The following is a 122,223-nucleotide window of genomic DNA, read 5'->3' as shown; positions in this document are numbered from 1 at the left end:
TATAACCTTAGTGTTCTCACAGATGAGCAAATGGATTTGGCTGCTCCAAGCGAGGCTTCCTTCATGGGCTTCCAGAGCAATCACTTGGGTCCCCACATGGCTTAAAAGTCTGCCGTTGCCATCTTGAAATTGTCAAATTTAGATCAAGGTTCTTGGGATTTTCGTTTTACACTGAGACTTGCAATGATGTGGTGGAGCCTGCTCATTTACAATCATTGTTGATTATGATTTTTTGATGAATATTGAAATCACCAATTTGTATCTCATCTTTGTCAATTCATTAACAAATATAGGCCTATGTTTTATGCAGTTGTCAACAGAAATACATAAGATCTTTTTCACTTATTATTTTGTACATGCACACTTGTCCATACCTTCACATGGTTTATATATCTTTTATTTTTAATATTGACATCATGTTCTAAAACATAAATACACTATGAGCTTCAAGCCAAACTCCAATGTCTGGGCATTTGGGTGGCTTCCAGCTTTTATAAATAGCATTTGTAACTAAGTACAAATTCTTTTCTTTTAAGTTTTTTCTTTTCCTTCTGAGTTTATTCTCAGAAGTGAAATTATCAGGCCAAGGGTTAGAAATAATTTTATAATGCTTAAATATTACTAGATTGTTCTCTTGAAAGACTGGATCGATTTATGGAGTACTCAACAATATGTGCATGTAGCTGGTTCTAAAGTAATGAAATAATCCTTTTACTAGCTTAATAGGTGCATAATGATTCTTAAAATTGAAAATAGCTTAAATGTTCAGCGGTAAGAAAACAAGGTTTTCAAAACATGATATAGCTTCAGTCTTTTTTATTTTTTTTATTTTAAATATTGACAGTAAAATCAGTTAAATACATTCACATCCCCAGGCCTGGTTCATGGCCGGTCCTCCTTTCTGACTTCAGCTAGATTGCTCTCTTCTACGGCCATAAGCATGGGACTTCCAATGAGTGGAAGCTCTGCACCCCATTTTTGTACTACAGAGGCAGACAAGACAAGGCGAAGTCCAGGCACCACATCCGTTCCTCTCTGTGACCCTGGCCTTTACCTGTGAGTGAGAGATGATACCAGCCAGGCTCACAGTGTGGAGAGGAAAGTATATTTGACTTTAGTTGCTGTCTGTTGTTGTAATGAAACAAAACTGACCAAAAGTAACTTGCGAAGGAAAGCATCTAAATGTTCTACACTTCTCAATCACAGTCCGTCGTTGAGGGAACCCAAGGTAGAAGCTCAAGGCTAGAACCTGGAGCTAGGAACTACAGCAGAGACCCTGAGGAATGCTGCTTATTGGCTTGCTCTCCTAGCTTGCTTAGCCTGCATCCTTGTACATCTGCCCAGCAGTAGTGTTGAACACAGTGGACGAGGCCCTCCCATAGCTACCATAAATAAGGAAAATTTTCCCACAGATATGCTCATAGGCCAATCTGATAGAGGCAACTCCTCAGCTGAGGTTCCTTCTTCAGGAGTGACTCTAATTTGTGTCAAATTGATGACAACTTAACAGCACAATAACATTGTATAGCAAGCATGCTCTCTGAAAGCCACCAGAGTGGTTGAATGGTTGGCTGGACAATCACAGTTCAACTTGAACTTGCCTAGTACAATCTCAACCTCCCTCACAGAGGAAGAAACAACTGTGACCCCAGTCTGTGAGCCTCCAAGAGGGAAGAGGCCACTCTCACCTCACTTAATTGTGCTATGTATTTATTCAGTTTATTCAGCAAAAAGTAGATAAAGTACAATATGTTGTGCACTCTTCCATATGTTTGGGAATTAACCGTTTAATCACCTAGTCATGTGGTATGCAATAACAGAGGTCTCTCTAACAGAGATAAGGAAATAGAGGTTGCAGAGGTTCTGTAGCTTGCTCACCCAGATGTCTAGATGGAACCAGGGTGCAAGGCTGTGTTCTCTAGATCACAGACTACACACAAGTTCTATATATTATACTATTTCAAGATGAGTAGAGGAAATCCAGAACCAAACAGACCCTGGATATTGCATACTCTAAACCCTTGTGTTGCTTTGTTTTTGAAATAGGGTTTCCCTGTGAATCTCTGGCTGTCCTAGAATTCATTCTGTAGACTAGGTTGGCCTTGAACTCACAGAGATCCACCTGCCTCCGCCTCCTGAGTGCTGGGATTCAAGGCGTGGACCATGACTCCCCAGCTAAACCCTTCATTTAGAGATAACTAAGGACTCAAAAGAGAAGCCATCCAAACCTAAAGTGTGCAGTGGTTGGGACAATTGAAACCCGGGCCTCTAACTCCTGATACAGCTCCATATCACATCTCACTATGACACCACCACAGCCTTTGGCTCTACGACTGGGCTAAGATATTTTTGTCGCAGTTTCTATGGGATGACCCTCAAGGCCCCCGTGCAAGTTCTGAGCAGTCTTTGTGCTGATGGAAAATCGGACTAGACAGGTCAGCAGTAGACAAACCAAGCTGAGACAAGTGCTTTCTGGAGAAACACCAAACCCATATTTTGCTCTGGCAATGGAGCAATTTTGTTTCAGGTTATTTCAGGAGTCAAGGGCTGGACAGGGAGAGAACTAAATCATATTTGTCTTAAAGAACCTAATGCAGAGCGACAGAAGAGAGTGGATTCTCCAAGACCCATTCCATTGAACAGGAAGGGCAGTTTCTACCAGATCAGTGCCAGACTGGGCCCTCCAATGCCCCTTCCCTCCAGTTCTACCCACCCCCTCAGTGCCAGCTTCCCCACAGCCAGCCCTTCCATCAGAAACCCACCCTACTCTTCGGGCAGCAGTATTGCCTCCTCCACCTCTGCTGCTGTGTGCCTTCTTTGAGTTCCTGTGGTTATAAATAAATGATGTCTAGATTGATTGGAGGATTGGCTTTCCCTCTAGCAACAACCCTGACCTCCCATTTCTGAAATCCTGCTGCCCACTAGCGCCACTCAAGTTTCTTTGGCACTGGGGCATTAGTGGAAGGAGTCCTCACCTGGGGATGCAAGATCACTAAGCCTGGAGTCAGGAAATGGGGTTTGAGTCTTGGTTTTGCTGCAGACTCTGCCTTCCTTGAGGCAGGCAGCCAATTCTCTTAAGCCTCAGTTTACTCCAGGAAAGGGGATGTGAGCTGTTGACCACTATTTTTTAGAGACTTTGTGAGAAGTAAATAAGAGGGTGTGAAAATACTATGAACTGTAGTGCCCAGTGCAGACCATAGAACTGTCCCTCATTGCGCATGGCCTGAGGAAAATTCTGGTGATTTCTCTGTCCTTTACTTTCCACTTCTACATTAGGGACACTTCCCCGCGCCACCTCTCCCCCCGTTCTTCTCCATTACCTCCTAAAGTTGTTCAGGTAGGGAGATAAGCATGGCATCTACATAAAGACAATGTTAAACAATATAATCTCTCTGTTGACAGAGGTCTCTGTTCCGCCCAGTCCCAAAGCAATTCAGCCCCAAAGAAACACACAGAGGTCTTTATTAATCATAAACTGATTGGTCTGGTATCTCAGGCTTTTCTTATTAACTAATTCTTACATCTTAAATTAGCCTATAATTCTTGTCTGTGTTAGCCACATGGATTGGTACCTTTTATCCGTAAAGTCTTCTCATCTTGTGTCCTCTGCTCCCCAGTGAGGACTGCAGATTGAGTCTTTCCTCTTCCCAGAATTCTCCTGTTCTCATCACCCTGCCTCTACTTCCTGCCTGGTTGTCCTGACTATATGTCTTGCCTGGCTACTGGCCAATCAGCATTTTATTAAAACAATACAATACAAGTGACAGGCTACAAGACCATTGTACCACAACACTCTCTCTAACATTATGTTTTTAAATGATGCATGTAGAGAAATTTATTATATAAAGAAAAAACTTAAGGGAGAGATGAAGGGGAAGACACAGTACTAGCAGCAGATGATTGACATGTTGGTGTTTTTCTTCACGAACTCTCCTTTCTTTCTACAATGACAATGTATCAATAATTAGCATAGTTAATTAGAAAATAAAATATTTTTATTAATGTTTTTTTTAAGTTGTTGAAAAAATCTTATTCTCAAGTTGTTTAGACAGGGACACACCATGACTGCAAAACCACCACTTTTGTAAAGACCGTTTGATGTATAAGGGGGTGTGTAGGGGTGACCATAGAAACAACCAGCCCAGGAACTACAGAGGCACCTCCTTGTGGCTCAATCAGAGAGGTACCTATTTGTGATATCACGTCAGGGCTAGTGGGGCTCAGAGACTCCTGCTCACCTACATTCCCCTCCAGGACCAATTTTCTAGACAAAAATTCTGAAATCAAAATAGGGAAAAAGACTTATCTGAGGTGCCAGCCATTTTAGTTCCTCTGACATAAGAGCCCTTCTGTGTCTTCTCTGGGATCTGGGATCTGTTTGACCCAATCACCACTACCCTATCCACCAACCACCACCCTCACCACCGACCACTATCCGCACCACCAACCACCACACTCACCACCAACCACCCGCACCACCAACCACCACCCTCACCACCGACCACTACACTTGCCACCAACCACTACCCTCACCACCAATGTTGATGCCTTTCTACTCGTTGACAAGAAGTCACCCAGATTCTCAGTTCTCCATTCAGCACATCCATGGAGAAATCAGACGCAGTTGATATAAGTGAATCTGCCATTCCTCTGTCCAGAAAATAAGGCCATTGTAGATTCAATGGCTGAGAGAAAAAAAAAACCCACAAAACTGGAGCTTAAGGAAATAGCTTCATCTCGCAAGAAGACTGAGCACAAGGGTCCTGTGCAAATTACACGTCTGTTACACCGCTACACTGTGGATGTGCTACAGGCTGATATCCGCAAAGCCTTTAGAACATGTATAATAGTCAAAGAACTATATCTTCATAGACAAACAATGCCTAAGAGGTACAAAGATATAATTAGCAGGAGATTAGAAGTCGCCAACAAACAAATCTTACTTTTCTAAGACATGCTTCTTGTGAAAAAAAAAATCAGTCCCCAAGGTATGACTGGACAGGGAAATGTGAAATGCCTACAAGTCTTAACATTATTTATTTCTGGATTTTTTTTAATTTATTATTTTAAATATATTGCAATTTTCAAAGAAATCTTAAAATAAAAATAAATAGTAAAGTAAAAGAATAAAATTGGCACGATTTTAAAAGTAAACATTGCTTTAACCTTTGGAATTATCTTTTGTAGGATTTGTCTTTGTCCATGTGCATCAACATGCTTCCCTAAGAAATTAAGAATCAGTTCATGCCATTCATCACTATTAATTACAGGTATGTCAAAAACTAAGAGTAAAAGACAACTCTAAAATATTACATTATGGGGTCAAAGAGCTGTCTCAACAGTTGGGAGTGCTTACACTAACTCAGCAGCTAGGAACTGCTTCAGAAAGCTTAAGCTTGGTTCCCAGCATCCAGGGCTGGCAGCTCACAGCCATCTCTAACTCCGGCTCTAGGGGATCCAGGGCTGGCAGCTCACAGCCATCTCTAACTCCAGCTCTAGGGGATCCAGCATCTTTCCTAGCATCCGCAGTCACCTTCACACGCATGGCACACACGGAGACATAGACATATAAATAAAAGCATTGAAATTACATTCAAACACAAGAGAAGGGCGGGAGAAATAACTCAGCTGATAAAATGCCACTCAGGATCTGAGTTCAGTCACACAAAACTCACAGAAAAAGCTGAGTGTGGTGGAGTATGCTTGTAATGCCTGTGTTGGGGAAGCAAAAACAAAGAGATACTTGAGGCCCATTGGCTCCCCAGCCTAGCCTATCAGTGAGTCCCAAGTCCTAACAATACAAAGTGTATGGCTCCTGAGCAATGACTGACATCTGCCCTCCACACATATATGCAAATACATATACACACACTTGAACACAAAGAAGAAAAGGAAGAAAGGAAAAAATGAAGGGAAGGAGGAAGGGAGGGAAGGAGAGAAGAGGGAAGGAAGGAAGCGAAGGAGGGAAGGAGGGAGGGAGGGAAGGAGGAAGGGAAGAAAGCAATAAAAAAAGAAAAAGAATGAAAAGGAAAGACACAAGAGAACCTTGTTTGCAATCTTGGGCCAGGAGGAAAATTTCCAAATGAAACATAGTACTCCAAGTCATAAAGGAAAAGTTGACAAACTGCAAGCAAAATTATTACAAATTCAAACTTCCCTACAATAAAATTAATTTAAATGAAAGGGCAAGAGAAAAGATTTGTAATGCATATACGAAACAAAAGGATTAATTGACATCCTTTAAGCAATAATTTCAAATTAATTATAAAAGACTAAATACCTAACAAACATAAAAACAAGTAGAATTATTTTTAAAACTCAATAAAAATGAAATTCAACTGACTGATGCAGCATTTTAAGACCCTCCACTTAATTTATAACAAAAATGATTAAAAATTATAATCCATTCATGATAAGAGAGACTACGGAGACATTCTTCTTCTAGTTACAAGCATGGAAAAGGTCTCCAAAAAATGTTTCATGGGAAAATCGTAGGATCCTGTTTATGCCTAGTGCTTCATACCTGCGTTTGTCTAAGGTCATACACATGTAAATGTGTGGGCAATATTCTCAGAGTACCTCTCCCACTGTTAACCGCTGGCCTTCCAGAAGGAAGAATAAAGAAAGTGACTTGGGGACCAAGGGAAACCCGCCATTTGCTTTACCTAAGGTGCGTGCTTCTTTAAATCTTTGTAAAGCTAGATTTCTGTTTTCTTATATTTTAGATAGCAACAAAGTAAAGCAAAGGAAAGATTTTGTGGCTGTGATTTTTTTTGTACCACACTGAAAGGAATTGTCTAGATTTTAAAAATAATTTGTTGAGATGAAAATTATTTAGAATTTTATGACAATTAGAATCATCAGAAGGCTTCACCTAAGGTGCATAGGCTGGTCCCAGCTTAGTCTGTCCTCAGAGTGTTCCCCCTGCTGGCAAAGCACAGCTTCAGATTCTGCAGGCTCCATACCTGTTTCCCCACCTCCACTTTTCCCTTCCCTTCGCGGCTCCCCTGCCACTCAAGTTAGAACCTTACTCTCTCCAGCCAGGCTTCCCTAGCTGTCGAAGTACTTCATCAGCATGCTTCCTGAACAAGTGAGGGACAGACACCGCTGATCATGATCTAACCCAGGTATATCAAATGGTTAAAGGTGAAAAACCAATCAATCACAAGCACTGCACAAAAACACACGACAGTGCTTTTAGCTTGGACCAGGAAAGGTCCCTGGAGCCCTTCCATGGGAGAGGCAGCTTCAAGTCCTGTGCAAGAAAGTTCAACTGATGGCGTTTCAAGAGAAGCTGTATGAAGACAACTGAGGCCACTTTCACGAGAGAGATGAAAATTTGTCCCCAACAGGATGTAAAAAGATGTCAGACTCGCTCTTAATAATTGGTAGACCCCCAAGATCTGCCCTGAGGGGGGCAGCGTGAACCTCTCCAAGCTTCCCCAACCCACTGAATAAAATGTTTTGACTCAAAAGAAAAAGAAAAAAAAAGATGTCAGACTCAAGACAACAGGCATTCACTAGAACATGTGACTATACAGGGTCTCCCACCAGGGATGTTCATGTCTCTCAAGCCACCCCCAGTCCCAAGGTGAACACCTTGAAGTTGTCTACATGTTACCAGTGAATTCCAGTCTCTTAAGGGTTCAGTGACCATACATCAGCTCAGTTTCACAAAGATAAGCCAAAGGGTTAAGGGTCCATAGGAAAAAGAAATGTGGTTCCCATCTTTAACATTTCCAATCACGAAGAAACTTGGGACTAAGAATACACAACTTAGAGACGCCAGTATCAGGTCAAGAGATTTCAGAATGAAATGTATGTAGACGGTGTACTCGGATATGAATTTCACCACACTGGACAGTGTGGAGTGCAGAGAGGGAGATCAGTAAGCAAGAATGTTACGGAGCCGTAGCACGGCAGGGTGCAGTCAGAGGCCCTGCACTGCAAACCTCATGGGTCCTTATGAGCTTGGACCACTGTGCTGTACTTACAAAACTTGTTTCTCCGTGGAGAGATCACAGGGTACAGATTATACTCAACAAGAGAGGCCAGCCAGGCCATCGGAGAGCAGGGAAAACTAGCCTGGCCCAGTTTAACTAAAAATTAGAGCCTACAATTTCCCATGTCCCTGAGAAAAATCTTTAAAGAGACCAACTGTCTTCTTCGCCCTTGACCTTAGGAAATACCATCCTTCCTCACTGTACCTTTACTGTATCTTTATGTTCTGGGGCCAACTCTGTTCTCTATGTGCCTCTAAGAACCCCAAGTTCCATGGTGTATTCCTCTTTTTCAGGCCCACTTACGGACATCTTCCTGCACGCCTCTATCTTTCAGCCTGCTACTTTTGAGTTGATCCTAATGGCCACTTCTTGCAACCTCAATCCGTTTATCAAGTAGTCTGATCTAATTTCTGCACTCTTCATCCCTGCCTCTGGGACCGCTCCCAGAATCCGCACGACCAGCAGCTCTCCCCACATCCTGGCTTCCCACTCTGGTATTGGCTGGGCCTGTCACATAATTCTCACTCTCACATTAGCCCAGGCCAGGGGCCTCAGCGGTGGCTATCCAGCTTCATCAGTGCATGGTATCAATGAATTAAAACATTGGTAAATGCCTTCACTACCCAACAAACTTCTGGTTTCCCCAGTTTTGGAGTAAGCTCACCTCTCTCCTACCATTTCAACCAAGGCCCCTCACTTCCCAGCAGTCTTTAGATCCTAGAGAAAGGGGAAGTCATTCTCCAATCACAGATGAACTCTGGAGTTCGGGGGTAGGGGGGAGGATCTAAACTACTCTGGAGACTTACAGCAGACAGTTAGCTCTCCCTTCTTCCTCTGCATATGCAAAACACAGACTTGTCACACAAACCTAGCCATTTAGACCAGGACATTGGGTCACAACCTAGCGAAAGCCAGAGCATCCCTGCCAGCCTTCCCTCCCGCAAATGTGGGTGCCACAGATGCCGTTTGGCTGCCTGCCCAGGAAGCTCCCCATCCTCTGCAATCCCCACTTACCACTTACCTGGAGCCTCCAGGAAGCAAGTACCCAACAAACTGACTGCAGCCACAGGCCACCCCACATCCCCCTCCCCAGCCCAGAAAATCCCATTCGAGGCAGACAGGGCTCCTTAACAAACAATTAGCTTGAATTTTTCATTAGCTGCTACTTCCTTTGCAGTTCCTGCCTCCAGCCTTTCATATCTCTAAGCTATGTATAGCTGGGGAGGCCCTGGTCGGTCATAGAGGAGAGCCCAGCGGATATGTGGGTTAAAGCATCCATGAACCCACCTCTGAATCAGACCTCTAATGAAGCCGAGTATAAATTAAACCCACTACTCTATACAGCCAACACGTGGCCTGCTTCAGACAGGCATTTCCGAGCACACTAGCGAAGTTTACCCTGTTGCAGGCAGCTTTGCTGTTGCCTACTAAGGATCACAGTGATGGTGAAGGCGGTAAACGTGTTGAAAACAGGACAGAGGTCTCGCGCTAGTGCATAGCATTGTTTGCGACGAACCTTCCTATGCAGACCTCATCCCGGCCTCCAAGCATCTGTGGTCATTATCATCCATGCCAGGATTATTAGAAGAGGATTGAGTTTCAGGGGTGGAATGACTTCGTCTAAGGGACACAAAACGAGTAACCGGCTAGGGTGGAACTGAAGATGTACTCCAGTCACATTTCCACGCTGAAATCTCAAAGTGGGGAAACGGATCATTTCCCTTTTCCTCCCTGAGCCCAGATCTAGGAAATACTGGATGAGTGGATGGGTGTGTTCAGGGCTGCTACTCCCAGCCGACTCCTTAGGGATGATTGAGAGGAGAGACAGAGACAGAGAGTCAGAGACAGAGGCAGAGAGAAAGAGACAGAGATAGTCAGAGACAGACAGAGACAATCAGAGACAGAGAGAGACAGAGACAGAGACAGAGAAAGACAGGGACAGTCAGAGACAGAGGCAGAGAGAGACAATCAGAAACAGAGAGACAAATACCTCTGTTCCCACATATATACAGACTGTGAAGGAGGATCCCCCACACATAATCTTACAAGGGTCCCCTACTGGCCTTTGGGGAGGAGGTTTCTAGGTCCTGGTGTTGCTTCCACAACCATGGCCGGAATACCACCTGAATTCAGGAAGACAGGCTTCTTCCAGACTGAATGTCTGTCCTTTGGGGGCCCAACAGAAAGGTAGCATCTGAAAGGAGGAGAACAAAAGGGCCCTGCTCTTTCTAGCCCTGTTCTCCACCTCTGAAGAGAGGACCTACAATCCACTCAGCCATCTGCCCAATGCCCTGAGTTCATTCCAAGTTACCCCTGGACCTCTGATAGAAGCAAAAAAAGCTCGTCATACTTAGGTTGCTCTGGTTGTTCATTGTCTCTTACTGTCTCCTCAATCAATGACTACTTGTAAATGAGTGAGTATCAAGTGAGTATCTTACCCCCCACTACAGCCCCCCTTCCTCCAAAAGGCCCAAACTTACCTCTTGGGAAACACCATACTCTCTTACTGTTCTCTCTTCTCTCCTTGTTTGAATTTGAGTCAAGTACCTGCTGAAGTCAATCTTGTCCTCTCTGCTCCTGGACTTTGAGGAATATATGAACAATGTGTGAGTTGGCTTGGGGCAGGTGATCAGAAAGCCAACACAATGGAGGTAACCCTCCACCAGTGTGATCTGAAGCAAACCATCTGTCACGCCCAGATCACGGAGTCCCACCAAAACCAACTGGAAGACTGAGTCCTGTATGTAAAAGCAAGTTACACAAGTTTACAAACTCAATCTCTCCATGTAGAGCCCTGAGCTCAGTTGGGGCTCGGTTTTTATAGTAGCAAAGGTAGGGGTGAGGGATTTCTAAGGTTTAGAACCCCTGACTGGCTGACATTTGTCTAGGGGTGTCCTGGTGAAAAGCAATGGGTGTGTTTTGGCAGGTGATCCTATGTACAATGGTTAGAATGTTGGGAATTTCCTCCCTGGTGAAAAGGGGATGGGTGTGTGATGCCCTAAGGGACATCTCTTCCTGGGTGGGGCATGGATGGTCTTGGTTTGTGGTATTTCGTAGAACCAGGTATTGCCTTACTGGTAAACTGAGACTCAGGCCTTCCTTCCTGTAGATCTATAGAACCTGTCTGGGCAGGTGTGTACCAAGCTACCCTGGGTCCTACACAAACAAAAGTTCCTCAGTGAGGGGCTAGAGAGACAGCTCAGTGGTTAAGAGCACTGTTGGTTCTTCCAAAGGACCTGGGTTCAATTCCCAGCATCCACGTGGCAGCTTACAACTGCCAGTTACTCTACCTCCAGGGGATCTGACAACCTCGCAAAATACCAATGCACATAAAATAAAAATAAATAAATCATTTTTTAAAAAAAGTTCCTCGGTGGGTGCTTGGGTGGCCCATTGTGACATAGCCTGGATTCTCCCAGGGAAGACTTACTAGAATCAGGCCTCAGTATCCTCCAGCAGGGTCTCCCATGTGCAGCCTCCTACTGAGTGTTCCTCCTTCCCTCCATCTTTCTGGATGCCCTCAGATACACCCCCTGCCCAGGATACTGAGTGATCCCACCCATCATTTTTATTTCCTACCCTGTATTCAGGATGGCATCTTTCTACCTACAAATGGAAATTCCACAGCCAGCAATCCATGACATCTTCATAAAGACAAAGGGTGGAGCACTCACCCTTCCAAAGACTGCACTGTGCACTCTCAGGTGCTATTTCCCGGCCTCTTGACTACCCTCTGAAGAGAGCAGTACCCTCTTACTTTCCAGAAGCACCCAGTTTGAGAAGAACAGGTCACCAGTCACTGTAACAGACAACCACTGGCCAAACTGGAAATCAGACCTCATTCTGCCCAGCATCTCACTTGATTCCATATAGGAGTGTACATCTGCCCCTAGGGTTGCAGAGTGATCACCAGAACATCTTGAAGCTGTACGCCATCCTGAAACGGGACCCCAGAATCCCATGCCAGAGCTGTAACTAGACCAAATCCTGGGTTGCGGGTACAGGAAAGGTGAGTAATGACAGCATGCACGGCGGGCCGAGAGGCTCAAAGGCTCAGGCGCCACATCGTGCAAGCTACATGTGTTGGCATGAGAAAAGCAGATGTTTTCCTAAGGTCTTCTGGAGGATGAAAGCTCAGAAGCAGGACAACTGGGTTCCCCTTTCAGCAAGGCCTCTCAGCTTCTCTGTAGTCACAGGACGACTTGACTAAGAATCCAGAAAGATGATAATGGCTGAGGGCTGAACGAGGGCCGGTGATACAGAATGCTGAAGATAGGGGTGCCTGAGAAGTCTGAGAGATGAGGGAAGAATAAAGTAGAGCACCTCCAGAGCTCCTCTGGAGCAGCTGCCACCCCACCTCCTCTCCCCAGTACCAGCTGCTCCAAGTAGCCAGCCTTACAGAGGGATATAGCCCTACACTGGTCTCTGGCAGAGAATAGAAATCTAGCCTGATCAAGCCACGGGTGGGGGAGGGGCTCACCTTACCAAAGTCTGGTCAGGAACTCTGGGAAAGAGGAGGCTACCTGTATTCCTGTCCTGAAGTCTCTGCTGGGCATCTCTGCACCACGGCAACCTGTGAAATATTTACAGTCAGTCAAGCAGGGGAAGCAAGGGGAGATGGGGCATGAATTATTGACAGCTTCACTCTCATCTTGGCCCAGGCTGCTTGGCCGAGCCGAGGCCCAGGGGAGACTAAAGGCAATCTATGGGCATTAAGCAGTGTTCTTGATGAAGCTGGAGGTAGAAGTTCCTGACTACAAGAGGGCCAGAGGTAACTTAAACCTTGTACCCCATGTCCCTTCGGGGTGCCTAGTATTTGTCAAGTGAAATGAGAATAATTATTAAGGAGCCTCGCTGCCCCAAACCCTCCTGGCCAAGCCCAACCAAGCTGCCCCTTCTTCTCTGGCTATCTCCCAGTGGCCCAAAGACTTGACAGCCAGAATGTCACTAAACTCCTGCAAGCTGCTCTGTGGCCTGTCATTACAGAAGCCAGCTGTCCTTACTGAGCTCATTCAAGACATCCAGTCTGGTCCTGAAGAGTACCAGAGCCAGTGACTGACCCCTGGACCAGCCCTGGAAGGTGGTTGGTCACACATTGTCCTTCCCAGGCCAAATGCAGAGGACTACAAAAGATGCTGAAGTTTCCCCAAAACCTCCACATCACCCTCCAGGGAAAGACCCTTGGGCAAGTGCCTCCTCCTGGGTTATCATCACTATTGTCTGCCAGGAAGAGAAGAGTTAGGGTTCACTGCAGACAAAAAAGGTTAGATAAGGAATCAAAGGACTCTAGTATTGTAGGAGAAAGGATCACTTGTTCCTCCCAGCTGCCCAGCTCGCTTAGACCCGAAATAATCACACAGTAACTATATTATTTAAATCACTGCTTGGCCCATTAGCTCTAGCTTCTTATTGGTTAACTCTTACATATTAATTTAACCCATCTCCATTAATCTGTGTATTACCCCATGACAGTAGCTTACCAGCCAAGTTTCAGCATGTCTGACTCTGGCCACGGCTCATGGCTTCTCCCTTGACTCCACCCTTCTTCCTCCCAGCATTCAGCCTAACTTTCCCTGCCTACCTAATATCTGCCTTGCTATAGGTCCAAAGCAGTTTTCTTTGTTCATTTATGGTAATCAAAGCACACAGAGGGGACTCCCACATCATAGTATGAGTTAGAGTACGACTGGCCAGTCATTGCCCTGAGCCTCATTTACCTCCTCTGGATCTGGAAGACATCTGCAGGAGAGTACAATAATGACCCAACTCAGAGCTATTGTCTTTATGAGCCAGCTTTCCCCTTCCCCCCCACTGAAGCTGTAACTTCAACCTCCCAGAAACTGACAACTCGACCGCCAAGGTGGCAGGCCACCCAGCCGTGTGACTTGGCCTCAAGACCAGAGGCTTTTTATATTTTCACATTTGTCCTTCCAGGACGTGTGGTGCTAGACTCCCCCTCTCTCCCTCCCTACCTCCCAAGCTACGCTGAACAGTCCCAGTTCTGAGTCAAGGGAAGGAACCAAGATGGGGAGGAAGACAAAGTAGTTCCTGACCCATCACTGGGTGGCAACAGTGCTGAAAGCCCCACCTAGCCCACACCCTCCCGAGATTCTGCCTTGAGGCAGGCACCAGGGGAGCCACAAAGAAAACTAATTCCCCCTGTGCACTTCCTGGAAGCCCACCTCCTCCAGCCCTGTGGTCAGACCTCCTGCTGAAGAAGGGAGCCAGACCCACAGGCAGATGGTCTAGCTATTTCTCACCTACTTTCTAGCTCTTGTCCCCAAGCTAAAGGCAAGTAACCCCAGATCTTCCAGAGGAAGTGAAAGGGGGCTGTGCTAGTAGGCTGTGTGTGAAGGGGAACAAGCTTGGGAACAAAACACCACAAGTAAGTAATATAAAACCATCCTCTTGAATAAACTCTATTTCTTAAAGAAGACACAACCTTCTTTTGGAGCCAGGAGAATTCCTGCTTATACAGAGCTGTCCTTCATTGCAGGACACCAGAATATGTCTCCTTCCTGGACCTGCATGCTCTAGAAAGTACTGTCCTTCCTATCTAGGTAGAATTACAGTCCTCAGATGTTTTGTGGTCTCCAGGGAAATAGTACTGCCCCTTGCAGAACCACCAGCAAGGGTTCTGTATGGCAAGGAGACAGTCGCTGTCTTGCCTCTTACTAATTCGCTCTTCTGTGGCTCTTGGTGCTAATTGCACTAAAGCATCCCTGTTGTGTTTCAATATGAATTGCGCTGCACTAGCTCAGGAGCTGAAAACACAGTAGATAACTTCAGGAGGGAGAGCTTCGCTGGAGGGAGGAGATCCGAGAGGCTGTGACTCTGAAGGTTATACCTCTCTCGGCTTCCTCCTTTGAGCCCTGGTTCCTGTCCACCAGAAACACAGACCCAAATGGCCCTGGACCAAACTCTCTGAAACCAAGAGCCAAAATAAAAATGGCCTCCTTTAAGCTGTTTATGTCAAGAATTTCATCACAGTAGCGAAGCAATTGACTAGTATGGCCACTTACCAATTCAACTGACAAACCCCAGCTATCTCATCCAAGGGTCTGTCAACAAAGTCTTTCTGCCACTGGTCAACCTGACCACCTGCCTGCTTATTACACCAGTGGACAAATGCAAGACCGCTCTGGAGCAGAAAACCCTTGAAACAGAGGCTAGACATGCACCCAACCATACTCTCTGAGAAGTAAGAGCCTCCATAGCTTCTTACAAAGGTGATTGTCCAGGGCCCTGATTCCTTCCTCGGGGAACTGTCTGTCAGTCCCCTTCATACACTGGCACCGTGGCTTCTGGTTCCCCGGCTCTAGGCTTTCTCCAGTAAAATCCATCCACCCGCTCTCCTTCTCTTCCTGATTCAGCACAGAGCATTTGTCACGACTTCGGGGATGTGTCAGCCGTGAGTAATGACCTGAGCACCCTCCCTGCAGACACACTCCCTGCAGGTGGGGACCTGCAGGGGCAGCACTTCTTTCTTCTCACCTAAGCAAGATCACAGGGACTGCAAGGGCTCTTCAGGGGTCCCCGCCCCAATTCATCCCTGATGAATTGGCTTGGAAGCTGTGAAATGTTATTGTCCTTTCCTTCCCACCCTCCATCCTTCCCGCCCTGCAAACCCTGGCCTCCTTCCACACAGCTTACTATCCATCTATTTGTCTTCGATCTATCCATCTGTCTGCCCAACCATCTACCTATATTAACTCACTGACTCAATATTCAGTAATTATTAAACAACAAGGTACCACAGTTGACCATTGTCAGTGAACCACCACTAAGTAGCCCTGATTAAATATGCTTTAAGGCGTCTTTTTTTTTTAATTCTACCACCAGAAGTACAATGCTTCCATTCATCCTGCATGCTGTTATTGATCACCCACTCTGTATCAGGCATGGTGCTAGAAGGTATGTGCTAGAAAGAACGGCTATCTGCTTACCAAGGGAAAGTAAGCAAGCTTCTAAAGTGTGGGGCTATTCAGGGATGGAGAAGGGCACAATGTGTCGAAGAAGGGAGTGGCAATAAGTAGGTCACTGAGGGTCTCAGCAAGTGTCTGGCACCGTTCTGAATACTGTTTATACATTAACTCATTTTCTTAGCCCAGCGGCACTTATTCCAGGGATGGGAGGACCAGGATAAACAAGGATAAGTCAGATAGAGAGATACAGTCCGGGTATAGGTTGCTGTGGTGGTTTGTATAAGAATGGCTCCGATGGGCTCATATGTTTGAAAGCTTTGTCACCAGGGAGTGGAATTCTTTGAAAGGGTTAGAAAGATTAAGAGGTGTGGCCTCATTGGTAGAAGTGTGAGTTTAAGGATGGCCTTTGAAGTTTCAAAAGCCCATGCCAGATCAAATCTATCGCTCTATCTGCCTGCTTATCTGTTTGTCTGTCTATTTATCTCCCTGCTGCCTACAAACCAGGATATAGAACTCTCAGCTACTTCTCCATCACCATGTCTGCCCGTGGGTCCCAATGTTCCCAGCTGTGATGAAAATGTAAGCAAATCCTCAATTAAATGCTTTAATTTTGAGTTAACTTGGTCATGGTATGTCTTCACAGCAATAGAACAGTGACTAAGAAAGTTGGTCACAGGGATCCACAAAGAAAACAAAGGTGAGAAACCTAAAGAGGAGGCCGAAGATAAGGGCAAAGGTACCTTCATCCTTTTCTCAAAGTTTAGCCACCACAATGCAAACAGGGCTTATTATTTGGTTTTCATTAGGTGGCAGAGGGTTGGCTCATCATCATCTACTGAGGATTTAACAAGAGCCTGTGCATGCGTCTAAAATGCACCTTTCACTAAGCTGAAAATTGTTGCACCAAACAGTCTTGAGATCCACTTCTTCCTGTAAGGTCCTAGAAACAGGAGAGAAAGGGGGACAAATGGTCCTGCCCTAAAAATTTCCAAGAGGTCAGCTTTAATCATAGAGCCTAATCAGAAGAGTTGAACATTACAAGAGCCCTTCCAAGTGGAACAGAGTGTGCATCATTCAGGCCAACTTGTAGGATGGACATCTCATACCCATAGCTTCTGGTAGCCTCTGACTGCTGACCACTCAGAGATGGTCCCCTCTACAAGAACTGCCTACCCCAACAGGTACAAGCATCTACTAAAGACAGTCCCACCCAGTGAATGACTGATGGACAGACATAACGTCCTAGCTTCCCAAGCTGAAGTAGGAACCTCTCAGAAGAGCCAACTTTCTCAGAACCCCCTATCAGGTCAGCTGGAACCCTAACTGTAGCACAGAATGACCTTCTGTCCTCTGTGCCTCACTATCATCCTGTCCAGTCAACATCCTGCATGACAGTCTTTGTTTCAGGAAATTAGCCTGTGGCAATGGACCACAGTAACCTAGGCCTTTTGAGGATGCTGCCTGAGCTAGTCTACCCAGGCAAACTCCTTCTCAACTAACTCTGGTCCTTATTTGACAGCACCGGTAAGGAGACCTGCTCACTGCTCCTTCCACACCATTTTTCCAGTGCCTCTGTTAACTCAGAAACCACAGTCCAGTGTCTCCGATCTGTGGCTGGCTGAAACTTTAACCTGGCCTCTGACTCCATCACTACCACCAGCACGGCCCTCGGCTCTTTCCTTGACTCATCTCTTTTAAGAACCTGTTTGTTTCCTTCTTCCAGAAGTCTTCCTAGGCTACTCTCTCCTAAACTTGAAGAATCCGGAGTCTGAGGCACTTGACCTCTCAGCTGTTGCTAGTTTGGAAATATTTGGTGCATTTGGAGGTGGCTATTTAGCCATGCTTGTGGGTTTCTTTGAAGTCTGTGTGCAGGAACGAGTGCTCTGCTTCTCCAACAAAATGAGTGAGAGTAGAGATCCTCCGAGGTCCAAGTCCTCCATCTGTCTCCTCCGTGCCCTCTCTTAGCAACCACTTGATTGCCTGCAGAAAGGACCAGCCAGGATCTGTGGCAGTTTAATAACTCAACAGGAACTCTAGCCACCTACTTCTGTCCTGTATTTCTGTCAAAGTCCTATAAGTACAATCCCTCCAGAATTTCTGGGGAGCACATAGGACAGCTACCATCATTTCTGTTTCAGGGCTGAGTTTTTTGGCTCAATGGCAGACACTTGTCTAGCACGCACAATGGTCTGGGTTCCATCCCAAGTACTAAAGTGTGTGTGTGTGTGTGTGTGTGTGTGTGTGTGTGTGTGTGTGTGTTTATCCATTATAATACTGTATAAATGAAGATCCTACTGTCAAAGAGGTTAAGAGCCGTGCCCAAGAACAACCTAGGCCTCCTTACTCCTAGTCCATAGCTCCTTCTGTCACACTTTGCAGAGAGGGGGCAGCCCTGCCACGTGTGATGCGTGGGAACCGAAGAATCTGGTCTGCAGTTGAGCATCATGCTCCTGGCAGGCTATATGGCCCTCACCCACCCAGGGGGCTGGATGATGCTGGCAGGCATTTGCGGGGGCATTCCAACTGCCATTCTTTTTCCAGATGGCCGTGTACAAAGAGCTCTTTCAATAGGCATGGGCACCAGGGAGGCCTAGGAAGCCACAGCCACAGGAAGGACCTGCAGAGTCCTCCAAAGACTAGACCCATCTGCTGGAAACAGGGATATAATCAAACACACAGGACTTCATAGCACTCAGCAAAGGTTCGGGTCCCTCCTGGCCTCTCACTTAGACCCTGGTGAGGGCACCAAGGACCCACAGACCCATGATCATCACTAAGGTCGGAGAGAATACCCTGAGGACCAATCTCTGGTAGCATGTGGATGTTTGCCTCTAGTTGGTGGAAGAGCCATGTGAGAGCCCATCCTTCCTGCTGCATGCTGTAAGGTGCACTGAAGGCTCCATGGCCAACTCTGTGCATGACTGAAGGAGCCTCTTTCCTCTGGCAGACTTTGGGACTGGCATTAATATCAATAGTAGATAACAGGAACAGCCCTGACCCTGTGCCATGCTACCCCCAAAGTTGCTATTCAGGGCCCCGTAGCACCTCCACGAGTCAGGTAAGTTCACTGCACCCTTTGCACAGCAAGCAGAGGCCAGGAGACAGGGATGAGAAGAACTTGTCAAGAAGCCCCCGGAAAAAGGAATGGTCCTGATTCAAATGCAGGCTGCCTTTGTGTTTAGTGTCCTTGCTGCAAGGCCGGCCACGAGCTTGGGGTATTCTTACTCTAAAATACAACTAGCCCACTTTCCTAGCCCTCTACATGCGGGTTTTGATAATGGCGTCAGGTGAGTTTCCGGCAGCAAAGGCTGTGGGTTTATGGCTCTGGTTCGAGCTAGTGTCCGCTGCCCGCGAGGTACAGATTGGAACGTGGAAATGACAGCAGGGCCCAGGCAGATCTCTGGTGATCACGCGCTGGAGGGGCGTGGTGGTCGAAGAGTGGAGTCAGGGCACACAGCCAGGAATACTGCACTCGGCACCAGCCGCCCACGGCCACCGGCCTCTCTCAACACGACAAAAACTGTAACACGCTCTGGGCGCCCAGCTCCGGACTGCAGGAGGCATCTGAGCGAAGATGTGGGGGCGACCACAGAGCAGCTTGCTCCGCAAGCCACATTTGTACCCACGCAGTGACCTCTGCTGGTCCTGCTGGCCCTGTGCATCTGGGAATGGCCTCTTGAGAGGCAATAGCCCCTGAAGAACGGACTCTTTTACCTCAGAGAGCTTGTGTTTGGGGGAATAGGAAGCCTTTAACTTTGTCCACAAGCCAGACCTGTTCTGTTACCTTCACAAAGTGGGGGGAAAGAAGAACCCCATAGGGCTGCTGAGATACACAAGCTGAGCTAAGAGACGAGGAATTCTGTCTGTCCGTATTGCTCAAGGTTCTGTGTGTACCCATTTGCTGTCTCTGCCACTGCAAAGATAATCCTCAGGCCAGCGTCATTTAAGACCTGAATGCAGAGAGGTGTCTTGTGATTCAGATAGAATGACTGGAATCATGATCCCTCCCCACCAGCACAAGCGAAGACCTCACGCATATGCCCTGAACTGCTCTCTACTGGCCCCACTGTTAAGTTTTGAATCCCTGGTTAAGAGAAATCCGCCACCGTGGATGTAAAAAAAAAAAAAAATCAATCAACCCGGATTATTAAATCCAGGTTTATTCTGAGCAAAGCACTCCAGGGTGACCCCCTCAGGATGGTAGGATAGGTATCACTTAAGTAGCCCATAGGTGTGGTAGCAGCCCCAAGAAGGGGTTGACTTTTGGCCGGCTTTCTCAGGGGCGGAGTATGAAGAGGGCAACTCCAGGAGAGGGACCCCACTTGGCACACTGAGAGTGGAGTTTGGAATGGAAGGAATGAGACCTGAGCGTGGAAGAGGGCCCCAAGCTGGTGATCCCAAACACTCCAACCTTTTTGGGTATATATGAATGGCAGTAGGCTTCCACCTGAACACCCACTGAGACTAACCGACCCTCTGTGGGAAGTAGAATAGGCTAAGTCTCCTCTCCAGGGGTGGCTCTCCTCCTAATGTAGATTCCCAAATACTAGACCACCTGAAATTCTACTGATCCCATCTATCAGGCAGAGTCCTGGCTTCCTCCCAGGATTCCTATTCAGATAGGCGGTGGGGAAACTAGAATGTGTATTTTTGACCCATACCCAAATTTAGCAAGGTTGAAGACTGCCTTTCCTTCTCCAAAGCCCGCTAACCTTAGGTCTGCCAAAGAAAAAGCCCGAGTTGACAGCTGAGCTGGGGTGGGTGGTCCAGCCTGGCACAGGCTGGCTCTCTAAGGACATCTCAGAGGTTTCTCTTGTCTCTAGATGGCAGACAACCTCAGTCACCTTTGAAAAACCCACTCCCCTGGTCATCTTTAGCAAGAGAACCTGTTTATGTAGAAATTATACCTTAATCAAAGAAACTGGTGTAATCCTGACTCACACAAGTTATTGACACAAGAATCATGCTGTGGACAGGTTTTGGACAAGGAACTCTGAAGAGAAGTCAGAGGGGAGATGACAAGGATTACTTTAACGGGTGCCCATAAACTCATGACTACATGCGATGTCCGGAACTTCAGCAGCTATCCCCTGCCTGTGGGAAGACAACTTGACAACAAAATCCCTGAGCGAAGAAGGAAGCAACGAAGAATCCTGCCCTTTTGTTGCATTGTGGGGCTGTCAAATTAGCCAACCTTAGTAATACTTTTCTTCCAGACGTTGGGTTTTGTGTTACGGTAGAAAATATCTTCAAGTATACTCAATCTCTCCAAAGACTTCGCACAGTGATCTGCCGGCATGTTTTGTGAAGTAGGAAGCAACCATTCTTCATTCTCATATCCCAAGGCCTGCCGACTTTGTCTTCTAAATATTTCTTACCTCCATTCGTCTTTCTACATCTTCACTGCCACCATGACACGGAAGACACCACATTTACCTCTCTCCTGGTCCCCGCTTGAGCTCTTCCCCTCTTCCCCACCATGGTCCAACCCAGAAGGTGTTATACCTCCTGCTTCAGACCTTTGAATGACTTCCTGTTTTTCTTAGGCAACACTGAATGTCTTCCCACCTTGTTCCTTTTCCCCACCCCTTCTGTTTCTTTGGCTCTACATCCTGCTTCCCCCTCAGCCTGCCCACCAGCTCCGCTGGCCTCCTTAGCACTTCCTGAACTCCACTGAGACACTCCTGACCACAAGGTCCCCTTTGCCTTTTCCAGCCCTGGCCCTTCATTGACCTGACCTCCCTTGTACCCTACCTCATCCCTCCCAAACACCATCAAAGGATCACTTACTCTGGACCAAAGCCTTGCATTCGCTGTGAATGTTTCTCTCATCCTACTGAGCTCTGCCTTTAAAACATCCATCGAAGTCTACAGTCACCATCTGTAAGAGCATTTGGTCATCTGGAAGAGTATTTGACTAGAAAATGAACTTCACAGGTCAAGGACTCTTTTACCTGCCTGCTGTTTAACCTCACATGTTAAAAACAAGGGGGGAGTGCATGGTCGATCCTTAATCCATCATTGTCAAGTAAATGAATAAACACACGCTCTCTTTTGGAAAGGGAGGAGGAAGGCATGTTCTGACCATTAGCCCAGGCTATCCTGGAATTGGAGCTGACTAGCCCAAGCTGGCCTACAGATCCTCCTACCTCAAGCTAAGTCTAGGCTTAACCGGTGTGTGACGCCATACCCATCCCGTTTAAAACTCCTCCTCGGAATTTTGGGCAAAAACTCTTGTTCAGATCAATGCTCTTCTGCACAGAGAATGATTGTGGCAGATAGGACTCAGGAAGTGTTCATACAGGTAGATGGAATTCCTATGAATGTTCCATGTGGATTCCAAGAACAGGCCCAGAGTTAACCAGAGCATGGATCATGGCCTCCCAGGGCTCCTGTCTGGTTAATTTGTGCAGTGTTTATGTCCCTCTCATCGTTCCTGACCCACTTTCTTATCTGTTCTTTGGGCACTAACAACAAGACAATAGTGACAACAGGGCGTCATGGGACTCCATCCCCTCTTGGAGGCCACCTGGGGCCTTCCTAAAGCTTCAGTCTTCCAAGACAGAGACCATCCAATCAGTTCTGGCCAGAGGCTGGAATGGGTAGCTCTGAATGGTCCGTCTCTCCTGTCAGTTAAAGCACGAAGGCCCCATGGAAAGTTTCAGTGTACAGTAGATGTCTCGCAATTGCCTCAGTTTCCCCCAGGACAATCTACATCCTCAGAAGCAGATACTTTCAGGAGGATAATTAGGGAGAAATTCAAGTTCCATCTCAACAAAATAAAAAATCCTCTGACTGGTCCTTAGCTCTCACCCTCAATACCTCCCGCCTCCTCTCTAAGGAGAACAAGTTCCAGGCCAGGGTAAAGAAGCTGAGTCCCTGCAGTGGAGCTCAGGGTTCACAGGAGTCTGGGGGGTGGCTCAACAACTGAAGATGGGTGCACAGACAGCCCTTACCCTTGCAGTGGAGCTCTGGATTCACAGGAGCTCAGGAGCGGCTCAACAACTGAAGATGGGTGCACAGACAGCCCTTCCCAGGGTCCAGGAAGGAGTTGAAGACAGAGCTGACTGGGATCTCTGGAACTCTTCCAATAGTGGAGCATGAGATTCCAGCTGGGCACAGGTTCCCTAGGCTGGCTGGACACTATCATCTGAGTTCCTGTGGCCACTGGTGCCCTTTTTGTCTTATTTCTTCACCTCAGATGCCCCAGGGTAAGAGTCTCATTAGAGTGCTTCCTACACACTGGCAAGTACAGTGACCTGGAAACACTGCACCTCTTCCTGAGCTCAGGTGACATCAGGTGGCTGATCTCAGTCAGGCAAGCTGCTGGAGAGAAGAATGCGCAAGACACTGCTCTCTAATCTCCCAAATGTGCTCTCCCAACCTCCTCTCCTTGCTACCTCCCTCTATTCCTTCTCTCTCTCTCTCTCTCTCTCTCTCTCTCTCTCCTTTCTTTACAGAATCATTCTACATTTAAAATAGGACAAGAGTGTTTTCCGAAGTTCTAAAATGTCCTTAAGGAAATTCATGTAGAAAAGAAACTCAGCCTAATTTAATGCAAAGCAGACAAGATGGATATTACCCCCGCCCCCACCCCCATCCCACCTCAGAGGAGAGCATGGCCCTGGCTCACATCAAGCAGCAGGGTCAGCATGGACTTGTTCAGACCCAAACTGTCAGTCTCCCATCTGGTTCCTGAGATGCATTCTGTGTCCTGCATTCTGCTTGGCAAGTGAGATTAGGGCACAGAAAGTGCCTTTGAAATTAAAATAACACTTTCTCCAACAGCCCCAGGGTGCTCCTTTTCCCTTCCTCCAGGCTGGACCTCCACTAATCTCTGCTAACTTGCACAGATCGCCCCCACAGCAGAGTTGTCACCTCGGGGGCTCCCATAGGCAGAGGCAACTTGAAGAGCATTGCACTTGAAGCACATGGGATCCTGTGTCCTTGTGAGCCCGAGAGCAGGGAATGACTCAGAAACGGTCAGTTCTGCCCAATGAGAGTAAACTGAGAGGCAAGAGTCATGGGAATTCATTTTCTGGATCATTTTCATAATCTGGTGAAAATGACAAAAATGTACATTCACAACAAAACCTCAAAACTCACACGCAAATTTAGTGCTAACCCATTGAACTCGGTTAGTAATCCTGTATCTTTGGTATCGATTTATACATCTTTGATCCTACATCATCCTCAGACTCATCCAAGCGAGACCATATCCTGAGTCTCGGGCCTGAGGGCTCTGCTCTGGTCCCCTCTCCCAGGTCCTCTGCTCACAACATTGCCATTCTACAGAGCCCTGGGACCCAATTCCATGGCCTACATGGGCTCCTTCACCTGACACATCCTCTGAAGGTTAGGTCTTACCATGTTGCTAATCACCAGTCTCATATGGCATCTGTTGACAGAAGATTTCAGTGTTCACACTGTGTACACGGACCCTGCAGGAGACAGAAAAATGCAAAGATGTCCCCATCCTAATCCCAGGAACCCATGAACACATTATTTTACACGGCAAAGGAGGTTTAGGAAACATGATTGCATTAACCATCACAAAATGGAGAGCTTATTCTGGATTATCCAATAGACACGGCATAATTATAGTAGTCTTCCTGGAGACCATTTCTAAAGAGGGGGAATGAGGGCTAGAGATTTGGAGATTCCCCATTATTGGGTCTGAAGGCAGAGGCTGAAAAAGGCAGCCTCTAGAAGATGTAAAGAGTAAGGCCATTGCCCTCGAGCCTCCAGAAGTAATGTTACCTACCAACCCTTGCCATCAGTCCAGTGAGATCCAGATTTCTGACCTACAGAACTATAAGAGAATGAACCTGGGGGGATGGGGAGATAGCTTAGTAGCCAAGAGCACTTGTTGCTCTTGCAGAGAACCAATTTTAATCCCCAGCACCCACATGGTGGCTCACAGTCATCAGTAGGCACAGCTCCAACAGATGTACATACATGCACGCAGGCAAAACACCCATACACATAAAAGTAAAATAAATAAATCTTTAAAATAATAAGAGAATAAAACTGCATTAAATTACCACGTTTGCTGTAACTTCCTCCATTGACTGTAGAAAATTCAGACACACCTTCAATGGGCAGGGAAGAAAGAGAGAAGACGAGCAGGTTGTAGACTTGGAGCAGGAGACTCAACAGTGCATGGTGACTTATAATAACACTACATTGGTTACTTCTGTTATTGCGACAAAATACCAAACGAAAGCAACTTAAATAAAAAATATTTATTTGGGATCACAATTTAAGAAGTATGTGTTGGCACTGTGAGACAGCTGTCCAAAGTCAGGAAACAGAGAGAAATGAATGCTGGTGAAGAGCTGATATTCTTCTATTGTTTGTTTCTTTTATTCAGACTGGGACTCCAGTCTAGGGGATAGCGCCACCCACATTCAGGATACGTCTTCTCTCCTCAGACATGCCCAGAAGTGTGATGTGGGACTCCCCTCTATATGCTGTGAATAGCATTGGTTAATAAAGAAACTGCTTTGAGTCCGTAGCAGAGCAGGGCAGAGCAGAGCTAGGTGGGGAAAATTAAACTGAATGCTGGGAGAAAGAAGGCAGAGGCAGGGAGAAGTCATGTAGCTCTGCCGGAGACAGATGCTGAACTTTACTTACCCAGTAAGCCACAGCCTCATGGCAATATACAGATTAATACATAGATTATGGAGATGGGTTAGTTTAAGATATGAGTCAGCCAGAAATATGCTTAAGCTATTGGCCAAACAGTATTGCAAATAATAAGGTTTCTGTGTGATTATTTTGGGGTTGAGCAATTGGAAACAAACAAGCAACCTCCTATAACAGAAGTGCATCTTCTAGGTAATTCTAATTCCTGTCAAGTTGACAGGGACTATTAGTCACTACAAGTCACTCCTTGTCAACTTGACATATAAACATCACCTTAAAACATAAAATATACTAATGATAGTGTTTGGGTTTGTGTGAATGTGTGTGTCTATTTTTCTATAGACAAGCTCCTTTTAATTTTCATCTCACTTTAGTATATCTCTTATGTTTTTATTTTTGCCTGGCATCAATGGAAATGGTATTTTCTTATGTGTATCATAATGCAGTCCTTGTTTTCTAGTGGTCTTCTTTTATGTTACAAGGAAGCCATCTTTCATCTTCATAGTGCTCATAATTGCCTTCATCCTTCATGATTTCTTCCTTCTGACTCCAGCATATAACACAGCCAGGTCCCAGTGTTCCTCGACTTCCTCCAGGTTCTCCAGTACCCCTATCTCTATGTCTCTATATCCACTGTCCTCCTAGTGGCCTGGATTCCAGACATTAGAAAGCAGGGAGAACATTCATAGGGACCTTAAGGATCACAGTGAGAGCAGTGATCCCAAGTTGATGCCTTATCCTTCCATCCTATCTTTCTTTAATGGCGTTTTCCATGCTCAGGACTTTCTAGGTGTCAGTGACAAGCCTTGATAAAAAAAAAAAATACCTCTTGCCAGGTTAGGGGCATGGGGATCAGAAAAATAGTAAAGAGTGCAAAGATGTGAGTAAAATAATAAAACAGAACACATAGGATAGTATTGGGAGAGTTCCAGTGAATACTGACTTCTCCAGCGTTTAATTTTCCGTGCACTTTTATACCCCAATACAAAAGGGGAAAGAAGGCAACAAAAGACTTCTTTCACATGATACAAAGGACAACTCAAACAGCTAATTGCTTCAACACTTTGAGACATCAAGTCATTAGTATTTTGTTGTTTAGGCAGTGAACCATACTAGACCAAGGATCCTGAAGACAGCCACTCCCTAGGTAACCTCTATTATAAAAGAAGGAGCAGAAGTATGCTTGCATACCTTGACCATCTGTCAGGGTGGAATGGATTTAGTTGTATGGACCATCTTAATGTCAAAAGAACCAAGTAACCACTTCCTGAATCAGAATGTGTAGCCCTGGTTGTTGTCAACAATTTTTAGCAACCTCCAAACTCTCTGACCAACAGACAAGGTGGAAATAGGCTCACATTTTTGGGCCTTCCCATCTAGGTTCCCTGGTGCTTTTTGTTTTTTGCCTGAAACATGTCAGTTAATACTTACCAACAACCACTTTGCATCTGCCAAGAGACTTTCTCGCATCTCCCCCTCTTCTGCAGCAATCTGCTTTCTGTTGCTGCAATAAAGCCATGTCAAAAATGCAACCTGGGGAGGAAAGGGTTCCTCTCATCTCACAGGACACAGTGCAGCACAGAGGGAAGTTAACACAGGAAGTCAAGGTAGAAATCTGGAGGCAAGAACTACAGCAGAAACCATGGAGGAACAATGCTTACTGCTTTGCCTTCTCTTGCTTACTCAGCTTGCCTTCTCATACAAGCCAGGCACACCTGCCAAAGGACAGCACTTCCCATAGTGCTCTGGGCCCTCCTGCATCAACAATCAACAAAATTCTTCACAGACATGCCCACAAGTCGAACTGATGGGGGCAACACTTCAATTGAGATTCCCTCTTTCCAGTCATGTCTAGGTTTATATCAAGTTGACAGAAACTAACTATGACACTGTTCTGCTGTGTTGACCTCATAGCCCAAAGACACAAGCCACTTTCTTCCCTCAGGCAGCCAATAAGCTGCCACCCAAGTTTGCCTTGCAGTCCAGTCAGTTCCATGGTCTTTTCGTCAAATGACCACATGCAGATAATGGAATATCAGGTCATACCAAATTAGATTCCAGGGCTCATAAAGGTCATGGAGTCCCACTGCAAAGGTAGTCACTGACCCAGCCCCATGATCCCTAGGCATGGCCAACACAAATTTGCACTACAACTGTCCAAGGCACTCTAGAACAAGCAGACCAGTGAATGAATGGCAAGGTCCATACAGGGTTACCAGATCTCATTAAAAAGATGTGTGTGGGGGAGGGCCTTGGACTTCCCACAGGGCAGGGCACCCTGACTTCTCTTTGGACTGGAGAGCAAGGGGGAGGGAGAGTGGGAGGAGAGGGAGGGAAATGGGAGGATGGGAGGCAGTGGAAATTTTTAATAGATAAATATTTTAAAAAGATTGTGTGTGTGTGTGTGTGTGTGTGTGTGTGAGCACATTCACATGCACACACATATCTAATGACATTCAGTTAAAGTTGAATTTTAGGTAAAGAACAAATATGATATAATTATGTACTGTATGAGGCATAGTTATCTTTTAAGAAAGTCATTCGTCGGGATTTCAGATGAAACCGCGTTCATCTACAACGTACTATTAGAAGCCCTAAGCCCCAGCACTCTGTGTGGCCTTAGCAGTGCTGGTGGTAGGGAGGTGAAATTCTCTCCATACACCACTGGGGATATAGTTGGCCTGGAAAGGCTGGGAGCCAAAGCCCTTTTGCTCAGAGCTGCCTTGTCTACCTTGAGGTTAGAGAACAACTTGCTGAAGTCCTTTCTCTCCTTTCACCCTTAGGTGGACTCACGCCACCAGGCTTGGTAGCAAGCACCTGTTACCTACTGAACCACCATGCCAGCTCTCCCCTAATAGTTTTTCATGCCCAAAGTCACTTTCCGACCCTTCTTTCTGCCCCCTTTTTCAGGTGCCAGTATCATTCTGCTGGCCACAAAGCAAGCCCAGTTCAGTAGGCTCTCTTCTGTTGACCCCAACACCTCTTAATTCATGGTCCAACCAAAACCCAACCCAGGTCTCCTTCTGTGTCCTCAGACGACATACTTAAGACAATAGTCAGATCTCCAGACCAGCACAGATGACTTGGATCCTATAGAATGCTCTATGGCACACCACAGAGCCTGCCCTGGTAGAGCAGAGAGCTGGCCTTATGGTAGAAAGACCTGGCTGTAACATGAGCGGGCCAGCTTGTTGGGGTTTCCATCCTCCAAGTACCCCAACAGCTGGCAAGCAACAAAGAAAATCACACACAAGACTCCATAAGGTTATAAACTGATTGGCCCATTAGGTCAGGCTACTTATTAGTTCTTATGACTTATCTTAACCCATTATTCTGATCTATGTTAGCCACACGGGCTCAGTACCTTTCTCAATGTGACAGCTTACATGTTGCCTCTTCGGTGGTCTGCGCAGGAGTGGCAGAGGGACCTTCCTCCTCCGTAGCCTTATTCTATTCTCATTGCCCCGCCTCTACTTCCTGTCTGGTTGACCCGCCTATACTTCCTGCCTGGCCAATCAGCGTTTTATTAAAATACATGATTGACAGAATATAGACAATTCTCCCCACACCACCTGGCCAGGATAGGGAGTCAGAAGGACTCTCTTCTGTCTCTATTCTGATCCCTGGGGAGCTGGAGGAACAATTCCAAGTTCTCAGAGGGAACCCTAAGCAAGTGTTTGTTATGCTTCTTGCTTAGATGAATGACTACAGCAGAGGAGGGCCCAGCTAAGAACCAACCAGCCTGAGGCCCCGAACGGAAGACAAGAAGTGATCACTGGAGTGATGGATACAGTAGTGATATTACAAAGGTAAGGGGGTATCCAGAACTACCAACCAGTCTGCTGGAGGAAGTAGTCCAAGGAGACAGTCACTGTGTGAGATGGTCTCGAGGCTTCCGAGGTACAAATCAAGCGGCATGTCACTTGCAAAGCTGAGGAAAGGGGCGTCTGGAATGCCTAGAGGACGGGTGGTGGGACACAGCTGACCCCAGTCTACCCATCTGAGGGCTACCTCTGTGAGGAAGTTCAGGGAAAGGTCGGGAGCAGGAGTCTACCTCCTCACACAGCAGCTGTGCCTCATTTCTTCCAAATCAGCAACTCTGGTTCTCTGGGCCCCAAGACATTCTTCTCACAAACTGGGTAAGAACAACCCTTGGGCATCCACTGTGGCTGCGGTTTGCAGTGACCAACCATACCAGGTCCCTGCAGCATGGCAGTCCCCGACAGAAAAGTCCACCGGTGAAGCACATGGGCTCAGGCTGTCTGGACACAGGCCCCAGCTGTGTCCCCGACACCTGTGTCATATGGGGCATCCTGAATCTCCCTGTGCCTCAGTTTCCTCACACACTAAACAAGGCTCATGAAGCATGGCGGGGATGGAATGACGAAATGGCAACCTCGGAGCAATTCAATCAACAAATGACTGTTCTGTGTCCTGATCTCACTAAGAAAACAACCTAAGATAATTGTGCAAATGGTAAGTACAAAGAAGGTAAAGAGAGAGAAGAGGGATGGGGGCCACATCTCTGAATGAGTAAACAGAGAAGGCTTGATGGAAGTGGCTGACAGGGCATCAGGCAGATCAAGTATTCCAAGCAAAGGGGCCGGCAAGTGCACAGGCCTTTGAAATATTTGGGGATCAGCAAGGAGACGAATGGGATCAGAATAAGCAAGAGGCATGAAACCGGAGAAGATGAGTAATGGAGTCTGGGAATATGGTGGCTAATCTTGGACATCTACTTGACATGCCTAGGAAGAGGGAACCTAACTTGAAGAATTGCCTCTAGGACTGGAGATGTGGCTCAGAGGTTAATAGCACTGGCTGTTCTTCCAGAGGTCCTGAGTTCAATTCCCAGCAACAACATGGTGTCTCACAGCCATCTGTAATGAGATCTGGTGCCCTCTTCTGGCCTGCAGGCATACATGGAGGTAGAATTTTGTATACATAAAAAATAAATAAATCTTAAAAAAAAAACAAAAAGAATTGCCTCTATCACTGACCTGTGGACGTGTCTGTGAAGCATTTTCCTCAATACTAATGCATCTGGGAGGCCCAGCCCACTGCGGACAGTACCATGCCCAGACAGGTGGGCCTGAACCACATAAGAGAAGCAACTGAGTGTGCGCCGAGGAGCAGCCAGAAAATAATCTTCCTCCATGGTTTCGGCTTCAAGCATCTGTCTTCAGCTCCTGCCTTGGTTTCCCTTAATGACAGACTGTAAAAGTAGCCTCTCCAGGCTATTTTTGGCCAGAAAGTTTTATGACTACAACAGAAAATCACAATAGGACAGGCAAACATAAAGTTTCATGGCTGTCGAAAGGACTTTGACTGGACACCAAGTGTCATGGGGGATATCGAAGGACTTGAAGGGGGAGGGGATGTGAGTGAGATTTTTTTTTCAGGCTCATTTTGGCTGCTGTCCAGTGAACAAACACAGGGAGATCCATCAGGAAGCTACTAGAACAGCTCAGTGTGGTGCAATGGTCCTAAGCGCAGCAGGAGAGTGCATGGGACACACTGAGCCATACGCTGGGCATGTGTTATAGGTAGAGCAACATTTCTGTAGGGCAGATGCGATGAGAGAGTGAGGGACTGAGCCCCGCCCCCCCCAGAGGTGTTAATCTAGACAACTTAAAAATGGCACTGTGACCGAGACTGGGAAGATGCCCAGGGAATTTGGTTCTATGGGAATGTCCAAAGATGGGTTTTAGACAAGCTGGGTTTAAAATGCCTGCTTGGCATCAGAGTAGAGACATGGCATGGGCAGATAAAAACATAAGCTCAGAGCTCAGGAGAGAACTCCAGGCTGGTAGAAGGTCTGCAGTGGCCAGGAGGCTATAGACAGTAGACACATCGGGACTGGGTGAAACACTCAAGGAGACCATATGGCTCACTATCACATGCAACTCTGAGAAGTAGAAACAACTAGAGAGGGAGGCTAAGCAGGAGTTTCCAGCACTGTAAACACAGCTACATCTGTAGCTCTGATTTGTTAAAGGTTCCAATCATTGTTACTGGCTGCATCCATGCAGCCTGGGTCTATAAGAGTGAAGGATGCTACAGAAGGTAGCTGGCTTTTGGGTCTGGAAATCTGATAGACATTCCCCCAGATTAATTCTGCTTCAAACCAGAAGAGAACAAATGAAGCCTATAACCCAGGTACATGCCTAGAAATAAAAGATTGGAGGGACGTGGGGAGAAGGACCTTGCCAGGGAAAGATAGACATTTCCTATGCATAAAGGACAAAGAGGAGGGGGAAGGGGGCAAGACACAGTGCTGCATCCAGCAGCCACCCTCTTCATCCAGCTGAATGACAGAACAACCAGAGACAATGAGGAGAGAGAAATGATTTTAACTGCTGTCTTGATTTTAAAAGATCAACTATAATCACATAATTAGGATGTCTTGTTTGATGGAAGGATGAAAAGCCGTATTTGATTAGGACAAAAAATAATTAAAGAGGTCACTTAAGAGCTATGTTTTATAACCAGCTGGCCCCTTTGTCTCTCATCCTGGGGCATGTAGACACAGTACCTGGCAAAGGTGTAAGGTGTTGTGTTTAGCTACACAGTGGCTGGAAGGCACCCTTGAGGACTGTAGTGAGGTGGGTTACACAGAGGCAACTCTCCAGGTACAGAGACAAAGACTCTTTCAGCACCAGTCAAACCTGATAATCAGATGGCAAGGTGACAAGATTTCTAATGTATCCTATGGAGATAAGAAACTGCCAAGACCAAGCTGAAGGACTTCATACTCCAAGGAGAGAAATGTGGATCTTAGAGTTGGTGGTCATTGTAGAGCAACCCACAAGGAAGGTGTAGAGATCATATGTCAATAGTAAAAAAGCCATTCACCTTTTAATGAGCACTCGCAAGTATCAATCAAACTCTTTGCATAAATTATCTTATTTAATCCCACCCACAACCTTGGGAAGTCAGAGTATTATTTCATATCTTTGTCCTAATGTGTTTAGACTAGCTAAGAGGTCATTCACATAACTCTTAAGATCTAAGATGAACCTTGAGCCTAGACTGGCTAGCTCTAGAGTCCCCAATCACAGTTCTATACCACCACCTCTCCTCCCAGAGTTTCCAAACTATTGTTCCTCCTATCCTTCTCCCACTATTTTCCTCCTGGAGCCTCTGGCTGGCTCCCAGCTAGTCTTCAAATCCACGGACGTCAAGCACAAACATAGTGGCAAGTACACGCTAGAGGCTCAGTGAACAGTTTTTGGATTGAATTCCCAGGATGAACCTTGACTTGATTAGGGGAGTGATGAAGCTCCATCCTGCAGGAAGGGAGAAGGCAGGGAATCAAAGACTTCAGTGAGTCTTAGATCAATGTGAGGGACATCCCAAGGTAGACTGTTCCCCATGACTCTGGGAACCTTGCAAACCCACCAGTGGGTGTCTCTTAGGCCACCACTGACCTCCTTTCATGTTCAGTATCAGCAGAGTGATTCATGTGACAATCCCCATTCTGCCACACTACTGTTTCAACACAGTGTCAAAGCAGCTAGTCCACTAAATAACTTAGGGTAGAGGACATTCTGTGTCACATTTTCCCCTTTGTAACTCTTGTCTGCTGATGGTTGGCAGGGCCCCCTGCTGAGTTGCTTTATCTTCAGTCAACTCGCCCTCAAAATATGAGCTCACAACATAGCCTAGGCATAGCCTCTAAGCGATCTTTTCTACTTAAAAAATCTGATAATTTCTCATTCATTGAGATTTACAATATCAACACAAGAAACATCAAACAGACTCTACCAACACCAGAGTTATATTTTCAAAGTCCTAAGTCTAAACCCAGAGGTGGGCATCAGACAAAGCACTGTCATAGCCAAACTATAGCCTGGGGTGTGTTATATACACATAACAAAATATTATGATTTCAGGAGCATTGCAATGACTTATGGAAGGCCTATGATACATGCTTAAATTTTGAGCAATATCCTAAACTCCTGGAATCTACTATCATGCCATCAAAATTTCAGAGTGGTCCTGGGAGGCACTGTGCCAAACAGTCCACAAACAGAGTTCAAATCAAATTCTTTAACACTAATAACTCTGTTAAAGACCTTCAAACCCAAAGCCTATGGCCTGCTAGTTAAAGCAAGATTTTAAGAAATAACTCTAAGAATTGCTAAAATTTTCAATGGCACCCCATTGTGTGTGTGTGTGTGTGTGTGTGTGTGTGTGTGTGTGTGTGTGTGTGCCAATGATGCAATACCCACAATCTCAGCACCAAGGACAGAGCCCCCACATGATCCGGGTGAGATGTCCAGTTTCTTGGCTTTTATGCCCAAGACAGTTTTGATGAGTTCGAAAATGAAACCACAGAATTTTAGTGCTAGAGGCCATTAAGAATCTCAACATTTCTGTTTTATAGATGAAGGTCTAGGGCCTAAAAAGAAAAGAAAATGTCCTGCTAAGCACCCTAGAGCCAGGGCCCTCTAACTCCCAGTTCCTTACTGGCTGCCAGCACGGCACTGAGCCCAGAGTCCCACAAATGTCCTTTCCCTGTCTTACTGCCTCAAGTGTTCCCTCAGCTTTCAGGGCTCGTCCAGCATCAGTGCCACAGTTGAACATATCAGGAGGAAGGGAAAAGTAGGAAGTAGAAAGGAAAGCTATTCCCATGGTTCCCCAATCAAGAGAGCTTCTCTTATTGCCTTTCCGGGAGTGGGACCAGTTGGCAAGTGGGGCAGGTAATGAAGCAAAAGTAAATGGGTGGCTCTTGCCAAGAGCTCAGTGTGGGAGAGTGGATGGCAGAAGGGAAGCCCCAAACAGCCAAACCCAGGTCAGAGAAACTGTAGGGACCATCCCCCAACCCCAAACTTCAACTAGTCCACAGCACTTACTGACACCCTGGACAGATTCGTGCACAGCAGGTTCTTGGTGTTAAGCCTAGGCATGGCTCCTGCCCTCAGAGGGGCATGTGGCCAGCATGCCTGAGTCATCAGCCCCACCATGGTGCGAACAAATCGGTGGCTCATCCGTAAGGGAATCTCCTATGTAGAAGGTTCAGGAACTATTTGGATTTAGACAACTTATATTAACTCTCTAGGCCCCAGTACTAGCTGTAAAGCAAAAAGAAAAAATAGGAGAGGTGGATGAAGTAGAAAAAATATGCCAGGGCTGACAAACTGACTTACAGGGGCTGGAGAAGCTGCTGTAGGTAGCAAGTCACAGAAGCTGAAAGTCAAGTTCAGAGTCTTTGTGCGCAACCAAGAACACACACCCTTTAGTCTCACTTGAGGTGTGTGTATATTTGAGTAACACGAGGAGCCATAAGAATACAAAGAATGCTGGTATTCACCCAGAGGCTATACAATGCCACCTGGCGGAACATCCAAAGGATCTTTTATTTTGACGAGATGGCCATAAGCCAGATAAATTCTGTTGGTACCCTCAATCGCATTTGGTCATTGTGTGCGTGTGAATGTACACCAACCTTGCATGAACAACAATGAGTGAAATCAGAATGTCAGTTAACTCACAAGAACTGGGACTGTCCAGTGGTTCACAAGTTCATTCAACCTGAACACAGTACCTTCATCTATATGATAGAAACATTGAGAACTCACTCAAGGTATGGAAATTAAAGTATTTCATATTGTTACTGGGTTCGAATGGCCACGTGCATTATTAAGACTTACCCATTGCTGGATCAGCTCCTCTCAAGCTCCTTAGCTCTCTCCGGGGGATCTTAGGTGACCTCAGACACTTTGCCCTGATTCTCCTCCTCTCCACCACTGGTGATCACTAATTTGTCTTCCTTTTATATATATTTTTATTCAATCTTGGAAAATGTTGTACATGTATGAAATGTGCTTTGACTAAACCCACCCCTAGTGCTTCTCTTCAAACTCCTCCAAGACCTCATCATCCCATCTCCCTCCCAATTTCACATACTCCCTTTTTAAACCACTGAGCCTGGTTGGTGTTGCCAGCATATGTGTAGGTCTTGGACAATCCTCTGGAACATGGGCAGTCTACCCCTAGAAGCATCCCTGGGGAAAGCTGACCCTCCTTCAGCCATCAGCTGCCAATACTTGCTCTGCTAAGAGAGGGACTTTGTGAACCTCTCTCCCATCTGTGCTTCAGTTTTGATTCCCTTGAGCAGGAACAGTCAGATCTTCCATAGGGTATTCTTCTCTGGGAGTTTATGTGTGCATAGGGCCTGTCATGTCCAAACAACACAGCTGTGCAACCATCCTCTGCAGCCTCTGGTTTCTATAATCTTTCCTGATAACCATGTATCTTTGGTAGAAGGATGGGTGTGTGTGTATGTGTGTGTGTGTGTGTGTGTGTGTGTGTTACCTTGTGCTCTTCCTTCATTTGTTCATTGACACTGAGTCTTTCTAGTCTTGTTGGTTTTCCCTTTCTCTTAGTCAAGTATCTTGACTATTACTTTCTTACTCTGTCAAGTATGTATTGTAAGATCACAGAACACTTGATCAGTTCACTCAGCGGGCTTTGAGTCAGTCATTTATAATTGCTTGTGCACCTATGGGTCAGTTAGTGTTAGCCAGGCCTGCTCCTGTCACTAAGGGTCCGCTGGCAGTTAGCTGACCAAAACTCTAAGGGAGGTCAAGGAATGTGGGCTTAGTTCTTGCAGTGTCATGTCTAGCTAAGAACTGTGAGACTAAAAAAGTGAGAGCCAAGATTCGGGAGCAACAATTTTGCCCTATAACAGATGACTGTCATTGAAGAATTTTGAGAAGGAGAGTGACAGATCAGATTTGCATACTGCAGCAGCCACTCTGGATGGTGTGTGTATGAAGACTGAGTGATAAATCTGTGGCCTCAAAAAGACTGTGAGTTAGTAATCTTTCCTATCAAGGAGAGTAATGTAGCTAACTGTCCTCTCCCCAAGCCCTGCCCACATACCCTCCAATTTGCTAAGAAATAGGCTGGCGTCCCCACCCTGATAAAGCACTAGACCACTAAGAGGAAGGAAGGAAAATGATCCAAATGCATCTGGGTCCTTCAGACTGTTCACAAAGGCCTAACAGAGTTGTCTCAGAACAGGCAAACCTTAAGCCTGTGTTCACTAAGAGCCACCTGCTCCATGGGAAATACCAGATCAAGGGGTAGGCTTGGGTGGGACAAAGCTGACATCCTTTGCTCACAGGATAGAGAGGCAGACCCCTCTCACCGCAACCCAGCCCAGGCAGCTGTAAGAATGTTCAAGTGTGTCTCAACTCACTCCAAACATCACAGCTGTTTTCTTTGTTTTTTCCTGTTTGTTGCCATGTTTTTAATGTGCCTCTCTTTTCAGAAAGGAGAATAATAAAAAAAAAGCAAAACACCCAAATGATTTGTGTGTTATAGCTCCATTGGCAAGGTGAGGCTCCTAGACAGATAGAAAACCAACTAATTCTTGCTAAGCCCCAAGGAGGATGCTTTTAGAGTCAGAGGAGACCCCTTTCCCACTGAACCTCTGCAACAGGAGTTACTAGTGTTTGCTATCTGCCTTAGGTGTTCCCTTTATCCTGCTGGTCAGTCCTAGGCTCCCTGCCACCCCCTTCTTTTAGGCAACCTTTTCAGGTGCCTCCCTTGTGCCAGGACTGAGGAAGCAAGGATGACTAAGTCTTGGCTGGAGGCCTGGAGCTGTTCATACTGCGAGACCTATTAGGACCAGCCTGCTCTGGCAGTAGGAATCTGGCCAGTGTTGAATGTTCACGCACTTTTGGCAGATGGAGATGGAGGGGTCTGGACCAGAAAGGATGCCTGCAGGGTCAGAGCTGAGAAGAGAGTTCAGGTTGTATATTGCAACCCCTCCTGAGGAAAGCCAGAGGGGGGAAAAAGTATCCTGGCCTTGCCTGAGGAGAGAGACCCACTATTTTCCGGTGTCTAAAGTACTTCTCCTTGCCCACTTGGGCTCCAGAGATCTGGCTTCCAACCTCACTCACCACTTGGAAAAAAATCTGTGAATGAGGGGAGGCAGAAGCCACCCAAAAAGAATTCGGGGCTAAATGGATATTTTCCACGAGTAAGCCCTCTCCAGCATTCTAGTGACAGTGCACACCCATGGCCATACCTTCCCCATGCTAGATCTCTGCCAGAGCTGGGTCCCCAGCCCCCTAGCCTGCTATTCTCCCAAGGTTGTCATTTAGGCAAGGAGCTTCTTATGAGGGTCAGAGAGGCCCCTAAGCTGGACCTGCTAAGAGACACAGCCCCCATCTGCAACCATCAGACTAGATTCTAGTGGTTCTCAATCTTCCTAATGCTGCAACTCTTACTTAATACAGCTCCTCATGTTGTGGCGGCCCCTAATCATAAAAATTGCTTCAATGCGTCTTCAAAACTGTAATTTTGCTGCTGTTATGAATTGTAATACAATTACCATGATATCCAGGAACCACTGGACTAGAAACGGAGCTATCCAAACCTGATCCGTGATGGGTTATTTTTTCCAATGCAGTTTGATTAAAGTCAGTATTACCTGAAACTCAAAACTAATGTTTGTCTATTAAGACTCCCAGATGGCCCTCTCCACCATACCAGCTCTCTCTCCCTGCAGCCCATTGGAACCAACCTAAAGAGGCAGGAGGTGCCATTATCCTGCAGGTCAGGAGCCGGGCCTTCGCAGTGAGTCTAAGACACCACTCTGCACAGTCTCAGGGCATCAATATTTCATGTCACCAGAGCTGTCTTTGTTTTTATGCAGATTGCTCGGGCTGCCAGATGGGCAAAAGCTGGCAGCGTCATCCATCACCAGGCTGTTCCCTCCTCGGCAACCTTGCTGACTGCCAGAGCCCCACAGGCTGGCCTCAGCTGTGGCCCGTCCTCTCTCTGGGTCTGCACAGTGGGACACAGCCCTTTCCTAAACACTGTAGAGGACACAAATGCAGGCAGAGGTCAGCCTCTTGCTGTGGGGGACGTGCAGATGATGGATCTCATGACAAGATGAGAGACATTCGGTCACTTTGGTACTGTATCTCATAGGTTTCCTTATAAGCCAAAAAAAAAAAAAATACCCAATCAAATGAACAAAAAAATGTAGGAAAAGCTGAACAGGGGAATTATCCACAGTGTGCAGGTGGAAAACTGAGACACACGAAGACTAACAGGATTTCTGGAGGCCACACTTCATGTTAGATAGTAAAACTGACCCAAAATAGCCTCCAATATTCCAAGGTCTCACCTCTAAGACAATACCACTGAGTCTCCAGCCGGTAGAGCCTGGCTGGACAAGGTGGAGATAGGCAGGCTGCCACCATCTGCATGGTCCCTAGGGTCTGGAGACATTTCTCCACAGAGCTGGGCCACCTTACACAGCCAACAGCCTCTTCCAGGCCGTACTAGCCTTTCTCTGTCCCTAGGGCTTAAGCCTACATCTGGGGACCTTGAAGTGAACAGGTCCTCCAGCACAAGGCTTTATCTTATTCTCTCCTTAGATGGAATAGGAGTGATATCCCAGTGCTGATACCAGAGATATTCCCAAGTGGCCATCCTGTACTGACGTATACACACTAGCATCTTTGGGGACCTGGATGGTGAAGAGCTTATGCCCAGCGTCCCCCAATACTAAATTCTTAGATAAAGGAAAAACTTTAAGGTTCCTCAACATAATCTCCTTTCTAACATTTCTGCCAGCTACTCCTACAATTTGTCCCACCAACCCACTCTACTCTGCCCCTCTCACCCAGGCTCCTTGACAATGCAGGGACCACATCCCAGTCACAACACTCTGCATTGCCTGACCCAGTCCACACTGCCTGGTTGTATGGCAGTGTTAGTGATAAGAGGGGCATGCAGGGTAGCCAGGGATGCAGCTTCCACATCCTGAGGTAGAGCTTGCAAAGACTGGTCAGTTGCCCTGGAGATGGTCACTAGACTGGAGGCAGCTAAGCCAACGTCTTCTGGGAAATAGAAATGAAGAGAACTGCCTGAAACTCACTGTGTGAGTTTGGGCGAGTCACAGCCCCATGTCTGTACAAATTAGGAATTGTATCAATGATTCATAAGGCCCTTCCTACCCTGTATCGATAGCCAGTGGCCACCATTTTCAACTCTTTGCCTTCCCATTCTCTCTTTAGCATAGGGTGAATGTAGTGATGGCTGTCATAGAGGTTAAGGTGGGTTACTGCCCTTGGCCCAGGCTGCTGTGTTACACAGAGGACAGCATCCAGCCATGAGATTGCAGAGGAGCTTCCACACGGAGAAAGGTCTGAAGCGGACCGTCCCGAATTCCTAGTCTCAGATTCTGTGATTCACAGCAGAAGCAGAGCTCATGGGTAACTACCTGTGACCTCATTACTTTTTTCAGCCTCAAGTCATAAAAAAACACCCAGCAAGAGAGCAAACTCCCTTCAGCATTGGAGGCTTGAGACTCAGAACAGCTAAGATAAGCACCAAGACCTCACCATTAGAATTCTAATTGGGGCCTTTGTGTCCAGGGCTCTCAAGTCTGTGATACTGAATTACATAGGCAGGCTGGGCATTCCCAAGCTTGGATCTCTTCAGAGAAGCCAGGCTCAAGTGCATCCTTCCTCCCTCCACACATGCCCAGAACACCCTTCTCAGTCTGCCTTCTTCTGCTCTGCACACAAGCTCCTTCTCCGCTCTGAGAGATCCCATCTATCCCTGGGCTCAACATCAGCTGCTCCTGGAAAATGAATTCTTCCCACCCTTCCTGTGTTTAGCCTTCTCCTCTGTGACTCAGTGGCAATTGTTCATATTATTTCCGCATTTTTATCATCATGGTTCTGTCTAGTGCAAGCCTCCCAGGCACGGACCTAAGTCTTTTTGCTTTTTGCTTCCCTCTGTTCCCTCCATGCCAGCCAACACTGAGCACGGTGCCAGGACATACAGTAGGGGCTTAGCACACATCTACTTGGTGCACAAATGCCTTCAGACGCAGAGAGATTGACGCCTGTCTATACTGGTCCTGAACAGTAGAAATGGAAACGTGACCCTGACATTCAGATCTGGTAGTTTTTCCCTGACCTTGCAGAAAACAATTTCCTGTTGGCTTCCACCTTTGGACTCACTCTCCCCTCCCCTCAGGTCTCTCAATAGTTGGGGTAATGGGGGCTTCTCAAGGGCTCTGCTCTGCCTTTTACCCCAGAAACTGGAGAACGGGACTTTGGATCAGAAGGTCAAGCCTAGATGGAAGCCCGAGAGGTCTCGGGATCTGATAGGGGAGTTCATTTTTCAATGGCTCAGTGTCCAATTGGTCAGACAGAGGCACTGGGCCTCTGGCCCTGCTCCAGAGCTGGGGATGGTAAAAGATTCAGAGGTCAGTGTGGCGAGCAAGGAGATCAGGTTCTCAGGAAAGCACAAAATGGGACCATGTCACTTGTCTGCTTGCTGCAGAAAAGACAACAGAAGATATGTCCAGATGGGGAACCAATGTGATCAAGGAGGTCAGACCTCTCACCCAGGCAACACTGGAAACAGCCATGACGTTGTCACTGGAAAGACTGTGCTCTGAGAAGCTGGCCAAACACCAAGGAATGGGGAGCCAGGAGGCCAAGCAGGCAGGACTCAGGATTCTATCCTTCATTCGCCTATTATAAATACCGGACTTTGCAAAAAGTTTCCTCTGAATGACATGATACTGAGGATGGCAATGACTCTGACAAGGACACACCCTTCCCTCTTGGATCTCAACTCCTTCCTCCCTGGTCTTCCAGTCTCAGGTTCAGTCAAGTTATGTAGATGCCAGCAGGCATTCTAGTTGGTAGAAAGCCCAAGCTATCAGTCTTGAGTACATGGTAGCCTGTGTAGATGCCACCCACCCATCTTAGTTTTCTGTGGCAAAACAGCATGACCAAGGCAACTTACAAAAGAAAGCATTTAATTAGGCTTACAGTTTTACAGTGTTGAAGTCCATGATGGCAGAGCATAGGCATAACTGCAGGAACAGTTGAGAGCCTACACCTCAATCCGCAAGAAAGAGGCAGAGAGGCAAGGGGGTAGAGAAAAATACTGGGGATGGTGGGAGTCTTAAAATCTCAAATCCCACCCACTGTAACACACCTCCTCCAACAAAGCCATGCCTCCTAAACCTTCCTAAACAGTTACACCAACTGAGGGCCACGTATTCAAACAGATGAGCCCGTGGGGGTCATTCTCATTCACACCAGCACTCCAGAATACACACCCTCCTTCCTCTGCTCCACACTTGGGTCACAAGAGTATTCTCTTCTGGGCTTCAACTGCATCACCCTCAAACCCTCTGCTCTCTGTGCAACACCTTCCTTCCTGCACCCTTTCCTCCATCTGGATCACTTTTACTTCAGCTCAAAGGCACACTTGCAAAGGATCTCTCACCGCCTCCCTCAGGAAATTAGTTCCCATCTCTGCCCCATAACCATCTCCTGCCCTTGCTGCAGTTCACCATTTCAGACCACGATAGCAGAGCCGGTGTCCTCAAACCTGGATCCCCACTGCAGCTCTGCCATCTCCAAACCTTGAGCAACTGAACTTCTCTGGTGACTCAGTTTCCCCATGTGTAAAACTGGAATAATACTCGAAAGCACTCTTCTTACTGTGGGACTGAATGAGCTAACACAGGCAGAGAATTAGACTCTATCTACCGATTATAAGTGCTTGAAATATTAAATGCTGGGGATCGTGTTCAATGAGGGTTGTGATCAGCCCCAGGCTGGTCCCTGCGAACTTTCCCTGGGAATGTGTTTGCACATGCAATTCAAATATATTCATGTTTTTTTTCAATTGATTCTTTTAACAAGATAAAAAAAATAGAGAGTAGAGAAGACATAAGAAATGAGAAAGGTGGGGTTTTCTCCCCCCCATAGAAAGTCTGCTCCTCATGGGGTCTCTATCCTCTCCTTTTATTCAGCTGTTATTCCAATGGGTCTTGGCCAGGGTGAGAAGGTTCCTTTGAGATCATTGGTGACATGGTGCCTATCTCTTCAGTAGAAAACTGGCATTTCTGTTGGAATGCCCTCTGGACCGTAAGCACCTTGAAAGAACGTCACGTTTCTGCTGCTTGTCACTCAAACAATTAGCCCAGTATCTGTGTCCGGTAATTAATGTGATAGTTTATCTTAGTTATCACCTGGCCTGGACTGAAAGATGCCGAAGAAAACCAGAGAAGCACACTTCCGGGTACGTCTGTGAGGACACTTCCAAAAACAGTGGGCATGCGAGTCCATGAACCCAGACGCAAAGCCCTACTCCAAAAGCGGGTGGCCCTGTCTAGTAGACTGGAGGCAGAAAGGGGAGCTCACTCGCACACGCCCACCTGACCCTTCCTGAGTGGATGTGTCATTTGCTGACGTCACCTGTGATCATCAAGCTCCGCATTCTTCAGCTTTTGAAGAGAGGTAGCCCCGGTGATGCTCTGGGAGGTTTCTAAGCCCTCAGTCTGGGGTTGGGGCTGCGTCATTGGTCTCTCCTGCCCTGAGGCGTCAAGATTCTAGGAGCAGCTGCTGCTCTCCCCAGATCTCCAGTCTGTAGTCAGCCATGGTGGGACCATTCTACCTCTGATTTGTGCAAGCCAATCTAACAAAGTCCCTCTTGAAGTTAATAAGGCCCCTCCTCTTAGAGCTACAGTTACATTCAGTTTGTTCTCTTCCTCTGGAGAACTTTAGTCAACACGGCCAGTTTGCATAAATGAAAATGTAGCCAATTAATTAGCTGCCACAGTCTCCAGCCCTTCACCATCCCTGGTAGACTAAAATCCGGGTGAGTTTTCCAGATAAGAGCAGATGAATCCCATCTCCCACAGAAAAAGGCAATCCCAGTATCGCCGGTGAGCCATGCCATGACCTGACTAGGACCGAGACGAGGAGGGACACTTGACACCAAATTACATTGCATGCAAAGCATGGCGGGAGGCCTGGGTCAGAGGCAGGAGGGGAGTGTGCAGACTGTGTTCTCAACTTGGTGATGACCCTAAGTGCCACCAACAGCAATTGATCTGTCTGTTTCTGAGACCCGGTGTTCACATCTCTCTCAGGCCCTTGGTGTCCAGCAAGCTAGACAAGGTCTTTTCTCTGTCACCATCTGGGCATGGATGCCATTCCGGAGATCAAAGTCAAAAACCGACAGCTGAGCCTTGCTGATAGTAGGTTTTAGCCTACTGACTGAAGAAAGATGATTTTTACGTGTGCTCATTTCAAAGCACCCCCACAACTGGCTTGCCTCATGTAAGCCTTGAGCTCAATCAAAGGAGCCCACAGCAGAAGGACAGAACCAACTTCTGACTCACAAACACACATTCACACATCATACAAACACACATAATGACAGCAACAATCACAATTTAGGTTTTAACTTCTCGTGGCAAGGCCTTCTGGCAGCTAACATTCACATAGAGAGACCCAGTACCACTGCCCAACTCCACCACCTGCTTGTTATCACTGGCTTTAGGAAATATCCCCAAATTAGTGACTAACTCAGCTTCGGGGTAAATAAGTGATGTGTGCGCCTTCTGTGAGGAAGCTGCTGGTTGCCCTTACCCCAGTTCACCCTGTGCCCTGTCCCCTGCAGTCTGCACACTGCCCGCCCAGCAGAGCTGGGTATTCTCTCTTGATCTTCTTCCACACAGAGAGAGGGCCAGAGAGATCCTGTTTCACCCAAGAGATAGAATTTCTGGATCCCAGGCGTCTGCTGATCAGTATCCTTCCTGCCAGTCCTCCTGTGGACTCTGGGACCAGCACATCCCTCCCGCTATGGACAGCTGACCCCACCGAAGCTGCAGAGGCTCACACAGACCGAGATACACCTTCCCCTCCTTCACTCCTCTGGTAAGTGCTGCCCCATGCTCTTTTCCCTTGGCCCACTCTTCAGTCTCTTCAGTTGAATCTTGACTCCCATATCGGGCTCCAAGTGGCATTCTCCTACAGGTCTTGAGGCATTCTGGGAAAATTCAATTGCATGCATGGCAACAAGTGTCAGCCAGCCAAGCTGGCTCACTTCCCAGCATGCTCTTAGGAAGCTGCGTTCTTCTGGTCCGCTTTTCCCAGCTGTTTAGCTCGAAGCATTCCAAGAACACTAGCTTCAGCCTGGGCTCTGGCTTTCTGTGAGAAGAAAGCATAGGCTGTTCACCACATCCTCACCCACTGTGCAATTTTGCTTGCACAAATTCAGAAATTCCTGAGTCCTATTATGGCTTAAGGAACTCCCCCAGAAAATCCTACATAAGCCCCCTATTCGGTGCTTCACATGCAAGCCAACAGAAGAGCAGGCCTAAAAGCTAGAGACAGAACTTTATCCAGAAAGACACTAACTACAGTGTGTTCGGACAGACACATGCTGACAACTCCCTCCGCCCACTCCACTGCCATAGGCCGAGGTCCTACAATTCTACTATAGATGCTTTGTTCCCTAAATGGTGGTTTTGTGTCCCAAGCGATGAATTGTTCAACAAATATTTTCTTTCAGTGTGTCTTCTGTGTTTGAGATGACACACTGTTCTAGGGGCTGGGGTGATATAAGGATATGAATCCATCTCCCAAATCTCTCTGCAAACATTGTTACTGTGCCTGCTTTACTGATTAGGAGATTTAAAAGAAAAGAGAGGGAGGAACCATCCCAAGGTCACACCGCTTAAGAAATCTTGAGAACAGGCAGTTATGGTAGCGTACACCTGTAATTCCAGCACAAGAGAGTTGAGGCAAGGGCACCGTGAGTTCCAGGCCAGACTAGGCTGTTTAGAGAAAGCCTGTCTGAAAAGGAGGAGGAGGAGGAGGAGGAGGAGGAGGAGGGTGGGGGGAGGAAGAAGGAAGAAGGAAGAGAAATCGTTTTGAAGCACAGCTGTAGAGAAGTTTGAAAGTTCTTACGAAAAAGAGATGGCAGCATTTGTCATGTTGCATCCAGTGTCAACATGAGGACACAGGTCTTGCTGGCCTGGCCCTGCATCACCTATGCAGGGAAAGGGAAACAAAGGATCATGTGAGAAGACTGGGCTGTTGCCCAGGGGAGCAAGAGCCAAGCTCATTCTCCCCTCCGCCCCTTGACAGATGTCACATGTGTCCACACAGCTAGGACTGACTCCAGGTCCCCCCACAGCACGGGAAACAGAGGCACATGAAAATGGAGTCCCCTGCAGAGCTCTACCTGGGATGCCAGGATCCATGCCAGCTGTGAGGAGGAGTGCCCTGTTAGTTGCGTAGGAGGGACAGAAAGGCTTGAGAAGTCCACAGCAGACCTTGAGACGAAAAGTAATGTCTGAACAGGTCATGGTAAGAGAGGGAGCATGGAGGATCAGATAGGAGGCATCATGAAGGCAGGTATAAAAGACTTTGAAAATGGTGGAGTGAGATGGTAGGCGAGAAGAAGCCTGTACTGGAGTAGAGGACTAGGGAATACCTTAGGAGAAGGGAAAGGCAGAGTGAGTTCAGGCCATCACAGGAGCAAGGGACAGCCCTAGGAGTGCTCTCAAAACCAAGTCAACAACTGGGAAATGGGAGCACACTTGTGACCTCATAACTCTGGAAGCTGAGGTAGGAGGATTTCAAGTTTAAGTTCAACCTAGGCTACATGGCCAGACCCTGTATCAAATGATGATGATGGTGATGATGATGATGATGATGATGATGATAACAATGATAACAAGGATTCTATAAATAAGCAGGCCAAAGCAGCAAGGCCCTGTCTCCAATGAATACCAAAGCCAACTTTTACATAATACCTGTCATGTGTCCAGAGTTGTGTACATGACTGTGGCTTACCGGTAAGATTCTAACCAGTGTCCATCTCAGGCAGGAGATCCATGGTGTCTCCCTCTCTGCCCTTCTTCCCAGCATTCAGTTCTGTCTTCTCCATGCCTATCTAAGCTCTGCCCTATCAAAAGGCCAAGGCAGTTTCTTTACTCAACCAATGAATGCAACACATAAACAGAAGGACCTTCTACACCAGAGTTGTTCTAAGAATTCACATTAGTAGGCTCCCCATCACAGAGAGGAAGAAGTACAGAGATGAAGCAGCCTGTGCAAGGTCACAGGACCCGCTGTTCACAGAACTAGAGCTGCTGGCTGACTTCAGCATCCATGCGTGTGACCACAATGCTAAGCAAACTGCCTCATAGGATGATAAAGGAAGGAAGGGGTAGAAGGTGGTGCTAGGTTAATTTACTCATGATGAATTGCAACATGCTGCCAGATCTGTGAAGATGAAAGGACCCAACCTAGCCCTTGGTGTAGGCTGCCTAGCAGCATTGGCAAGTGCTAGACTCAGAAGCAAACACAGGACAGTATGGTCCCTGTTACACCCCTTATTACCATAGCCGCTCTAGATGGGTAGTAAGTATATTAGAGACGAGCATCCTCATCTATAAATGAAGACAATAATAGCAGTCTTCCCACCTCAGGTCTGCCTGTTGAGTAGTTCAAAATGAAAACAAGAATATTTGTGAATTTGTACAAAGCTGCATGGGACGCCAGAGCTGAAGGGTGGAAAAGCAACTGGCTTCTTGCACCTTAAATTTGCCCTTCATACCTGGACAAATCTGGCCGAGACGTCAAGTCTACTTTGTTTGTCATCTCACGTGTACTTGGGTCAACACAGATCAAGGGGTCTCAAGTGGGCAGGAAGGTGTTTATTAACAGCAAAGAAAGTATACAGGGAGTTAAGATAACTTCCCTGGCATTGCACAGCTAGCAAGAGGCAGGGACCACACCCAGGTGCTCATTCCTGGAGTCCATGGACATGTTCCCTTTCTTTCTTTCTTTTTTTTTTTTTTTTGTAAAGCTTATTATTTCTTTTTAAGATTTATTTATTTATTTTTATTATGCACACAACATTCTGCCTGCATATATGCCCATGCGCCAGAAGAGGGCGCCAGATCTCATTTCAGATGGTTGTGAGCCACCATGTGGTTGTTGGGAATTGAACTCAGGACCTCTGGAAGAGCAGCCTGTGCTCTTAACCACTGGGCCATCTCTCTTGCCCCGACATGCTCTCTTTCCAACTGACAAAAATGGCTTTGTGAAATCACCGGCTCATGGCAAAGGAGGCAGAAGTAGAGAGTTGAATAGACATATCCCCAATGTTATAATTTCTCCTAGAAATATTCTTCCTTGCATTCTTTGGGACTATCTAGAAACAGCTTCACATTTTGTGGGGGGGGGGGGTAGGCAGGAGAAATTTTACAGGAACATCACCCCTACCTCACTTACCTGTCCTGTCCTACCTGAGGCAGCTAAGTAGGGGTGAGCAGCAGGAAGGTTTATTGCAGCTTATCTAAAACCCTGAGAGGACAAACAACAGGAGATAGAGTCTGAGTGGGGACCTGTTTGAAGTCAAGATGTGTTAGTGTGTAGACAGTGCTGGGCTCTGCCTCACTTCTCTGCAGGGTCCCTTCTGGCTCCACCCCTTCCCATGTGCTTGTTGGTGTATAGCTGACACCAGAGCTCTGCAGACAGACATCCCACAGTTATTTTGGTCACTGAGTTAAACAGAAACTGCCTCAGTAAAGATGCAGACTCTAATGAGCCAGCCCCCCAGCTTCTAGCATCAGCAAAGCTGCAAGAAGTCCTGCAGTATCCCAAGCCCAAGGCCTACCCATGTTTACCCTGGCATCTTGTAACTGCACCTGTCACCCTAGAGGTAGATGCACCCTTCTCTCCCAAGCAAACAGGGAGACAATATGTCTCCTAATACACAAACCCAGGAGTCCAGAGAAAATGGTCCAGGAGACCTCCCCCACCACCAGCTGACTCTCGGACCAAAGTTATCTTTCCCAAGACTAGGAGATTCCTGTCCCCACAGTTACCAGTACTAAACTGTAAGGCTCGCATTGCTGCTGGAATGATTATCCTGGGCTCATTCTTTTCAGCATTGCTGCTGCTGCACGGGGTTTAAATGAAAGAGCTCTTGCCTGCCTCTTCCCATCCCTTTAGGAAGATAGCTTTGTCCTTGAGCAGTCCTCACAGGGAAAGAGACACGCTGCCCACGCTGTGCCCATCGCCGCTCTCACAAGGCAGAGAGCCATGTGACCAGCCATCTGAGCCCCCTCCGATCCTCCTTGTCTTTTTCAATTGCTCCAAGCAACAGAACATGCTCCTCTTCCAAGAGGCAAAAAGACTAGATTGGAGGAAGGGGTCAGGCACCCCTGGAATAGAAACATCTGTGCAGTGTGGGTGGTGTTGCAAGAGTCTGCCCATGTGCATCTGCAGATTTTTTTCAGTCTTGGTAATTACGTATGTAGTGTATTTGTGTCTATGAGTACGTGCACAAGAAAGCATATGTGTGCCTGTGTGTGGCATATGTAGTTCTATGCATACACATGTGTATGTGTTCTCTCTCTCTCTCTCTCTCTCTCTCTCTCTCTCTCTGTGTGTGTGTGTGTGTGTGTGTGTGTGTGTGTGTGTGTGTGAGAGAGAGAGAGAGAGAGAGAGAGAGAGAGAGAGAGAGAGAGAGAGTTCCCAGGCAGAGTGAATGAACCCACATGAGCATCACCCATGCCAGTGGGTCTGCTATTATGGAATTAGAGAATCATAGGAAGAGTGTTGAGTTTGGAACTAAAACACCCAGGTGTGAGTCACAGCTTCCTAGCATGGACTAGTCACACACTGTACCTCAGTGTCTCCCTGTGCTAAATGAAGACTAGGATCCCTGCCTATGACAGTAGCCACAGACGGTTCCAACCATGTATGGATTTGATGTGATTTGTCAGTCTGAGTGCAGGCACCTAGAGCAATTGCCTCATCCATTGTGGCAGGACAGGAGAAGACAGTCTCATCATCGCACAGGGGAATAGAGATCGGATCACAGGAGTCTGCCTCTGTGGCCTCTTCCTCCCTGATCGTCACATTTATCACAGGCAGCCTCTGGGAGGGCTCTGCTACTGCACCAGTAAGTATAGAACACGGTGCCAAGAGAGGGAAAGGAGAAAGGCTCAATCTCACCCTGACCCCGACCGCTGACCAGCTGACACGTCAGCATGCACAGGTGCTCTGTGATTTGTGCCCCCATAACACACGGGAGGGGCTCCTGTGTAACACAACTGCCTCTCCACCAACTCATGAGGCGGAGAGCAAGAAAGTCGCCTTAGGTCAGCAGAACCTAAGTCAACAGGCAGCAAAAGGACAATGCAGGAGCAAGAGTCACACTGCCACTTGAGCCTGAGCTCACAGTCACCCAGTATGATAGTGTTTGGCTGGAGAAAAGAAAGGGATACGCTGCAGAACCAGCCTGGAGAGGACCACCAACACCTGCATTGAGCTGGCCGCACAAGGTGAAAGAAGCCAAGATGAAGAGCAGAGGGCAGGAATTGCTTCCAGCAAGACAACAGCGCCCTCTCCTGTCCAGTCGAAGCAGCACCTCAGTCGGTCTTCTACCTCCACTTTGGCAATCCTCCACTCAAAACTCCCCAAGATAATGAAAACCCACTCCAAGATAGTCCTGCCTGGGTACTCCCTGGTTCCCTCCACCGACATCCAGGAAACATCTGACCTTGCCAGTGACAGACATCTGTGTGCTGCCTCTCTCTGGGACCTGGGGTCCTGAGGCACAGTACACGCAGCTGTCTTTGCGGATGACTTCTTGCAGGCATTGTCAGCCTCCCTGACAGCTGCTGTCTTACCTGACTGTGGAGGAGGCATTGCGTTGCTAGGCAACCAAAGACAACCCGTGTGGAAAGGCCAAGGAATGGGCTCCAGACCCCATCTGTTTAATACAGCTCAGTGACCTTGCCAAGTTGGACCTGCAGCCCCAGCACCAGCCACAGACATCTGCAGGACTGTTCTAGAAGCCTGTGGTGGTGCATGCAGGAAGTTCCAGGTTTGGTCATGAGAGAGACCATCACACCACAAAGACTCGCCATCATCTATGAGTGGACCACAAGTCCAGAAGTGTTATAGAATACAGGGGAAGCTGGGAACACTACGGTCTGTGCAAAAGCAGTGGAAATAGCTCAGACAGACTTTTCAGGAGCTAGAGGATGTGCCTCGGGCCATACAGCAAATCTGTCTGACTCAGGGAAGGAGCAATAAGATGTGGCATCGAGTTGCCCTAGGACAGTGAGTGGGCTAGACTGAGTGCTACAAGCTGTGGGATACAAACAAGACCACCCTCTGGAAAGAAAACATGAAGCCATAGTACTGTGCCCTGAAAAGTAGAGCCAAACTTCTCGAGAGTGCTCATGAAGACAGAAGTGTCTCCACCTGTCCCCTTCAGGAAAACTTTCCCTTCAGGCAAGGTTAGAAGAGCGGCCGGCACACATGGTGGCCCAGAAGGAGGAAGCACAGGAAACGTGCCGTGCCATGCCGCCGTGGGGAAGGAGATCCATCTGCACACAGAACCCGGTCAGCACTGTTCCACGCAAGCACACAGACTGAGAGGAGTCAGACATTACAATCCCTTCAGCCAGAAGGAAAAGCTCTGGTTGGAGTCAGAGCAGATCTACCGAGGCCTTGGAGGGCCCAGAGAATAGGAGCCAAGAGTAGGGTTTGTTAGACATTATGGGGAATCTCGCACCAACAAGCATAACGATGAAAACTGCTCCAAATATCCTCAGCTCTGTCCTCCCTGGTAACCCTTTCCCCACCCAGAGAACGATCCCCTCAGGCTGTGAATCCAGAGAAAGAACCAAAACCAACCTCAGGTCCTATGAAGGACCATTGAAATAAAGCGAATTATCTCCAGAGGAATGGATTTTCCCACACCACGAGGCAGAGGAGGCCCAGCCTGCTGTGACCAGAGGCTGCCTTAACATTTCAGACATTCCCAAGCCAGGGTGACATCCCTACTGCTCACTCCTCAGAGGAGGAATCCTCCTCCAGTCAGCCCCGGGTCCCAGTATCCCCTTTTGTATTAAGTATTTGCTGATCCAAGCCAACTATCGAGACAGTGTCTCCTAGACCCAACAAAGTTTATAGCATTCCAATAATATGACGGCCTAAAAAAGATCTGCATGCAGACCACACGGGTCGACATGCCATCGTGGGTGGGGAAATTTTCACAAGGCCCCACCCCTTGATAAAGAGCAATAGGCAGGAAAGCACCAACTTCTGGGAGAGGGAGAATCAGTTTTCTCCAGGGATAAGCTCCTTCACAGAATATTCAGTATCAAGTGAACAGCCCTAAGCACATGTGCCTTAAACACTAAATAGACTCTGTAGACTATCTATTATATAGATTATATCTATATAATAACAATTATAGAAGAGATAATGAACTTGAGAGAGAGTGGGAACATGGGAGGAGGAGGAATAAAAGTAATGTAAGGATCGTGCTCATATGTGAACTTCTCAAAATAAAAAAATATAAGAAGTCTCTGCTGTCACAGTCCCTTACACTGTGAGCTGCTTTGGAGCTGGGCACCGTGAGTTTTGTGCAAGAGCACACGTGCAGCTCCTGCAGCCTGCAAAGCACCTCATTTCATTTCCTTCGGTCCTTACCCAGGTCTTGACGACCAGCAGCTAAACATGCACATGTTCGCTTGCTTTCCTTTTACCCTTAATGATTCAGCGATGTAACAGGATGCAATCCAGATTTAAAGCCTGCATCCTGGCGCTTTCTGGCGTGTGTCTACATCTGTGAGGCCATCGCTACACTGGGGACAAGAGTCGCCCTCCCTCTGAGAGGTCAGTGGAGCCCACTTTGGGACTCCTCCCTTCCTTCCCTCCCTCACCCCCAGGCCACTGCTGACACGCTTTCTGCTGCTGTAGACTGGCATTTTTGAGGTTTGGTCTTCATGCAGTTATTCCTATATGTTCCTATCTGGCTCCCTTGACTCAGCCTATTTCCTTACCATAGATGACAACACAGAGGCTTGATGAGATACAGCAAGCAGTTAATGATCCCAAAGCAGTCTAGACAATCCAGGTGTCCTGGCTCAGAGCCCAGCATGCCGCCTGCCACTCATACGCTCCCCTCGAACGTTCCATCACTAAACACTCACTGGGCTCTTAGGTAGGCTGACTCCTGTGAAATCAGACGTGGCCCCTGCCCTCGGGAATTTGCAATGACACTTTCCTGTATCTGTTCACCCACTTAATGGAGAACACTCACCAAATAATCACTCAGTGAGGCTGCATTGTTGGAAGTGATGCTGTCCGTCCTGGTCTGCTGCAGGTGGCCTTCCAAGGTAAATTCTGGCATTCAAGAACATGGAAAGAACAGGAGAAACGCCCTGTGAGACAAGGCTTAAACCTTGGGCACTCGTAAGAGAGTTGAGATGCTAAGGTTGAGCCTGTGGGTATTGTCATTCCACATGGAGAGCCCAAGAATACTCCATGCAGCAGGCAGAGCACAGGGAGGCAGCTGAAGCTGGGCCGGCCAGTGTAGGCTCTGTGGCTAAGGCGGGTTCTAGACTGTCTCCACACGAGCAGGGAAGGTAACAAAGGAGGGGAAAGTGAACAGTGTAGAGACGGTGAGGCTCCTTTTGCATTTCCTCACGTAAGCCGTGTTTCTTCCCAGGAGTTTGCTGTATTGGCGAGGAAGGGAGGAAGAAAGGGAGGAGGGTAGTTACCTACATTTAAAGATAACCTACAACTTACAAAGTGATTTCGCTGCCACACCCTATGCAATTTGGCAATATAATCTTTTTTGGTTTTACCTTTTTTTTTTTAGGGTGGGAGTTCGCACCTGTAAATTCAAGTGCACAGGCCCCATGCCAGAGGGCAGAGGGGACTCCTTGGGTCCTGCTTTACCTGTCTCTGCCCTATTCCCTTGAGACAGGATCACCACTGAACATAGAGATCACTTCAGTCAGGCTGGTTGGTCAGCAAGACCCAGAAAGCAGAAAGTACTCTCCCTCTCTTCTCTCTCTCTCTCTCTCTCTCTCTCTCTCTCTCTCTCTCTCTCACACACACACACACACACACACACACACACACACACTCACATACACAAACACCCACACACACACAGAACCAAGATTAGATAAGGGTATGACCACACCAGTTTATACAAGGGTCTAACTAGAGGTCTACTTTATGTGGTGTGGGAAAATCCATTCTGGAGATAATTTACTTTATTTCAATGCTCATTCATAGGAACATCTGCACACTGAACGTAGTCAGCACTGTCCCATGCAAGCACACAGATTGAGAGGGGTCAGACATTACAATCCCTTCAGCCAGAAGGAAAAGCTCTGCTTGGAGTCAGAACAGTTCTACTAAGGCCTTGGAGGGCCCAGGTAATAGGAGCCAAGACTACTGTTTGTTAGACATCATGGGGAATCTCACACCAACAAGCATAACAGTAAAAACAGCTCCAAATATCCTCAGCTCTGCCCTCCCTGGGGACCCTTTCCCCACCCAGAAAACGATCCCCCTCGGGCTGTGAATGCAGAGAAAGAACCAAAATCAATCTCAAAAGCTATACTGAGGGAAAAGGGAGACAGCTCATAGGAGAGCTTGTTGTGCACACATGAGTTGGAATTATTGCTCTTCTCACCCATTTCATAGATCAGAAAACTAAGTCCTAAAAGTCAGTAGCTTATTTTAAAAATATACAACCCCTAAGTAGTGGAACAAAGCTCCAAGCCAAGTCCCTTTCACCCACACAGCTAACACGTTAGGGTCGCACGTAGAGGCCCAGGGTTTAAGGAGCCCGTCAATTGACTCTGTTCTCAGAAGTCTTACACCCACTTCCATCCTGTCTTCCAGCTATCCTGCCCTCACTGTGCTTTATGCAGGGTGCCTGCATGGTTATAACTTCTGCAGTCTATATACAAGTGGTAGCTCATTGACATGAGCAAGCCAGCAAAGGCCACACATGTGTAAGAGGCAGAACAAGTACTCGGCATCCTGGACATTCACGGACACGAACTGCAAAGGGGGAGGGCACCAAAGGGCACTAATATCCCGGAATTCCATAAGCCTAGCTCCCCACACTCCAGCCCCCCGTGGGGTAGTGGAGATAACTCTGGGCCAAGAGACCACAGAGCTCACAGGACTCGGCATCACTAGCTACAGGGCTGTAGGAAGTTACTTGCCCCTGGGAGACAATGGAGCTGTCTTCTAACCTTCTCACTGTTGCCATCCAGTGGGACAAGGGAATTTAAAATCACTTTGAAGAAACCATAGCACTGTACACAGCAGGGACTCCCTGTCCCCTGTAATGTAACTACTCCAAGACCATGGTCACAACAGATGCCACTTCAGGCTGGGTCACTTGCCTCTCCCTCCACACTCACTTTAGCCTGACTGGCTATAATGCTCTTCGATAAAAACCAAAGCTATAAGGAACCTGAAGAATGTTCATCTATGTTCATGCATATCCAAGCCTTGCACATTTGTCCTACCCCAACCCCAAATGTCCCTTACACACAGGGGGTGAGAAAGGGAGAAAGAAAGAGAGATGATTATTTATTTGCTTTCCTTTAAAAATTATTCACCTTAGACTAAAGCCAAAAACACTTCCACTGGCTAGTGATTTCTAAATTTCCTGCAATGTGGAAAAGTTGACAAACGCAGCAATAGCGAAAATATAATCATCCTGCTGCCAAGCATGTCACGTACCTTCACATTAGCTATACCCCCTACTCCCTCCTTCCAGCCGAGGGGCTCAAGGACACGGTGGATTGGCCACCCTTCCTCCATCATCTAAATCTTCCTAATGGAATCCCAGACCTCACCGCTTGGTCCAAGAGGCAGTGATGGAGTTGACAGAAAAGAGCAGAGCTCTGGCTATGTTGAGAAGATGTAAACAAAAGGATTTATAAAGGACTGACTGTTGGATGCGTAAGAGAAGAGTTAAGAATGGCAATGGGTAAGTGCAAGGTAGAATGATGGACTTCACATAAATACAAAATTACACTTTTTATTATCAGGAATGGGTAGCCTTCCCTTTATGCTAACCTCCTTTGTGCTACCATGTTCGAGGACCCTACTGTTCTGGAAACACTTTGCTCTTCATAATTTTTATTAGTAGTTTGTACATACAAAAGTAATATGATGAAGTGAATGTTGTTGAAAACCCACAGCGTTCCTTCTCAAGCCAAGGATAAATCATTGTTTAATGCACTGGTATATCTTGCTTCAGTAGTCAAGAACCAGCTGTATCCTTCTCCGACTCCCACATAATAAACCTCTCCTTCCCCACAGGTTCCAGCAGGCAGCAAAGACTGGGGGCCTCCATGCTGCTTTCCTGACTCCCTAGAATGGATGTGTGTGGTTGGAAAGAAATGGAGGTTGCTCTGGTCAATTTTGATAACGCAGATGAAATCCATGAAGAGCCAGGCTATGCCACAGACTTTGACCCAAAAGGCCGACCTAGTAGCAGTCCCTTTCCCAGCTGGAGAGTCCTCATCAGTGACGGCACCAACCTTGAAACTGCCTTCTCCAAGGTTCCAGGAGAGTTCGTGGATCCCCCAGGGCCTGAGCCAGTGGTCTTGAATGAAGGAAACCAAAGGGTGATCATTAATATTGCTGGGCTGAGGTTTGAGACTCAGCTCAGAACTCTCAATCAATTCCCAGAGACACTCCTGGGAGACCGGGAGAAAAGGATGCAATTTTTTGACTCCATGAGAAACGAATACTTCTTTGATAGAAACCGACCTAGTTTTGATGGAATCTTATACTATTACCAGTCTGGTGGGAAAATACGGCGGCCAGCCAATGTGCCCATCGATGTTTTCGCCGATGAGATCTCCTTTTACGAATTGGGGAGCGAGGCCATGGACCAGTTCCGGGAGGATGAAGGCTTCATCAAGGACCCTGAAACGCTGCTACCGACCAATGATTTCCACCGGCAGTTCTGGCTTCTCTTCGAGTACCCCGAGAGCTCTAGTGCCGCGCGAGGCGTGGCTGTGGTCTCGGTGTTGGTCGTCGTCATCTCTATCACCATCTTCTGCCTGGAAACACTCCCAGAGTTCCGAGAGGACAGGGAGCTGAAGGTAGTCAGGGACCCCAGTATCAACACGAACAAAACGGGCCTCTCCCAGACCATGTTCACCGACCCTTTCTTCATGATAGAGTCCACCTGCATCGTGTGGTTCACCTTCGAGCTGGTGCTCCGGTTTGTGGTCTGCCCCAGCAAGACAGACTTCTTCAAGAATATCATGAACATCATCGACATCATCTCCATCATCCCCTACTTCGCAACCCTCATCACAGAGCTGGTCCAGGAGACAGAGCCGAGTGCCCAACAGAACATGTCCCTGGCCATCCTGAGGATCATCCGCCTAGTAAGGGTCTTCCGCATCTTCAAGCTCTCCCGCCACTCTAAGGGGCTGCAGATCCTGGGGCAGACGCTGAAGGCTTCCATGCGGGAGCTGGGGCTGCTCATCTTCTTCCTCTTTATAGGGGTCATCCTCTTCTCCAGTGCCATCTACTTTGCTGAAGTGGATGAACCGGAATCCCATTTCTCTAGCATTCCTGATGGCTTCTGGTGGGCTGTGGTCACCATGACAACTGTAGGTTATGGTGACATGTGCCCAATCACCCCAGGAGGGAAGATTGTGGGTACTCTGTGTGCCATTGCCGGCGTCCTCACCATTGCCCTCCCTGTACCCGTCATTGTCTCCAATTTCAACTACTTCTATCACCGCGAGACCGAGAATGAGGAGAAGCAAAACATCCCAGGAGAAATTGACAGAATCCTAAACAATGTGGGCTCCCCAATGGGGAGTACCGACTCTCTTAACAAGACCAATGGCAGCTGTTCCACAGAGAAGTCCAGGAAGTGACCGACCCGGGAGTCTCTGAATCTCTGTCTCTCTGTCTCTCTCCCTCCTCTCTGTTTTCCCAAAGATGAAAATTATGCTTTGTGGCCAACAGGCCATCTCTGACTGTGTGAGCTGCTTTAATAAATCCATATTTCTGTTCTACTTCCAGGGCTGCTGCTTCTCAACCCATTACAAGATTTCTCCTCCTTTCCTGTGGAAGTTGTAGTTCAGTTCCTGCACTAGAACTATGGATATTACCTATTAGTATGGAAGTGTAGAAGCCAAGCCTGTCCAGTCCTAGCAAATCAGAATCTACTTTTTAACATAATGATTAAAAAGTATGGAGTTGTTCAGTCTTCCTTAGAATGATGCATATCAAAATATCAGAACTGGACAGAGAAGGTAAGTAAAATGCTTGCCGCATGCAGAGGAGGTGAATTTGAATCCTCAGCATGTACATAAAGGCTAGGCAGATGTGGCCTAGCGATACCATCACTAAGGAGACAGAGACAGGAAATCCCAGGCACAAACTGGCTAGCTAGACTGGCCTACTTGGCAAGTTTCAGTTTTAATGGGAGACCTTGCCTCAAAACATAGGAAGAAGGGTGTTGAAGAAGACACCTGACGTCAAGCTTTCGCATGTACCTGCACATAAATGGCTAGCCACATATATATATATGAACTTGCATGCACATATATACATAGACCACATATACCAATAAGAGAATAAATAGAAATCTGAATAAGTAAAGTGAAAGGCCAGAGTTGTAGCAATGAATTGTTTAGGAGCAATGCCTGCTTAGCATAACCAAGTCTATCCACTGGCATCAGGTCAACCTGTAGAGCATGTTTGAAGATTGCCCCTGCTGCCAGCCTGTCTGGCAGGAATGAGTATATTCTGAACAGGCAGTTGTGCCCCTCCTTTGGCTAGCAGACTCTTCAGAGTACTTCAGGGAACTGGACTCTCACCCCAGGAGTCTCATGTCAGGGAAAGGAAAATGCTGAACCAATCAGAGGGAGAATTGGTCCCCAGAAAGAGATTTACAACTTGCCAAACTATCTTGTAGGAGAGACTGGAGCAGAGACAGTGATAGGTCAATGACCATCAGGACTGCACCTTAGCTGAGATTGTTTAGCCATACGAACTGCTGGCCCTCTACTTAAGTCTAAACCCCATGCCGGGACCCCAAAGACTGGCTCGGATAGTCACTGTATGTCTTTCTTCACCTTCCCAATGTAGCCACGTTATAGAAATCTTTTTCTGCAAAACCACAATTCTTACCTCAAAGGGGATAAGAATTTGTTCCAGAGCCAAACATGAGTGACCATGGTTTGAAAGCACAGATTCGGGTTATCCCAAATTTCATATTCCAACATGACAGCAGTTTCATGAAGCTGTATCACAGTAGAACATAGAAAATCACAAATCAAGACATTTCCGAACATGTTGGTGGACATATCATGTAGGGCGTTCCAACAAAGATAGGACATGTCTGCCACAGGCCTTAGACTTATTTGAGGATACTCTTAGACTTTGACTACAGAAACCAGTAGTCCATAAAATCATGACCTGAATGTCATCTCTGGAACCTAGAAGGCAGGCAGAGAGAACCACCCATGATGTTATCCTTTGACCTCCATGTGAGCACCATGGCCTGTACACCCACACATACCCACACACACCCATACAAATGTACACACACACCCATAACCCAATAAATATATTAGTTACTTTTCTATGGCTATAATAAAACACCATGACCAAAGCAACTTATAGAGGATGCGTGTGGCTGGGTTTACAGTTCCAGAAGATGACAGTCTGGTGGCAGAGTTAAAGCATGGCAGTCGGTGGGCGGAGCAGCAGCTGAGAGCTCACATCTGGATCCACAAGCAGGAGGTAGAGCGTTAACTCAAAAGAGTCTTCTGAAAAACTTCAAATTGCTTCCTCCAGTAAAGTCACACCTCCTAATCCTTCCCAAACAACCACCAACTGGGGATCAAATATTCGAGACTTATGGGGTACATTACATCTGAACCACCATAATAAATAAATGTTAAAAGAAAAAAAAGTTTTCCCTTGATAATCACAAGCATGTGAGGTCAGACCCAGGAGTAAGCAAGGAATGGTTATTGAGGGTGCTAAAGACAAATTGTGATCCGGCTGTGGGCCTGCAACACTACAGCCTTACACAACCCCTGGAGTATCAATCTGCTCATTGGCTTTGCAGGAGGTTCAGTGAAAGGCTTGGTTTCTCCTGGGAACTTTCGTTCACACTCCATTAACTTGGCTTTTTAAATTGGCTTATTAAGGATGGAGGGTGGAACCCAGCTGTTGGGGTGGCCAAAACACAGGCTGATTCTGGGGTGTAACTCCCATGTTACAGATGAGCAAACCAACGTAGTCTAAGGAGACACAGGAACAAGGGCAGTTCATTTCCTACCCTGAGTCTCGAGTTCTTTCCCTCAGTGGAGAGGGTTTGGGCAGGTTGGGCGAAGCATGAAAGGAGTTTGAAATTGATTTTCAACCCTCTGTCCAGGGACACTTGTCCCTAAACTCCTCCCAACCTATGAGGGTGTTACATGCCCTGCCCTCTTGGTTCTCAACACTTTCCTTGGACAGTGGACAGGTGGTGTGGTTTCGTGTGTGTCTGTGTGTGTGCACGCACGTGTGCAGAGAACAGCTCCAGGAACATAGACAGGTCTGCCGCCTCAGGGTTCATCCCCCTTAGGATGGCTAGGAATTAGCCAGCAGCCTATGAAGCAGCTTGGAGAGAAAAAAACAGGAGTGTGTCCAGAGGCCAGCCTGATCAAAGGATGACCGTTGGGTCAGTCTGGCCTGAATTAAAACACGGCCTTCCTGAAAGAGAAGATCGATCAGCCCACCAAGCTCCCAGGACAAGAGAAACAAAACCCTAAAAGACAGGGAAGGAAGCCTGTACTCTGTCCCTCTCAACTGTCCCAGTACCCACACTCTAACCATCTAATAAACGTAAACCAGTGCCAGTGCTATACCCCTGGGCCCTCGATGACCACACAGTTCCCCCGGATATGGCAGATTCTTCAGAAAACAGAACCAAAGGCGGGCAGGTAGGTGGCTATGAAGATCTGCACATAAATATTTGCATATGGAAGCTCACACACACCTGCAACGTTCTATATGCAGTAATCCCTCTGTGCATGACAGACACCTTTCAAGACTTCTAGGAAGGCTGGTAGCCTTCAGGATGAGCGGGCAAGCTGGGAACGCAAGAGAACTGGCTGCACAGTTCCGGTTTGGAGGCTGGCAGGTTCAAAACCCAAACAGAGCCCTCAGAAGCTTCTTTGTGCACTGGATTACAGTTAACACAGGAACTCACAAGTGGACGAAATGCAAGAAAGAAGCATCTGTGGAGTACTTAGGCGTCTGTATCTCCCGCCTGTCCCACAAGGCTCAAGGAGCATCTCCAAAGATGGGGATAGTTCTAAGAGTCAAATAGGACGAAGGTGAAGCAGTGTCTCCTGGGCATGTCAGGATGGCTGTACAACTGAACTCACAGTGGCTGACTGTCCAAGATCTCACCAATCGACATCCCAAGGTCGAGTGGGGAGACCCTCTTGAGCCCCCACTCTAGCTGAAACACTACTGGTGGCTGCTAGAGATTGGGGTCCACTTACTTTGGGGGTGTGGCCACTAATAAGTTGACTGTGCTCCAGTGGATGTCTCCACACCCATTCATATATGAGCAGCCCAATTTTGACTCAGTGGGGGATATTCATAGATGATAGGTAGCTAGACAGACAGATAATAACTAGATAGATGATAGATGGATAGATAGACTGACAGATAGACAAAAAAGAAGGATCTGGAAAGATGACTCAATGTTTAAGAGAGCTTACTGCTCTGGCAGAGGACCAGAATTCAGTTCCCGGTTCCCAGGTCTGGAGTTCACAATCCCCTGCAACTCCAATCCTAGAGATCCACTGTCCTCTTCTGGCCTCTGTGGGTACTGCATACATATGCACAGGCACACACACTACACATACACACACACACATACACACACACACACACACGTGTAATTTTAAACATTTTGAACATCTAAAGGGTTCTGAGTAGAAAATCCTCTAGACTAGAAATCAAAGACCTGTCTGGATTCTTATTAATTAGGTAATTTTGTCCTCAATGGACTAGTTTCTTTTAATGGAAAATAGGAATCTAAATTTAATGAGGGAGTGCTCAAGAGATGGCTTAGCAGTTAAGAGCATTTCATTGATTGCTCTATCAGAGACTCTAAGTTTGAGTCCCAGCACCTACTGGGGGGCTCACAACCCCCCTGAAACTCTAGTTTCAGGGGCTCTGGCTCTCTTCTTGTCTCTGCAGGCACGAAGTATGTGTGTGGTACACAGACACACATTCAGGCACATACCCATACACATAAATAAAATAAAATAAAATAAAATAAAGAATGATTTTTTAAAAAAGAAACTGTCTCACGGTGAAGGTTTCTCCTCACTCTAGCCCCACCCTCCCCGGGGAGCAGGACAGGAAGTCCTCCTTATCCTCCCTCACTCAGTGGCCAGGAGTGTTCCACGAGGTCTTCCACAGGCAAAGAACTTGTTCTTTCTTTTATCTTGCTTTTCCTTTCTCCCCACCCCAAGCCCCAGCACCTCTGAGTACAAGAGCTTGGGATCTCATACATGGTAGGCAAATGTTTTTATCACTGAGTTACAGCCCAGCCCTCCTTTCCCTTTGTATCTTGAGACAAGGCCTAATTAAATTGTCCAGACTGGTTTTGCACTAACTTTTGTTGCCTGCGTAGGTCTTGAATCTACTATCATCTTAGCCCAGCCTCCCGGGAACACTGGTCTGTGCCACTAGGCCCATGTGTGAGCTCCTGACTCTGATCCATACACTCTATGTCTACAAACTTGCTTCTAAATATAAAAAGTGGCTTGAATTACACTTGTCTCACCAATCTATAGGGAGGGCTCAACATAGTGAGTTGTTACTCTAGAAATGTTTTCCTTTGGAACTGATTAACAGTTACCAAATGAACTTGATTTGTAATCCTAGTCAGATCCAGACCTCAGCAGGAGGAAACTGAGTCTAAGGACAAAATAAAATTGCTTCATGGACTTGGGAGATGTGTAAGGCAACAAAGTGTCTTGTAAGCACAAAGATGCGAGTTCAATACCCAGAATCCATGTTTTGTTTTGCTTTTTTAAGTCTAGTGTAGTATAATGCATTGCTAATACCAGTGCTGAGGAGGCAGAGGCAGCAGATTCCTGGGACTTCCCTGTGTTGATATTTTATTTGTACTCTAACAAAGAAAGCTTGTCTGAAAATCAGAGGGTGGAGTTAGCCACTACTTAACCATAGAAGTCTGGAGGTCTGTAAAGACAGACAGGATGTGATATACCTAGGTGGAGAGAGGAATATAAGGCAGAATGAGACAGGCGCTCAGCCCTTTTTCAGCTGAGGAATTAGCAAGTAAGAGCTGTCTGTGGCTTGCTCCTTTCTCCGATCTTTCAGCATTTGCCCCTTTATGATTGAGACTGATTAGAACTCAGGCAACTCTCTCCGTCAGCCAGCCTGTCATTGGCAGGTTCCAGGACAATGAGAGGCCCTATCTCAAAAAAGAAAAAGAAATAGACTATATATGAGGAGTGACATCAGAAGTTATCCAAAACGCACACACATACATGTAAAATAATCAAATTACCCACTGTAGGATGTAGTCTGTAGTCAGGGTTGGTTAACATCGCAAATAGTAAGCAACTACCCTGCTTTAGCTGCTTTACACGGGTGGTTCTTATTTCATCTTAACTGCTACACAGTAGACATTATTTCCACTTAACTCATGGGAAACCAAGTCTTCAAGAAACTAAGTAATATTTTTTTTCCTATGGCACAAATCAGCAGATGTGGGCAGTAGCCAAATTATCCTCTCCCACACCTTGGTCAGAAACCTAACACCTACCTGTGTTTTACAAACCAAAGGTATTATGGCATAGTCCCGCATAGCTCACTCCCCGGGGTCCTGGGGCACTGGACAGGCTAGTTGGAGTCACTGGTTGGAGGCAGCCTCTCTGGGACACACTGGCATTTGCTGGTCTGAGAAGGGCATTTTACAAGACTGAATCACCATCGCCTGGGCACAGACCCAGTGCGGCCTGGCACCTTGGCCTCAAGCTAAGACAGTTGCTCACACAGCCAGCTGCCCTGAGCTTCTCACAGGCCTGTCCCCGATGGCCTACTCTGCCTTAACTCAAGTTCTCAATGGGAGTCCGCAAGCTGGGGCAGGAGGATATTAGGCAAGTGACAGAAACTCAGCCCAAACTAAACCAATTTTATTCCCATTGTGATGTGGAAGTCCCCTCTGTGTGCTGTGATTACTGTTAATGAATAAATAAACTGCTTTGGACCTATAGCAGGGCAGAACTTAGGCAGGAAAAGCAGGACTGAATGCTACGAGAAAGAAGGGCAGAGTCAGGGAGCCGCAATGGAGCCGCCACGGAGCCGCCACTCGAAATAGACATGCTGAAACTTTGCAGGTAGGCCACGACCTCATGGTGATACACAGATTAATAGAAATGAATTAAATTAATATATAAGAGTTAGCCAATAAGAAGCTAGAGCTAATGGGTCAAGCAGTGATTTAATTAATATAGTTTCTGTGTGATTATTTCGGGTCTGAGCTGGCCAGGCAGCCAGGAAAAACAAGTGCCCCCTCCATGCAACACAATTGTGTGATTCCCATGACTGAGCCTCAGTTCTCAGTCCTGGGAACTTTAAGATGAAGGCCAAGAGCAGGGTGGAGACTCAGAGCTCTCGTTTCCTCCTCCCATCCATGCTCTGCTAGGCAGCCTCCATACACCCTGAAAAAGTACATTCTCCATGGAGCAGGGAGACTAGCAGCCCTCAGTTCACAGCTGTATCCCACTGAGCCAAAACAGAGACTACATATGTATATACGTAAATATTTTTGTGTATATATATTATTTATTATCTATTATACACAATATAGATTATATTTTATATAAATATATATTTCCCTTTGTCAGTTGACTCCCCATTTAAAATGTTAACATTAAAAGTTGGGATTTTTGTTTTAATCTAGTTATATTCAAAGTGCCTGTTTTTAGCATACAGTAGGTATTTAATATCTATTGAATTAATTGCCCCCCTTAATCTCTCCTTCCCAGTTGCCTGAAAGAGACCAAACTTAGCTGTGATATGGTAGATCCCAAGAACTTTCTGGCCAGACGGCCTAGCCAAAAGAAGAAGAGTCTCCTTCAGTGAGTGACCCAGGCTCAAGACAGCACGGTGGAGCGCAATAGAAGACACAGTGTCGTGCTCTGGCCTCTGCATGCATGTGGGTGCAAGCACCTGCATGCTCACATGCATGTACCACACACACACACACACACACACACACACACACACACACACACCTGCAAACACATAAAGCAGGGGCACCGAAATCTTAGTAATTATTGAATGCACATGGTATATCTATGCAGCACATTTTTACCATTTTTATGTATGCCTGACACATATGTAATAGGGAATGTCTAAATCTCTAGCTTCCACTGGAAAGTTAGTAGAGCATCACATCATGAGCTGGCTGGGTTTTGTCAACTTGACACAGCTTTGATGTATCTGGGAAGAGGGAATCTTAATTGGGAAAATGCCTCCATCAGATTGGTCTGCAGGCAAGCCTGTAGGTGTAGGCCCATATTTCTATATGGTGTGGCAGCCAGGCTCTGAAGCCATGGGTTCCACCTGAGGTGGTCACATAGACCTGCAGACAGCCTGTCACTGCCCTCAACAATAGCCAGGATGGCTATTCTCCTTTCTCTTTTGTTAAAAATGTAGATCGCCTGGGGAGAGGTGGTTGCTGAAGCTGATGACTTAGTTGCAGGTGTTCTCCTGAGCCTGATGTCCCCCAGAAAAAGAATATTAATGAGGTATCCACATCGACTGGGGGGGGGGGGAGTGGAGGGGGATATTAAGAGATGTTGGATACAATAAACGCGGGTAGATCTTAAGGATGGAGAGAAGCCTGAGATGCCCTTTCGTGATAATGGTGTAAGCTGTGTCTGGTTATTTCTTGCGCCTCTGCACAGGTCCAGTTAGGGAAAATAGTTTTCTATGTTGGGACCCACGGGCCCTGACGTGTAGGGCACTTTCTTGATTAAAGATTAATGTGGGAGGACCCAAACTACTGGGCGCGATGCCACTCTGGTCCCATATGCCACAAGGAAGCAGGCTGAGTAAGCTACAGAGGGCAGGTCAAGAAGCTGCGTTCCTCCAGGGCTGCTGCCCCAGTTCCTCCCTCCAGGTTCCTGTCATGAGCTCCTGCCTTGGTTTCCCCTTATGATGGACCGTAACCTGTAATAAGCCAAATTGTTCCCCAAGTTGTTTTTTGGCCATGGTGGTTATTACAGCAATGGAATCCTAAGACACGCCACCCAGGTAAGTACAAACAGTGGGTGCTGCCCTCCTAGACACACCTCTCCCGGCTTCCTCTGGGGTTCCTGACCTCACTGCAGGGAGTTGGTACCTAGGTTGGAAACACTACCACAGAAGGTACGTAAAACTGCATTGTTGATTGCCTGCCGAAGTAGTTATGCCAGACTGGGGCAGGAAATGCATCTCCCGAGACGCTCTTGTTGTGTTCTGCGCCCTGGTGTAGCAGATGATTTACTGCCATGGAGTCTGTGGCTCTCTCTAAGTGATGGGGAGTCCTTCGCTGGCTTAGAGAACAGCTTCCTGCCCCGCCCCAGCCCAGCCAGTCCCCAGGATGCGTTGACAGACAGGCAGAACTCAGGAGGGCAAGAAGGAGGAAATCCAAACCACGGTGAAGGCCTCTATGGGGGCCCTGCCGAGTCCTTCCAGGGCTTTGCTTCAAGAGGGTGTGGACCAGCCCCCTGGCCTCCCTCTCCCTCAGCCCTGGCAGCACTACCCAGCAGCTGGAGCAGCCTCTGCCCATCTCAGCGGGCTCAAAAGAGCAGAGCAGCTCTCTCTCAGAAACAGGGAGCACAACGGCCTCAGAAACCAAGGACCCACCTTTTCCCTCCCTGTGGGATCCAGGGCGTGGGGACGGGAAGGAAACTCACAAGGTGCCCTTCCCTGCTCAGCGGTTGATTGGAGCCCACTGAAAGATGAAACATACCCCATCCTCCCGGCGGAGTGGAGTGCTCAAAGGCCCTTTGAAGGGAAAAGAAGAAAGACAGCCCGATCTCCCCCGGGACTGCTGTCAGGGGAACGTTTGCCCTCAAACAGAGAGATGAAAAGGAGCCGGGGATGGCAAAGAGCACGGCGATGGGGAGAAGCAGATCAGACAAACTTTTGTTATGGAATCTCAGGGGAAGCGGAGGTAAAGGCTTCCTTCGAAATGTCACGAGATAATGAATGCTATTTTACTCCCATGGCCGAAGTGTCAGTCAGTGGCTTGGGGAGAGAAGGCGTGATTCTCACTAGGAATTCTAGATGATCTTGTACTCCTCGGAACCAGAGAAGTGAGGGCTGAGCCCTCCTCTCCAGCCTCCATTGCTCCCCGCGTGCACCCAATATAAATATATAGAAAAAATTGGAACACCACACTTGTAAGATTATCATGAGATATAAACGGGGTGCTCTGTGAGACTCTTAGCAAGGTGCAAAGCGTGCCATGCAAAAGTCAAATTAGCAAACCGTGACTTTACCCTTAAATGACTGATAAAGATTCTGTGAGTGGTGGGTAGAGCTTAGGATAAAAACCCACCTGTAACTTGTGAACCTTCCAGAGATGACAGCTGCATCTCCAAGCGGTTTAACCCCAGCACAGTGTTGGGTACATGATAGGTAGTAAAGAAATAAGACATGGAAGGACCAAATCAGAGCCCCCCCCCTCAGCCACCCCAAGCACCCCCATGCCTCCCAAACTGACATTAATTATGACCTACCTACTTGGAAAAATGTTTATTTGCGTTTTGGTGGTGGTGGTGGTGCATATGTGTGCGTGTGTGTGTCCTTGCACATATATGTGCAAGTGATGTGTACACGAATATGCATTGTATACACTGCGTGTGTGTAGGTCAGAAGTCAACCTCGAATGTCATTCCTCAGGTGCTGATTTTTTCACACAGCCTCTCAGTGACCCGAAACTCTTTGCCAAGTAGGCTGAACGGGCCAGTCAATGAGCCCCAGGGACGTGTCTGTTTCTCCCTGTCTAGCCCTGGGACCACCGGTCTGAGCTAGCGTGCCTTTTTGTTTTGTTTTGTTGTTGTTTTGTTTAGCTTTGTTTTTTTTTTCACTGTGGGTTCTGGGGATCAAACTTCATGTTTATGGGAGCACTTTACTAATGAAGATAACTTCAGAACCATCTTGTTTGTTTGTTTTCTTGAGACTGGGTCTCTGGGTCTCATATAGCACAAGCTACATAGCCAAAGATGACCTTGAACTTCTGATCTCCCTGCCTGCTCCTCCACGGCGCTGATTATAGGCAAGCACCACTACCGTCAGTGGTAAGCAGTACTGGAGATTAAACCCAGGACCTTCTACATTCTGGGCAAGCATTCTATACACTAAACTACAACCCCAGGCCTACCCATAAAATTTGATTTTAAGTAACTTATTGGCATTGAATTTAGTTTGCAGGCCCCAAATTCTCTATTTTTTTTTCCCCTCAAAGTCCAAGCAGAACATAATTGGCTCCCTACAGTGTGCCAAGGACTAACTTTGTTAGAGTAGAGACAGGAATCTATCGACTGGTTTCCTCAAACATCCTCCAGGTTCCTGCTATGGCCAGATGCTCAAGCCGTTTCCAGGGTTACCGAGGCAGTCAAGGAGAGGCTTCCCTGCCCTTGAAAAAGCAGATATGAGTTACAGAAGATCCTGGAACTCCCACCCTCCCTGTGAGTAAGAGGCCTCTCCCTGCAAGTGTACCCTTCTAAGTCCTGATCTCTCCCTGTGAGTTCATAGGAAGCCCAGTCATGCCTGCCCTTCCCGTACCCCCACCTCTCAAGCAGCAACACTGGCCTTTTGTAAGTCGTCCCTAGACATGAGGGAGTGGAAATGAAGGCGTTCATTTTCTGCCCATCGAATAGCACATGACTACGCCCAACTGGAAGAGACTCTGAAGCCTGCGGGCGGGGCTGGTTCAATGTTGAACATGAATGCAAGTCACAGAAGTTCTGGATGAAGCAAGAAAGGCAAAAGATGGTCTTTGATGTCCAGAGAACAGAAAACAGGAGGCTTAACTTTACATTGTGGCAATGGAGAGAGAGAGAGAGAGAGAGAGAGAGAGAGAGAGAGAGAGAGAGAGAGAGAGAAACCTGAGACAGTGAGACAGCAGGGAGGCAGGCAAGGAAGGGAAGCTTTCTTGCTAGAATGCCGGAAATCGCAGGTGAAGAAAGTAGAGGATCCTTTTGTCCGTGTAAATAAATAGAAAGAGCAAAGTGTGCCGCCATCTCCTTGGAGTTGGACAGAGACGTGGAGGAAAAGAAGGAGAAAAGGAAAGGAAAATGTTTTCTTGGAGAAGAACACAGAATGCAGGTCTAATCCCTGCTGCAGGTCTCTGAAAGGGAGCTCTTCAGGCTGAACCATTTTAATGGTGGGGTTTGTTTTGCTTTGCTTTGCTTTGCTTTGCTTTAATAAAAACTTGAACACTGTGTTTGCTAGAGAAACCCAAGCAGGAAGTGCCCTGTTTGTTCTCCCAACACACTGTGTGAATGTGTACGTTAGATGCTTTGTATAATAGATCTAAATTCAAAATTTCAACTCTGGTGAACGGCTATGGCCAAGGCACTCCAACTCTTAGTGACTTAACCCTGCTAACTGTGCTGTGATTCATTACAGGAAAATTAAATAAGATGTTGCTAAGTTTGCATCAGGCCTGTCCTTCAAGGGTCAACGTGTCATAGGCTTGGTCCCCAGCCTGGAGCTCTGGAAGATGGTTGGAACTTCAGAAGGTGGGAGATTTGGGGTCAATTTAAGCCACTAGGAAATGTGCCCTCAAAAGAGATTATGGGATGCCAGTCTCTTCCTTCCTTTGTACCCACACCTGACCCTGAAGTGATGGGGCTTTCTCTGTCACAGTTCCATTCATCAAGTACAACAACAGAGCCAAATGGTAATGGACAGAAAATTCCAGAACTCTGAGACCAAGTAAGTATTTTTACTTATATTAAGATTAGATATTCTATTATGATAATAGAGACTGATGAAAAATAAATCAAACATAAAGGTCCTTTCACAGTACAGTCAGTAAGTAAATGGTCCTTTGGGATTTTTTTTCCTTTCATACGAGCTCTCGGGAAATGGTTAAAAACATAAGCATGCTCCCTCCTGTCACTTGGTAACCATGAACCTGAACTCAGAGCAGGACACTCCCAGGTTGTCGACAGGTTGGAGCATGGCCATCGGCCTCCCATCTTTGAGCCCCTTAAGACAGTTCCAGATTTTCCCTGAAGGAGTGCCTACCTCCCACTCCCCTGTGACACCCAGTGTCATCCTCAGATAGCGTCCTAGCACAGGCATAGCCGTAGCAGTCCTCCGTGCTGTGGATCTGTGGTATCCATCACACAGACGTTGTTATCCATGGAGCCCTCACAACATCCCTGCTGCTCAGAGAGCTGGAGGATGTGCCCTGCTTTCCTGTTGATGGAGCAGACTCTAAAGAGCTCAGAGAATCGCCCATGTCTCCTGGCAGCCTTCTCTGACGTCATTGCAGTCCATCGCTGAGAGGGTCCTGCCGAGAGCACTTTAGCAGAAGCCAGCATTTGCTCAAAGAGGAAATGAAAGAGAACAGAGAAAGAGCCTCTCCGCTATCCTAAAGGACGTGTGCTTTTCTGGGACTTAGATGTGCGGTCTGCATCTTCTGGGAAGTGTCAATATCAGTGTGCTAAGGCTATTTTGGCAAGGCCACAGTTTAGGGGCTTAATAACTAACAGTCCTGAGGCACCAAGACCAAGGTTGAAGTACCAACAGAGTTGGTTCCTGGGCCTGTAGACAGCTGTCTTCTCCCTCTGTGTCTTCACATTGCCTTCCCTCTCTCTGTCTCTCTTTCTTCAAATCTTCCCCTTTGCAGAAGATCATCAGGCATATTGAAACAGGCCCCACCCTGCTAACCTCAAAAAAGGTCACCCATTGAGGTACTGAGGATAAGGATGCCTGGTGCCTCTCAGGCTTTGGGAGGGAGCGCAGAAGAGACAGATGAGGGGCTGGGAGGAAGGAAAGGGAGAGCAACGCCTGAGTGATGCTGGGAATGTCTGCCAGAGGGAGGGGCGTCTGTCCTCTGCTCTCCTCCAGGAGACTGGATGGTTTCTAAAAACAGCTCCCACCAGTGATCTGTGAAGACAAAACTGCTTTCATTCGACTGTTTGAGTCCATCTTAGTTCCTCAATGTCCTGGTTCCTCTCTCACCCTCTCAGAAAGGGACCCCTGGTGCCAGGTGTGGCGGCGCAGGCCTGTAATCCCAGCACACACAAAAAGGCTGAAGGGTCTCAGGCTGGGATATGCAGATGTGGCCAGAGACCAGGCTCGGAACCGCAGCAACAAAACTAACAAGTGAGAGGCTGGGGGAATGACCCAGCAGTTGTGAGCACAGTTCCATCTCACAAATACTACCCACGTGCCCGGGGAAGTTGTCCTGTGCCGCTGTTACGGCGAGGCTTGCCTGGCTTGGAGGACTTCCAGGTTCACAGACTGAAGGGGCAAATTCCTTAGCTGTGGCCTGGAGGACAGTCTCAGAGCTTTGCCACAACGGCCCTGCCACATGGTAGCCCACAACACTCTTCTTGCCTCCTAGGCAAGAAAGAACGGAAGTAAGAGCCCCCCCCCACAGTCTTCACAACCCAACTTCAAAAGTAATGACCTGTTGAGCTGCCTTTCCTATTGGTTACCAGCTTGTTGCTGAAGCCAGCCCACACTAAGCCAGAGATTATGGAGGGTTTGCCAGAGGCCATTCAGGAAGTCTGGAGTTGTGCCTTTGTGCCCTACTCACTGGGTAAAGTGTCCTACGGGCTGCTCTCATTTGCCTACGTAGTGCTGGGTCTTCCAAGAGAAGACTAAAACAGAAGGAGCTGGGCATCCCACTGTGTGAAAATACTGCCTACCACACTGTAGTGACCGCTGGGTGCCCCACCCAAGTTTCTACCACCAAGGTGCAGGCCGTCCTGGTAGCCAACTTCCCAAGAATTGAGAGCTTCTGGCCTGTTTGTGTTCCTTCACAGATAGCTACTCTCCTCCAAGGTTGGCCCTCCTGTACACAACACTTCCACATCCACTACCTCGTTGTCACTTTAGGGCTACCACTGTCACAATTCTTGTGGATTCAATTTTATTGGCATGGCAATGGAGGCCCAGAAAGGACAAGGTCACATAGCCCAGTGAGTTGAACCCATTCTAACATACTCAGATTTATCTGACCTTTAAAGGTTATTTCTACAGCTAAACAATGCCACCTGTAACCGAAAGAAATCCCACAAGATACCTATCTACACTGAGCCCAGAATATTTGTGTGTGTGTGTGTGTGTGTGTGTGTGTGTGTGTGTGTAAAGCTAGTGTCAGGCAGTACCCCCATCTGTAATTTCTGGCTTTGGTGATCAGTTCCCTGCCCACATGGAAACCAGCCTCACACTGCACCCAGGTGACAATCCTAGAACATGAAGGGAACTCGTTAGTTTCCAGGGCTTTAAAGCAGTTCCTGCCTTCCCCTGCCTGTTTATGATGGAGTCTGGTCCATGTCTTTCACTCTATAAGTCAAGTTTTCCCCTTCTCTTTATAGCAGTAGCTCTTCCTGAGAATGGAGAAATAAGGTGGTCGAGGTGGGAATTACCAGAAGGAGAGTCTGGTGGCGTTGGTTTAGCTTCAGGCCGGGCACTCCAGACTTGCATGAGCAGCCCTCCCTGTATACTTTGGGACAGATTAATGCTGGAGACAGGAGTAGAATTCTAATGAATTTTCCTGCGGTGGCCAAAGAGAAGGGTCCTGCCCAGAGATGGCTCTGTAAGAAGTCTCTGTCATCCCACCCAAGGAGGAGATCACAGGCAGGTGGATGGGGAACCTCTATCTCCACATAAACTTTTCCCTAGGACCGCTTGGATCTCAAGAAGGGACCCTAGACATGAACTTCACAACAAAGGGCTTCCAGACTGAGTAAGCTCCCCCAAAGACACTCACATTCAAATCCCTCAGAGCACAACATATATGATCTTACATAGCCAAAGGCACACTGCAGATGTGACTATGCTGAGAATCTGGAGATGGGGAGGTGGGCCTGGAGCGTCTCGGTGGCTTCCATGTGATCACAGTGGTGCTTGACAAGAGGCAGGAGGTCAAAGCCAGGAGATGTGACGACAAAGGCCTGTGTCCTGGTGAAGAAGTGTGAGTCCGTGCATTTATGATGAAGCAAGAATGCTCCAGGGACCATGCATGGTGGCAGCAGTCACTAGACAAGTCTTCCCACGATAAGCTGACCTTCCTGTGGGCCCAGTCTCTGATGTCCAAGAGGTGAATTCCAGAATGTTTTCTACCTGGAAGGTCAGGTCTTCTTTCATCCAGAAAAGCAGTCATGGCATGTCTACACACACACATACACACACACACACACACACACACACACACACCCCTACCTGCCATTCTGCATTGTGGCCTAGAGGACTGGAAAGAGAGCCCTCTGCTCCACACTATAGCTGCCTATCAGACAGCCAATGGACAGAGCTGCTGAAACCTTCAAAAATATGTCCTAGGGGGCAACCCCTCACGTTGCCCTCCAGGCAGGGTTGAGCATTTGCTAGCCTCCTGGATAGAGTCACCTGCAGCATCCAGGACTGGGGCTGCTCAGGCCACCATAACAGAATACCATGGAATGGGAGGCTCAGACACCAAATCTGGGGCCTAGAAATCCAGGAGCAAAGTATTGACAAGGTTGGTTTCTGAGGAGCCTCCTCTTTCTGACTTTCAGCTGTGACCGCCCTTCTCTATGCACACATATGTCTAACGTCTCTCCCTCCTTCTCTCAGATAAAGAAGGTCCATCGTCATGACCCCATTTAACCTTCAAGGCCTCATCTCCAAACCCAGTTACACTGGGAGCTAGAGCATAGCATATGAATTCAAGGGCTAGAAGTCAGCCCATAGCCTCCCCCTTTCCCATCTGTCCCCATCCTGTCCCAGCTCTCAGCCCCTCCAGCTATCCATGGTGAGATGACAAAGGCCACATCATATCACCCGGGGACCTTTGCAGCCTACATAGAGGCTAGAGAAGTCCAGGTGTTCCTCTGGAACAGCAGACAGGGAAGCCAGACAGGCCCCCCTCTAACCACGGGGTGAACCGAGTTTCTGGAGAAGAGAGCGCACGCGTCTGGAGTCCTCAGAGCCCAGACCATTCACACCCCCCTCTCCCCCCCCCCCCCGTCACACAGCCAGGCTCTGAAGCCGACACTGGGTGGAAACCACAGCGTCTGGGGCAGCAACTAGGACACAGAACGGGCTGGAGATGTCTGCGCTGCTCGTTGGCATAAATAACCGTCTGGCAGATGGAATCTGATTTCAGAATTACCAGCTTTTCTAGGACACCGCAACCAACTGGGAGGACAATGGGATGGAATATTAAAGATGTAAACCCAAAATGTGGTCCTCCCCATAAACCTCACCAGGAGAGAACTTCCCATAGCTCTCCCTACCTGCACCTGCTGAAGCTGAGATTTGGAGTGCTCCCCCACCCCAAGGACCTGTGATTAAGGCTCCTCTGTCTGTGGCGCTAATGGGAGCTGGTGGGACCTTTAGAAGGTACCTAGTGAGAGGGAGCCATGTCATGGGGTGTGTCCATGAAGGGGGTGTTGGGGCCCTAACTCTTCAATGTCACTTTGTCTTTGTTTCCTTGTTTCTATGACATAAACAGAGCTTTGTTCTAGTACGAACTCCCTACCATGAAAAGCTGTCTCTCTGCGGAACACCACAATTCACCAACCAGAGACAGAAGCCCATGACACCCCAAATAATCCCTTCCTCCTTGTAAGTCAGTTTTCTAGGGTGGTTTATCCTTATGACCGAAAGCTGGCTTACACACTCCGTATTGCTGTGTGGATGAAGAATGATGTTCTATTCACCATTGTGGCTTTAGCACCTGGTGCTACGCACACCCAGGAGGGATCAGATGAGGCAGAAAGGTACTTCAAGAAAGCCCAGGATATACAACCCCCATACTTCAGGCCAAGTCAGCTATGTCTTTTCACCTTCCTTGTACAGGGACCTCTGGCTGCCAAATGTCCTACCTAGGGACCTCTCTGTCCCTGAGTGCAGGCAGGCTAGGATTCCATCCATAAAGTGATAACCTCTTGTACAGGCTGACAAGCATGAAAAGGAGGTTGGACATCTCTTGTAAGGATGCCTCTCCAGGCAAGCACCTCTTCTAGGAGGCAGGAGTTGGCAGAAATAGGTCCAGGAGACATATGTGCAGACACCCACTGGACTTTGCAGAGATTGCCTTGCAGGCTGACAAAGCTCTTCTTGTCCCTCTTAGATCCAAATAAATCCTCAAAGGCTGGTCCAGATCACAGCCAGGCTGGTCCAGGGATGGGCATGTCCATGTGGAGTCTTAGGGCCAGTTCCTCTGATTCTTCAGCTAAAGACCATCTCTGAACAGTTCAGATTTCTAATCCATCCTCTCTCTGTTGGCTGTGCCTGGGACTTCCAGGAGTCCTGCAGGCTTAGAAAAGCACTTGGGGCTTCTCTATTCTTTGTTTATTGTCCTCATGCATAGGGAACATGCATCCAGACTTGGGCTCCAGGGAGTTAGTATGGAGACTGTGACTGGGGTTAGAGCTGCAAAGAAGACCTGATTTTCAGGTCTTCCCAAGCACCAGTTCAAAGCTGCTGCCAGGGGTATGGCTGGCCCAGGACACTGCCAGACACATACAGGCTTATCTGCAGAGGCTCCTAGTCCCCTCTCATGGGCCTTAAGAATAAAGCTCCAAGAGCACAGGTATTCTAGTCTCGATGTTAAATAGAGCCCTGGGAAAGAAGGAGGTTCTCAACTGTCAGGGCCTGAACTTGGAGACCAGCAATGAAATGTCAAGCTTGGCTATGGGATACAACCATAGCCAGAGGAGACACACCAGACAGCCACACCAGAGGAGAGAGCCAAGGCCACAATAATCCTCAAACGAAAACTGCAACTCTACTGACAAGAAGAGAGAAACAGTTCTGCCCAACTCATTAAGGCCCAGCCCTAGCTCCTGGCCCAAATCTGCATATGGTTCCATGGGTGGGATGCTAGGCTGTAACTACTGTGGAGGGGTAGGGCAGGCTCCCCTGCTAACCTGGAAGTGCTGCACCTGAATCCCTTAAGACACACACAGTAACACAGTCGCACCTGGATAGCTCAGCTTATCGCTCAGTCAATATTACAGCAATCCAGAAAGATCAGAAAGGGAGGACTCCATAGAACAAAAACAGAAAGAAAGGTTAACAGCTGGACAGGGACCTTCTTTCCTGTGGTAGCTCTGAAGAAACTGCCACTGTGTGAGGTAAGCAGTCAAATCTGTTGTCTGCTTGACCAATGCTCCCAAAGTCTTCTGAGGTGGGCAAGAATGCCCCAGGTATAAACAAGATGCTCTAGGCTGGCATTTGAGATCTGGTCACTAGAGGGCGCTCCAGGACTAGCGCTGACTCCTGGGCCGGAGCGTGGAGGGCTGGGTTTATTTATTCCCTCAACATTCATCTACAGAACCTCTATGCCAATACTAAATGCTATAAAAAGTTAGAAATGACTCATATTTCATTAGAAAGCCAAGCAAGATAAGCAAAAAATAGCGCATTCTTGTTTACCCATCGATAACTTCTCTCTCCCGTTAGTGCATTGCTAACCTTCTTTCGTATCTTTGTCTAACTGTTGCCTCCTCATTGAGCCTACCCTTCTGGCCACACCTTAAAGCTCAATATTCTTAATCTTGTTCAAAGTCTCCACCCAACCCCGTGGCACTGAGACCCACACGCACTTTCCATTTGCTTGTTTCGCGGTGTTTGCTTTGTCTAGTTTGCAGTGCTAGGAATTGAACCCAGGACCTTGTGCATTCCAGGCAAACGCTAGACCGGGCTTTGCTCCTAGGCCTTCATGGATTCATCTGTTATCTCCACGGTTTGCGTTTCTGCAGAACACAAGCTTTGTAACGTGGGAGGGTCTTTCTGTGTGCTCACCAACAAACACAGCCCCTAGAGCAGGGTGTCACATCCTAAAATGGTTCAATTTGGGGTTAGGACTCAGCCATCATCATTCTTGTGGTTTGGGGAAAAAGGGCTTAGATGTAATAGGCACCTTCTCAGAGGAGGTGACATTTAAGCTGGCATGAAGGATGAGCAGCATCCGGTGACAGACAGAGAAGGCGAGAAACACAGAATGCCTAGTGGACAGCAGAGAAGACAGAGGCCAGCTGTGTGATGCTGGGTGTGACCCAGGCAGATGGGCAGCCCAGACGCCCCTCTTGGCGTCGGTACTGCCTCCTCCCCACAGCTGCTGCAAGCTGTGTCCCCCAGGGATGACCAGAGCACCTGACAGGAGCCAGGCTCTGTCTCTCGGCCGCCCTCACCTTTCCCTACTTCCTGCTTTCGGTATGGGTGCCACCGCAGGACACTATTCTGAACCCCGCCATGGGGCAGCCACTGCTATTCCTGTCTGTTCTGTTCTCCCTTCTGCCACTAGGAAGAAACAAACCACACAGCTCCAGGAAAACAATCCATCATTTTGTCATAACATTTCCATTTCAAAGACTTCCTTTCCAAGCAGCTCCGCAGGCTAATGCTTCCTCTTATTAGCAAGAGAACTGGCAAGGAGGTGAGTGCTGGGGAGGAAGGGGGGCTGGAAATGGACAGGAGGCCTGAGAGTTTTGCCTGTCAACTCTGAGCAGTGCATGTGCAAACATGTGTCTGTGCATGAGCGTGTGTGTGTGTCTATGTCTGTGTGTGTCTCTGTGTCTGTGTCTGTGTGTGGACCTGTGTGTGTCTGTGTCTGTGTGTGTCTGTGTGTGTGTGTCTGTATGTGTGCCTCTGTATGTGTATGTGTATGTGTCTATGTCTGTGTGTGTGTCTCTGTGTCTGTGTGTGTCCCTGTGTGTGTGTGTCCCTCTGTGTGTGTGTGTGTGTATGTCTGTATGTGTGTCTCTGTGTGTGTCCCTGTGTGTCTGTGTTTGTGTCCTTTCTCTCATGTTTCTCCCACTCACTATTCACGGCATTCTGTCAGAGGTATATAAACCACCAAGGCACAGATGCCTGCAGGCACAGGCTGAGCCTCTGTGTTGTGCTGGGAACTCAGCCTCACCATACAGCTGAGGATTCAGAGGACAGACAGACGCCCCACCGTCCTGAAGCATCCCCGTCAGAGACATATGTATAACTGTGACTCAGAAATGCTGCTTTAAATGGCACTTCTGAGTGACAGCCCAGGAAGCAAAGGGGTGGGGTACCATTCTAGAGCAGATGATATTTAAGTTGGTCTGAGTGTGAAGAGAACTGAAGGTGCGAGAAGAGAAGGGCAGAGCAGACAAGAGGAGCAGAAGGTGACTCAAAGCCCCGCTCCTGGGTGCTGGGTGAGGATATACACAACAGCCACCCAGGGGCCCCCGCTGTTCTCTCTGCAGACTGGTCCGCCACCAGACATAGGCAGTGGGAAGTGTTTGTGTGCCAGCCCAGTCCTGAAGAGCATCCCTCACCCTTGCCAACCACACAGATGTGCTGGTGGTCCCTTCATTCATCCCTGGCAAAGCCCAGCACACAGAGGACCCCGTTGTATATAGCAATTCTCTAAAGGCAGTTAGCCCACCCTTCCCCCACTGTCCTTGCAGTGCTATCAAGACTAAACACCAGCCCGTTCAGGGACATTCTGAAGACAGGCTGTGGATGCGAGACCTGGTAGATGACAGAAATGCGCCCGGAAGGCGGCTAGTGTGGAGAGCATCACAGGCAGAACACTGGCCTGGGTTAACAGCAGGACCAAGGCCACAGATCACCGTGCAGGCCACACCCAGAGGACCCCAGGATGGGGATGCTATGCCAGGCTTACTGTGTCCTCACCAGCTTCTGACATGGAGCACCACCAGGGCCAGGTGAGCATTATGAAGCGAGTGTGTTGGATTCAAGCCTTGAGTTTATGACCGTCACCTCATTTAGACTTTCTCCACGGTCTCCAAATGAGGTTTGAGTATTTAAAACACAATTGTTAAATGTAAACCTCTGAAACACATAACAGGATTTTTGTAAGCTAAACCAATAACTCTTTTACTTCTTTTTTTTAAAAAAAAAAAATCTATACAAAGACTGGAAATAATGAACTGACCCAATTCTGTCTCACTCTTCACAGACAGACTGCATTGGTCCTGTGTATGAAAAGTGAGGCTTGGCAAAGCCAGTTCTCACTCCTTCCCAGCAATGGCCTTCCTTTCCGGCCCCTGAGGCTCGGAGACCAGGGCCTAACCACTGAGGGTACCACTCCTGTCCTGAGATGCTTTATAGTTTCTCATGCCTCTGCCTCAAGTCATCCCAGACTCTCAGCTCCCCAGAGAGCCATTCCTCCAACTCTTCATCCCCATAGCCAAGGTCTGCTCCTTCCCTGTTAGAGGCCAGGCCTGCCCCTCAGACCCTCCCAGGTACCACGGGAGGGTGGGTGGTGTCTCCACTGCCCTCGTCCCTCATCTCTATGTGTTTGGTTACTTCTGAGAAAGACCCCAGGTCAGTAATATAATTCCACCATCACCCCCACTGGGACAGTCAAGAACATTCCCACCCTCTCTCACGTCTCCTCTGAAGTATCACTACCAAGTCTGGAGCTTCCAGCCCCAGACTCTGCCTATCTTACCCATCCTCCATTTGCCCGTTGTCCAAAGTGGAATGGAAACAGGAAGCAAGGGGCCTGCCCCATTTCAAGGCCTTCCAAGAGAGGGGGGTTGGCTCCACCAGTGAAAACAGGTCTAGTCCTTCACTACCACTGTGCGACGTAACTATAAACGCAAAAGGCTGACTCTTGTTGACATGACAGACGCCTGAATTCTTACATTTTCCTAGGGAAAAGCCAGTCAAGAGGAGGCAGTACCAGCCCTGAGGAGATGACTCAGTCAATAAGGTACTTGTTTCATGAGCATGAACAGCTGAGCTTGGGCCCAGAAGCCATGGAAAGATGCTGGGCATAATGGTACACAGTTGTACCCCCAGCACTGGAGACAAAGCCGGGAGAATGCCTGAGGCTCCTGCCTAATCAGTGAGCCAGCTCCAGGCCAATGAGAAATCCTGTCTCAAAAGAAGTGGACAGTGTTCCTGAGGATGATGCTCAAGGCTGTCCTTTGACTTCCACGTGCTCTCCTGCACAGAGAGGGGTGGGGGTAGGAGGAAGGGGAGGAAGAGGGAGTGGGAGGGAGGGAGGGAGGGAGGGAGAGAGAGAGAGAGAGAGAGAGAGAGAGAGAGAGAGAGTGTGTGTTCTCACCCTGTTATGGCTCTTTCATGACTGTGCCTGGCTGAGGGTGAGGGCCTTCCATTGACACCACAGTCCTCCCTGGGAACTCGACAGCTGGCCCCTGACCTCAACTGCCAGCCTCACAGCACACCAGCACGAAGATGCCCTGGGCACTGACGGTCAGTGTGTGCCCTAAGAAAGAACTGGACACTGCCCGGGGTTCCAGTCACCACAGATCAGCAGCAGCGTTGGACCCTGGACCCTTCGGGGAGCTCCTGCATTTCCCATCCTTGTCTGCAACAGCAGTGAAGCCCTACTCGTTGTTAACCTGGAGGCATCCTCTCCACGGCCTGAGTTTCCTTGGCAGCCCCAACACCACACCCTTGCCTCTAATCCTCAGATGGCCTCCTCTAGAAAGCTCTAGAGTGGGAAGACAGGTGGACAACACATGCCTAGTCTCCTTCACCTCAGCTTGAAATAGCCCTTCCCTTGGTGAAAGTTCCTACCAGGCAACCATAACCCTATCCCTCCCCGGCTCATTTGATCACAGCTCTGCCCACACAGTACATGGCAGACAAAGCCCAACCCCATATTAGTGCGGAGCTTCAGTACCATTAAAAACAAGAGAAAACAGTCTTTGAAGAAATGCAGTGTTTATTAGGAGCTTTCCACTTGATGTGTGTGTGTGTGTGTGTGTGTGTGTGTGTGTGTGTGTGTGTGTGTGTGTGTGTGTGTGTGTAAAACACGATCTGGTGTAGTTGTACAATCAGATAGCCTTGGCCAGCCCAACACGATTGTTGGCCCTGTCGAAAACACTGTAGAACTCCCGGATGAAGACATCCCCCAGGATCCACATCTGGGAACCAAACTTGAAGCCACTGGAGCAGGAGCCCAGTTCCTGGAAAAGGCAACACTGAGATGAAGCTGGACTCAAAGACAAGAGGTCTTCTACCCCATCGCTCAGTTCCTCTCGGTTGTCCCATTTCATTCTCGAAATCACCTTCCCGGGTAAGCAAGGAGAATGGGATTCATCATGCTCAATGGATGAAGGAAGTAGGGGTTGAAGAGATGGCTCAGCAATTAGCAGCACCTGCTTCTTGCAGAGGACCAGAGTTCCCAGCATCTACACTGGGTGGCTCAAAACTGTATAAGTCCAGCTCCAGGGGATCGTATGCCCTCTTCTGGCCTCTACAGGCAACTGCATTCACAAGCACATCCCCACCCCACCTCTCCACTCACACACCACACATTAAAAATAACTAAAAATAGAAATAATGGACTGGAGAGAGGGCTCAGGAGTTAAAAAAAGAAGAAGAAAACACTTGTGCTTTTCCAGAGGACCAAGCTTCAGTTTCCAGCACCCACATGGTGGCTCATTACCATCAGTAACTCCAGTTCCAAGGGATCTGATATCCTATCCTGATCCCCATGGACACTAGCTTCTCACATACTGCACATACAAACATGCAGGCAAAATACTCCGACACATAAAAGAAAAGTAAAACATAAATTTTTGTTTTATTTTTTGAGGCAGGGTTTCTTTATGTAGTTCTGACTGTCCTGGAGCTGGCCTCAAACTCACAGAGATCCTCTTGCCTCTGCCTCCCAAGTGCTGGGATTAAAAGCAAAAAAAAAAAAATCTTAAAAAAATTAAATGTACTTTGTCTGAGGTTATTCGGTGAGGACCTATGGCTCTGAGTCCTGACCCCACATCTAACCCCTTACCTTCACACTGAACATCCATTGCCCTTAATCATCATTAGTTTAGGGTACTCAGGACCAGGCCATGTTGAGGCCAGCAGTGCCCATGGCAGCCAAAATGAGCTATGGAAACCCTGGATAGAATTCTGTGCTGCCAGGGCTTGGAAGTTTGAACAGTGGATGGGGGTCTCTGTGCTTGGTTTGGGTCCAATCTCTATCCCTCCTCCAAGCCCTTGGTGTCCTTTCTGTTTCCCGTTTCTTTCAGCAAGAAGCTATAGAGGCCACACAAATAGGCTCAAGGATGAATATTATGGCCCTTGCATGCTTTGTCTGGTCCGTGTCACTTGTCCTCGCCAACTCCATGGACTTGCTAAAGTCCCAAGGAAAGGGATACTAGGTGGACCCAGAGCATCGCTGTCCTGAAGCTCATACCTGGTTGATATAGGCTGAGGGTGGTAGCGGAAACCTCCTGCCATGGATCTCAAAGACAATTGTGGGCATCATCCCCAAACTCCAGCAGTTGACTTTAAACTGAGAGAAGGGCGAGAGGCGGCATTTATCCAAAGAGGCACTGATGGCACAGAGCTTCTTCCTCCACACCGTGGGGCTCTCCTCAGAGAAAAGCAGGGACACCCTCCAGATGAATCTGGGTCTCAAAACATGGTCCCACAGGAGGGATCGGCTTTCGGCAACACAGGGACAGAGCCCAGCATGGGACAAAAAGAGGCTTGCCTCCATATCTTCCTTCCAGGTCTAGCCAGAGTGCACAAGGGCCTCAGGGAAAAGGGGAGGGGCTGACTGCTGGCAGGGGTGAGGAGACTGGAACAAGAGAGAAGCACAGAGATCACAAAGGCATAGCCTCTCTGCGGACCAACAACTGGCTCTCCCATAGCAAGCACAGACCAAAGTTGGAAGGGACGGTTGTCCACTTTGGAAAACTGGGCTCAACCAACAATCCTCTTCATTTCTTGGGCAGAAAGGGGCTCTTGATTCGCGTGGGCAGGAGGGGGGTTCTCTAGAGGTAAGGAGAGGGCCTGATCTTACCAAGCCATACTGGCCCTGCACAGCCCCAATGACCTGCTGGATATTGAGGATGTCTCCACCAGGGCCTGCAAGCAGGGCAGTGCCTGTGTCCAGAATGGCAGGGCAGCCACCTTGACAAGCCACCACTTCATCATTGATGGTGATCCTGGAAGATTAAGCATAGCGGCTACACAGTACCAACCTGTATCCTGCCCTCTCCCCCTGGGTCCTTCCCACTCCCGCCAGGATCCTCGGGGAAGGAAGGAGGTCCAGGCCCCCTTTTTTGCCTCTTCTTGGAACGCCCAAAACTTTCCAAATTCAGAGAAAATTCCCCTCAATTGGTGGCTAAATTGAAAACAGTTGCAAGGGTCCAAATCACAACAAAACAATCCATTTGCCTGCCCCTCCCTGAGTGGAATAAGGATTAACTAGTTGCCTGAGGATCTGGTTTCAAGTTTTCTCTGCCATTTACTTGATATATGTCTCAGATGAGTCTCCCCAACATTTGTATATTGGGCTCCTCATGAACCAAATGGGTACATGAGCAATCCCTTAAGCAACTTAAGGATGGCCAGAGGCTCAGACCAAAGGTCTGTAACCTACACTCTGAGGACAATACTGGCACCCACCTCCTACAGACTTAGTGGGAAGCAATGAGACAGCCATTGTAGACCTACAGGCTCAACACGGTGCCTCCCAGGCAGTAGGCAGTCAGTGTGGCCAGTGCAGGGTAGGATGCGTAACACAACTACTTGCAAAGGATGCTGGCCTCGCAGCTGGCTGTCAGAACCAATCAATAATCTCAGAGCTGCTGGGTGCACGTCTTCTCAGCCCTGTGCTCTTACTCCTGAGCCCCCGTATCCACACATCAAGAGTCAGCCTCCTGCAGGGGCCCAAGCACCATTCTGCTCACCCACCTGTCCACTGTGAACTGCCAATATCCCTGCACGGTCACAGGCACCCAGTGCAGCGGGCCTACGAAGTAGGACTGATCGATGGCCCCCAGCGTGAGCATGCTCCCCTGGTCATTCCTGGAACCAAGAAAGGCCTCTCTGTGGCAACAGACACCCCATGGATGAGGAGTGCCCAGTCCCACCCCGAGGCAGATGGATGGAAACCCAATCCCTCCCTTCCACCCACCCCAACAGCTGCAGTTCCATGCTCCTGTGATCCATAGCCCTGATTCATCATTGCCACGGGACAGGACCAACAGGTTCTGACCTGCATCCCTGGTCTTCCTAGCACCCCCATGAGCCTCCATCCAAGACATCCAGAAAAGGAATCTTCAACAAGGCCCTAGACTTTGGACTAAAACCATCTCCTGAGTCAGATCCCTTCTGTCCCCTCTGGGGTACTATTGCTTGCTCAGTGGGGCAAACTCACAAACTCTCTCATCTACCCACCCCGCTCCACCTCCTACAACTCGAGCCCTTCCTACCTCTAGAACATAGTACCTGCTGCCTAAAACCTGCTGGCTTTCTAGCCCTCACCTGGGTAACTCCCACTCAAGTTTGGTGAAGCCTGCCTGCCTTGTCCTGTGTGCATGTTCACACACATACACGCAGGCATACGAACCCATGTCAGAATGGACATACGTATTTTAAGGTACCCATAAACCCCTATTCGCAATTTCTTGATTATAACGTGAATTACTGTGTACAGACTAGTCCCCTTGCTAAAATCTATCTTCCAGCTTGCCTTGTTTGCTGATGTGTATGTGTATGTCCCTGACCTGACCTCTGCAAACAGAAGGCCTAGCAAAAATGCATGGAGTTGATGAATAAATGAATGGATGGATGAATGAATGAATGAATGAATGAATATCTAAATGCATGCATGAATGAAAGGTACCACCTTATTTTTTGCCTAGGGTCCCCTCTCCTCAGCTGTCAACTCTTCTCCTAGGGGTGGTCTCTTTCTCTTTGTACAGTAACCTATCCCAGTGAGCTGAGCTAGGTCATCATAAGAGCAGGAAGGTAAAGTAGGAAGCCCTGTATCAGGCGCCCTGGGCTCCAGGTCTGGCTTGGACACTAGCTCCTGAATAAGTGTCCTTCTTTCTCTCTCCCTGGTGGAAGGAGAAGCTAAGACTCTATAGGATCTCAAAGACGATGTCAAACGATCGCCGAGATCCTGTGTTTTTGGAAGAACGTGATAAAAGCCCTCATCTAGAGATGTGACTAGGCTTTGCTTTCGTTGCTTTTGTTTGCAGGACTGGCGATTGAACCTGGGCCCAGCACACAAAAGTCATCTTTCTCCCAGTATATAAACAACTTCAGTGAGGGCTTTGGACAGTAGTAGAGGTGCCTAGAAACCAGAATGGAGATCGTTTGGATGCTGGTGGCTACCTTGACAGGTATGCCTCCGAGGGGCAGACATTCGTCTCAAATATATTTATCTCTCTCTCTCTCTCTCTCTCTCTCTCTCTCTCTCTCTCTCTCTCTCTCTCTGTGTGTGTGTGTGTGTGTGTGTGTGTGTGTGTGTGTGTGTGTGTGTGTGTATCCAGTCCTTACCAGGTAGAAAGTTAGACCCTTGCTAAGCACAGCTCCTACCTGTTCATGTAGACAGAGAACAGGTCTTCGGCGACCAGGTGCCTATTCATCATGTTGTCAAATATGGGGACTGAATACTTGGAGGCGAGAGAAGGGTAGGACAGCCCCAGGATGCCATCGAATGGAGAGAAGACGAAGATGTCACCCGGCTCCTGGGTACTCAGGCCCACAGTCTGGTGTGTAATTGTAATATCAGAGACCTGCGAAGAAGAAGAAAAAAAACATAACACGATGATTTTCATGGGGAGCTTCTGCAGCCACAGACAGGAAAGTTCAGGGATGGAGCAGCCAGCCTGGGACCACGGGTCAGGGTCAGCATCCAGCCCTCTCTGGCCTTTCTTCCCTTTTATGGATAATCTGGGGTTATTTTCAATGTAAGAGGTTGCGGTGGGCTGGGCCCTCTACACTTTCTGCATCGTTTTGAATGACTGGTCTGAGGAGGAGAGAAAGGGGAAGAGGAGACAGTGTTTAGTGCAGGCACGGGTTTCACGTTGGGGATAATCCCAAAGGAAGTGGGGCTGTGATTGTCTCAACGCTGCCTGCAGAAGCAGTTGCGCCTGCGCCTTCGTGGCCCGCTCAGACACTACCTGCGGAGGCATCGGCACTCACAAAGCAGGCGCTGTGTGGGTCCCCGTTCTGTCACCTGCTGACTGAGCTTGAACAACTTCCTCTCCAGGCCTCAGTCCCTTGTCTAATAAATGGAATAATAGTGCCTGAATCTCACGTCGGTGCCAAAGCTAAATAACTGAACACCCACTGAGCAGTCCCTGAGTGTCTGTGCACAGAACAGTTATTGGTACCATGATAAAGAAGGTGGAACTTGGGCTGGAGAGATGGCTCAGCGGTTAAGAGCATTGCCTGCTCTTCCAAAGGTCCTGAGTTCAATTCCCAGCAACCACATGGTGGCTTACAACCATCTGTAATAGGATCTGGTGCCCTCTTCTGGCCTGCAGGCATACACACAGACAGAATATTGTATACATAATAAGTAAAATAAATATTTTTCTTTTAAAAAAAAAAGAAGGTGGGTCTTGATTTGCCCATTTCCCCAGAGGGTATAAGTGTCCACCAGTCTGCTCTGGGCCACACGAAGGGCTGAAGCAGATCTCCTGCCTCTGCTCTGTCCCATAAAATTAATTGACTTCCACGTTGTGCAGTCAGTTTGGCTTTTAAAATCTGAATCGAGCCGGTATACCACACAGACTACAACTGCCTCACGCTTCTCAGTAAAGGCCAAATGGAGTCCTCCCTCCGGCCCCAGCTCTCATAACTTATCTTGTGCCCCTTAGCTCACTTTGCCCCCCCCCACCGCCATGTTGGTCTCTTGTCCCCTTCCTCAGCTGCCCCAGCTCCTCCCCATCCCAGGATCCTTGCACTCCCTCTTCTGCAGTGCTGACCGCAGGTCACCTCAGGCCTGGCTTCTGGAAGGATACCACTTGGGTTCCAGCCTGCAACAGGCCACCATATCCACCAAAGCTCTGCCCTCTGGGTCCCAAGCCCTCTCTTCCACAAGCTCCAGTTTTGTTTCCGTCTTGCCCCTACTCAGCAGTGTTCAGAGCCATCTGCCTTGCCTTTTGTGTGCAGGCCACGCTCTCACAAGGCCACCTGAGTGCCTTTTGCTAGAAACCACGAGGCAAGCAAGTCCATTCTCCTCTTGCCCACCACTGTCTTCCCTAGAGTAAGCATTCATGGTGTGGATAAATGAACGGTGGCTAGGTACTAAAGAATAGCTCAGTTCTCTTTTCTTCAGCCAACAAACTACGATTGAGGGTCTCTGATGGGCCAGGTGTAAGGCTTTGAGGAAGCAGCAATGGACAAAAAAAAAAATGTCCCTGCCCGGGGGGACATTTTATCCATCAGAAGAGACCAACAGTGAATAGCACAGGTGACAATGAGATCTCAGAAGGAAAACAAATCATGGTGAGGTCATAGGCGGTGTGTGACTTTATAGGATGGTGAGAGATCTTGTTGAGAGAGTGACATTCGAACACGAAGCAAAGGATGGGGATTGAACAGGCCACAGGAAAGGGAGCTAGAGGAGGCATGACCATAGACAGAGTATTCATGGAGTAAACTGAGTGAACCAGGCCAAATCTGGCCAGGATGGGGAAATGAACACCAGGAACTGGGGGAGGCACTCGAGTGGAGCTCTGAGAACAGAAACAATAAGCAATGGAGGAAGGAAGGGAACATTACACAATGGCTATCGGTGGGAGCTCCACACCCATTGAGCCATCCAGCAGACAGGACCCAAGGGATCCTCAGTTCCACCAAATGCACAACCCACTGGAACCAGGGTGTCTCGGGGGAGAGATAGCTGCAGGGAAAGGTGGGGCGAGTCCAGGCCACTGCCACCTCACTTACTGTGACGGTGTCGTAGCCCAGGAAACCCTGCACTCTGCCGGTGCCGTACTGGACAAACAGGGGCTTGCTCAGGTTCTGGAAGGTGAAGGACTTGGACGGGTCAAAGCGGTGATGTTTTTCTGCAACAAAGACCCAGATTAGTGGATCCATGGTGTCAGCTTGCCCTCAACATTCCCAAGCAGGGTGGAAACCCTCACCAGACCTCGTAAGAACAGAGCTATGGATCAGCCATTCTCTCTGTGGAAACCAAGCAGTCTGGTCTCTCTGCAGCATGGTCCCATAGTTTAGTCAGGAAAGCCCAGCCCACCTGCCCCCCCCCCAACCTGTGCAATTTCAAGCATAAAAGAGAAGAAAACTAGGTGTGTGGTTCCTATGCGCATTTTCTCTGTTATCTGAGTAACTTTAGCCAAGGTCTTCTCTAGACCTCTATTTCCTCATCTGGGAGGCCAGAAAAGAAGAGACAGGGTTGGTAGGTCACTCACGGCAGACTCTGCTGTTACAGTAGACAGAAGGCACCCAGAGCTCCGAGGAACCTGTGTCAAACACCACCGTGAACTCCTGGGGTGGTGTCCCGATGTAGATCGTTCCGAAGTACTCACTCTAAGGACAGACAGCTCTCGGTCAGAGGTGTAGTCAGGGGCTGGGGACTCTAGGGAGGAGTTGATGCCAGACACAGATTCTCGTGGGTCCTGTGTTTTCTACTCAGAGACCTGGGAAGGGGGTCATCAAGTGGGAGAAGAGAAAAGGCTGTGCCCGCTCCACAGAGAGGGTTCTTCTTCAGTCCCTCTGCGGTCCCAACCCAAGCCCGACAGCAGTGCTGGCATCAGCTCAGAAGCGCAACACAGACCGGCGGTAAAGTCCTGCCTGGGAAAGAGAGCAAATCATCCTGCCAAGGCAGGAAGAAGCCAGCCCAGAGGTGGGCATCTGCTGAGGGCAGAGTCCCAGGAACCCAGCCAAGCTCCTGCCCCATCTGCCTCCTTCCAGCACCATGGAGGCTGGGGAAGTACTGTGACCTAGATATAGAAATGAAAGCACAGGCATAAAAGCACCGGTTGGTTGCTGTCAAAAGTGACAGGGGAGGGGACTCCAGAAAGGGACAGTGCTCGACGGTCTTCTCCCCTGGGTGAGAAGAGGAGAAAAAGCAATCCATGCCTCAGCAGCTGTGGTGACATCTTGCCCGGCTGTCACCAGATCTGACGACCACATGCTAGAATATGGTTCCCCCTGGTCCAAGGAAGCAGTTCATTGGAACTTAGACCCATCCCGGCAAGGCTTCTGATGAACAGAAGAGCTGACTTTGTTGGATCTGCTGGCCCATGGTGGAGCTACTGATGGCAGGCAGGGAGGTGGCCTCCACGACCCACAGGCTCCATGATTCCTGACAGAGGGGATGCTCTGGCAAGGCAGGAACCTAGGAACATGAGAATCCATCCCTGGGAAGGCCTGCAGAAACACTCACATCCAGGTAGTTGGTCAGAGGCTCACTGGCCACGATGCCGGTGCCGAAGCCCTTCTCAGTGAACTCAGACTGGTGCGTCCGCAGGAAGTCCTCCAGCAGCCCACGCTCCTTCAGGGTGTTCCTCAGAGACTTCCCTTTGTGCAGTGGGATCCTGAGGAGGTGGGGTGAGGTAAGGGAGACTGGGCTGCACAGACCATCCCCACACTGTTGTTCCCAGTCCAGCCCCTGGCCAACGTTCCACAGGCAAGGCCAAGGATATTTCCAATTTTAAAAATCATGACTCAGAGTAAAATGATAGATTCTGTGTTGATTTAGAGGTCACTGCCTAGCTTCATTAAACACACTGCCCTGGCCCCTCTCCCTCTCCTTTTCTTCTCCAGTGTGGTAGAGACTCGCTGTATTTGATGAATGACACATTAAGTCGCAAGTATTGTTATTGATGGTTTGAAAGACACGGGGTATGCCATCACTTACTCGGTCACCAGATGCTCTCTGTCACCTTACTGTGCCAAAGCACAGAGGACACATAGTGGGAAGGACACAGAAGGAGCTCTCTATGTCTCCTACACAGTGGCACCTGTGTGGCATTGATGCCACCCTTTGCCAACCCCTTTTCTTTTCTCTCTGATAGTGTTTTCCCTAAAGTGACTGGAAACCCTTTAGCAAGAGCAGGACCTCAAACGGGACCACTTCGCCCAATTAAGGTTTGGGGTCATGGAGGCAAGTCAACTGGAAAAGGGGCCGGGGAGAAGAAAAGAAGAAGAGAGAAAACTGCAGAATAAACCATTCTGGACCCGGTTCTGCCATATTCCTTGGCAACCTGAAAGCTGCCAAGTCCCTGAGCTTCCACCAGGAGACTCCCCAAGTCCTCTGTAATTCACTGCAGGGGGGGGGGGCTGTCAAAGCTCTCTGATCTTCACAATGGAGGGTCCAAGTGCTTTTATCCCCAGTTTCTTCTTATACAATCGGGGTAATTCTGCCTTTTCAACACTTTTTTATTCTGTATTTGACCATATGACTGTTTTTCTCCCCTGTAGATTGAAGTAGAACTGTGTGCATCCCACAGTCTTTAACTTGTAACGACCTTGTCGTCCTCCTAGAGCTGGCTGAGAAGACAACTTGAGATTTCCGAAGTATAAGTGCCACGTAGTGGCTTCAGGACCCTCTTCTTCCAGAGAGAAGCCAGTTACAAAGAGAACGCAGCCTCTAGCTCATGCAGAGCCAGGAGGCCAGCCCTGCCTGGGGTCCTCAGCTCCAGCTCTGTCTCTTATATAGCAGCCAGCAACATCAGCCAGCAAACCTTGGACCTGGGAAAACTTCATCATCGGTACACGCCCCCTCTCAGAGAGCCCTTACTGAACAAAGACACTCAACCTCTTCTCAGGGATCCAATCCATCTTCTGTGAGATTAGGCCTTGACAGAACACGCATAAGCACCTGGGTTGGGGTGGGGGCAGCAAGGGTACAAGCCCAGCCAGGCTAGTCGTATGGTGTCAGGCAGCTCAGGGTCTTTCCCTGAACAGTGGTCTCATCTATAAAATGCAAGTCACCCAGTCTATGGCAGTATAGGTGATGTCCTAGTTCCTTTTGGAGAAGAACCTACAGACCTCTCTAGAGGAGCACATACACCAAGAAATCTATTTTAATGAATGCATATATAGCTCCTACCATATGTCTAGTACTATTTGAAGCATTTTTACAAATATTAACTCATGCAGTCTCATAACAGTCCTAAAAGATGGACATTACGATGACCCTAATGTCATGGCAGCTGAAGAAGCTAAGGCACAGACTGTCCAGTGGGTGAGAGGACTGAGGGCCAAGTGCCAGGTAGTTTGGGTCTAGAAACCCTGCCTTCCTAACCCCAGGCTTTCTGTCCTCAGAACCACATGCAACGTGCAGAGCCAGAAGGGACAGCAGGCCCTGTAGAATCTCCCCAAGGGAACCAAGGGATGCAAGAGCAGCCATCCACCTGCCCATGGAGGATCCATGAGATGCCCTCTCCTGCCCCCCAGCATCCAACATTCACCTGGTGAGCGCATGGCTCTGAGAGATGGCCAGGACAGCCAGGAGCAGCACAGAGCACCTCATTCTGGATAGCAGGCCACCGCCGACCTAGCCAGTGCCCATCCTTGCAGTCTTTATAGAACGGGGCTCCTTCTGGCTGGATGCCCAGATTTCAGAGGCACCCCCATCTTCAGGCTACTCCACAAACATGGTGAGATAGCACCCAGACTACCCAAGACCCACATTGATAAGAGCTACAAACTCTACCACTCTAAAGATTTCAAAGTTGAAGGGTACACAGGCCTCAAGCTGGGAAAAGTCAACACAGGCCCCTCTACACCAAATTCCCCTCCAGACAGGATTTCTGAGCTAACACAGGTGGGGCTGCTACCAGGAACCTGTTTCATGTTCCGCCTTCTGCTCTGTGAGCAGCCAAGCCATACACCTACCCTCCTTCGCCCCATCCCTAGACAGACTTCACTGGATGTCTGAGATGCTCCCGATGTCCGTCTTGCCCGGACCAGTTCTCCAGAAGGGGTTTGGTCTAGTCTCAAGGTGACATCTGAGACCAAGAATGCTTGTATAATCTGCCACCTCCGTGGATGAAGCTCAATGTTAGAGTCCAGAACAACCATACTCCAAGTTCCCGCAGAGAACAATGTCTAAGAGAGAAGGCTTGTTCCTCCCTGGAGACACAGTGTTCAAGTGAAAGGGATGCTGAGAAGGCAAGTGATAAATGTCTGGTCACTGGAACAGTTGGGATAACTGGGGAGCGCAGATGGGAAGGCAGATGCAGGCCCCACATGAAGAGACAGGGGGAATAAGGCAACGGCAGTTTAAGGGGCACAGTATGATGAGACCGCATGTAGGAGGCCCACGCAGGGGTGAGTGGAGATGCACACGGGTAGGTATGTTGAGTGTCCTATTGGAGTCCAGGCCACGGAAGCCAGGTAGACATGTCTTCTGACACAAGAGAGATTTAAGACAGGAAGGAAGCTAAAGTCTATCCACATAATATTGGTGAGAAAACTATGCCCCAGGCCTATGAACTGGGTAACCGTGATGAAGCCAGGATAAGGCAGGCAAATTGGAAGGCAAGGGGTTCAGAGCAATGATGTACAAGAGACCAAGAGCTGCCTGCTATGAACAGGACAAACATCTTCATGGAAAGGAAGGCTGGCAAGGGTGGAAAGTGGGGAGAGGGCAGGCTGCAAGAACTGAATGACCAAGGTACTGGGTCTGGACCCACCAGCTCTTCTGGAAGAGGTGCCATCTGAAACGTCACACATTTGGCTTGTGGGGAACCCAAGAGGCCAGGCAAAGGAGACCCGAGTATTTGAACAGAAGTAAGGACAGAAGTCAGGTCTGATCCCTACTATGGCAAGGGCCTCCTCCGTGCATATCCCCTTCACAAAGCCACTGGATGTGTCCCCAGAAGACTAGGACATTGCTGCTTCTCATGCTCCTGGGAGGTGGTCGTGGGCACATGCAGCTGCCATCCACCACCTTTCACCTCAAAGCCAGAGAAGAAAGGGGCAAAATCAGTTCTAAATGGTGAAGCCTGTTTCTTGTTTCCTTCCCTCGGGCCTGCCTCTGGGCTGTATCTCCTCTATCCTCCATCACTGAGCAGCGTAAGAGAGGTGCTAAGGGAATGTCTGAGTAAGCAGGGGAGTGTTAATAGGCCTTGCCACTGCCCTGACAAGCAGCAGAAAGTAGCTGGGGATGTCTGCGTGGCACACTGCGGATGAGAAGACAGAAACTCAGAGAGGCCTGTATTAAGAGCTTGTCTGAAGTGTCCTGAACACTCCCTTGCAAAACCAACACTGCTTCTAGGTCTTTCTTCTCAACCTCCAGGCACCCCTTGAGACAGCCACAGTATGTGCAGTGGGCCCAACCTGCGATATTCGGCACTAAGACCCTCTGAGGGAGCGCCTTGAGAAAAGGGGCGGGGCTGACTGTGGCTCCTGGTTGCCAATGGCCCAGCCTGACCCGGTACAACCTCTCAAGGACAGCGTTAGGCGCAACCACCTCTCCCACTGGAAGGCGACCACAAAACCAAGAATCAAAGATCCCTTCATGCTATTTGCCTTTTATTTGTTCGGGCAGTTGGCAGCCCTCTGAGAGCATTCCAATGCGCGCTGGAACTCTGCCCCGCCGAACACGGCGCTGCTGTGAGAGGCTATCTGCAGGTGCAAGCCACAATCGAGAAAAAGCTTTTAAGACAGACCATGATAAGAGGCGAGCGCTCTCGACCTGGCACGGCACAAAGGCCTATCACCTCGGTCCAGACGGCTCGCTCGCGTCTGGGGACTCACGAAAGCAGCTGAAACAACTCGGGACCCGAGGACACCCCTTCTTCAGGATAAGGCTTTGTTCTCCACTCAGATTCCCGCACGGACAAAGCCAGCTGAGGTCAGTTTCTTAAACATCTTCTGTGAGTCTTCACCAGACACAAGCAGACAGAGCAGCTGCTGTCTCAGCCCCAGGGAGTCCACAGCCAGGTGAGCCCAAGTGGGTCTAATAGAAAAAATTCAAAGGAATACTCCCCCGTCCCTACACACATGCACACACACACACACACGTGCACGCACACTGAAAGGTGGCAGGGAAAGTGTAGCTTCTAGAATAATCATGTGTGGCCATTGTGGCGTTGAATCCAGGGTCAGCTACCTGGGGCTATGACTATGGGCAAATTTCCTTACCCCTCCATGCTTCAGTCTCTTCTTCTAAAGGTAGAGACAATGATATCGATGTGATCGTGTGGTATCAAGCGCTAACATCCCTTATATCATAGTTGAGAAAAAATTCTCAACAAACACTTGCAATCTGAATTAAGAACACAGAGAAGATCATACACCATGATCAAGCTGGTTTCATTCCAGGAATGCAAGGTGGGTTCAACATATGTAATGAATATAGCACAGCACATGAATAGGCTTAAGGATAGAAATCACACAGTCATCTCAACAGATACAGGAAAGGGCTTGGACAAAGACCAACATCGCTTCGTGATGAAAGTGCTGAAGAGACTCAGACTATTAGGACACACCACAACATAAAAGGCTACTGTGACCAACTTAGCCAGTCCCGTCAAATGCAGAGAACCGAGAGCACCTGCTCTAAAGATCACCAGAGAAAAAGTGTGCTGTGGTGGCTTCAATGAGAATACCTGCCACAGGTTTGTAGTCAGGGAGAGGCACTATTCAAAATGGATTAAAGGGATTAAAGGGGTGGCCCTGTAGGAGGAAGTGCATCACTGGAGGCGGGCTTTGGGATTTTCGAAAGCCCACAGCAGGTCCAGTTTCCCTCTCCTTTCTCTCTGCCTGCCAATCAGGATACAGGAGACAGATCTCAGCTACGTCCACGCCATCCCTGCCATGCCACGCTCCCTGCCGTGAGAACGGACTTCACCTCTGAAACTGTAGGCCCCCAGTTAAGTGCTTTCTCTTGTAAGAACTGCCTTGGCTATGGTGTCTCTTCACAGCCATGGAGCACTGACAAGATGGGAGCACTGAGTGGGGAGCACTCTTGGGTAACAGAGTACTCCAAGTCTCAGAGCAGCAACACAAGAGAAAGAAGGAAACGGGATCAAACAGGAAAAGAAGCTAAAGGTTTCATATTTAGATGACACAGTCCCTACTTAAGGACTGTGGCGACCCCACCACAGTCTTAGACCTGACAAACACTGCCAGCAAAGTATCAGGACATGAAGTCAACCTACAAAAGTCAGGGGACCAGGGAAAAGCTCAGTCAATAAAGTGTTTGGTGCAAGTATGACGGACTTGAGTTCCACCCCCAGCACTCACATAAAAAGCTGGGCATGGAGGCACAGTGGTTTGTGCTTGTTGTCACTGGGAAAATGGAGAACGGCAGATCTCTGGAGCTCCTTTGCCAGGCAGCCATGCCCACTTATTGAGTTTCAGGCCAATGAGAGATCCCGTCTCAGAAAACAAGGTGGAGTCCTGAGGAGTAAGACCCAAGGTGGACCTCAGGTCTCCCCACATTCATGTCCATACATGTCCATACATGTGCATTCACATCCAAACATATGTATGCACCTACACTCATATGAACACAGGTACACCTGCACATACACACACAAGAATGCAGTAACTTTTCTCTATACCAACAGTGAACCTACCCAGAAAGAAATCAAGAAAAAAAGATCCCTTTCACAATAGCTTTTTTAAAAAAAAAGAAAGAAAGAAAGAAAGAAAGGGGAAAAAACCTATGAATAAATTTAACCAAGGAGGCAAAGGATCTTCCTAATGACAGCTTCAAGATATTGGAGGAAAAAATGTGAGAAAATCCTAGAAGAGGTAAGACCCCTCCCCCTCACGCTCATGGGTTGGCAGAATTTATGTTGTGAACTTGACTGAGGGAGTACACCACAAGGGGCAGGCATTAGGGGTTCATAGCGTAGCCCACGCCAGCTCACCTTCTCTGATTTTGCATGGGGATGGAAATGTGATCAGCCCGTTTTCGACCCCTGCTCCCTGGCATTACTAACTCTAACCTTCTGCAACCTTAAACCAAAATTAAATCCTCCTCCAGTTTCTCTTGGTCATGGTGTTTTATCACGCCAGATGAAGAGTAAACAACACAGCCCTACTCGGCAAAGGAAGTGAACCAGCAGAGTGAAGAGACAGCCAACTGTACATCCGATAAGAAATTAATGTCTTCTGTCTATAAATGGAACTCTAAAAGTTAAATTATATATAAAAAATCGTCCAATAAATAGGCTAACAAATTAGTTCTCAAAGGAAGAAATACAAATGGCCAGCACAAATGGTTCAGCATCCTTAGCATCAGGGAAATGCAAACTAATATTGTTCTAGGATCTTATCTCACCCCGTCAGAACTATCACCAAATAAACAAAAAAATAAACAAACAAGGGGGCTGGAGACTGGCTCAGGACTTAAGAGGACAGTTTGCTCTTGCACAGGGCCCAAGTTTGACTCCCAAAACCAACACCTGTGGCCTCCATAGACACTGGTACTCAGGTTCACACACACACACACACACACACACACACAATTAAACATAAATATAAATCTTAGGGAAGAATAACAAAAAGCAAATAAATGACAACAAGAGCTGGAGAGTAGGCAGGGAAAGAGGAACCCTATTCAGTGCTCGTGAAAATATAAACAGTGCAACCGTGGCGGAACGCAGTGTGGAGCCTCCTCAGAAAACTGCGGATAGAATTACCTGTGGTCCAGCTATAGCGCTCCATACTCAGAGGATCCCAAGTCAGCACTCACGGAGAAACCTGCACGTCCACGTTTAGGGCCGCGCTATTCAAAACAGCCAACGTATGGGCGCAGCCTCGATGGCCATCCACAAGAATGGATAAAGAAAATGTGGTATAACTACGAAGTGGAATTTTATTCGGCTGTATAGAAGAATAAAACTGTGAAATTTGTAGGAAAATAGATAAAACTAGAAACCGGATGATAAGTGGTATAAGCCAGGCCAAAGGGACTGTGGGAAAGGACAAAGTCTAAAGGGACAGGGAGGGAAATATGAGGGGTAATGGGTTACAGGTGTCAGGACAACATGAGGGGTACGGTTTGGGATGGAAGAGGATGAACTAGAGGTAGAGGGAGCAAGGAGAGGAGAAGGCAGACAAAGAAACAACATTTCTTTGATTTGCTAATCAAAACGCTTTGTTTTGTTTTTTAAATGCAAAAGATATCTAGAGAGGGTTGGAGGACCGACCATCTGTACCTCCTAGGGTTTTCTCATAGTCAGTGAGGCCCTTCAGAGGTTCCTGGAAGTGTTCTGAACGTGCAAGCTCTTATACTTATACTCCTCTTCTTCTTCTTTTTGCTTGCTTTTGCTTTCAAAACCAGGACATTTATTTTATGACTGATTGAAATTCTTGAGATGAACCAGACGCTGCCCTCTTGGGTTTGGGTGTTGCCCCTTCACGGAATCTTTGTCTGAATCTGCGATAGACAATTTTTAGGTGCCTAGTTCGCCCCGTCCAGGTAGTGTTTCGTCTCTTAGCCTTGGCACTCCACTTGCACTTTCTCTTGCGCTTGGCAGAGTAGCCTCATTTGCTGCAGGTCGATTTCTGAAGGTGGTAGGCCTTGGAGTCACAGAGGCGGCGGCACAACGTGTGTGTCTTATTGAGACGCCGAAGCCAAAGAGACAGGAAGAGCCTCTTCTTTATAAAACTTTGTTTCATTTGTTGCTGCTTGGTTTTGTTTTTATTTTTTTCAAGACAGTTTCGGATAGCCCAGGCTGTCCACGAGCACACCACATGGCTGACAATGGCCTTTCACTCCCAAGCGCCGGGATTGCTCGCGTGAGCCACCTTGCGAGCTACCGCGCCCGGCTTTGACTGCTCGCTCTTCGCTCTTCGCCAAGACCGAAAGCGAGCAGCACCGGTCTGTTGTGTGTCATCTACAACTGAGAAAAGTGAAGCTCAAAAGAGTTAAATTGCTTCCCCAGCTCCTAAATCAGAGGCGGGGGGGGGGGGGGGGGCGCAACAGGACCCATTAGATCACTGCAGCCTAGCTCAGCAAGCGAGAGTCTGGCCTGGCGACTTGGCATGAGGAGGTAGCCGAGGAGCTCACTGGGACTAGGTGGGTGAGGTGAAAGAATACAGGGACTGATCTGTGGGGATCTGCCAGAATTCTTCCCTCCATTTTTACTACAATAATACTGAGTGTGTAGACCAAGTTTAAAAATCTAGTGGATTCAATTTCCCTTTTTTTTTTTAGTTAGATTAATTTTTAAATTGCTTTGCAAGTAAGTATCATGCAGATCAAAAAATCTTCAGATCAGACTCTAGCATCTACTCAGCCATTGTATGGTAGACACCCAGACAACAGTGGATTTGGGTACATGGAGACAGAGAGACGGGTCACCAGTTAGCTTCATGAAGACAGCCCAAAACAGAGATTCCAGGATTTACCACTTTCCAAGAAACATCAGAGATGTGGATTTGGGGGCAAGCATGCACCTTTGAAACAAGAATAAGCATTAACTTTTCTATTACACGGACAAAATAAGATAGGTAGGGCAAAACCCTACCCCGACAACCCAGCAACAGGCCCTCAACAAAATCTAGACTAAAGAAATGCCTTTGGGTCCCCAGGACGTGATGAAATCAACTAGGGGGCTGGCTCTCCAAGAGAGGAAGGGATGGGGGAGGGGGAGGCTGTGGAGGACAGGCCCAGCCACAAGTGCTTACAGCTCGGCAGATATGGCTGGGCCATCACACACCAGAGACTCTGACATTAGACAGTACCTATTGAGTTCTGGAGATCCTTGCCTAAGAGGCTCAGGAAGTCCACACCAGGGAACACACTGCTCACTCTCAGCTATGCTAACTAAGGAGGGCTTTTTCCTGAGATGAATATGTGTTAGAAGTATCAAATATTAATCACCAGCAACATTAATTTATAACAACGCTTGTTTCTCTCTCAACTTCCTAGCTGGCATCCGGCGTAAGTGCTTTGAACCGAAGGCTTGTTGCACTGTGGGAATTAGACACAGCCTCTCTCACAGTCTTCACCAGAACTGAATTAATTGCCTCCAAGGGGCAGTTCACAGATTGGAGGGGGCTGCCACGAGAAATAAAATACTGGATGGGTCTATTTGTGGAAAAGTCTAAAACATTAAAGGAAAGAAGAAATCCAGATTGCTATCACACACCTGTAATCCCAGTACTTGGGAGGTAGAGACAAAAGGATTAGAAGTTCAAGCTCATCCTTGGCCATAAAGTGAATTTAAGGACAACCTGGGGTACATGGCAAGCTTGAGGCCATCCTGGCTACATGAGCTCAAACACCAAGGAGGAGGAAGGCTCATGCCACGTTCTTTCTTTACTATCCTGGTACTTCTTAGTGTGTGTATGCATGTGTGTGCACTCATATGGACTTCACATGTGGGTATGTGTGTAGGGACCAATGTCAAATTTGGGATATCTGTTATGGTTTAAGTAAAATGCTGCAGATCCCCAAGTGGATGCAGAGGGTAGTGGGCCATAAGACCATGCCGCAGGTCCCCAAAGTGGCACAGGCAGCAGGTCCTGAGAGCAGGCAAGGATGGCACAGTTCCCCAAGTGGCTGCAGTGGGCCACCAGGGGAAGTGAGTCCCAGGCAGGGAGCTGCATGGTAGGTGAGAGACCTCCATGGGGCAGCCGGTACCACAAGGAGAGACAGACAGATGTGCACACCACGAGACCATGCTGCAGGTCTCCAAAGGTGGCTGGTCCTGGGCAGGGAGCCACGCAGTGAGTGAAAGACAGAGACATGAATAGGCAAACTATGCAGAGTGAGGTTGGATATTTATTTAGTGGGTTATGAAGGGGAAAGGGGGAAGGGAAGAGAGAGAAGCAGAGGGGAAGAAGGGAGTGAGACAGAGAGAGAAACAGAGGAAGAGAAGGGAATGAGACAGAAGCTGCCTCTGAGAGAGAGAGAGAGAGAGAGAGAGAGAGAGAGAGAGAGAGAGAGAGAAGGGACTCAGACTGGAAGTTGAAGATCAGCTTGTCTTGGCTGGCTGACAGGGGAGGGAGTAGGGACGGCTTGTGTCTTAAAGGGACAGAGCAGACCATTGCAGTATCTTTCTCAGTTGCTTTCTGTCTTGTTTATTTTTATTTTTTTTTCTTTCTTTATTTGTGTGTGTGCGCACACGTGTGCATGTACACTATTGTGCTCATGGAAGCTCAAGGACAACTCTCAAAAGTTGGTTGTCTCCCACCACCTTGCAGGATCCAAGGTGTAAACCGTAGTTGTCAGGCATGAACGCAAACCCACCGTGCTGGCCCCTCACTTTGTTTCTAAAGCAGGATTTCTCGCTTTCACGGAAGCTTGTTGATTCAGCGAGGCTGGCTGGCTGGCTAGCTAACCCCAAGGGCCAGCCTACTCTGACCCAGCACTGTAATCACTCAACTGTTGGTTGTTTGACCGTGGGAATCAAATCCACCTCCTTCTGCCTGCACAGCTCAGGCCTTCCTGAGTGAGCTAACCCAGCAGCTGTGCTGGTTTTAAGACGCAGTCCATGCATAGACCGGGGTGTTAACCAATGGCAGCTGCCTCAGCTCTTTGCAAAGCAGCGTCAATTTTCTTGTTACTTGTTAAATTGATTTCTCCAGTGGTTGGGATGACTGATATGCTGAGGTAAGGCTTCTACGAAGGTAGAAAGTACAGATGTACCACATGGGAGTCCCAGCTCGAGGGCTCATTGAGTGGCTTGGTAATTGCAACTGAACCCTGCTGCTAACCCCAGAATCCGCCCTGGGCTGCTCGCCATACCTAGAAACTGCAGCTGAGGCCTTTCAAGGAATGTGTTCTCATGATAGAGTTGCTCTGCCCACAATCTGGGATAAGCCAGGGTGGGGTCAGAGACACAGCAAGCATACATCCCTTTCTAATCACAGCTATTACCGGGGACCTGCGCGTGGACTTGAACTTGGCAAGGAATGAGCACTGGGTTTCTTGCACGTGAACTTGAACTTGGCAAGGAATGAGCACTGGGGTTTCTTTCAGATTTGGGGCCTTCGAAATGCACCCAAAAGCTTTCCCGTGCTCCCCAGCTGTTTGATTTCCTCCACTCAGGATAGACCTCCAAGCTCTGGTGGTTTAGGGAGGGGTGTGTGTGGCACAAAATCCCCAGAGGCTGGGCTGAGGAGCCAAGTGCTGACTCTTCAAGATGTCTTCATAAAGAAGAAGAAGAAGAAGAACTGACCATCCCACGCCGCTTCCACATGGTGGATGACAACCTGGGCATTTCCACACACTGCCATTTCGCCTTCACTGCAACCCCAAGAGGCAGGAGCTAGTGTCCGTTTCCTTAACCTTTGGGCTTTGCTTTTGTGACAGGTTTCAGGGCTCTTCTCTGGCTCTCTGTCAGAGGCATGTTCACAGCTCCTTGTCCATCAGCCTAGGCTGACATAGGGGTCACACCTGCAATCCCGGCATCTGAGAGGCAGAGGCAGGAGGATTGCCATAAGTGTGAGGTCCATCTGGATTACATAAATGAGTTTCAGGATGGTTGGGGCTATGAGAGAGAGAGAGAGAGAGAGAGAGAGAGAGAGAGAGAGAGAGAGAGAGAGAGAGACTGGGAACTTTCAGGGAGATGGATATTGAGTCCCATGCCTAGTGTGATAGTGTGACCTGGGCTACATGATCTTCCCAGGACCCAAGCCTTATGCTATTCTCCCCAGACGAGCAGGAGAGATAGGGAAGATTGGAGCAGTGCTAGCTGCACAGAGTGGAGACGTGTAGCCTTTTTTACATGTGTTGAAGGGCAAGTCGTTCAGGGGAGCTCACTCTCGCCCATGTGAAATTTGTTTGCCTCCGTGATCTAATGGCTCTGGGCTTCTGGGACTACATAGCCCCAGCTTGGAAGCAGGGTGAGAGAGGGTACGCTTTATATATCATAGTCTTGTCCCTGCCCAGGGCTTACCATGCATGGCGTGATTCTAACAGGGGTACAAATAACCCCAGGACTATAGAGTGGACTTGATGTCCATTAACTGTGTATCAAATTCTCTGCTCCTGCCAAGGTGGGCAGGGCAGTGCCTCCAGGGAAGGGGAAAACAACCCTTCTGTTCATTTAAAGACATCACAGTCACAACAAACTGGAACCCTGCCCCGATCTACCAAGCATGGGCTAGTGCTTTGATGCTACTGATCTCACGTGGACTCTTGCAGCATCGAAACTTCCTTTCAAGACATTGCCTGGGGTAGAAAGTCACAGATTCCAAGTATGAGGCGAGATAGCAACATCCCTTGGAAACCACAGAAGACTGTTCCAAGACCCCAGTGGAGAGCAAAACCTGAGGATGCTCAAGTCCCTTACAGAAAACAGCGTGGAATTGACGTGTGCCTATGCACATCCTCCCACAGGCTTAACCCTTCCTAGGCCGCTCACAAAACCTAACACGGCACAGCGCCGCACAGTCACGTGTACTGTTCAGAGAACAAGAACAAGCACACACGTTCAATGCAGATGCACTTTTTAATATGCTTGAACCCCAGCTGGCGGAATTCGCATGAAGAACCCCCAGGGTTTGGACAGTGACGATATGTAGCTTGGGTCACAAGATGCTCTGTGTAGTTTTAGTGAATGAGGTTCTTATTCTCCTTCCCACCACAACCTGAGTGTCAACTAACCATTAGAAAATGGCTATTCCTGTTTGGAGGGCAGTCAAGCCGTTTTGCAACACACAGTACCCACCTTCCCCAACAGGAGATTCTGAGAGTCTCACCACGCCACATCTGATCCTTCCTGCAGGGGGACACTGTTCCTCTCCTCCTTTCTCTTGTCAACTTTGGGGATCTTAAAGGTTTTTCAGTTTTTCTGTTTAGTTTGGTTTTTTGTTTGTCTGTTTTATCGAGACAGGGTTTCTCTCTGTTACAGTCCTAGTTGACAATCTTAAAGTTTTTAAAAATAGCTGTACTGTGGTATAATTCATTCTGCACATCATTTACCCTCATAAACTGCACACTCCAGTGATGCTGGAGATATTGACTGTTATACAACCACCTCCACAGTTTAATTTTAGAATAGTCTTGTCACCCCCTAAAGAATCTGAACCCTTTAACTCCATTTTTCTGCCTTCACTCTACCCTATTCCTAGCCAACTGTGACCAGTTTTTTCTATCTGAGTTTGCCTGCTGTAGACATTTCTCATAAATGAAATTGTGCAAAAGTGGCCTTCTATGACACACTTCTGTTGTCCAATGATTTCTAGTGGCACTTACGCTATTAAGCATGTATGTACCTTATTTCTCTTTAGGGCTGAGAAATGGTCCATGTTTGGATATCTTATTCACTCATCCGGAATGAAAAGGACCTATTTGTACCAGGGCCGTTCCTTGCTCTCATTGCCAGTCCCTGGTCCAGGAAAACGTCCCTGAAGATACCCAGAGTGTGCCTCCAGGCCAGAATGTACGTCCCTATCTGCAATGCAGGGTCTGGTTATCGTTATTTTTATAGATTTCAAACAAAGCCTCAGTGTTGACACTTGGGGCTGGTCTGAGAGCTGATTTGGGTCAATGATTTGGGTCCAGTCTGTAGGCTCAACTCTGAATCAGTGTCCAGCCCTGCAGCTACTCTCCCCTCTGTGATGTTCCTCTTCAGGCTTAGGAGCCTCTTGTTGTTCCTCCTTGGGTCCCACCCTGATCATTGCCTGCAGGAACCCCTTCATCAGCGGTGATAATTGCACAAAACAGTAGCTAACCAGAGTTTACTCAGATCTCACTCAGAACGCTAAGGACCACACTGAGGGGATTCCACGCTGAGCAGCAGACAGAGGAGGCTCTGCCCCGGATACTCTGCTCTGCCCTCTGCCCTTCTGTGTCTGGCCCTCTTGTCCTGGAGGAGCGGGATCTCTAGGCCCTGACTACCTAGAGACTTGTGGAGACTATGGGAACAATAGTTAAGGGAGCAGCGGCGATGAGGAGGAGCGCAAGGCGGAGCCTCAAAGGCGGCTCTGCTGACCCTGCTACAGCTTCGGGGTTCACAGACAGGCAAAGGGTGAACTTATCCACAGCTACTCTCTCACTAGTCTGTGAGCAGGGAAATCGCGGCAAGTGGCCTAAACTCCGCAGGAAGTAGGTAGCGGTTTCCAAGGTCACTTCTAAGGTGGGGTAGAGCCCGAGTGTTAATGAAGCATTGTTCTTGTGGTCCTTCCGGAGGCAGGCTTCTGTACGTGCGTTGTTCTGGACCTCCAGTGGGATTCAAAGCAGAGTATGTCTGAAGAACTCAGTCTCTATTTTCTGGAAGCACCCGTCCTCTTTTCACCTTCAAGCGCCTGCTACTTCCATTTTTCCCACGAGAGGGCGCCAGACACCAGTGGTTGAAGAGGAACGAGTCGGGCCTTCAGTGAAGTTGTGGATGGATCTTGAAACGGTGTCTGTCAACTTCACCTGACCTTATTCTTCTAGGATACATTCATGTTAGAGGGCACACTATCTCTACAGGTGCTTTTGTATAGCCATAATTCTGAAGAGCATATTACTGAATGTGAAGAAGACATTTTCCTAAGCCTCCAAACCTCTCCGCTGTTTGTCCTTGCCACAGCCGAGAAGTGAGGTAGGGGCTCATTTCTCATTTCTCAAAATCATCACATTAAATATGAAAATGAGTGATGTCATGTCAAATTGTTGGTTCACCCTTTGGGTCTGCAGGTGGCCTGATCTAAGGCTAGGACTGAAGGGCAACATGGTGTTGTGCTAGGGAGCACCTTAGGGCACCCCAGCGTCTTGTTTCTGGGGCATCCGAGGCATTGACTGCTGCCCATTGCACTCAGGGTTGCTCTGTGAGCAGGGAGGGGCACAAGCTGGAGGTCAATACCCAAGGGCAACCTGGAGATCTGTGAGATGAGGATCTGGGACCATTGGTTTGGAAAGGAACTTTACAGCTAGGACTTGGGCCTGAAGCCCAGAAGGAAAGCGTTTGTGGGATGAATGCAGGAAAGTCTATGCAGGTCAACAGAGCAGAGACAAAAGCACAGAACTGTCCGTGTGCGGGCAAAGGCCCAGGCTGATGGGCTCTGGAGTAAAGACTGAGCGGAGAAGTGGGGGAGGAGAGGACAGGAACCAGGGTCTTAGAAACTGCAGTGAATTCTCCTTGGGGCTCCTGAGAAACGAAGTGGGTCCAACACTCCAACACTGCGACCTTCCACACTCTATGTTCTTTTAGATTTTTTTGGAAAGCTGTGAATGCGGCCCAAGACAAAATTGCCAGCTTACTTTAAAGCAGATTTGTTGTTGCAACTTGATTGCTCCATTCGGAACTTTGAAGAAGGCAACATTTTGTCAGAGTGGTGTTGGACACCCTGTATCTAGACTAAGAACCGAAGTGGGAAGAGTCGGCTGTACCAGCAACCTCCCTGCAGAGAAAGCTCCCAGGCCTGAATTCAGGCTGAAGGCCTTGCCAGCTCTCTTGCTGACACAAATTACCTCACACTGGGCACATGTGGCCAGTGGGAGTCAAATATTTGACATAAACCCAAAGGGACTAAATTTCAGCTCTGAGAATTGAAGTGGCCATGCTAAGTCTCCTCAAGGGAGCTTCCCCCACCGTCCCAGTTCTTCCTAGAAGATCCCCAACACACACATACCCAGAACCCTCTGAGCTGCCTCTCACCCCAACTTCAAAGAGACCCTGAAGTCTTCTTGCTCTGAGAAAAGCTGACTTTGTACCTATGGTCCTAAAGTAAGGAGCTAGTCAGTCAAAGAAAGATGAACACTCCTCATGTTGGCCCACAACCCCACAGGACCTGTGACTTAGTGATGCCCCCAAGGGCCAGTACCCATGAGGCTGTGATTTAGGAAGAAGGTGCATGCGGGACAGGCCAGACAACTGGGAGGAATGCAGCCTCACAACTTCGCGGGGCTGGCCAGCTTCTCAAGGTCACAGCCTCCTCCGCAAACACACCCGTGGACTATTCCGTAGGAGAAGGTGTGCCGGTCTGCTCATGTGCCTGCAGTGGACAGGGCGGGGAATGGAGCAGTCGCAGGGAACTAAATCACACAGAAGAAATGCAGAAGAGGTCACCCAATAGGGATTCTGTGCCCAGACAGACTAAAAGTTGGCGTTCTTCAAGTCCCGGGAGCAGCGGTACCTGCCGTCCAGGAACCTGGAGCACAGGAGGCTGGGCGAGCAAGGACAGGTGTGGTACTGGCGTTTCCTAGAGAAGGGGATCTGGAGAGAGAAGGAAGCAGTCTATCAGCCATAGGGAAGGGTTGTGAGAGCTCCGTGTAGTCAATGATGTTCGTGGGTGACCAGAAACTGAGGATACCCGCTACTGAGCCGCTGAGCCTCTGACTCTGAGCCGCTGAGCCGCTGCACACAGTAGCAGGTACTTTCCTCCGAAAGCGCCGATCAGCCGGCGGAATGCCAGCAGGGCCATTTGGGATCAGTCCACGTTGAACGCCAGGTAAAGTGAGAAGCCACAAAAGCCTATTTACCAATGTATTAGGGGGTGCAATGGAGAGCAAACTCACGAATACAGATGGCGCTAATCCAGCTGCTGTTGTCCTCCCATGGGCAATGCAGACCAACCACAAGACTTGCCCGAGAGTGAGTGTGAGACCCTCTCCTTAGTTTTATCTGGTCGTGTACTCAGAGAAAACCATGCTCATGGCTAGTTATCCCCAAATGTCATTGGCTACACTGATGAGCTCCCACAACAGGAAAGGCCTGTAAATGTCTCCTCCCAGCCAACAAAAATGTTGATTGCAGGCGACCACTCCAAAGCCCGGAGGAATTGAATGGCATGACAACATCACACAGCTAATTTGTGGAGGAGCTGGTATTTGAACCCAGATAAGGCTGATGCTTTGCACTCGGAACACCTGTGGCCATGTTCATGCTCTCTCTCTCTCTCTCTCTCTCTCTCTCACACACACACACACACACACACACACACACACACACACACGATTGCAAACACTCTCACACACTGCTTACCCCTGGCGTCCTCAGCTCTGAGGTCAGAGCCTACAGATAGCTGTGAAGGGACAAAACCCTCTTTATCCAGTGGCTCACATCAAAGAGCACTGTTGGACACCCAAGGTTCCCTCAGTATTTGAAAGGATATTTGTTTATATGTGTGTTATATGTGTGAGGGAGAACATGCCTGTGGAGATCGGAGGACAACCTGGGAAGTCTGTTCTGTCCTTCCACCTTTACATATGTTCCAAGAATCAAACTCAGGGCACGTGTTTTCATAGCAAGTGCTTTTACCTGCTGAATTTTTCACCAGCCCCCAGAGGGTTTTAAATAGAGTGATAAGGAGACTAGGTCCAGCACCAGACTACCAGGGTTCAAAGCCCAGACCTTCTGTCTACCACATCTGTGACAACCGACTACCTATTTACCCTGGCTGTGCTTTCATTTTATCATCTACAAAAAAAAAAAATGGGTTAATAGCTCCTATATGACTATATAGCTTTAAAAAGACTAAGATCATTTACTTATTGAAAACTTACTGAGGACAAATGGCCTGTAGGAAGTGTATTTGTTTTTTGTTAATGCTGATGTCCTTATTGGGAGCGTGAATCATTCTGAGCCATCTTTCACAGCCCAAGGCAATGAGGAACGCAGAGCCGTTCAGCTCTCAGCTTCCTCAGCCCAAGGTGGTTAAGGACAAATCGGGCCCTGAGGGTAATTGGAAGAGACAGCACTGGGGCGTGTACAGACAAGTCACTAAGGGGAACTGGGTGTGGCTGTAGATCCAGCCAAGCTGCTACCCTTTAGTGGCCCCACCCTCCTAAGGCTATAATTTGCAGCTACAGCCCTGACCCTCCCAAAGCCAAGAGCCTCTTGGCTGCCCTGTGCCCTCAGGGTCTAGAAACACACCCAGAGTTAGCTGCTTAGGACACAGGGAAGAAATTCCTGTACAAGAGTCTTCTTTGCTCTGGCCACAAGCCTGTATAGGGGGCCATTTTGTGTTCTTAGATTCTGTTTCAAAGAGCAAAGGATACTTGAGAATCTTTTGAAATCTATCACTTCAGGGTTAACTCTCCTGCTCCCATTAAACACAACAAGTAAAGGGCTAAGGGTGGCCGGCCTGAAGGGCTAGCAACTTGTGTGATTAGTATCACCATTCCACAAAAAAGAAAAAAAACAAGAAAGCTGTACCCTATACCAGTAGCCTAGGACTATGGTTGACTTCAGAAAATTCCATTTTAGTCCCAGCTGTCTCAGGACGAGGCCTTGAGCGAGTCACGTGACCTGCTGTAGCTCCTCAGCTTGCTAATGAAAACCCAGGAATGCTTTAAAGATAAAACCATAACTGTGTCTCCAGCCTGTCTAGAAGGAGGCAGGTGAACAATGTCACCACCCAAAGCACTGTCCAGAGAGTATCTGCAGGCCTGGGTAAGGCTGTTGCCTGGAGCAGAAACCCTTGGCTGTCTGCTTTTCTTCCTTGGGTCAGGCTGGATCCACTGGGAAGGGCGCAGTATTAGTCTCCTGCAAATCATCATCAGAAGCCACAGACTCCCTGGTCTAAGCTGGATCCAGGCTCCAAGATCCCTGTTTGCTTGCCAATGCCCCTTCACATGCATGCCCGTGCTCATTCACACACATGCCCGTGCTCGTTCACACACATGCCCATGTCCATTCACATGCATACCTATGCCCCTTCACACACATGCCATGCTTGTTCACACACATGCCCATGCTCGTTCATACACATGCCCATGCTCCTTCACACGCATGCCCATGCTCCTTCACACGCATGCCCATCCTCGTTCACACACATGCCCATGCTCGTTTACACACATGCCCATGCTTGTTCACACGCATGCCCACTCAGTGCCAGCAGAGCACCTTGTGGCTTCCTGGGTGGCACTCCTCTCCTTCCCGACCCAGTGGTGTGCACAACCGCAGCCCCCGCAGCCACAGGCTGATAGCACAGCAGGTACCAGCTCCACACTGGACATCTCGTTCACAGGCCTACAAAAGAGAGAGAGGGCCAGCCCATTAGTACCTCCCAAGAGAACAAAGGAAAAGGAATGCTAAGCCATCTTTGGCAGGGTCTGGAAGAAGTGACTAAGTGCCCAGGATTAATAGGACACCCGGCTGTAACACCACTGCTTGGCAGGACACTCGGGGTTTAGCAAAGTACCTGACCTGGAGAACCATCCCAGCTCAGTGGCAAGGCGGTCCCTATCCCCAAAAAGGCCTGTTAGAAGATGCGGCTATTTGAATATCAGTCAACAACAGCACAATTGACTGAATTAGAACTTACTGGTGAAGGGAGGGGAGGGGTAGGAGTCCTTGATGGTCCAAAGCCCTGGATGACCATTGCTGAGTTATCTCGGGGGGGGGGGGGGGGGGAGAATCTTTGTCCTCCAGAATGCATTATCAGTTGCCTCTCTGCATGTCTCCCACCACCTAACTCACAGGAGCCTGGTGGACAGGGATCTCCCCAGTGTTTCCCTGCTGGCCTCTCTGGGCTCCTGACACGGATCCTTCTGATTTGGGCTGTTTGGACCTGTTGGGTTAATGCCTGTGTAAGGAAATGTCAAATAAGCACCCTTTACCCCAGAGCCAGAGTCAAGAAAGCAAGTAGGGCCTAATGGAGAAATAGCCGACCCGGCCACAGGGCACAGAGGTCAAGTGGCTTCAGACTTGAAGTTGGAAGTTGAGTTTTGTTTTTCTCCAGTAGCAGGCCACGGAACACCTTCAGGCTGCCAGCGTGGGCCATGACAGGAGCCGGAAGCTCCAGACTTTTCCAGATGAGGAGGTCAGGTTGTACCAGAGACGGTACAGGTGGCAGTCACCAGCAGTTACTCTCTAACCCAGCAGGGGCACAGCTCACACCTAAGCCAGCCCCTTGAGCATTGAGGGTGAGCGAAGCAGGCCCCACCAGGACTCTTCTCTCCTGACGGTGGCAGGCATGGCACTCTGGAAAATTGGGACCTACAGCCTGGATTGTCATTATTTAAGGAGCAAGGGAGTGTGGAGAGGTCAGGACTGTTTGGTTGAAAGCGTCACCTCAGCTCCTAACATACTTATACCCAAAGAGTCTGGAATGTTTGGGTCCAGGCTTCACCCCAGCCCCTGGGCACCCCTATATCCAAGGAGTCTGAAATGTTTGGGTGAAACTTTCCATCCCAAGCCCCTTGCCCTGGGAGTTTCTGCAGTCCAGACTCCACCTCCAAGAAAGCCCACCAAGGATGACCCCTCCCCAGAGAGGCTCAAGACCATTCCCACAGGCTATTTAAACTGCCACCCAGAGAACGAACGCACGGTCTTTCTGGTCTTCCTTTCCCTTCTCCATGGTTTTTCCGTTCTTCCTCCATCTCCGTCCATGGGAGGCCTGGAAGGTCACCCGGGAACACTGGCATCCATTAAACCTGGGCTTTTTCTAATTTGGTTGAATTTGGTCTGATTTGGATTATTGCGTGGGCGGAGATGTTTGTTGGGTCGTAAAAACTTTTTCAAGGACCTGGTGTCTTTCTGGAAGTCAGAAGAGGGACTTCAAAGGGACATGGGAAATGGGGAAGCTGAGCACTCCCAGATTCCTTCCCCTCAACACTGTTCTGACCAAGCGCTCATTTGGCCATTATTCACCCCCATTCATTCACTCCATTGGACTAACTCAACCTTCTTTCTTTGTGCTCTTTATGAAGGGGATGCCTCGCCTCCCTTAGACCACTTTGCACCTTCCCCCGGGGACCCACTAAATGGTGAAATGAGGTGTTGGTGGCACCCCTCTTACCCTAGGGACCCACTAAAGGATGAAAGGTATTTGGCGCACTTTTTCTCACAGCAAAAGTAGACCTGATGTGGGACTCTGCACTTCTGCCCTGAGCCACACCAGCATGCTCTGGAATAACATGGACAAGAGGGCCAGACGTAAATTGAAACCAAGGTACACAAGACAAATGGGACTTGGAAGGGGGAACGAATCCACCCTGTAGAACTTCCTATGGCATGCTCCAAAGAATCTTCATTGTACTAAAGACTCAATGTTAAAATCGCAGTGCCCTCCCAATGTATTTAAAACAATCTTATATTTAAATTCAACTTCGCGAAACCTAACTCTGTCTATCAGAGTGAAGTCTGACCCATCTGAAGATTATATGCATCCCCACTCCCAGGCACTGACCACCTCCCAAATCCCTTTGCTTTAGGTGAATTGGAGCAGCAGAGCCTTCCTGGTTCTCGGTTCACAGCCCTTGCAGAACCCTGATCTCGGCCCCCAACCCAAGCCTATGGAGAAGACTAGAAACTTACCCCTGTGATCACTGCACAGTGGGACACAGTTGCTAGGAGGAGCACGAAGAAAACTTGCACGGTACCTCTCATGATCAGTTGGGTGAAGACAAACACTGCCCACTCCGGTGCCTCTCACCTCCTTCCACCCTGCCTTGTACTGGGCAAGCTGAAAAGGCCAGGCTGTCCTGCCCTTACCTCTTTCAAATTTATACAGTCGGATCCAGGGCTGCCTCTGGATGCCTCATCCCGCTCTTCCCTCCCCTCGCCGGCATTATTCAGATGAGCTCAGAAGCGAAGATGAGACCTGATTCTCTAACGGCATCGCATCACCCTCAGAACTGATAAAAATGGACACATCGGGGGACTTTGACAGTTGCTCTAACTCTTCCAGCAGCGCCACGCTTCCGACAGTGGCATGCAATTCGCTTGCTATCCATTTCTGTCTCTGCATCATTCTTCACTGCTCGGGTCAGGAGAATGGCTTTAGTAATGAATTAAGAGATTTGCAACATTGATTTTTCCTCACGCACACTGAACCATGCATGCAGCCTACAGGAGTGTTTATGTTCTCACACCCAAACTGTTGAGCTTTGTGTGGGCATTTACCCTGGATTCAGCACAGAGGTGGCTGAGAAGACAGAGGTTGAGGTGGCATCTCTTCCTGACCTCTAAAAGGTTAAAATTCCCAAAATGGAGACAGAATACAGTGAGGAAAAATACATCCTTGATGTTACTGCTTCTCACGATACGCAGGCGGGTCTGCTCTCTAACAGGCTCTAGACAAATACCTGTGGGCTGGTGAGTCTTCGCTGTCTAATTGATTGGGTTCAGAATCACTATGGAAACACACCTCTGGGTATGTCCCTGAGGATTGTTCCAGAAAAAGGAAATCAAGGAGGGTAGACCCACCATGGTTGTGAGGACCATTCCATGAGCTACAGACTCAGACCAATGACAAAACCAGCTGAGTGCTGGCATTCCCCTCCCTGCCACCTCGTGCTCCTGGCTCCGTGATCTCCCTGTCATGATGGGCTGTACTCCCAAGCCGTGAGCTGAAATAAAACCTCCTTCCCTTCAGTTGCTTCCGTCAGCAGTGGAAGGGTAACTCATACAAGCAGCAAACATCCCTGGGACGAGAACCAAGAACAGAAGATAAGGAAGCACACAGGTTCCACCCTGGCAGTATCCTGTAGGGACATGAACTTGGGCTAGGCTGTTGCCGAAAGAAGCCGTGTTGGTGGTCTTCTTGTAGCATGGGGTGAGCATGAGAGTAGCCTTATCTGTGAGCAAACACACGGTGGGCTCAGGTGGCAGGCTGATGGGAAGGTGACTCTGAGCATAGCCGTCCTCACTGAAGGGAAGCCGCTGGTCCCAACTTTCTGACAGACCAGAGACACTGTTGGATCCTGTATTGAATCATCCATCTTCTCTGTACAATAACAAAAGGTAATGTTTTTTCAAGGTGTGCTTTCTAGTACGTTAATACAGGGCAAGTATGCCTAACCCAAAGCTCTAAAGTCTAGACATCTCCAAAATGGAGGACTTCTTGACATCATGTGGCATGTGGAGAATTCTACACAGTGAAGCCTTGCTGCATGCACAAGAAGTCACTTAAAATACTGAAACTTGCCTTTAGGCTACGTGGGTAAGGTGTTCATTAAACAAACAGAATTCAGGTTTAGACTTATGCCCCATCCAAGATGTCCCATTTGGGTATTTGTAAACATTCAAAATTAGGAAGGTGACCCTCAAACCTAGGACACTGTAGGTCTCAAGGATTTCAGAGATGAGGTACTTAGCCTACGGGTCTTACATAGACGATTGTTTTCCACAGCCAGAGATTTGGGGAACACTGAATACACCTACATAATGAGTTTCTTTCTGCAGAATTTTCCAGGGTCCTTCATGTTGGCATAGGAAACATTAAGTGAAAAACACCACCTGTGGTCCATTCACCCACAATGTCATTTTCTCAACGTGTCTTGTGGAAATAGGATTCTCACACAGAAATGTCAGCCAGCATCCATTTCTAGCGCGAGAAGAATCCCAGTGGGCCTGAACACCATGGCTGGTCACCAGCACTGCCCCAGGCAAACACACCAACTTTGAACCAGATTGCTTGCTGGTGTCACGAACTTGAGGATACTGCTAATCCTCAGAGCCCCTGTTTTCTGAGGCCCTCCAGCTCTCACCAACTCCCCTAGTTCCTTCCCAGAAGGCACAATTACTAAGAGGAAACTAGCGCAGGGAACTCGGTATAAAGCAGTGGCACCGACTGAAAGCGTGCTCTTCCCCTTGGGTGGCAGGGCTTGAAGAAGAGACTTTTTGAGGCGTGAGGCCTGTGGGACAGCTGGAGACATGGTGGAACTCTCAGAAGAGAGCCTGGGAGCTTTAGAAAGACGTGACATTGCTTCTTTCCTCAGAAACTCAACTAAGCAAGCACTCTCTGAGGCCCTCCCCCTTGTCAGGATCTGAAACTGTGGGGCAGGACATCAGATGTGCTAAGGGTGGCTCTCTTGTCGTAATCAGCAATCAGGGCTACTCTGTGGCTGACAGATGTGGAGTGAAAATGTGAGTGGCGGAACCAAGTCGGACACCTTGAGGACTCCAAGGCAAGAAGATGGAGGAGGACTGAACTGAGAAGCAAGTGGGAGGGACTAGGGAAATGATGGACAGTAGTAAAAATATGGGTTCCTTTATGAGAGCAGAGAGCTGGCAGAGGAGGTGTGTTGGGCAAACCTTTAGCAAACTTCTATGCATCTGCAGACATGATAGAGGCTGGTGGGGAGCAGGTAGCATGCAGTAGAGGGTTTGTGTGAAATGGAAGGTATATGTGCAGATAGATCATGGAGACAGAGGAAGGCATGTGGGAGGGAGGGAAGGAGGGAGGGAGGGAAGATGTGTGTGTGTGTGTGTGTGTGTGTGTGTGTGTGTGTGGTGTGTCTGAGGACAGCGTAGTGGTATTTTATTTGTATTTTAATAAATAAAGCTTGCCTGAAGATCAAAAAGTAAAACAGCCCCCTTGGTCAGCCTTACAAACGATGCAGTGGTAACACACACCTTTAATCCCAATAGCCGCACTAGTTGCCACAGAAATCGGGTGGTGCACGCCTTTAATCCCAGTGGTGCCCTTTAATCCCAGCCCTAGGGAGGATTATAAAACAGGAGGAGACAATTCTCAGTCTCAGTCTCATTCTGAGATTCCTGGTGGCAGGATCACCATTTCGAACTGAGGTAGAGGTAAGAGCCAGTAGCTGGCTGTTTTGCTTTTCTGACCTTCAGGTTGAACCCCAATTTCTGTCTCTGAGTTTTTATTAATCATGTTTCAGGACAGGTTTGACAAGTGTAAACCCTGATCTGGTTTAGGCTCCTGAGATAGTCTTGAGGTCATGGTCACTGCTTTACGAACACAAGGGATCTTCCATTAGTGCCCTTACTCCTTCAGCCTGAACTCTAGCCTAGCTTGTATAAATGGCTTACAATGTATCGTTGCTGTTACCTGTTTGGAGGTGGCTGTGATACATTTTAGAACAAAGGTAAGAAGTTAACAGCATAACAAAGGGAGCTCAAGCATCTAGACAAGTTCTTTTTTTTATTATTATTTTGGTTTTTTCGAGGCAGGGTTTCCCTGCATATCTAGCTGTCCTGTAACTAGCTCTGTAACCAGGCTGGTCTCCAACTCACAGAGATTCACCTGCTTCTGCCTCTCAAGTGCTGGGATTAAAGATGTGTGCCACCACCACCCGGCCTCAGACCAGGAGTTCTCAATGTGGGGCACAGTCCCCTCGCCCAGCAAGGAATGCATGAGCAGTATTTAGACGACCTGTGAACTTGGGCAAAGAGGAAAATTTTGTCTTGATTTGCACTAGCTTCTAACTGAACTTTAATGTTTTCTTCTATTTTAACTGCAGGCTAAAGCCTACAAAATGATTCACAAAACTCAAGACTTCATAACCAGGAAAAAATACTATTATTTAATAGCATTATATTGCTACAAACACCTGAAAATATCCCCTCTGCTCATCACTACATGGAAAGGAAATTGTGGTGCCTACCAGACCATTTTAAGTTGGGTTCCTCACATAGTAATAAAGAAGCTTGATACACTGTCACGTTATAAATATGTTTTAATAGATGTTTTTGATAACTTTATTTCAATATAATTGACTTCCTTTGTAATATTATTTTATACATCTAAAACCACTAAACCAGAACAGGCCATAAGCTTTGATGCATGGTACAAAATGGCAAGAACTCATGAGGTAAAACAGTATAGACTTAAAAAAAGAAGAAAAAAGGACTTGGGGGTTGTATATAGGGTCATAAACTCAAGCTAGCCCTCAGAGAGAACCTGGAACAACACAAAGACAGGAAGAAATTGTCAAGAAAAAAAAAGCAAGAGAAGAGGAGGAGAAACCAGTTAGAACAAGAAGAAAAGTTGTCTCCAGGGACCAGACAGAATAGGGACTGAGAGTTGGGGAGTATCTTCATATGTTCTGCTGCTGCAACAAAACACTTCAGGCTGGGTGATTACAGACAACAAGACCTACTGCTCACAGTCAGTCACAGAGTCTAAGGAGTTCAAGAAAAGGGTGTTGGGAAGTACAAAATCAGGATGCTGACAAATTCAGCCTCTAGTCAGGGCCCATTCTGCTCCACAGATAGCAGCACCTCCTTCCTTGCTGCGAGGTCTCTAGCATCTTTGCAAGGACATGGACCCTATTTCTGAAGACACCATCCTCCTAACTAAATCACTGCCCAAAGGCTCGGTGACTCAACACTATCCCACTGAGGATTTGGTTTCAACATAAGATGTTGACTGAGATTTCTGTCCTGCCCGGTTCCTGCAGTTGTTAAATCCCAAAGAAATCACGCAGAGGTCTACACTAATTATAAACTGATTGTCCTAGTAGCTCAGGCTTCTTATTAATTAATTTTTACAACTTCCATTAGCCCATAATTCTTGTCTGTGTTAACCATGTGGCTTGGTACCTTTTTCGGTAGGGCAGTCACATCTTGCTTGCTCTGTGTCTGGCTTCCTCTCTGTCTGGGTGATGACTGCAGACTGAAACTTCCCTTTTCCCAAAATTCTCACTGTCCTGCCTCTCCTTCCTGTCTGGTTGCACCGTCTATACTTCCTGCCTGGCTAATGGTCAATCAGCATTTTATTTAAAATAATACAAGTGACAGGATAAAGGACCATTGTTCCACAGCAATAAGATTTTAAGGAAATACAAACAGTCAAACTGTGGTATCCACATGGAGAGGTCCTGGAAAATATGACTTCTAATCTGGGTCAGATAAATGCCACCCCTGGTCCCTTAGCTTTCCAGCCTTTGTTACAATCATGATCCTATACCATTTTGTCTCTAGAACTCCTTAGATTTTAAAAACTCAGGACCAAGTGTCCCTTAGTCCTAAGAGGTTGACTCTCCACACATATAACTTTCACCCCACAACCTACCTGGGTTTCAAATAGCTAAGACGTTTTTTGGATTCGATAACTGGAATGTGTAAAGAGGAGACAGAATTCCAGTAGCATCAGAGAGCATCAACTACCTACAAATGAGACACCTGGCAACCTGGACAAACCTGGATAAACCTGGTTTTCTACACCCGACCCAGACCATGCAACTCCTCCTCTGAGCCCACGGACGAACTCAGGTTGTTCTCCTGTCCCTGGCACTTCTTCCTGAGATCTCTGCTCAGCGGGCTTCTAGAAAGGGTGGGTTTCTCTTGCCCTCTTCTGGGCCCATGCCAGTCCTTCTCTTGGCCCCGTCACTCGAGGAAGCTGCTTCCCTCACCCTTCCCCTGGCTAATGCCTAAAGCGCCATCTCCAGTACCTCTTCCCTCAGCATGTCATTTTGTATCTCTCAGCATGGGCACCTATGCCCTCCTTACGTTTTCTCTGAAGTCTCTCTGTTTCTTCCCACCCGTAAGTGACTTTCCTGAGGTTGCAAACCCGTCCCAATGCACTTCAAAGCCCCCTGAAGCATTAATGATCTCAAGTCTGTGCTCCCAGCCCACTTGGCCAATGGCCGCTTGGTTATCACTCCATGCTGGTTCCTCTTTGACACCCCTGACAAAGCCCTGTCCCCTGGCATCTCTTTACATCCACCCTTCTAAACTCATTCTCACAGCTCATAATTGTAAACAACAGAATACAGCCTGGCTGGCTTAAATGAAAAAGAAATTTTAATGAGGTCGTTAAGAAGCTCATTGAATTGCTGGGTGTCTTGAGAAACAGGATGGAGCCCCGTGTTCAAGACAAAGCCCAGACCACACCACATAGTTGCCAGTGAGGACCACACCTTCTAAAGCCAGATCCTCTGTGGACATCTAGGCCCAGAGCCTCTCCCTGCGTGTTGCTCTGATCCTGTGGTAGGCCCTCCAGTATACCGTGTAACTGTGGTATGTTCTCAGCCCTAACTTCCACACACTCACAGCTGCCTACAGTGAGCAGACAAAGCTCTCGGACAAATGCAAATCGTGTTCGCACACTGTCATGCCCTCTCTGTTAAATGAGTGGTCCCCCAGTTCTCTGGGTAACCGAACCTGTGAACTTCCTGGATCCCTGGATGTCACTGAGCTCATCGAGTGAACCCACAGCCTTTTCCCTTCTTCACTGCTGCCATCTCTTCCGTTTCCCCAGCTGGACCACCCCTTCGGTCTAACTCCTCTGCCATCCATCGCCCTAGAAGTCTGAAAATCTGCTTCTAGGTCCTGGAATCACTTCAAGGACTCCTCACTGATCTCAATGTCAAGCCCAGATCCTGAACAGAGTCCCAGGTTTTGAACCACCTCCTGGCACATCTCTCCTTCCGGCTTCATCTGTCTTTCTACGTAATACTCACTTTTCAACAAGACAAAGATGCTCCAGCAACTCACTGGACTGATGCTAACATCCCTGATCTTTCTGCATCCTGGTCCCCAGGGGCCAAACACGGAGTTTCTGTCTTGGTCCAGTCACTTCCTAGGACTGGGCCTAGGTCAGTCATTGCTCCCCCACAGTGTTTGTACACTGTAGTGACTGGATGGTAGCTTTCAAAAGATTTGTCTTTATTTCATTACAAACTGTGAATTTTTTTAAAAGATGAAGTCCTTCTATGTAGCCCCGACTGTCCTGGAACTCACTGTATAGACCAGGCTAGCCTCAAACTCAGAAATCTGCCTCTGCCTCCCAAGTGAGGCATGAGCCACCAAACCCAGTTTAATTTTAATTTCATGTGTGTAGGTGTTTTATCTCTTACATGTCTATGCATCACATGTGTGGAGCCCATGGAGGCCAGAAGAAGTTGTCAGACTCCCCTAGACCCCTGGAACTGGAGCTTACAGTCATGTGGGTGTTAGAAATCAAACCCAGGCCCTCTGCAAGAGCAGCAAGTGCTCTTAACCACTGAGTCACCTCTCTACACATACACACCCCAACCAGTGAATCTGACCTTATTTGAAAGTAGTGTTGAAGAGCCTGAAAGGTGGCTCAGTGAGAGAAGGCATTTTCCAAGCAGCCTAATGATCTGAGTTTGATCTCTGGAATTCACAATGGAAAGAGAGAAGCAACTCCCCACAAATTGTTTGCTGACCTCCGCATGCATCCTCTATGTGTGTGTGTGTGTATACATGTATATACGCACACGTGTAGACACGTATACATACACAAAAAATAAGCACAAATAATTTTAAAGCAGTGTTGGGGGCCAGAGAAATGTCTTAGTAGATAAAGGACTTGCCACATAAACAGGAACACCAGAGATCTGATCCCCTGCACCAATGGAAAAGGGAAATAGGCTCAGTGCTCACCTGTAACCCTAGAACTGGGGAGGCACAAATAGGAGGGCCCCTGATGCTTGCTGGTTGGCCAACCTAGCCAAACTGGCAAGCTCCAGCGGGTCAGTGAGAGACCCCCTCCCCCAAAAAATGTGGTAAAGAGTAATTGACCTGTGGCCTTCCAATGCATGTGTACATACTTACATGTGTGCTAGCACTAATGCACATGTGTAGACATACATGTAGTAAGCAGAAACAGGGGAGAGCACTCTTTGTTAAATCCCAGTTCCCATCTCACCAATGGCTGAGGAGTTTTATTGACCACAAGAGAGCTTCAACCTCCTTGAGCTGCAATGACTCCCAGTCAATTAGGATGGTGTTTAACACTAGAGGTCAAAGAGGAAACGTGAGAACATTCAGGAAGTGTGGTGAGCAAGAGGAAGACATCCTTTTCTGAAGCCACTGGGAAAGAGTTCCCACTTCCAGTGCTGTCAGAGGGAGGCCAGCCATCAGCGCTCCGAGGCGGTCTCACCTGGTCCTACTTCTTTCTAGATATAGCTGGAACTTGAACCAAAGGAAGCAAGTGTAAGTGGGAGGGCAGGGGGAATGTCCCCAAGGGTCACTATTCCTGTCCCTGGGTCTGTGTTATGTGTGGTCAGTCCCTTATGGCCCTTGGTTTTCCATAACAGCAGGCTCTTCTTCAAATCTCAGAATGCTGCAGCCAGAAGAAGCATCGAGATCCTTTATTTAGCCTCCTCAGCTTGAGGGAGGCCACCATTGCAAGACTCGGGATGCTGAGTTCTACAGGGATCACCCTCCCTCCTTGCAGGGAGCCTCCTGTGTCCAACCAGGGTTGATCCAACTTGTCCTCTGCATCCAGGACAGGTCACAAACAAAACTGGCAGGCAGACAGACACAGAGAAATAATTCCTGTGTGTCTTCTAGCAATTTTGTTAAATGTGATCTGGTTACTAATCCCTTTGTTCTGCCCTTAATCAGGGAAGCTGGGGGGCCAGAAACCATAGCTAATTTTCTGAGACTTACTGGGGACATGGTGGAAACCAGCTCCCTTCCCGGGAGGGAGGGGAGTGACTATTCAAACTCCTTCAGAGAGGCTTTCTTTTTATACAGCTTTTAAAGGCAATGGCTTTTACTGTCCTGGCACTGGCCAGCGCCTGGTTTTCTTGGTCTTTTGTTTAACAGCATCCTAGATGGCAGGGCAAGGACGGAGGATGAAGACACATACCCTTGGGTGTCTGTGTTGGTTTTCTCAGCTTGACATATTAATCTAGTGGCTTAAGCAATAGAAATTTACGTTTTCCCACCCTTTGATTTTTTTTTTTTTTGAGACAGGGTTTCTCTGTGTAACAGCCCTGGCTGTCCTAGAACTTGCTTTGTAGGCCAGGCTGTCATTGAAATCAGAGAGCCACCTGCCTCTGACTCTCCAGTGCTGGGATTAAAGGCGTGCACCGCTGCCCAGCCAGAAATTTGCTCTTTTTTTTTTATTATTTATTTAGTAAGCAATATTCTGCCTCCATGTATGCCCACATGCCAGTGGAGGGCGCCAGATCTCATTACACATGGTTGTGAACCACCATGTGGTTGCTGGGAATTGAACTCTGGACCTCTGGAAGAGCAGCCTCTTAACCACTGAGCCATCTCTCCCAGGCCAGAAATTTACTCTTATACAGACCAAAAGTCCCGAAATCTGAAATTGAGGTAGCCTGCAGGGCCACCCTCCTTAGTCTCCGAGGGAGAATGTATCCTTGCCTACACCAGGTCCTGTAGCTCCTGGCATTTGCAGCAGTCCCTCTGTTACTTCTGCTGTCTTCCCATGGACCATTGCTCTTCCCGTTCTTATAAGGGCACCCGCCACTGGATTTAGGATCCACTTTAGTAATCCAGAGTGACGTCATGTCAGGATCCCGTCTGTCTGCACTTCCAACACCTCTACAACGGGGTGCATTAGGACCTTAGCCGATCACCCCTGATCAGTCTCTTGACATCTATATCAGCTCTTTGCTGCCACTTAGGCCTCCTTGAACTCTGTGGCCCTTTTAAAACTCTCTTGGGGCAACTCTGTAACACACACATGCCACTCCTGCCCACTTGATGCCCCTTGATGCCCAGGCAACTCTGTGTCATATGAGAGCAACCTGTTCACTGGCCCAACCTGCAAGTTCAGGAAGTAAATTCCTCCTCACCAGAGAGACCCAAAACAGGAATGGAGACAGAGAGTAAATGTGGTAACCTAAAAATGTTCTGCCCTCTTTCCTGAGGGTCCAGAAAGAACCCAGTCCCAACATGAAGAATGCATTCGTTGACATTCCAACTCAGGTCCAGCTTTTTCCAACTGAGTTTTCTAAGAAGGTGTTCATTTCCATGAGGAGTGCTTCGAGCTCAGTCATTTTCAACTATGTTGGCCATGACTGATCATAAATTATAACCAGTGCCCATAAGCATGAACTTGTTGACAGAAACTGCCAGAGAGGGCCCTGCAATAATATTTGGCCTTGTCACGTGGAATGGGCTCTGTTATTTCCTAATCTAGTCTAATCCAGATCATCTTTTAATACAACACACAGAAGGACTACAGTATCTCTGTCACAACCAACTCTGCTAGCTAGCAGGAATCCTGCCATACATACTAGGAAGCCAATTGAGGTGGCTGAGTTCAATTAAACTGTGTGGGCCGGCCTCGAGAAATGGCTCAGAGGTTAAGAGCACAGGCTGTCCTTCCAGAGGTCCTGAGTTCAATTCCCAGCAACCACATGGTGGCTCACAACCACCTGTAATGTGATCTGATGTCCTCTTCTGGCCTGCAGGCATACATGCAGATAGAACACTGCATACATAATAAATAAATAAATTTTAAAAAAAAGAAAAAGAAAAAAGGAAAAAAAACTTTGTGGGCCAGGAGTCAAAGTCTTATCTGTGGAGCCCATTCTGAATCACTCCACCCTTTGTGAAACACTGCTGTAGGGGCCCTGCTCCCCACGTATTTCTTCCCAGGGGAATTCAGTATTTCCTTCATTCAGTCTCACCCCCTCTCTGCACAATAGTTTCCTCGGGGAGCTCATGAGCTGTGTCTGCATTCCTAGCACTAGCACTGACCCCATCAAAGTCACCCGACCACATCATGTATCCGGCAACTGCTGTTGGTCCAGAGGTGCACATGAGAGTCAGGAAGCAGAGAGTCTAAAGTCTGTGCACAGGAGAGTGGCTTCTACCTATGGTTGGATGAATCAACACAGGGGAACCGGAAGCCCCATTTTCCACGGCACCATGACACATTAGAGGGTGGAAACCATCTGGAGAGAAAGGTTGAGGGGAAAGTCACTGCCGAGGATAACAAAGCAAAAAGATAAGAACAACTGGGGCTGGGTGGGTGGCTCAGTTGGTCGAGTATTCGCCTCAATATGCCAGAAGCCTTGAGTTCAATTCCCAGCACAGTTCAATTCTTGAGTCCCTTATTCCGAGCAAGTGAGATTTAAGCCCTTCAATTAGCAACTCTTGTGCCCTTCCCCATGTTACAGGTTACAGCGAGGGTCTCTTTTTATGGTATCTAAAAAAAAGGAAGAGGCTGGTTACTGAGGGGCAGAGTTTGGTGGTTGTCTATTTTGATTGATAGAGTAGGTCATATATTCATGTTCCCCGCTATCCATATCTCTTCTCGCAATGAAACTGATTTTGATCACAGTCACGCCCAGCTATGCACAGGCAGTTGTGGTTAATAGGGGATTCTTCCGAAAAGTTCACTTGAAGGACAGAGTTTGCCGTCCTGCAGCGGTCACCCCAAAGCGAGGGAAACATATATTAGTGTCCGGAGCTGTGAGTACATGTAGCCTGACGCGGGTGGAGGTTGGAGCAGGTTCTGGGGTTGCTGGGTCATTCGTTTAGGGAGGGGCCTATGTGCAGGTGGAGGACATCGGCTGCTGATTACATTAGTACAGTAGGAGATTGTACATAGATTGTACATAACCAAAACCAAACAGGGACCCCGCCAAACTACCTCCCATGCTTGCCAGCCTCAAAGGTGTTTAGCATGGGGCCAGCATATTTTGTTGACCCACATAAGCTAAGATTAAGTGAGCACTTTCTAAAATCAGAGCCAACCAACCCACTTTGA

At 48.1% G+C, this 122,223-nt stretch overlaps 3 protein-coding genes and 1 long non-coding RNA gene across 4 annotated transcripts; 2 read left to right on the top strand and 2 right to left on the bottom strand.

Moving 5' to 3' along the window:
- Positions 1-55,583: 55,583 nt before the first annotated feature.
- On the top strand, positions 55,584-57,137 carry Kcna10 (potassium voltage-gated channel subfamily A member 10). Its single transcript, XM_048443400.3, has one exon. The coding sequence runs from the start codon at positions 55,611-55,613 to the stop codon at positions 57,135-57,137; it is 1,527 nt and encodes a 508-aa protein (XP_048299357.1). The 5' UTR covers positions 55,584-55,610.
- A 19,635-nt stretch (positions 57,138-76,772) lies between these two features.
- On the top strand, positions 76,773-80,151 carry LOC125406401 (uncharacterized). The gene is made up of 4 exons (XR_007233892.3): positions 76,773-76,918; positions 77,925-78,185; positions 79,141-79,198; positions 79,619-80,151. It is a non-coding gene; the product is annotated as an uncharacterized LOC125406401 (long non-coding RNA).
- A 54-nt stretch (positions 80,152-80,205) lies between these two features.
- LOC125406402 (chymosin-like) lies at positions 80,206-90,712 on the bottom strand. The gene is made up of 9 exons (XM_087897426.1): positions 90,651-90,712; positions 88,622-88,772; positions 87,645-87,762; positions 87,163-87,281; positions 84,799-84,998; positions 83,167-83,280; positions 82,271-82,415; positions 81,659-81,757; positions 80,206-80,423 (listed from the first exon to the last, which is right to left on the bottom strand). Exons 1-9 carry the CDS (start codon positions 90,710-90,712, stop codon positions 80,292-80,294), a joined length of 1,140 nt encoding a protein of 379 aa, XP_087753552.1. The 3' UTR covers positions 80,206-80,291.
- An 11,262-nt stretch (positions 90,713-101,974) lies between these two features.
- Prok1 (prokineticin 1) lies at positions 101,975-110,417 on the bottom strand. The gene is made up of 3 exons (XM_048443402.3): positions 110,346-110,417; positions 107,931-108,056; positions 101,975-105,299 (listed from the first exon to the last, which is right to left on the bottom strand). The coding sequence occupies exons 1-3, from the start codon at positions 110,415-110,417 to the stop codon at positions 105,180-105,182; spliced, it is 318 nt and encodes a 105-aa protein (XP_048299359.2). The 3' UTR covers positions 101,975-105,179.
- Between the last annotated feature and the right edge of the window lie 11,806 nt (positions 110,418-122,223).

This window comes from Myodes glareolus, chromosome 17 (genome assembly GCF_982192425.1).
Source record: "Myodes glareolus chromosome 17, mMyoGla1.1, whole genome shotgun sequence".
NCBI lineage: Eukaryota > Metazoa > Chordata > Mammalia > Rodentia > Cricetidae > Myodes > Myodes glareolus.
The sequence above is the reverse complement of the archived record's forward strand: the minus strand, read 5'-3'. Positions and strand labels throughout refer to the sequence as shown.

Coding starts and splice junctions, on each gene's coding strand:
- Kcna10 (XM_048443400.3), top strand. CDS start 55,611: ATGGATGTGTGTGGTTGGAAAGAAATGGAGGTTGCTCTGGTCAATTTT.
- LOC125406402 (XM_087897426.1), bottom strand. CDS start 90,712: ATGAGGTGCTCTGTGCTGCTCCTGGCTGTCCTGGCCATCTCTCAGAGC. Junction 87,763..88,621: donor CTCTGACCAACTACCTGGAT/GTGAGTGTTTCT, acceptor GTCTGTCCTTAG/AGTGAGTACTTCGGAACGAT. Junction 83,281..84,798: donor TTCTCTGTCTACATGAACAG/GTAGGAGCTGTG, acceptor TCTTGGTTCCAG/GAATGACCAGGGGAGCATGC.
- Prok1 (XM_048443402.3), bottom strand. CDS start 110,417: ATGAGAGGTACCGTGCAAGTTTTCTTCGTGCTCCTCCTAGCAACTGTG. Junction 108,057..110,345: donor ACTGTGCAGTGATCACAGGG/GTAAGTTTCTAG, acceptor TCTCTTTTGTAG/GCCTGTGAACGAGATGTCCA. Junction 105,300..107,930: donor GCCACCCAGGAAGCCACAAG/GTGCTCTGCTGG, acceptor TTCTCTCTCCAG/ATCCCCTTCTCTAGGAAACG.